General features: G+C 27.7%; 5 protein-coding genes and 1 non-coding gene across 8 annotated transcripts; 2 read left to right on the top strand and 4 right to left on the bottom strand.

Annotated features, from left to right (window-relative positions):
* Window positions 1-25,140: 25,140 nt before the first annotated feature.
* On the bottom strand, window positions 25,141-25,213 carry trnak-cuu (transfer RNA lysine (anticodon CUU)). The gene has a single exon. It is a non-coding gene; the product is annotated as a tRNA-Lys (tRNA).
* A 4,777-nt stretch (window positions 25,214-29,990) lies between these two features.
* On the bottom strand, window positions 29,991-97,561 carry LOC100205122 (WD repeat-containing protein WRAP73). Its single transcript, XM_065799366.1, has 14 exons — window positions 97,417-97,561; window positions 95,651-95,746; window positions 95,497-95,553; window positions 65,304-65,420; window positions 58,143-58,215; window positions 50,254-50,357; window positions 50,070-50,156; window positions 49,808-49,942; window positions 49,603-49,680; window positions 43,432-43,513; window positions 39,616-39,741; window positions 39,459-39,542; window positions 31,892-31,999; window positions 29,991-30,318 (listed from the first exon to the last, which is right to left on the bottom strand). The coding sequence occupies exons 1-14, from the start codon at window positions 97,483-97,485 to the stop codon at window positions 30,206-30,208; spliced, it is 1,329 nt and encodes a 442-aa protein (XP_065655438.1). The 5' UTR covers window positions 97,486-97,561; the 3' UTR covers window positions 29,991-30,205.
* LOC136081677 (uncharacterized) lies at window positions 33,121-35,761 on the top strand. Its single transcript, XM_065799371.1, has 2 exons — window positions 33,121-35,306; window positions 35,512-35,761. Exon 1 carries the CDS (start codon window positions 33,331-33,333, stop codon window positions 33,847-33,849), a length of 519 nt encoding a protein of 172 aa, XP_065655443.1. The 5' UTR covers window positions 33,121-33,330; the 3' UTR covers window positions 33,850-35,306; window positions 35,512-35,761.
* LOC136081676 (uncharacterized) lies at window positions 44,719-46,885 on the top strand. Of its 3 annotated transcripts, none has more exons than XM_065799370.1 (6): window positions 44,719-44,788; window positions 44,901-45,083; window positions 45,449-45,613; window positions 45,777-46,025; window positions 46,321-46,362; window positions 46,592-46,885. In XM_065799370.1, exons 2-6 carry the CDS (start codon window positions 45,008-45,010, stop codon window positions 46,750-46,752), a joined length of 693 nt encoding a protein of 230 aa, XP_065655442.1. In that variant the 5' UTR covers window positions 44,719-44,788; window positions 44,901-45,007; the 3' UTR covers window positions 46,753-46,885. The 3 variants fall into 3 exon arrangements, with proteins under 3 accessions (XP_065655442.1, XP_065655440.1, XP_065655441.1); XM_065799368.1 differs by having other exon boundaries at window positions 46,285-46,362; XM_065799369.1 differs by lacking the exon at window positions 44,719-44,788 and having other exon boundaries at window positions 44,840-45,083; window positions 46,285-46,362.
* Window positions 47,054-49,555, bottom strand: LOC136081675 (putative nuclease HARBI1). The gene is made up of 3 exons (XM_065799367.1): window positions 48,556-49,555; window positions 48,166-48,423; window positions 47,054-47,955 (listed from the first exon to the last, which is right to left on the bottom strand). Exons 1-3 carry the CDS (start codon window positions 48,673-48,675, stop codon window positions 47,521-47,523), a joined length of 813 nt encoding a protein of 270 aa, XP_065655439.1. The 5' UTR covers window positions 48,676-49,555; the 3' UTR covers window positions 47,054-47,520.
* Window positions 97,562-103,532: 5,971 nt separating the features above from the next.
* On the bottom strand, window positions 103,533-104,915 carry LOC100201756 (AH receptor-interacting protein). Its single transcript, XM_065799365.1, has one exon. It carries the CDS (start codon window positions 104,696-104,698, stop codon window positions 103,697-103,699), a length of 1,002 nt encoding a protein of 333 aa, XP_065655437.1. The 5' UTR covers window positions 104,699-104,915; the 3' UTR covers window positions 103,533-103,696.
* Between the last annotated feature and the right edge of the window lie 39,264 nt (window positions 104,916-144,179).

Raw genomic sequence — 144,179 nt, 5'->3', positions numbered from 1 at the left:
ATTTGTTTGTAATGTAAGCTTACAGTCCAAAGTCATCAAGTTTCAACATGTTATGTTCAAACACTAAAAATTATAACCGTGTAAAGTTTACACTCCCTTATTTTAGGGGGTTTTGAATGTAGACTTTTGAAAAATAAAGGAAACTTTTAATTACCTGATCTAGCGATTGTTTTAATATTTTTACAATTTTTGGCTCTAAATTTAGAAATTTAATTAATTATATGATGTGTAAGAACAACCAGCCCATATATTTAAAAGTGCTCTCGCTTTACATTTACCGACGTCCAGAAGAATTGATGGATTAATAGTTTGATTTAGATGAATAATCTACAACAGAATGCATAGATAAAGCATGCTTTTCTTAAAAATGGTAGTAGCAACAGCGTTTACTTTGACAGTTAAATACAATCGTTTGTTGACATTCAGGTAAAGAATAATTTTTTTTTTTTTAAAACTTTTATTTAATTAGTTATTAAAGTGTTCCAAGAAGTCTTGGTTGTATCGTAGAGTACCGTAGAATAGCATTTATTCAGAAAGTTCATCCCTTCTTCCTTACCAATGATGCATATATGGCCAGAGTTAACTTTGAACCACGGACTACGAACCGTAATTGTTGTTAAAACCCTTTAATTCTAATAAAGCTTTTACAAACCAACAAGTTATGCAAGGCTAACAAGTTAAGGAAGGCAATACCAGAGACATGGTAAGAATCAAACATGGTAAGAGTCTCTCGTTTAAAAAGCAAGCAATCTACCACTACATCACCGCATGTTGCTGTGGTGAACAAAGTTTTGTAAATTAGTTGTTGTTATATTTGCAAACTTTTTTTTTGACTTTGCTTTTTGTTGGACGTTTTTTTCTTTTCATTTTTGTGCTTCCTACTATCGCAAGTTTTTGTATTGTTGTTTTCTTTTCTGAAAATATTACTTAGTTGTCTAATAGTTGATTTTAGGCTTTGTAGCTTAAATTAGCTAACGTTTGTGAAAAGTTAACCGCTTCATTTGCTTTTAAATTTTCGATGAGTTTTTGCTTGCATTGAAATTTACATAATAATAGTGTATTTGATTTACGTTGGTATTTTTTATTTTCATTTTCTTTATTCGTGTTGCCGTAGAATTTCGTGAATAAAATTTATCTCTTTTTGGTGTTGTTGTTGTTGTCAAAATTAATATCACTTAATTATTAGTGAGAAAATTATACTCTGTAAATATGTTACTATCTAAATGCAGTTTTCCTTAAAACCATTTATACCTGCTTTAAAATGAGTAACAATTACCAGAAAACAATGCAGTTTAAAACTTAAAGAAAATGCTAACAACAATAGAATACGTGTTACGCATTCTACTGTTGTTAGCAATTTCTTTAAGTAAATTTTGATTATAACTTTACCAGTATGATAAAGGTTTATTGGTTTCATAAACCAATAAACCTTTATCATACTCATGAAGCTTGTTTTTGTGTGAAAATAAGTGACAAATAAGTTCAGTATCGGTAGTATATACATCAAAAAAATAGTAAAAACCTAATTAATTTTATAAGTTGCAGAAAAGATTTCAAACTGTCTTAAAAGCAAATCGATTTTCGTCTATCCGTTTGGATAATGTACAGCCTGAAGTCCAGATGACCTACAATTGTGTTAGAAACAGAGTTAAAAGTCCTGGTTCAATAAAAAAGATCCATTATCGGCATAAACATTTTATCATAACTTATACAATGCTGACTTCTTTCAATCTTGATTTTGAAGAACGTGATTTAAAAATATTTTGAATTTCGGACATTTCGGAACAAATGAGCTTTTTTTCTTCTAAATTTAAGTTGGAGCAGCATTTTAAAAGTTACTTATCCGGGAATATAAGAAAAAAATACATTTATCATAATTAAATGCTTTTAAAGCATGCCACCCTAGGTTTACTCCTTGATAGATGGGCTATGCCTTCCTATATTGCCTAATAAAGAACTTCATTAAAAAACCATCCCCTAAACACTTTTTTCCGAAAATCTGAATAGTTAAATGAGTTATAACGAAGTTATAGTTTACGACAAGTTTTTTGCTATTTTTTTATTAAAGCAACATTGAAATTTGAAAAATAAAAAAAATGTTAATAATGGCTATAAACTTGTGAAAATCATAAATATATTATAAAAATCATAATAACGATATCGCCAATTTATGATAAAATTCCACGAAAAATTTTTTTTTTCGTGGAATGTTATCGCTATTCGTTCAATTATAGAAACTTTCTATGGATCCGGGATAGATTATACCGTAACGGCTGATTGGTTTCTAATAAAGTAAACGTAACTTTGTAATCTGTCAAGTAGTGACGGACATATATTTGTATGAGGTTGAATTGATATGAACCATTACTTCGTTGAACTAAAAACAATAGCATTCCACGAAAAATGTTAGCTTTTTCAGTGATGCCACATCACACATCATAGTATTGCAACGTTGGTTTAATATACTTACGAATTTTTTATTATTGTTATTATATATTTATGAATTTTTTCCTTTTCTTTTAAAATAATGATTTCTTTTTTTTTTAGTGGTAATCGAACTCGGAACTTCTCGCTAATGAAGTGAGCGTTCTACCACTACACCACAACCGCATTGTAATCTCAACTACTAGCAATTTTTCTGTTTTACAAATTCCATCATTTTTTTTAAACAAATTTAATAGGAAAATCTGCTCAATTAGGTTTTCATATGTAATTACCTGATGCAATGGAAGGTGTTTCTACAGTTATAGCATTAACTCACGCAGCTACAATGGTTACAGATGGCGTGTTCTTAATTATCAGAATGTCACCCATATTATTATACATTTATTAATATACAATTAGGCTATACGATTATATGTGGATTTTCTTTTTATAGTTTAAGCATATTTCCTTGAATTAATCATGAATTCTTTTTATAATTATAGGAACAATAGCATTATTATTTTATCAGGATTTCATTTTAAAGATTATATAATAGAAATAACTTTATTTTCTAATTTTGACATGAACTATTTAAAATTTCAAAATGGTTCAAGACAAATACATTATCAATTAACATAGAAAAAACTAAATATACTCTATTTCATCAAAAATCCAAAAATTTTTGTCGATATGACGAAATAAAACAAAAAAAAGTTATACTTTTTCTTGGTGAATTTCTATTAATGAAAATCTCACATGAAAAAATCATATTGAAACTTTGCGCAACAAAGTTTGAAAAAGTATTGGAATATTATACAAAGCGACAAATTTTGTAAATAGACATGCATTAATTCAACTTTATTAATCACTCATTTATATGATAAAATCTAAAAAAATGCTAATAAATCTTCTTTATCAACAACAGAAGCATTTGGCACGTCTAATAAACTTTAAAGATTGTTATACTCATGCCAAACCTCTTTTACTCGAAAAGAATACCCTTAATATATACCAACTAAATGTTTTGAACGTTCTTTGCTTTATTTTTAAATGTAAGATAAACTTATCCCCTTTGTCCCTTCAATATTTAAATGTAAGATAAACTTATCCCCTTTGTCTTTTCAAAATTTAAATGTAAGATAAACTTATCCACCTTTGTCTTTTTAATATTTAAATGTGGCAAACTCGCAAAAAAATGTTCTTTTCGTAATACAAATTTTTGAAGAGTTCTTATATCATATAACTATTAAATTCAGCATTAAATACAATAAAGTTCTTTGTTAAAATCTAATAAAAGGCCATGTTTAGACGGTATCAGCAGTAATGTCATTGTTAAATGAATAAAATGTAAAACAATACAAATTTTAACATATTTTTAATTTATCTTTGAAACATGGAGTTTTTCCTGAAAACCTGTGCTAAGATTACAACAATTTTTAAATAAGGTGATCCTTCTGATGTGTCCAACTGTAGTTAGACACATCAGAAGGATCACCTTATTTAAGACCGATCTCAGTTCTTAATTGTTTTCCAAGATTTTGGAGCGTGTTATGTATAATAGACTTTTTTTTTCAATGTTAATAATATTCTTTACAGTAATACAATCACGCAATCATTAAACTGGTACATGAAATTTTTAACGCTTTTGATGGGGAAAAAATTTACTTTAAATATCTTTATTAATCTAAGAAAAACGTTTTATATCGTAGATCATAATATCTGTCTATAGAAACTTAAAAATTTCGGTATTGTAAATTCTAACTTAGCTTGGTTTAAGAGTTATTTAATAAGTAGGAAGCAATGCATTTTATATGATGGTGAAAAAACGAATTTATTGACGATTATCAGTGGCGTGCTCCAAAGATCAATTCTGAAACCGCTTTTATTTCTGATTTATACAAATGATTTAAGTAAATTCTCAGATTTCTTAAATTCATTTTTTCTTTATTTTTTTTGCCGACGGTACTAACGTATTCTAATAGAGATATTAATGCTTTATTTGGAATTGTAAACAAAGAACTTGCAAAACTAAGTAAATGATTCATATCGAATAAACTGCCCACAAATATTAAAAAAACAAAATATACTTTTTTCCATCGTCATCATGAAAAAGAAGAAATTCCCTTAAACTTCCTAACCTTTTTGTAAATAACTCTTTTATCAAGAGAGAGCATTCTTTGTCGTTTCTAGGTATAGTTTTGGATGAAAATGTAACGTGGAAGAAGTTTATTTGTATATTCCAAAATAAAATATCAAAAAATATAGGCCTCCTATACAAAGTCGAACAGTTGTTAAACAAAACCTGTTTGAAATTCATTTACTTTTCTTTTATTTATTACTATACTTAAGTTTATGTTCAAAGTTGATAATTAAATGGCACCCATCTTATTTAACTCATTTTAAAAAGAAATAAATCATTTATACCCTGCACGATTTTCGAATAACAATTACAGGGTGATTTAATCAAAAGTATAAACTTTAAAATAACATAATTAATTTTTTGATCGGGGCTACTCCGCATACGGCTAATATGGTTCAAGAGTGGTTACAAAGTAAATTTGGGGAGAAATTCATTACCAAGCAACAATGGCCTCCACGATCACCAGACCTCAATCCATGTGATTATTTCCTATGGGGTTATCTTAAGTCTAAAGTTTATGAGCCATTACCGAAGACTTTGGATGATTTAAAAGAGAACATCACGAGAGAAATCCAAAAAATAAACACTTCGGCTTTGGAATCAACGTTTTTGAATTTTACAAAAAGATGTCATTTATTAATTGAAAAAAATGGAAGTCATATTGATAAAAAATAAAAAATAAATTTTTATCACTCAATTTCCTTTTAATTTATCTTTAAAATGGTGTATCGGACTTAATAATCCGATTTGATCTACAATTTTTATTCAATTTTAAAGTTTATACTTTTGATTAAATCACCCTGTATATTCAACCAAAAACAAATTATTCTGCTTCTAAGTTCTCGATCAGATCACAATCAGAGGACCTAAGTTATGGAAAACGCTTATGAACAATGATTTCTTCCCTTGATCAATTTAAAAATAAAACTTAAACAAAAACTTTTGATAGTTGAAAACGTTACTGAAACTTTTAAATAGGAGTAATCACTTGTTTTTTACTTGTTTCGTTTTACTAGATTTTTGATCGTACTTATTCGTGATCTTGATCTGAATCTTAATAAATCTGAAATATAAGCAATTGTAACAATGATATGTTTTATAAAACATATTTCTTGTGTATTATATTCAATTTTTATACTACAATTTTGTGTTTTGTATAATAGAGTTTCTAAAAAACTTATTTCTTATATTTTAAAAAGTTTGTTCTAATATTTCTTTATTTCTTATAGATATATTTCTTATTTGTTATATTCAATTTTTATACTATAATTTTGCGTTTTGTATAATAGAATTTCTAAAAAAATATTTATATGAAGTTTTATAATACATAAATATAGTCGTGATACTAGTTCTAAACAGTCGTTTTTTTGTTGTTCATGATTCATCTCATTTTTATTTATTTGAAATTTAAAATATTAATGAATAAAAGTTAAAAAAATTATAATAATAGTATAAAAGTCCTTTTATATTTGTATTTATATATGTATTTTTTGCATATTTAACATTGTGATGTAACGAAAAGGTGTAATGTTACGACGTAACGTCAATTTTTTATTTATATTTATATTTTGAAGGGGCTTGGCGATAGGACTGAATTTTTCTTCCTCTTGCCCCAGTGTTTCCTCTTTCCCTAGTGTGTTTAGGTTTAATAATAAATACTTTTGGAAAATTTTCTTTATGGTGAAAAATAATAATAATAGCTTTTCTTTGGAACCAAACAGTTTTTAAAAATTTAGATTTTTCCCAAAAATGGATTTTTCCTACTTTCAAATATAAAATGAAAAAAGTTTTATCAATAGATAATATATTCAATCAATCAATCAAACTTATTGACAGGCTCAAGGCCCAAGATAATAAGTATACAATATGTAAAAACAAAGTGGATAAAAAAAATAACGCACTCGAATACAAAAAAAACGAAAGAGAGAAAAATTTAAATTGTCATAACTATGACTCAGCTCTCCATTTAAACATCAATGGAGAATTCAAGAACATGTATATTGTTGCTAATATTTATTATTTTATATATAATATTGTTGCTTACGATTAACAACATTAAGTGAATGGGAACCATGCTTAGCAAACAATTAACTAGCACTGTTCCATGGTAGCTTATTTAATACCAAGTGAAGTGCATTAGTATATGCGACACATAGACAATGGAATGAGTCTTTTCGCAAGAGGTACCATAGCTGACATCCTTGAACTACAATTGAACTACAAAAGGCATTAAATAACATAATTTTTGTTTGTATTTCTGTTTTGCTGAACTTTCTGTGGATGAGGATGAACTTTCTGTGGATGAGGCTGAACTTTCTGTGGATCACGTGCTAATGAAATTTTCATTAGCACGTGAGACAAAAATGTGTTCCAGAATCTTGGAGGATATTTTTTTCAATGCAATTAGATGATAATTAGAAGAATCGGAGATGTCACAATTTTTATCTTTAACTACAGGAGAAATAATAGAATGTGAAGCACCAAAAGGCATGTGTCCATTGCAAAGTATGGAGGAAAAACACAATGATAATATATTAAAGTAATTCGAGCTAGTAATTCGAGTTTTTTTTTTGTTTTTTTTGTTTTTTGTTTTATTATTTATGTGCCCCAAGAAGTGTCTTGTCCCTGAGCAGCGCGGAAGTGCATTTAACCAGGAAGTTCACGCCTCCTTCCTTACCGTAACGCAAAAATATCCAAAGCTCGTTTTGAACCTTGATCTCCAGCTTATAAAGCAAGCGCTCAAACCACTGCGCCACGGCCGCATGATCCTTAGGTCTCGATCCGCTTTTATTAACCACGAGCGAGACTAGGTTTTTTTAAACCGAGACGAGACCGAGATGAGAAGTTAGTACTTCTCGTGAGACCGAGACGAGACGAGAAATTTAACATTTTTTGAAAACAAATTTATTAAGATTCAAGTAAAAAAAAAATGTAAATATGGTTTTGACAAATAGACACAAATGACTGTCAAATGTAAACAACTTTTTCAAATATTAATTCAGATTTTTTTTGCCAAACTTTTCCAACAAGACAATGTTTCCTCTGATTAAGATGAATTGTTCTACTTTTTCTGGGTGTAAGTTGTGTCTGGATGATCGGACGACATTTCCACCTGAGCTAAAAACTCTCTCTGATTTTGTTGAACTTGCTGGAAAAGCTAAAATTTGTCTAGTTAATGAAGAGAGTTTTGGCAATGTTTTTTGAATGCAATTTCCACCAATCAAGAATCGGAAAGCCTTTTTTGGCATCGTTTCGCTCAAAATAGGATTCAGTTCAGATGTTGGCTCTTGTGTTTCAAGTCTGACGTTTAACTTGCGCTTCAGTTTTGAATTAGGGGACAAATCTGCTGAAAGGACTCTAGCAACAGGTTGGCACTCAACACTATCCTTAACCTGTGAAGCTAACCATTCTTTTGTTGTTTGAAATTTTTTGAAGAGCTTCAAGTGAAGTCCCTTTAAAGCAGGATTTAAGTAGTTTGCTGCAGCACTCAATAAGTTTCCAGTGTGACAAAGAGGAAATCTTTTCTCAATGCAGCTTTTCAAGTTTTTTGCATACAAGACACTGTAGCCATTTTTTCCATCCGTCTCAATAAATTGATCAATTTTGTCATGGATTAAATAAAGAGAATCGGCAACAGTGTTAATTGTTGGAATAGACTCAGCCGACCACGTTTCTGTAGCTTCTTTAAGTGGTGCCAAAATTTCTACTGCTCCCTCGATTGATTTCCACTGTGATGCACTGATGGTCTTTGAAGAAAAAATATCTTCATTTGCACATAAGCTGATAATTGCACTCTTTAGATGTAGGACAGAAGCCATGCAATCCAGTTCACTATTCCATCTTGTGTCAACAGATTGGCGTAACTGTCTAAAATTGATTCCTTGAGCGTCTGATTCTGATTCAAGCAACTCAGCTGCAACTTGTGTTGCAAGCATGCAAAGATTTGGCTTCTTTAACTCACCAGTCAAGGTGATTTAAAGAAGCCAAATCTTTGCATGTTTGCAACACATCATCCATTCCAGCAGTCATTCCAAATGAGTCTCGAACTGCACATTGCAAAATATGATTGTTGGACAAGTATTGGTCAAGGCTCTTTGACAATTTGGCTGCAAGTTTCATGTTTCTTGCCTGGTCGTTCACGCAGTACATTGGCAAATCAGCAGGCAAATTTAGTTCTTCTAAGAAAGAATCCAGCTTTCCTTCAATTAAGATACCTTGTGTCTGCCTGGGAACTGTTGGACATGGGGTGTCCAGTGATGTAGTCTCCAACTTTCGTCAACAGCATGAAAAGTCCAAGAGATGTAGCTGTCCTGAGCTCTAGAAGTCCAAAGGTCAGAAATAATCTCCGTTATTATGCTCTTCATTCCAGCTTGAACTTCTCTTGACCGAATTGAAAGCTTTCTTGAATATGTTGTTCTGTGATGAAGGCTCAGTTTAGGGTTTGCAATGTCAAACAATTACTTGAAACCTCTTCCTTCGACTGCTGAAAAGGATGCCAGATCAGTGCAAAAGTAATCCAGTATTGCAGAGTCAAACTGTTTTTGAATTGAATTGTCTTTATCATATTTGGACTTTGTTTCAAGCATTTCGACCATGGTTCGTTGTTTTTTCTTAGGAGGAGGAAGAAGAGAGTCGTCAGTTTTTTCAGAATACTCAACGTAATCTTGGCTGTGTTTTTTTTCGAGGTGACGATGAAGTCCGCTTGTGAAGTTTCCATCTTTTGTTTTTAAAGACTTTTTGCACGCCTTGCATTCAGCACCGTCACTTGTTTTTTGAAAATATCTCCAGATTTTGTTTTTTCTTGGTGACATTTTTGACCGTTGAAATGAGGCAAGAATATTTCTTTTCAATATTAACAATATGTGTCAAGTTGAATTCCACTGGTAAACTAATGAAATTAAGTCGAAAGTGCACCATTTTAGACAAAAAGTTTTTGTATTTAAAATCTAATTAAAAATATTTAAAATCTAATTAAAATATTTTAATTAGATTTTTAAAAAAAATCTAATTAAAAAATCTAATTAAAAACTTAATTTGTTTTTGTCAAAAAAAAATTAAACTTTTAATTAGATTTATTAAAATTACGGAGTCAAAATATTAATTAAAAAAACAAATTATAAAGCATTTTGTAAATTATAATAATTTTTAATTTGAAAAATAACATAATATTGAAGTCTCGTTCTACTTCTCGCGAGAATTTTCTATTTATCGTTTCTCACGAGAAGTCCCATTTCTCACGAGAAACGAGTACGAGACGAGATCTCGCTCATGGGTAGCTTTTATAAATGTTTTCTAAATGTAATTTAAATCATTTGACTTTATTGTTAAACGGTGTTTTATATTTAAGATGATATTAAACTTGCATTGTTTTCTTAAACAATATTTATTTATAAAAATAACAATTATTTTTCTTTTGAAATAATTGATTTATTAATATTGTATTGTTAAACTACTTTCTCTCTGCAAAGTTTTGGCTTTATACCATTTTTGTCCGGGTTCAACCCTATTTTATGCTACTTCTCTCCTACTAAATGTGTTGTTTTATTTCAACATCCAAAATTTAATGGTATGATTAGCAATGGTAAGTAAAAATTTTCTTTTAATAACATTTTGAAAATAGCATTATCTTAATCTGTTATTTATCTAAAAATCTGTCGATAGTTATATTTTTTAAAAAACTTTTTTAAAAACATTTGCATGTTTCCTTTTAGAATTACATTGCCAGTGCAATATAGCCCTGGGCCCGACGGTTTGGGAGGCATCGGTTCATAGAAAATGTATTTATTATATTTACTTTTATTATATTTTTAAAGGAAACTTGGAAAATAAATTTAATGAATAATCATAGAAAGAGGCCTCCTGCTTTAAAAAAGCCCTGGGCCCCAAAAAGTCTTGTACTATTTGTATTTTAAAATTAATTTTCAATATTAAAATTGTTTTGTTTACTTTTAGTAGTGGACACTGTGGATTTCAAAAATGAGATATAGGTATAACTTCAATTCAATTTAAATTTATGGATACTTTTTATAGAAAAGATAATGATCCAATTTTAGTAAGAATTCCTAACATACATAATGAAAAAAATTTGACTCAAAAAACTCTTGTGCACAGGGATGGAAGTCATAATAAATAGGGTGAAGTGAGAATTTTGTAATAATAATAAATAAGGTGAAGTGAGAAAATATAATTGCGAAAATAGGGAAAAATTCACATTTGGTAAGGGGTGTTTCTTTGGCACCTGACAGTAGTTATGCATGAAAAGGAAATAGGGTTGTGAAACTGTTTGGGGGGGGGGGGGAATTTTTATACAAAAAAATTTTGCCTGAAGGAGAAATATATTATAGATCCGCCTCTGTATATATATATATATATATATATATATATATATATATATATATATATATATATATATATATATATATATATATATATATATATATATATATATATATATGTATATATATATATATATATATATATATATATATATATATATATATATATATATGTATATATATATATATATATATATATCCAAAATTTCTTTTAAGCATCAAAAATGTACATATTTTCATAAACAAGACATATTTTCTAATTTTTAAAACCATTTTTTTAATACAAACAATACATGTTTCGACTAAAACTACTCATCTTCAGTTAAAATTAAATATTTAAGATTTGTTAAATTACCTATAAGGGTGTTAAAAAAAAACAATACAAAATATAATTATTCTTGTACAAACTAGTAACAATATAATTACAAAAATACAAAAAAATCAGTTATCAAAAGTTTATCATGTCATACAAAAGAAATAGGAAATAACAAAAGAATAGGTTAAAAAGATACACAATATGTATAAAAAATAGCAACTAAACAGAAAGTGTCATTTGTACATGGTTAACCTGTTTATTCATACCAGGTTTTAACCATTCTATAAACATACTTTCTTTAAGTTTTAGCTCAAATTTGTTAGATGCCGAACCTAGCACAGAAAAACACTTATCATTTATGAATATATATATATATATATATATATATATATATATATATATATATATATATATATATATTATATATATATATATATATATATATATATATATTCCTAGATCAACCTAAAGGTGACTATTTGCGGTAAAAATACCACACTTAAAGCAACTTTTTTGTCAATGCGATAGTGGTGTAGTGGTAGAGCGCTTGCTTCATAAGCGAGAGGTTCCGAGTTCGATCCCCACCACGTCCCTGGTAGTACCGCGCTCAACTTGTTTCTCCGCGCAGCGGCCTTGTTCGTCAAGGTTCGTGTTTCGGAGTTATAGAGTTGAGAGAGGGTTATAACCACAATTAAGTAGCCTCCTCATCTGTAGTGGCCTTCTGGGCCTTGGGGAGGTGAGATAACAAAAAAAAAAAAAAAAAAAAAAAACGGTTCTCATCTTAAAATCCTCTTCTAGTTTTTGTGTTCTCGTATAACGAAACATGCATCCTTAAAAATCAAATTTCACGAGTTTTCATATCTTAACATCTTTTCTTTTAATATAAAAAAGTCAATAACGTTTCATAATCTGAAGAAAATATATATTATCTACTATTACTTTTGAAGTAATATGTATTTAAGGTATAATTGTAATAAACAAAATAAATTTTTTAACTAAAAAATAAGCAATCAAGAGTAATTTTTTTTCTAATATATTTTTACTCTTTTAAACAAAAATTAAATTTTTTTTTTCTAATCCCAACTAAAACTTGGAATTTTCAAAATTTTGATAAATTCGAATTTTATTAATATATGTTGAATATGTTTGAAAGAACGGAGACGGGTTCAGCAGAATTCGAAAAATGAACATTAAACCAATAAAAAGTAGCTCAAAAACATATCAAAAATCCGCTTTTAATGACCGTGTAAATCAGGGGTGACTTTTTAGGACATGGGCAAAAAAAAAGGTTAAAACACAATTTTACGGGAAAAAAATATTTATTTCTACAAAAATATAGGTGACTAATAACTATTATAAACATTTGTAGCAAAGCAATATAATTATTAAGAGTGGTCAACTTGACCGTCTGAAACTAGTTTTTTGATGTCTGGATTAATTTTTGAGGTATCTAGAAGTATCATAGTACCAAGATGGTAGTCAATCAGAGTTGACCTATGCTTGCTTTTTACAACAATTAATTTATGTGATTTCATTCATAACCAGTCTTTGTTTATAAGAAAGTTATATTCCAATGGTAATTGGTTTTTTGCTTCCAAAAATTGAAACACTTCATTATTTAATTTAAAAAACCTGGTCAACATTTTGCCGTTTGATAACCAACAAACAGAACAATGTAATATAAGTTTTCAGTGTTCATCCGTCTCATTTTGAAAAAATTAAAAAAAATTCTCGTCAATAAAGTACACTTGCTCTTATTTTGTTTATGCATGTTTTCTTTGTAAATATTTTTTTAAGAAGAGAAAACATCGACTGTGCTTCCCAATCAGTGCAGGTACGCCATCAGTGCAAATACTATCCAGTTTATCTCAGTTCAGATTGTAATCATTAGTGTTTTGATTTTCAATAGATGTTTTAATGTTTCAAAAATATCAGATCCAGTCTTTTAGGTTTAAAGCTACCAGAGGCCAAGAAATTCTTGAACGATATCAAAGTTATCGTTGACACATCTTATGTAAACTAATAATTGATCATTGTCAGTTAAATTATAACTTTTATCAATAGCTATTGAAAAATACTTTGAAAGTAAAGAGGCAGCAATGATTTGTTTTGATACAACAGAGGCCATTTGATACAACAGAGACCACTAAGGTCAGGTCAGATTATCCTGCTACTGGTAACATGTAACCTAGTACAATCCGCTTCATGTCCTACTGCCTCGAAGGATACGCCTTTGTAGGCAAAAGCTAGGAGATGGCAACTCCGACTTAAAACACCCCCTGCCTTGGAGCTCATGGTTGAGTAAAGGCTAGAGATTGTATCTCCATAAAAATATTCATCTTGGGCAGATGTTAAATGCATCCGGCTACTGTCTTGTAGAAGGCCTCCTAAGCAAAGACAGTTTAGGATGTTGAATGCTGGATCTTCTTGACTCATGCATGGGTTTTGCTTGTGTCTCTGTTTTTATGACTAGGAAACCCATTCTATTATCTCCTAATGAGGTTACAGCTCTAAAACTCAGTTTTATGGTTCTGAGGCCGGCTGGTAGTCTGGTTTCCCGAACTCTGTGGTAGCTCTCAGAGAGGCTGATTCCATCAACAGCTGAAAAATATCAAAGTATTAACAGTGCTATGTTGCGCATGGATGGTGTCCCTTTTTGTACTTTTGGTGAACATTGCTGAGGCCACATTTGGAGCCCCTTGTTACGGCTTAGGGTTTATTAATAGAGTAATGAGGCAATTGCTTGGGCTATTAGACAGTGCTCTGAGTACTATCTTTACTTTGAGTCAAGTGCTTCAATCAAATTTAAAAATGAATAAAGGACAAAAAACTATGAAACAAAAAAAACCATCATCATCACCAAGTTCTCTAAACCTATCATTCACTAATATTCGTGGTCTTTGAAGTAACTTTTATTCTGTTGAATCTTATCTTTTGCAAAGTTCACCAGACCTATTTGCTCTTTGTGAGACTAATTTGAGTTCAGCTGTCTCATCTTGCGATCTTCGTGTTGATGGTTATTTTCCTTTAATTTGTAAAGACTCCAATAGTCACATGCTTAGCCTGGGCATTTACATTCTTAAGAATTCACTCATTTGTCGTGAAACTAGGTTTGAATCCGCAGACTATTCTTTTATGTGCTTTTGTTTAGCATCACTTTACTCTATCGTCTTTCTCTTTGTTCTATATCGCTCTCCTTCATCTCAAGACTGCACTCTTTTTGATGTTATTTTTGATCATATTGACCAAGCCCTCTCTCTTTATCCATCAGCTAATATAGTTGTTGTCGGTGACTTTAATGCTCACCACTCTGAATGACTTGACTCTAGTGTCAGTGGTTATGCAGGCATTAAAGCCCACAACTTTTACCTTTCTTAATCCCTAACTCAAATAGTCAACTTTCCAACTCGCTTTCCTGACAACCCGAATCATTTACCTTCTCTACTCAAATTATGTCTTGTTTCTGATCCTAGTCAGTGATCAGTTTCTCCACATTCACCCTTAGGTGCTTCTGATCACAGTTTGATCTCTCTAAAACTAATGTCTCATTCTTCTTTATCACCTGAATCCCCTTATTATCGTACCTCTTACAACTACAGTAAAGCTGACTGGGATTCTTTCCGTGATTTTCTTTGTGATGGCCCTTGGGTAGAAATCTTTTATCTTCCAGTCGACAAATGTGCTTCTTACATAACTTCGTGGATTCAGACTGGCATGGAATCTTTTGTTCCCTCTCGACGATTCCAGGTCAAGCCTCACTCTCCTCCATGTTTTTCCTCACACTGTGCTGCTGCGATTGCCAATCGAAACCGTTACTTCCATATTTATCAGCAAAACAATTCTCCAGAAAACAGACGTCCGTTTATTACTGCTAGAAACCATTGTAAAAAGGTTTTGTCTAACGCCAAAGCCCGCAATTCTCAGGTCATGAAATCTCGCATCTCATCTCAAACATTAGGCTCTTGTGACTTCTGGAGAATCTTTAATAGTATTAATAAAAAGGCAAATCTTTAATTGCACCTCTCTTGTATGGTTTAGACTTTGTCACCTTACCTAAAGACAAAGCTGAGCTGTTTGCTAAAAACTTTTCATCAATATCATCTCCTGTTTCCACTAGTTGCGTTCTACCTGATATTGCCAACAAGTAGGTTAATATATTGCTTGATATTCGTATCACTCCAGCTTCTGTATCTAAAGTAATTTCCTGCCTAGACTCTTCTACAGCTTGTGGCTTGGACAACATACCTGTTATTTTCTTGCAGAAGTGTTCTCTGGAGCTGTCGTCTATACTCTCAAAACTATTCAACAAGTGCTTATCAGAGTCTTGTTTTCCAGCCTGCTGGAAAGCGGCATCTGTTATCCTTATCTTCAAATATTCTGGAGAGCGATCTGATTTGTCTAACTACCATCCCATTAGTCTTCTTCCTGCCATAAGCAAGGTTTTTGAATCTTTAATTAACAAACACTTAATTTCTCATCTTGAATCTAATAACTTATTTTCTGACCATCAATATGGATTTTGATCTTCTCGTTCTACAGCTGATTTGCTAACAGTAATAACCGATAGGTTTTATCGTGCATTAGATAAAGGCGGAGAGGTTAAGGCTATCGCTCTTGACATTTTAAAAGCTTTTGATAATGTTTGATATGCTGGTCTTCTCCATAAGCTTTCTTCTTATGGTGTATCTGGCAACAGCTTTAAGATTATTAAATCCTTTCCAATTGTAATATAAAAGTTGTCCTCGATGGACAGCACTCATCTTGTTATTCCGTAACTTCAGAAGTTCCTCAAGGTTCTATATTTGGCCCTATACTCTTTTTAATTTATATTAACGATCTTCCAGATATTCTCACATCTAAGGTGACATTGTTTGCTGATGATACTACCATTTATTATTTTGATAAGAAACCAACACTCTCTGATTGCTTAGAGGGGGCATTTGAGCTTGAAAAGATTCTCACTTATGCTACAGCATAAGGTTATAAGAAACCAACACTCTCTTATTGCTTAGAGGGGGCATTTGAGCTTGAAAAGATTCTCACTTCTGCTACAGCATAAGGTTCACAGTGGCTGGTGAACTTCAATACAGATAAAACTCAATTTTTTTTAGCCAATCGTTATCGCAATAAGTTAGATCTTTCTATATTTATGAACGGTGATGTACTTGATGAGTCATCTACTCTTCATCTTCTAGGATTAACTCTTATTTCCGATCTTTCTTGGAAACCATATATCAAATCAGTTGCAAAATTAGCATCTACTAACGTTGCATCTCTTTATCGAGCTCGACACTTTTTTACTTCGGATTCTATTCTCTATCTCTATAAATCTCAAATCCGGCCTTGTATAGAATACTGTTGCCATATCTGGGGCGGATCTTCTAATGATACCCTTTCACTTTTAGACAAGGTGAAAAAACGCATTGTAAGCATAGTTGGACCTGCTCTTGCAGCCAACCTCCAACCATTATCTCATCGTTGTAATGTTGCTTCTCTTTTTCTTTTCTACAAATACTATAATGGGCACTGCTCTAAAGAGCTAGCGTCTCTTGTGCCATCTACTAAAATTCATTCTCGAGTTACTCGTCATTCAATTAAGTCTCATCCTTTTTCTGTGACTGTTCCTAAGTGCTCCAAAAACGCTTATTCGTCTAGTTTTTTTCCTCGAACATCAGCTCTTTGGAATTCCCTTCCTTCAACTTGCTTTCCTGATTCATATAATTTGCAATCCTTTAAGTCGCCCGTCAATCTTTATCTTTCTCTACAATCTTCATCTTTTCTCTTCCAGTAGCTTCCAACTTTAATTAGTGGTTGCTTGCAGTCTTGTTGGAAGCGAAGATGTTTTAAAAAAAGTTTTCTGCAACTCTTCTTATGACTGTATTTCTGGAAAGAGCAATATCATGTGACAATTTCTTTATTCTTCTTATTTTCTTTATTTTGCTTCAAAAAAAAATCTGAGATGGAGTTTAATTAAAGTAAAAAGTAACTTCACCATTCCATTAAAAAATTCTATTAAGTTCCATTTATGATTGTCTGATATTCACGATAATTCCATTTATGATTGTCTGATGTTTAATATGATTCCATTTATGATTGTCTGATATTTATGATGATTCCATTTATGATTGTCTGATATTTAAAACGATTCCACTAATGATCATTAAACTGTAATGATTTAATGTTTTTTTTTTCATTTCTCTTAACAAAAATGAACTATTTTTTAAAAGTTTGTATTTTAAAAGTTTTTAAAGCAAATATTTGTAAATTGTAAATTTCAACGGCAGTTGGGTACATCAGAAGATTTATTTATATCTTATCCAGGAGCGTTTAAAGGAAATTTTTTGGGTATTTCCAAAAACAATTATGCCCCCTTCCCTTTATTATTTTTTTTAGTTTTGAGCGGATTGAGTGTATTTATAAAAATGTTTTAATAATTCTTTAAATCAAGGTTGGCATTAAAAAACCCACCCAAAAAAACCCGGGTTTTTTTAAAATAATATTTTATTTAAAGGATTCTCTTTGCTTAGTTTTTTTCTGTGATTTATTTATTTTAGAAAATATTTAAATATAATTATGACTAGTTAAAAGATAATTATTATTGAAAAAAGGATATGGATTTGATCAGAATATAGAATTTAATAAGAATCAAAATTTTTAAAAGACATAATTATTTTTGAAATATTTCTGAAAAAATAGTTTTAGTACTTTTTACAATATACTTTCAGTTTTCTCAGTAGCTTTCATCAACCATATCAAAGTCAGGCCTGTGTTCTATCTTACAAATTACTCAAGAAACTTTTATTCAAACAGTATTATTATTTGTGTAGCATTAAGTATATTTAACTTGCATATTTCGATGCAATGTGTATTTTTCAGAAAAAAATCTTTATAAGAATGGCATTCGGAAGTGGAAGGAAGAAAGGATGGGAGTGGAAGGAAGTCAGTGAGATAGAAGGGGACAAAAGTGGAAAAATTGAAAGAATTCGTGTTCATTTGGAGAAGTGTAAAGAGAGAAAGAAGGACACTGATGAACAAGAACCAAGACCTGGAAGCTCAATGAGCAATATTAGCCTCTTGTCAAATGAGTCAGATACTTCAATTTCCGAAGGATCTATTATGTCCAGCTCCACACCAGCAAAAAGGTTTAAAAGTAGTAACTTAAATAACTTTGTAGTTAGAACATCAAATGATCAGAAAGATGCCATTGACAAGCAAGTTGCCCGTTTTTTTTCAGCTCTAACATGTCTTTTAATTCAGTGGAAAATTGTGAGATTCAGAAACTTTGCTCTCTTCTTCGTCCTGGGAATGTCCCACCAAGCCGAAAAAAACTGGGTGGAGATCTATTAAATGAAGTCTATGATGATCTGTCAGCTGGTATAAAGAACGAACTGGAAACCAAAGACACGTTGGTAATTTGTCAAGATGGATGGTTTAGTATTCAGAATGACCCAATAATTGCTCACTCATTTTATGATCGAAAAAAGAGTTATCTGTACAACATAGTTGACTCAGGATCAGAAAAAAATCATCAATGAAGCTATAGTTAGCATAAAAAATGATTATAATAAGTTTGTATTTGCTGTCTGCACTGACAATGAAGCAAAGATGAAGAAAATGAAAGAGCTGATCAAACAAGAGTATTCTGATATGTTAACATATGGCTGTAATGCACACTATATGAATTTGCTACAGAAAGACATTTGCAATTCTTTTTATACAATTCTAAAACAGGTTGTGGAAGTTCAGAAATATTTAAGAAATGTGCATATGGCTGCCAAATGAAACACGCTGGAACTCTCAAGTTGCCTGCATTGAGACATACCAGAAAAATTATAACTTCTACGTGGAGATCTATGGAGAGAAGATGGAAGATTTTCCAGCCATTATTGGAAGAACAATTGAGGATTTAGCCATCAAACATGAGGCAAGTCGTCTTCTTTGTCAAATGAAAAAATTGGGGAGTGCCTTAGACAAGATGCATAGTGATTCTTGTCATCTCTCTGACGCAGTTCATATCTGGTATTCATTGATAAAGGATGAAGAGCTATCCATATACTATGATTCAATAAAGAAGAGATTTCAAGATGCTGTACAATCCTTTCATATTTTGGCCTATATAACTGACCATCGCTATGCAGATGATTACAAAAGCTTCATTGATAATGATAATGAAAACAGTGCAGAACAATGGTTAGAGGACAGGAACCCTGATTTCTTGGGTTTACTATACAAGTTGCTTTGGGGAACATTTGCTTGGGGAACACCTCCCTGTCCTTCAAGTTAAACAACTTGAAGGACAGGGAGGTGTTCCCCAAGCAAATGTTCTCAGAATCACTTAAGGTTATCTCTCCATCAGAATGGTGGAACATCATGAAAGGAAAGGTTACTAGATCTCAAATCAGGGATAAAAAGGTTTCTTCCAATTTCTGCAGCTTTCTAGCTTCTCTACACTCCTGTCCTGCTAGCTCAGCCTCAATTGAGAGATGGTTTTCAACCTTTGAATTTGTCTGGTCGAAGATCAGGAATCTAAAGCTGAAAATATGATTTTTGCAAATTAAAAAAACTTTTTGAAAAAATGAATAATATGTAAAGGTTATAATTTTTTAAGTACAAGATTTTGCTGCGTAAGTTTTTCGATATAATTTTACTCGTATAAATAGCTTTTAATTATAAATAAACTTTAAAAATACTTACCAAGAGTCAAAAACTTATTGCAATAACTGTACAATGCTAAATAATGTTTTTACAAAGATGCCTGGCTATGAAAATAGCTGCTTAATAAAAGGTAGCGAAGACATTTTTTGAAACTATGCTTTTATTATACTTGAATTTGATTTAAAACACAACTCATAAGTATTTACAACAATCTTGTTAAAAACTGTGAAAAGCTAAACTAAACATTTTAGAATTTATCTACCATTTTACTTTGCGACTTCTTCTTACCATTTTTTATAACCTTTTAGGCGCCTCAGTAAAGAAAAGGTTTGTTGCTTGTAATGTTTTAGTATTACTTGATTGGAGTTAAGTAAAATTCAAATAATTGTCTCACAGGTCAAACTCACGTAATAAAGCCTTTGGTTTGGCAATAATAAATAAGCCTAATAGAGTCTTTGGTTAAATAAAAGGCACTTAAAGATATGATGTGCTCTTTACAAATCGTATAACAAGGACACTGAATTTCTGCAATTGTTTTTTGAAGAAACTAAAATAAGAACTTTATAACACTTCAAAGTTATATCATCAAGCATTGTGTTAAACTCAGTACTCAGATGGTCCAGCAAAGGAACAGTAATAACCAATTTAAAATAATTTAAAATGCAATCTTTAAGCAAGTTAATATCGTCCTTGATGGTCTTAATCAACAACATTTCTAAGTATAAAGTTAAAATCTTTTAATGCTTGTATAAGATTCAAACTATAAAAATATCATTATTACTTGCTTGCACAACCGTGTAATTAAAAAAGTTACATTAAAAACATGTTATACACAGTGCAACACAAAAATCAAAATTTTTAATAACTTCAGTAGAAGAAGCAGTAGCAGAGGTTGCACGATTAAATGTTTCATTGATATTTAAAGACGTTCTTTGAGACAGAAAACCACAGGAATAAAAAACTTTTAATAGTATATATGTTTTGTGATCATGGCGTAGATAAAGTATCTATGCCTTCATTTCACAATTCATAACATCCACAGAAAAATCAGTAATAGCTTTTATTAAAACACTAAATAAATAAGTTTTTCATTCATATCTATATTGGAATATTTAGTGCTAAAAAACGTAATTATTGTGTAGGGCATAAAATTCATTTACAATTCTTTCATAACTTAAGAAATAAGTCACTTTGCAAACAATTGAGATAATAATTTTTGTTATTCTCATAAAGAATAAACTCTTTGGCTAAATAATAATTTAAACCTAATAAGTCTAAAATCTGGATATAGACATTCTAATTTTTTCCACAAATGCTTGATTATCCAAGAAAACAAAGGAACAAAAACTTTTACTTTTACCGATGCAATTATAAACAGCTTCTTCTTGAAACAGCTCTTTGTCTTCCTTTCCTGTATCAAAAAGATATTGTGATTTCAAAAAGTCTACGCAATTAATAAAATATTTATTTGCCTAAATTTAAAGGAAATGATGTTTTTCTTCAACGGGCTAACTTTTTTTTTGAAATGCTATATAAACTCGCAAGTTAAGCAACATTTTGAACTAATGAACAGCCATATTTTATGTTCATAATTTAATAAACTTAATAAAACACAAACTGAGCAGGGTGTATGTTGAAAGAAAAGTCCGTATTTTATTTTCTATATATGAAACTTTTTCTCTCCTTATTTATCATTTAAAATTTAAAAGTTATTAAAATGATAGGTAGTCTAGTGTAATAAAACTGGGGATGTCCATTGATATATTTTAATGTATACTTGTTGTTACTTTCTAATTTTGCCTCCTGATAATAATTAAGCAATAGAACTTGATAAAAATTTTACTCAAGGTGTATATATGGTATACCAGGGTGTATATATGTAAAATAAGGTATGCCAATTCAAGTTTTTAATTAAGTTATACAACTCAAAAGTTAGTTTAACCACCGTCAAAAAATTGTAATCAAATAATCGCAAAATTATGAAACCGAAATAGCATAAATGTTTTCCGATTTTAATTTTTCTCCACCCGTTTCAGATAGTTAACCGTGCATAATTTGTTTAGTTTTTGCTGAAGTTTTGTTTTAATAGTTATATTTAGTAAAGTTTTTTTTTTTAAACAGTATAATCAAGTTGAGATAACTTAATTTAAATTTTATTGGGTACGTCCATCAACTTAGCAGACACCCCCTAGACACGCCCCTGTTATCTTTAAAAGTTTAATAAGCATCAACGTTTTAAAAATTTCCTTTAATTTCATAATATATTTCTTGCCTTAACGTCAGTACTCTGTTTAAACTGTAACATAATCATAAAAAAACATATATGATAAAAAAAAAATACGAAAAGATAATAAATAAATTAAAAAAATAAAATTAAAAAAATAAAACTAAAAAATAATAATAAAGTCATATAAAAAAGTTATAATAAAAAAATCAAACAAAAAAAATTTAACTAACAACTTTAAAGTTGTTATAATTGTTCATTCATTTAGCTGACGTTTTTATTCTTCGCGGAGAAGAGCGCAAAAAGCTAAATTTATGCCGCTAAATTTGCAACTTTACATCAAAAAAAGTCCTCTTTATCTAAAATTTTTTTTTAAAAAAAAAAAGTGGCGACACGTGCGCCCCGGCCCCCCGGTGTCGTCGGCCGTATATATATATATATATATATATATATATATATATATATATATATATATATATATATATATATATATATATATATATATGTTAAAATTTTTAAATTAGGCTTCAAAGTGCTAGAGAATTGTATAAAATATTTTTTTAAATATATTATGACAGTTTCTTAATTTTTGATATTTCTTTTCTCTCACTTGCATCATCGAAGTGTATAAAATAATAAGTTTATAAATTATAGACTCGCTGTTAACGATGGTTTCATTGACAATTTATTTAAATTCTATATCATGCATATTCATTTATTCTTTGATTACTTAATTTACCCCACACAGTTGCTCAACTTACCCCGTTGAAACAGGTTGAGCAGCTCACAAACAGTAAACTTTTGGAAATATCTTCTCAAACAAATCGAAAAATATACTTTTTTCTTACCAATTTTTAGCAGGTTAAATTATCTTTACAATATTGAAAAAATTATGTATATCCGACGTACCGTTGATGATATCTGTTAGATTTAGTAAAAATTGCTCAACTTGCCCCGCTCTACCCTACAATTTTACTTATGTCATCTTTGTGGATCTTAAAACAACTCTATCTTCTGAATAAGGAAAAGGTGTAAATAAGGAAATTTGCTTTACATTTAACCAATATCATTCGACACTTCAACAACTGAGCGCGTAATATCGATAACGCAGGTCAACAAAAAAAATTTTTTTTCTGGTGCCGAGCAAACAATTTGTTTTTTGTATAGCATTTCTCATTTTGATTTCAAATATGCAACTCTTTTTTTACCATCACGTCAAGTTGTAAAGATATTTAGGTTCAAATCTTAAGTATTTAGGGTAAAGTCCGTAATATTGTCGAAAAAAAAGTTATTTAAAAGTATGTCAACCTGGGTCTCAAAAGAAGCGTATTTTCATAGAGATTTTAAAAATGTTATTCATTTGTAATAAAAATAAGTATTTTGTGTATTTTTGCTGAATAACATTCTGTTGAAATTTTTTTAAGAGTCTTTAGCAATTTTTCACACAATTTTTTTGTCAATAAATTTTAAGGAAAAATATTTATGTTTTCTAAAATCTCTATGAAAATACCAGAAAAAATTTTTTGTTGTTGTTGACCTGTGTAATCAATAAAACGGGGCTAGAGATAAAAGATCTGAGGTTTTATGTCGACAAAATAGTTTGATGTGTATGTTCTTCTATCGTTCAACCGATGACTTAAAATGCAATAACTTTTTATTTGTTTATTGCAAAAAGTAGAACCACAGCTTAACAACAGTAAACAAAAACATTTTTTTGAGATTTTTATTTTTAGAGATAATTTGGTTCAAAAATTAATGTCATTACGTAACCCAAATATTTTTGAAAGTATTTAGTATTTTTCCATGCTTTATATAAGGTTACTTTCTATATATATATGTTTGCGTGCCACAAAATTTGAAATCAATTTTTGAAAGCTTTTTTCTCAACCAATTTTGCTCAAATTTTGCACACTTAATCGTTTTCGATGACAATACAAGGAAATGGAAAAATTTGACCAAAAAAAGTTAATTAAGTTAACAAAAATTTAATTTGTATTTCCCCATACATTTTATTTATTTGATATGAATTGTGTATTACGTCACAAAAATCATTGATTTGCAAATTATTTGCAGTTTCGAAGACATTAAAGCGCAGCGATTCAAAACCTATTGTTTTTTCCATGCTTTAAAAGAATTTCTAGGCCCAATAGAATTCTGCTTGCTTAAAGCATGGATTTGAAAAAAGAATTTTTTTTTGATTTACTAGTTTTGATTTAATCACATTTATAGCATTATATTACCCCAATAGTGTGCATAATTTTGAATAGTAAGTGTCGATCACACAAAAAATATGTCTCTCATCAAAAAATTAACTTTTGAAAAAAATTTTTTTTTTTTTTTTCGTTTAGCACTTTTCATCAATTTTCTCAATTTTCATGACTTAACTCGTATATTTTCAAGACGAAAATTTAGTTTTTAAAATTAGTTTATTTTTTTTGGAAAATCCTTTTTGCATTACCATTAAATAAATACTTAAAAAAAAGTACTGTTACAGATTTAATGTCAAAAGTGGGTCATTTCTTAGTCATTAAGTTTCCAGTTACTATAGTTTTTTTTGTATTATATTCTTAATAATCTTGTTTATTGCTACTTTTGTAAAAAAACGAACGTGATGGAAATAGATGCGATTCTCAAAAACGCTAATTCGCTAAAAACTTTTTTAAGTCATACAAAATTTTTTTTTTATTTTGTGGTTTAAAAGTTGAATAAGTTTTTGACTAATAATAATAAAGCGATAAGTTTGTTATTTTTTAACTGTTAATGTTTAGTTCTAACTTATGGTATTTGTTTTGTTTTCATTTTACATTTTTTAAAAAAATGTTGAAGTGCATAATATCATATAACTCTAAAATATAGAGATGCTATGAAGATTCAGATGACTCCGACTTGTTGAAAACAAGTTAACGTAATTCAAAGACGCACGTAAAAGTTGTGAGCCGCAACAAATCAGAATAAGTTTTTTTATTTATTGCTAAAGTATCGATTAAAATTTGAGAAAAAAAATAATAAAGTTCTTTTAAAAAAATAAGTTTGTAAAAGATACAAACGCCCAACGTGGGGCTCGAACCCACGACCCTGAGATTAAGAGTCTCATGCTCTACCGACTGAGCTAGCCGGGCTGATCATAGGATGAATTAAGCTTATATATATATTATAAACATATTAATTTCAAATGACTTTATACAAGTCAACCATAATAAATAATAAAAACGACTCAAATAATTGTAATGATCAACTTTTACACTATTATATCAAGAAAGTAGATAATTACATTAAAATTTAATCTGTTTTGAGGCCGACTCAAGTTCTACGCAAGCTAGCCAACTATTAAAAAAGAAAGTGATGAATTAACATGTATTTAATATGAGGTATAGGCCATTAGTTTTATATGAAAATTCAAAAAATGAACTGAAGTAAAATAATAGCATACCATGGACCAAAAGTAAGAAACACTTTTTGAAAAGCTAAGAGTTTAAAAGCGGTAAAATCATTAAACTCGTTTAATTTTCCAAAAAAAAATTGAAATTTTCAAACCAGATAATTAATTACCTTTTTTTTTAACGAACGTCGTTTCAACGAACAACTATTATTCTTAGTTTTTTATTTTTTGATTATCTCTTTTTTTTTTGTATTTAAAAGAACCTGTAAGTATAATTGACTGATTATAGCTAAAAATATATTGATAATATTTACTTTCTTAATTTAATGGAAATATTTATGAAAACTCTTATTTTCTTATAATATTGGAATTGTACATAGTATTTTAACAATCTTATTTTTATTTAACTCGCAAAGCCCTCATAGAGGCTCTATGAATAGATTGTGATTTTTAGTCATCCGTATCTTCTTTGAGCTACTGCCTGTTATCTTGTGATTGATTTTAAAAACACATTTTATTGCTTTCCTTGTTGACTTTTTAAAGATAAACTAGCACTTTTTGAACCATGGAAGGATTATTTAAATGGAAAAAGTTGAACCCTAAGATGAAACGTCATTAACGCACTTATCCTTTGGAAAGATTCAGAAACGTGACTATCAAATTTTCGTGACTTCATGAATAATTAATTGATTTGGCTAAAAAAAAATCCTAAAATTTGGAACAAAACAAATTCTGCAAAAAAATTGAAGACCATTCTAAAACTAATTTATAATACTTTGTTTACTGTTATTAGCAAAACAAAGTTCACTTTTGAGAGGCTATAGATAATATATTATTGGTAGCTTAGGAAATACTGGCAAACTTAGTTTTTGGTAGCAAAGTATAACTTTGTAATAGGTCAATATATTGCTAAGGTCAAAGAACAATTTATTATCTGGAAACCCATGGTGTCATAATTTTTTTTATACAATACAGAATAAGTTTATAATTCTGCTTAATAATTGTGTTTAGGTGTCTGTTCTAAATGATATTAGGAAGGCAAAATATTACACTATTATGTTTAGTAGCACACCTCAGATATCCCACATTTACCAGTTATCTAAAGTTCTCAGATATGTAGGTATCAAAACTAATGAAGCGATGATATTAAAGTCTTTCCTTGATTTTAATGAATTAAGTGGAAAAGTATTAGATTAGATTATGAATAAATTTTCTACATGCCAGGAGCAGATAAACTAGAAATAAGAAACTGATATGGTCAAGGCTATGACAACGCAGCTAAAATAGCTAGACATATTAGTTGGGTTCAAAAACAAATCTTGGCAATCAATTCCAAGGTTTATTATATACCATGCAATAACCAATTATTAAATCTTGTTGGTAACTTTCTACAGATCATTGGAAAAGATTTTTATCTACTTTTTAGTCTTAACTCACAGATAAGAAGTTTTGAAGAATGATGTGCTAATTAATGCAAAATGCTCTTGTGAGACCTAGAGGTGTTTTAGACATAACGCTGTTCATGCTCTCGAGTCGCATTTAGATAATATAACGGATGCCTTTGTAAAGCTAAAAGATGATGATAATGAAACTATTGAAGCAAAAGGTGATGCGAGAAATCTCATATTATGTATGACATATGCCTTTTTAGCTTTCCTCTATTTCTGGAGCACTACCCTTGAGTTTACGAAATACAGTTGTATCTTGTTCATCAGCAAAGAAAATTACACTCAACGATGCACAAAGTCACTTAGCGGAAATAGGATTTTACATATCTTAAAGGTTTTTCCAATTTTAACATCTTTTTTTTTACGAAATCAAGTTTCTAATTAAAAAGAGGTTTTTTGCAATTTTTCTTTTTTAAGAGGGAGAGCTTTAGGGTTAAAACACACACATTTTCGATTAGCTTTTGATTTTCTTCTTCGTTTTAAAATAAAATGAAACTTTTACAACTTCAATATATAAAATTAAAAAGAATAATTAAAACAGACAGGGACTCAAAAAAGATGAGGATGGCCATCTGATGATAGAGGCAAAGGCAGTTTTTCGTTCCAACGAGTTTCGTTAAAAAAGCGCGCGATTTAAAAAAAACAACGTTATAATAAATTTGAAATGTTTTTTTAAACATAAATTACAAATAAAAAAATAACCTTATAAAAAAAAGCTGATTCAGGATTGGTAATTATGCGTAACCAAAGATATAAAATCAATACAGATGTATCGATTTTATATCTTTTGGTAACGCATTGTTGTAAATAAACAATGATTCGTAACCAAAGGTATAAAGATTCGTAACCAAAGGTATAAAGCGTAAATAAACAAATAATACTAGATGTATTATTTCTCGTTCTGATGTATGATTCTTTTTATAACTTTGGTTACGCATCAGATGCAAAACCAAAGATATAAAAAGAATATATGGATTATACAAACTATGTTAAAAAACACTGATAAAATGATAAAAACTCTTGAATCAGCTTTTTTTATAAGATTATTTTTTTATTTGTAATTTATTTTAAAAAAAAACATTTCAAATTTGTTATAACGTTTTTCTTTTTTTTTAAATCGCGCGCTTTTTTATTAGAGGACGACGAAACTCGCTGGAACGAAAAACTGCCTTTGCCTCTATCATCAGTCATTGCAATCTTTTCATAGAGTTCCTATAACAAGTTTCAAAAGAATATCGTAATATGATATAATATATGGTTTTTTTGTTCTTTAATCTTTTACATATGTACTATAATAAGCTGTATATATACCAATCAATTGCAATAATTAGAAATTCATTATGTATAATAAACCGTGAACAAAATATAGGATAGCATAATATGCCATATAATAGACTGCTTTGATACTTAATAGCTTATATATACAGTAAATCGTCTACAGGGCCCACGACACCGGGAAGGGGGGGATGGGGACTGCATCCTCCCCTGAAATATTTGCATGGGTAATAAAACTATAAATTAGCCCAAAGTAGAATAATTTAAGACTGTGTATTGATGTAAAGGCGAACTCGATACATCAAACCTATGGTCTCAATATATCAATTCTATGGTTTTGGCTATTTTGGACTGGATATATTATATATAAGAAAGATAGGATAACTTTTCATCAACAATAATTCCTAAGAATCTTATATTGGATTGCTTTTTAATAAGTTTATCAGGAATAAAGCAGGCAACTTGAGAGGAAGATTTTTTCCTTATGTTTTTTATGAAATCGTATATAGTTTGTTTTCTTTACATTAGGCGAGAGTTTGTTATCCCTAAACCAACTTTTACTTTAATTAGTTCAATGTTTATATCTGCATATAAATTTTTGATAAAATTGTTAGTAATAGATAAGTGACATCCGCTAACACGACTAAATTCAGTTTTAAAGATGTATCACAGCAGTCATTAGTGTAAATTATAAACAGAAGTGGGCCGAAAATCTACGATCAAACTTCCGCATAATGCTTATATAATTTTCAACTTAATGATATATTAAATTAATAAAAAACGCAGACAAGTCAAAAATTTTTTGCAAAATAGTTTTTTCTTGTTTAGCTAAGTCCGCAATTGAATCAAGTTACTAGAGAAGTAGTTTTTTATTTGATGCAAATTTAAGCAACAAGTTGATTTTTTTATGAGTAAAAAAATATTCTGGTTACCTTTGTATACTTCGGAGGTAGCCAACATACTCTAAAGTAAGATGCTTCAATTAACTTTTACCGGTGTGAACTCTATGGAGAACCGATTCAGATTATCCTCCTAAAACCTTTGTTATTTAGTTATAAAAAACAAAACGAAATAATAACGCTTAGTTCTCTTAGCTAAAAAAAGCTCATCTAGTTAGGGAACTTTATCTATTGAGTATCAAAAGTCGTTTAAAATCAACTTTAATGAAGTTATTAACAACTTTACCTCGCTAAAAATAAGAAAATGAATGGTGTTAACTTTTATTTATTTAGCCTTAAAATAATATTTGATAAAAAAATCTTCTAAACGCAAATGTATTTTCAAAAAAGTTAAAAGAAATGGAGTTATTTTCCCTGAGACAAATTTCCTATAGACGAATACCGAATATTCTTCTACTTTGCTCTACACGCTAGAAGATAAATACTGAACCATTTTGTTCCATATCTGTAAACATAAAGCTCAACAAGTCGGGAAAAAGATAAATATGAGACATCAATAGGTTTCTTAAATAAATAAAGTTGCAGCACAAATGGACTAATTCTCTTTTCTTGTATTTTATAAACTGTGGTTAGCTTTACATAGTATAGTAGATAATTTATTACTAAGTCTGAAGTAGTAAACACATTTGGCTTGTAAAGATCAAAAATTTGCTGAAAGAACTTTGACAACGTTGAAATTAAACCGGTCTAAAAAATCATTTGAGTTTTTTATCACCGAAAATAACAATAATAATGGCAAAAATTATTTTTATGTAACTATCTACTAAGATTAAGAAACTATTTAAAGAAAGCACAGAAATCTTTTTTGGGCTTTATCAAAATCTAAATTAAACCCTACAGGTAATTGAATACAAATTCAAGTTTTTATAAAAATATGTTTACAATCCATATTGACTATACCCAATTGGTCCAATAAATGAAAAAATATTTTTATATTATCATAATTTATTTTTAACTAAAAATTATTTAAAAATATTCGTATTTATTTAAATATAATAAATAAAAACCAGCACGTCATTAAAAAGTCAATTTGAATTGTTTGAACTGTCGTTAGATGACACTCGCAGTTGTCGCTAGGTAGCAGAAGCACATTTGATCTTTACTCATTAGCAACAAGGAATCTCCAGTGTTATACCAACTCAAATTTGTTACGAGAAAAATTTCTAAATAAAATTGTTTAACTAAATATCTAAAACATAGTAACTAAATAACAATATTATAATAATTTTATCATTACCTAATTATAATTATAAAATTTATAACTATAAAATGTAATTACAAAGATATAATAACGAAAACAACAATAATAAAACAATAACAAAAAAAAACAAAATTTTTGTTTTTTAGTTTTATTTAAATTATCTTAAAATAAATTACGTTATTTCTCAGATAAAAGTTTAGTAACAATATTTTAGAAAAACTAAAAAAATTTAATCAAATATTTTTTTAGTAAAAATTAATTAAAAACTTATGCCGTTTACATGAATGTAAGAAAATAATTATATGGTCACGAAATCTTGTATTTCATCTCAAAAAATAGGCTACCAACACTTTTGGAGAATCTTTAATAGAGCCTATAATAAAAGCAAATTTGTTATTCAACCTCTCTTGCATGGTTCGGATTTTGTTACCTCACAAGACAAAACTGAATTGTTTGCTAAGAACTTTTTTTATTCTCATCTCTGATTCCACTGATCACATCCTACCTGATATAGCCGACAAACAGTTTGATCCATTGTCTAAAATTCGTATCACTCTGGCTTCTGTATCAAAAGTAATTTTCTGCTTAGACTCTTCTACAGCTTGTGGTCCAGGCAACATCCCTGCTATAGCCTTGCAGAAGTGTTGCCTGGTGCTGTCGCCTGTGTTATTAACGGTAATAAACAATAGGTTTGAAGACGCATTAGATAGATGCCGAGAGGTTAGGAGTACCGATCTCAACATTTCTTAAGCTTTTGATCGAGTTTAAACCATAATTCGTGGATTTTTGCCACAGCAATCGCTTAGGAGTGAAACATTGTCTTGAAAGTTGTGAAACATTGTCTTAAAAGGAGTGAAACGTTGTCTTGGTGAAACAGGATTTTTTCTGAAAATGTAGCAATTTTTTGCAAGTTCTGCCTTCAGCTTGTCAAGTAATAATGTGTAGTATGCTCCTGCAATGGTTTTACCTTTTTAAAAATAATTAATTAAAATGACTCAATGACTACCCCAAAAAACAGCGGCCATTACTTTTTTGTAAATGTCAAGATATAACAATGTTGCCCAACAAGTTTGACCTTTTTCTTTTAATAATAATCATTACTAGGCTTGAAAGGATCAGGTAGTTTAACACCGTTTACAAAAAAGTTACTACTACTTTATTGAAAGTAATTAAATAAAATAACTCCACGATTATCCCAAAAAACAGTGTTATCTACAGTAATTAAAACATGGATTTATTCATTTTTAACTTACTTTGTTTTTATGACCCATTTAACTGACTGTGTTTTTTTGACCCATTTAACTAACTGTGTTTTTATTACTTGATTAACTGACTCACTTAATCAGGTGTATTTACATACACCTAAAAAATTAAAGAAGAAAAAAAAAAAAGAATCTCATAAATAAAAACACATTAAAAAGGATTTTTATAAAGCTAACATAAATTTTTAAGTTTGCATTACAAAAAGAGTACCCTTGTGAGATTAAATTTACAACAACAAACACTGTAACATTTAAATTGTAAACATGAGTTACCTTGACCAGGTACTTCTACTGACAAACAACCTGCAGGTGACCACATGTAAACTTTGTTATTACCACTACAAAATGCCAAACGAACTTCGCAAGGATCCCAAGACAATGCTACAAAAATTAAAATACATTGTAATAGTGAGCAATATGTTTTTGATAACTTAAGGATGCCATTGTGCAAATAGCCATCAGTGGACTGATGACCATCTGTGCAGATCGAACAGTAGGAAGAAACATCAAAAAAATTATGATACATATATGTTAATAATTAAAGTCATTTTTCAGTTACTTTTCTTTGGTCGGTTTTCAGAAAGCGATACGAGATAATTAAAATAAAGAAAAATCAAAGATATATCAATATCAGATTTTTTATGTTTAGAACTATTATAAAGAATATAGCCATACACACAGCCACACGGATATATATATACATATATATATATATATATATACATATATATATATATATATATATATATATATATATATATATATATATATATATATATATATATATATATATATATACATATATATATATATATATATATATATATATATATATATATATATATATATATATATATATATATATATATATATATATATAAATATATATACACATATATACACCTTTAGTATCACTTATGGGGACAGATTTTACAAAAAAAAGAATACTTATGGGGATATTAGCATTATCGGGGAAATTATTTTGCACATGTTAATTTTTTATCCCCATAAGCATTGTTTTTTTGTAAAAAAAAATGCAACTTGTAAGCAACTTTTATAGAGAGCGAAAAGTACATGCATGGACTATCAAATAGCCTGACTTGCAAGGGAGTGCTGCTACATCAACTGAGAGTTTGGTTAGGGTCAACATCAAGGTCAGGCTTAGGGTTAGGGTTACGGCAAGGTTTAAATATGGTTACATTACTGTAACTACTCATTTTTGTGAATAGAAAAAAATAAAAATATGATAAATAGAAATAACAAAAATAAATATAAAAAATAAATTTTTATAATAAAATAATAAATTTAAATATGTATAAATAAAAATAGAAATAAAATAAAAATTAAAAAAAGTATTTAAATGAGATAAAATAGTATAAAAAAAGTAAAAAAAAACAAAAAACATAACGGGAGCAAAAAATGTCCCCGTTAGTGTTGCGAAGGTAAAATTTACCGGTAAATATACCGGAAAATTTTGAAAATTTACCCCCCTGGTAAATTTTGAAATTTTCTAGTAAAATCTGCGCATAAGATGGCAGTGTCAGTTAAATGAGTTTTGATCATAACAACATACTCATAATCATAACAACATACAATTGTACTACAGCTCTTTATATATTTATTGTATATATTTATTTGAAATTAAAAAAATGGTGAATAATAAGAAAACACTTGTGTGAAATTATTTCAAATGTAAAATCACAGATAAAAAAATGCTGGGTGAGCGTATCTTCTGTGGGAAGCAGTTTGTAAATAATGCAACTCGGATGAAGCGGCACCTAGTTAAGAACTGTAAAAATGTAACAAATGATGTCAAACAGAAATTTAATATAAAAGGAAGTTTATTGTCAACTGAACTAGTTGCAGAAATTGCTGTTAGTTCAACTGAAGATGAAGACGACGAAGATCTTGATAACGAGAATAAAAATATAGTAAGCAATAACAGTTATACAGTTTTTCGTGATCGAGTAGATTTTTCTCTAGTAATGCCTTCTGCTAGTAGTCAATCTGTTTTGAATTCTTTATCGGTAGATGCAACTGCTACAGAACTTTTTCAAAGATTTTCTTCATTATCAGGTCATAATTTACCTGGTATAAAATGTTGGATGGATATTTGTGACCGGAAACACCAAGAGGACTTAGAAATAACTTTTGCAAAAGCAATCTATGGAACTGTAACTGCATTTTCGATGACTGATAATCCATTATGGATAGAGTTTTTTAAAAACTAAGACCTGCTTGGAACCCGCCATCTCGTTATAAACTTGCAGGGCCTTTGCTAAAATTGTGGCATTTACAGATTGAAAGTGAAAATGCAATTCTGATAAAAAAGTCTCTTGGGTGTGTTTTGATGTCTGATGGATGGTCAGATGTTTGTAATGATAATCATATACAATTTCTTCTTTCTACTCCAAAACCAATATTTCTCAAGTCATTTCATCCCAAATGCAACTGTCATTCAGCAGAATATATATACAATATTACCAACTCTGTAATTAAGGAAGTTCATGTTAAAACTATTGCCCTTATATCTGACCATGCATCAAATATGACAAAGGCATGGAAGCTGTTACAACATGACCACCCAGAAATTTTTTGTTATGGCTGTGGGGCACATGCACTCGAACTCCTGGCTACAGATATACTTAAGATTCCCTCTATTCAGTTTAACCACCTTCAACACAAGAAAGTGTCTGGTTTCTTTCGAAAGAAGCAAGTTTTAAAGCATGCAATGTTAGAACATCAAATTACATTGAAAAAATCTAAACTTGTTTGCCTACAAAGTATGACGACAAGATGGTCAACTGCATTTCCTATGATCAAAAGAAATAATGATCTTCAAGATGTTTTGCGTATTTCAATTTCAGATGCTCGAGTTTATGCTACAAGTGCACCTGATAAAGCATAACTAAATTCTGTGAAGAATACTTTACATGATACTGTTTCATTTTGGTCAATGAGTGTGTTTTGCGAGCAATTACTGGCATCACTTTGAAATGCAGTTAAATCTGCAGAAGGAGATCTTGTAATGCATCTGTAATGCCTCGTTTATGGAATTACGTTGCCAACAACATTAAAGAAGTGTTATTAAATAGTGACTGTGAAATTTCTCAAGATGAAATAAAGTTAATAACTGAAGCTGTTGAAAGACGTAGAAAATTCAGTGTGCGTGATATTCAAAAAGCAGCAAATCTTTTGGATCCAAGATTCATGGGAAATGATTTGATAGAATCAGAAAAAAGCCAGGGTCTCTCAACCATTGTCAAAATAGGATTAGAATTTCAATTATTAAGTGGGGAGATAATGAAAGATTTTATGTCTTTTAAATCCCAATCTGGAGAGGTTTATGGCAACAAATTGATTTGGGAAGCTGTTGATATTACCATTGACCCATGGCATTGGTGGTCTGCATTCTGTAGAGGGCAACCTTAACAGAATATTGCATTTAAGCTACTATCATTACCTGCCTCATCAGCAGCAGTTGAGCGAAGCAATAAAGAGTACGCACTGCAAAAAACAAAGAAGCGTAACAGACTGGCAAATGATCTAAGTGCAACAGTAACAAAAGTTGCATATAACATCAAAGTACAACAACCTGTGAGAAGAAAAAAGAAGCAGACTCATACAGCGCTCCAGTTCATCGATGGTCCTATAGATATGAACTTTTCTACCATAATAACATTAAAAGGTAACTGTGAAAGTACATAATCACCATACATATGCAAAGTCTTTGTTTTGAATAATTGTTTTTCTATATTTTGGTTCTGATGTAAAAGAGTATTATTCATTATGTAACCATTTTAATATACAATGTAAAATGTTCTTCCTTCACCTTTAATGAAAATATTATAACTTATTAAATTTAAATTATACATAAGTACAAGTTTCTTTAGATTCACAACCACCTCGTAAGATCCAGCGAATTGAACCGGTCTCAGTGGTATCTTCATTGGATAGCTCTGATTCTGAATTAGATGGTGAATTAGTCACAGAGGGTTTCGAAGAAAGTAATTCTGACGAAGATAATAATGATGAAGTTGGTTTTTGAATTGGCAGTTTAATAATATCTTTATTTCACCATATGTATTATATTTTATCATACAGATGTAAGTATATACTTTGTGAAATGTAAATTTATTTAATCTGCTGCCTATTTGTTTATACAATTCCAGATGAAGTCTTTTTTATACAAATGTAATCAAAAAAGTGTTAGTAACTCCAGATTGTAGTATATAATCCAGTGCCCGATCTAGAACAACACGGACTATAGGCACAACACAATTTGGGGGCCCTCTTGTGTCCTCATTTATCGAACCCTGAGGGAGGAAAGTTTGAGTTGACATATGACCAGCTACTCAAGAATTATTGCGGCCATCAAAAGATTTAACTATTTAAAAATTGAAATAAATATTTTTAAATTCTACTGTTACGTCACAAAATTCTGATAGGCTAAAAAATTATTAAAAGCTGAAAATTAGGGAGCCCTAGGCCCGGGCCTTACGTGCCTTATGGAAGATCAGGCCCTGGTATAGCCGGCAGAATAAACATTTAAAACCATAAAATAAAGGCATTTGGTATAGTGTCTATTGTGAAGTATGTTTTAACGAGGCAGGGCTCTAGCTAGGTTGATGCGGTGCAATGGCATCATTAAGGTTTTGGTCTGGTCTAAATTGACCTAAAATTTAGGTCAAAATTAAAAAATATATTTTTTTTGTAGAAGGTCAAATTCTGTCATAGGGCTTTGTTTTCTTATCTTGCATAGAAACCTCTTTAAAATTTTACTTATTGTACAATGTGGAAAATACAAGAAGAACTTAAATGAACTGCACATCAAAAACGTTGTGTTTCACTTATATATTTTTTGAAAATAAATTATTTTTGGTAAAAAAGAATTCTGTTGAAATAGCGAGTAGAGTTGTGTCTTAATATGATGATTAATGTAAAAGCATTACCAATAATAGTCAAGGAGAATACTAATTTTTGTTTATTAATTTTTGATATAGTCTTATCTTAAAAATACAACCCTAATATAGTTTTCAAACAACCCTCTCTTAACTTTTCAACTCCTTAACATAAGCCTTAAAGAATAGAGCTGTTATGCGAAGAAACAAGTTAAGGGCGGTTGTGGCAGTCATTGTACTCAGAACTAATCCCTTACGAAGCGAGCGGTCTACCACTACACCGCTATTGGTTTTTACAAATAACAAATGTTACTTAAAAAAAAAAAATTTAAAGGAAAATTTACCCATTTTATTTAAAATTTACCGGTAAACTTACCGGTAAGTTTTACCGGTAAATTTTGAATCAAAGTTTACCGGAAAATTTACATCACTAGTTTAGCCACATTTAACAGAAAGTTGGTCATGTGAAAGCGCAAAAACTATTTTAAAAAAGTTCTAAATATCTTAAACTTTATTCGACCTAATAACGCGAGAGAAGAATTTATCAAGACTATTGCTGTTAATTTCAAAATCTTGAAATCATTTTCTAAAAACTTTTGATATTGATTTTTTGCTAGAGTGACAGATAACTAATTTTTTTTTTTGTTGTTGACAACCTATTTCTATTTAACTACTTTTTGCAATAGAATTGAAAAAGTTTTTTTTTTAAAATTGGATTTACTATAAGAATTGAGTTAATGGATTCTTCATTGCATATTATGACAAACTTTAAAGCGGACTTCTCAAGTAGGTGAGTCATCAGATGACCTAAAACTTTCCTATCGAGTGGTCAACTATTAATTGAAAAGCAAAACTGATATCAATTTTATTTTTAAAAATGAAAACTTTGCTAAAACATTTTAGCAAAGTTTTCATTTTTAAACCCCCTGTAACCTAAGATGTTACACAAATATTTATATATAACGTTACTGAATCATATTCAAATGTTGCGCAGTGTATAAAACTTCGTGGTAACTTGTATTGGAATATAAAACTTTAAACTGAACTCTCGCTATATTATTATAAAATATAATTGTTACAAAATAATTAGTACAATATAACTAAATGAATATAATTGTTAGCCGCCAACAACCAAGATTATTCAACCCTTGGTGACTTGTAACTTTCTCTAGACTGATCATCGACAACTCCCCTTTTAACATTTTAACCCATGTTTTTATATGTTTTGCAGACACTAGACGTGTTTTAGTTCATAAACAAATTGTTTAGTTGACCTTGTTTTCAAGCGTTTATACCAAACGTTTATATGCTTCGATTAATTCAAGCATTCCGTTTGAATGGTTCGTTTGCAACCTTTGTAACACACCTATACAAACAAAATTATATCTGATAACCAAGTGATCCATAAGTTTTCATAGGTTGGTTGGCTAATATGAGAGTAAAGTAGAAATGGCTACATCACTTTTAATAAACTATTTAGTTACCACCCAATTACTCACAGGTTCCGATATCTATAAGATCATGCTCTTCCTCTTTCCTCTGTTCCCTTAAATTATCTAGGAAAAGCTAATTTAAATTTGGTCCATCTGATGACACTTAAAAAAGTCTATTTGACCCTTCTGAAAAACCTAATTCTTGGATTTATCAAATAAAACAGATTGGTGTATTAGATAATGTAGACAGTAATTCATATTGAATATAACTAGCTTTGGTGGGTGCACATTGAAATTTAGTAAATAAAACTGCCATGAACTCCACATGGTTTGACATCAACTGAACTCCACACCATTTCTAAATCTGGAATAATTTTACTAAATAATGAAATCTTGAAACAATTGAAGAATTCATTGAATATTTAAAATACAGAATATTATTCATCCAATGAATTTCAATTTTAAGTGTGAACTTGTTTATAAGCACTTTATCTATTATTTTTTGGTGTTCTGCATTCTGATACAAGCTCAAAAACTGGAACAGTTTTTAGAGCAGGTGGCATCAATAATTTAATACTGTTGCTAGGAGACCTCTATGAATACTTTTTAACTTTCATGTGTGATGTTTAAGCAGGTTCTCCTATATCAGCAATATTAAAATTTTTGGAAAAATAACTGAAAATCACAACACCTGTTTTTTTTCTTAAACAGGGTTTACACTGATCTTCATCAGGCCATTTGACTTAAAAAAACACACCTACTTTGAGGCATTTTGAAACTATTTTATCTAGAAAAAAAAACCTAAACAGTTTTTAGGTTTTTTTTTAGTTAAAATAAACATGCAAGCAACATTAAAGAAAGAAAAACCACAACAACAGTAATAGCCACTTAAACAAAAATAGTATTACAAAAAAACCCAAAGTTACAAGAAATAGCAAACATAACTAAATATTATTATAACATAAATATTATATAAATATATTATAAATATTATATATAAATATTATTATAACAAGAAATAGCAAACATAACTAAATATTATTTTTAAAATAAAAAACAAACTGTCTATATATATTTATGATTCATAGAAACCTATTCAGTTTTATAATGAAATCTTTTAAATACTTTAAATATAAATATAAATATACTTTAAATATAAATACTAAATATTTTAAAAACTAATTACTAAACTGCCTTATATAGTATGTACATGATTATTGAGAATCACTTAAGTAAGATGATCTAATAAAAACAAAATGTTGTGGAAGATGCTTGAAACAAACAATAATAAATTTACAAATATGCAGATTTCCAGGGGTTTCTCAGGATTTTTCAGAATTACTAATAAAATCCAGAATTTTCCAGGACAACTTTAAAATTCATGGACTTCCCAGGACTGGTGGGAATCCTGCATATTACCAATATTGCAAAAAACAAATATAAACTAAAACATCAAATAATTTTTCCGAACGAAAACTTTGAAAATTGAAATATTTAATAAAATACCTTTAATAGGATGACATTGGACAACAAGTGCACATAGTTTTAACTTCTGTAAGTCCCATATCCAAAGTACATTTGGCTGGTTGTCTAAAGTTCATACACCTCTAATATTATACATACAATAAACTGGTTATTAGGTGTATTGATAGAAAAAACTAACCATTCTTTGTAGCAATAAATTTGTTGTCAAAACTGAATAAAATTGTACCAATTCCAAGTTTAGGATTTGGTTTTTCTGGATCAGCGCGAACTGAAGGTACAACGAATGGGATTTCTTGTACAACATCTAATGTAAACAACAGATCATATTTTTTTTAAAATAAAATATGAAAACTGGATAATAAAAATATTTTAGATGTGTTATTTAAATGAATTAAGTAAATTAAGTAAAAAAAGCAAAAATGAAATAACGAAAAAAGAAAAAAGGAAAAATGAAGAATATAAATATTTCAAGAGACTAATTAAAAACTTAGTTAAAACCTTTATAAAGTATATACTTTATATACCTATATAAGGTATATTACATTATAAGGTTTATACACATATATAAGGTACTTAACTTAAATTTCATAAATTTAAGAGAAGAGCAAGCAATCAATATTGCAACAAGGATCAATATGTGTTAAAAACTTACCTCATATAATGAAACAGTAATTCTAAATTCTGAAAAATTTATTAAATTTTTGCGAAAAATTTCATTTTAAAGCAGTTAGGCCAGAACAAATTTGTGATTAGTTCACAGCAAGCAAAACAGTGAGCATATTAAGTTAGTAATATCAAACTCATATAAATTTAAAAGCAATAAATTAAAAAAATTATAAATAAAAATTATTTAATTGAACCAATTTAATTTATCCATTTGTTTTAGTTTTGACATGGTAATTAGGGATTAATCCACATCTGTGCAATGGTTCTTTGGAAAAAAATTTAAAGGAAAAAAAAGAGAAAATTTAAGTTTAAAACAATTCTTGAAATATAATCTAAAACAAACTAAATTGAAACTAAACTAAATTCGGCAAATTTGAAAGTATTTTTCTAAAGTTTAATTCTTAACCAGACACAATCTCACATTTTATTATTGAATGCTAATTGGTTGAACTAAGTTTCATTAGAACATTTGCAATTTGCTTTATCTACTTATTCTCTTCAAAAACTTTTATTCAATAATAGAGAAAACAAAACTTAATAAATAAGTATAACACAGAGCAAACCTATTCCAGGGTACTCAAGTTAAGTTATAAAAAATAATTAAAGACTCAATTTAACCACCATATTGAAGAGAGGTCAAAAATGTTGCAGATAATGTCAAAGATGAGAAGGTAAAGATGATACATAATCTGATTAAATTTCTTTCTAATTATGTACTTTAAATATTCTTTGTCCTAGTAACTATTTTGTCAACACTTTCTTATTTTTTAAACCCAAAATCTAGAACTTTTAAAAACAACTATTGTGTAAAATTAGGTAAATTTTTTTAAGTTAAGAATGATTGTGACAGTCCCCTTCAACCACTATTAAGATTTGTGATTTAACTTGAAATTTTGACATCATTAGATTTGTTACGAAGTATAGACTTAGATATGCTACACCAGCAAAACCACAAAATTCCTTTAACCAAATAATTGCAGTTTTGCGAATTACATAAATATTTAAATTAAAATATAATTATATTGCAGATGTTAATATTCTTCTAATTCATTCATAGTTTGTCTGCTTAAGTGATTCTGTTCTCTTCTTTAACCTCAATTGAGCATATTTGAAAATATATCAATATCTGCATAAACTATGAGGAGATTTTTCTTTAATTATAAATCTACATTCTTAGAACTAAATACTTTCCTATCAATTATAAATATATTATCAAGAATGCAATCAACAAAAGTTTTTAGTTTTTCTTCTATGAGCTTCTTAGGTTAAAATTTTTATTTTAATTGAAAAGAAACGGAAACTATACACAAATATATTTAAAACATTACATATGTAACTTTTTTTTTAAATATAATTACACCTTGTTGGGTGTTGAGGTTGCTAGAGACCACTATTAGGTTGGAAGTTAACTGAATGCAAACAACACAGTTAAAAACAAAAAAGCAGTTAAAAGAAGACTTAAAAAACATTAATTTGTATGAGTCAGGAAAATGCGAAGATGGGAGAGAATTCCGAAGCATTAATAATTGAGGAAAAAAGTAGACAAAAAAAAAAGTTTTTTGAGCATTAAGCAATATTTTTAGTAAAAGAATGCAACTTTGCAGTATGCTGAGTTTTAAAAGATTGAGTCTTTGGTTGATGGAACAAATTATGATAACTTGATTGAGCAGCAAACATATTTATAGAAATGAGAAAGAGATATTATGATGGAGATAAGAGATACAATCTTATGATGGGATAAAAGCTAAAATTAGAGTAAGTTAACAAATTTTACAACACAATTTTAGACGCTGTCTAATAGAGATATGGTCTCATATGAAGAATCAGTTCAAATATAAAAACAGTATTCCATACAAGGATAAAGAAAAGATTCATGGAGAGAATAAAATATAAGAAAGATTGATAATCAAAATAAAAAAACTTTTAGCAGATGTTAACTTTGCAATTAATTTTTGGTTTTTGTGATAGGTCAGTGGTGAAGGATAATCTGATACAAGATATATAAAAGCATAAAGTAGAAACCTCATCAATATATTTATCAATATAGAAATATCAATAATATTGAAATAAGCAGTAAATAACTGAGTTTTGATTTGTGATTAGAATTCACCAGCCACAGCAGGTCCCAAGTTGTCATGGAAGAGGGATCAATTTTAAAACTACCTGTCTGTTCTTAGCAATCAAAAGGTGATCATCATCACTTTAGAGGTAAGATTATCAGTAAGATTATTAATATAGACAAGATACAAAACAGGACCAAGGATAGTAGTAAAAAAATTGGCCAATAGTTTAAGAGGTCTGAGCAATCTTCAGAGTTTAAAAAAATTAGAATCACAGATGCTATTTTCCATCAATGGAATCACAGATGCCATTTGCCATCAGACAGAAAACCAAATTTCAGCATTTCTTTAATAGTTAAAATAGCAATAAAGAGAGGTCTGGAGAACACTTTTGTGTGACAAACTAAAAATACTTTTCTGCAACAACAAGTTTGTTTTCTAAATCACAAGTTGTTGCAAAGTTTTAGAGAGAATTGAACTTAGCAATGGAAGCTGTAGTGATTTGAATGTCTAACAGTAAATTAACCCTTTTCATTTGAACTTGCTTTAGCTGTGGTTTTTGAGCCTCTGTTCTATTTTCGTAATGTTGCATTCTCTACAAATACTACTATGTAATGTTGCACTCTCTTTTCTACAGTTACTACTATGGTCTTTGTGATGTTGCACTCTCTTTTTCTGTGTTCCCACAACCAAAACACAGTTGTGTTAGACTAGCCATTTAGCAAAATCCCATTAACCTACTGCAGCTGTTCTTTTAGGCTCAAAAAACTTTATCTATTTTTTCTTCAAAAACATCAATGCTCTGGAATTCTCTGTTCAAGATAAGTAAATATGTGTTTTCTTGATTTTAACAATTTATAATTTTTAAGTCTTACATGTATCATCTTCTTGTTCCTAAATTTGCATACAAGTAGTAACATCTATTTAAACACCCACTTTTACAGTGATTGGTAACACCCATACAAACAGTGGTTGGTAACACCCACTTAGACAGTAGTTACTTGCAGTCTTATTGAAAGTAAATTTGTTATTAAAAACACACATACACAAAAAACTCATCATTTAATGACCATCTGAATTAGAACTTAAAAATAATTTACAAAATGGCAAAATTTTGACAGAATTTTATGATTTTCCTTCTAAACCTAAATAATCAATCTATCATTTTGTTGAGAGATCAATGACATTTGCCAAAGTCCCAGGTCAAATTAGAAATGCCAACTTACTTTAAAAAGTATTAATATGAGTAATCAATTTTTAAAAATTACATTGACTAGAGCCAAAATGATGATCAGATCCGGACTCCCATGGCAATTTTAGGGTTTTTCGCTCCTGCTCTTGGTAAACAATCTATAAAAATACAAGTAGTAATATAATAAAAAGGTTATAATATATATAATATAATATATTAAAAATTAAAAAAAATGTCTAAATACAGACAAAATAAATCAGAACGACTTTGTGTTTTCAGAAATTTTTCTAACATAAAAGTAAACAATGCATAGTTTATTTGTGTACAAACTATTCTTTAGATCTAAAAATACAAAAATACAAAAAATTGCCTGGTTAAAGCTTCTTTAAATCTGGGCATTTAATCACTAAAAAAAAGGTGCATACACTATGCATCTTCATTATGCCACATCACAAGAAGACATTAAAACTTGCATGCTGGGGCAAAATAAATGGGATTTGCCATCATTATGATGAAGGAAGCATCCCTTAGGGAAACAGTCTTAATCATTTTACTTGTCAAAACTTGCTTCAAAACAAACAAATCCACAATCAAAAAAAAAAAATGATCAAGCTATTTTTAAACAAAAACTTCTGCCAGAAAAACCATTAAAAGATTTCAACTATCAGTTATCTACTTTTTAATTAAAATTCTTTTAATGTTTTAGCTCCCCAAGGCCAAGAAGGCTGTTACAGTTGAGGAGTCAACTTTAAATGTGGTTACAACCCTCTCTCAACTCTATAACTCTGAAACACAAACATTTGACAAATAAGGTTGAAACAAGAAACAAGAAACAGAGAAACAAGTTGAGCGTGGTATTACCAGGGCATGGGTGGGGATCAAACTTGAAACTTCTCGCTTATGAAGCAAGCGCTCTACCACTACACCACCACCATTTTAACTGGAGAAAAAAAAAGCTATGGGACTTTCACTTTGGCAATATATTTGGATTTAAAAGATTACAAAACTATTTACTTTGAATTTTGAAAGTCTAAAAAAACTTTAAAAAGCCAAAATTAGTAATATCTAAAATCTGGGGCCAATGCTATAAACATAAAAAACGAAGTTTTTTCCGTAAAACACGAAGTTTTTACCGTAAAAAGCGAAGAAAAAAAAAGTCCATTGCTATAAACATTCAAAAAATACCGTTTTTGAGATAAAAACTTCGCTATTAAATCCAATGCTATAAACGAACAAGGAAATCCCTTTTTCAGATAAAAAATACGTTTTTTCGAAAAAAAATTTCAGATAGATTTTTTATCTCTATTTTAGATATTTTCTTCGTGATTTTTAGCGGCCATTCTTGGAACAACGTTAGCACTTTAAAATCATTGAACATTCTCTGTTTGTGTTTTTATGTAGATATTTTACAGATAAAACTGAAAAGGATTTTGGTAATTAAACTAATTTAATTTAATTAAACTAATTTAATTTAAGTAATTAAACTAATTACTTAAAATCTGCATTTAATCGATTATTCAGTTCCTTGTTGGTTTTCCTTGTTAGGTTTTTGATAGTAATTTTGGTTAAACAAATTTTTCATGTTTGACTAAAGAAAAGTATATATAGTCGACAATTATGCCATATAATACACAAATACACAACAAAATAAAATGCTGTCTAAAGAACTTAAAATGTTACTAGCAATAAAGATCAGAGAAAACAAAGAGGTTCTTCTTGGGAAGCTTAGTATGTTTTAATTAGCAAACTATTTAAATAAAAATATGTATAATTACATTATATTTTATATATATATATATATATATATATATATATATATATATATATATATATATATATATATATATATATATATATATATACATATATATATATACATATATATATATACATATATATATATATATATATATATATATATATATATATATATATATATATATATATATATATATATTATATATATAATATAGGTAAGCTTTTTTAGGTATGATTCTAATTATAAAATAATATATTATTATAGAATATTTAGTATTTTACTATATAAAACTATATTATACTATATATTGATTATTTATTTTCTCTACTTTTAGGTCCATCTATTACTATGAGGCATAGAAATAGAATTTGGGAAGACATAATGTCACATTTAAATAGTTTAGGGGCAAAAATTGAAGATATCAACCAGCTGCGTAATAGAGAATGGGATTATTTGCGAAGAGCTACAATGCAAAAATTTGCTAAAAGTCTAAAAACAGGTATAGTTTTGTTATATATATATTTATGTGTGTGTGTGTGTGTGTGTGTGTGTGTGTGTGTGTGTGTGTGTGTGTGTGTGTGTGTGTATATACACACGCATATATAATTAAATATTTTTGTATATATATAATATATACAAATATATATATACATTTTTTAAAGGTGCTGCAGGGAGACAACTAACAGAATTAGATAATGTTGTCTTAGACATTCTTGACAGGAAGTCAATAAATGTATCTGGAATCAATGTTCCTGATTTTAATATCTCTTTTTGTATGACAGATGATGCATTGTCATCCACTCCCAACCAACTTTCTACTCCCACTGCCACCCTTTCTTCATCAAGTAAAGAAGTAAACTTTACTTTGAAACAATCTTCTGATACAGCTTCTTTTATTTCATCTATGTCTGGTATATTTTTCTTTATTGGTTAAGACTAGTTGTATTATAAGATATATATATATATATATATATATATATATATATATATATATATATATATATATATATATATATATATATATATACATAGATATATATATATATATACATATATATATAGATATATAAATGCATATATATATAGATATATATATACATATATTGTATAGTTTATAGAGTTCTATTTTATTCTTATATAAATTCTATACAAATTAATTGTTTATATTAGATGCAAGAATTGATTGTATGTTCTCCCCTAATTTAGACAATACCACTCTTGTTGGTGATAGTCGTCAGATACTTCAAGGTAATGCAATTTCTAAATTGTTTTTTTTTTAAATCTCAGTTGTTTAATTTAGTTAATTGTAGGTTTTAGACTTATAATTATATAACAGACAACATCAATTTGTGCTTAATTTTTTAAAACTAGTATTTCCAAAACCATCAAAAACTTCTTATTTTTAAAGGAATCTAAACCACCTTTCTTATTATTTTAGTTAACTGATCTTGTTTTGACACCTAGAATTAAATTTTAGATTCAATTCAAAATAAACCATCAATGGGGGCATTAAAAAATTTAAAAAGAAAACAAGCTAGAGAAAGTCTCTTGGTAGATGGAAGTTTTAAAAAATTGAAAGTAAGTGTTTTAGGGTTAGAAAAAGAAAGATTAAAAAAAAGAACAAGAGTTAAGAGTTAAACTTTTGAAATTGGACGTTGCCCTCAGGCAACAGCAAATTCGAAAAGAAAAGGCTTTAACAATATATTACACAACAGCAACAAAGCTAATGCATGAGAAAATGCAACCTTCAAACCAGCAACATTTTGTGAATACAGACACGGTATTTTATTTTTTATTTTTTAAATTAATTTGTAGTAATATTTAGTATAACTTTATCATTAAAAATTTTTTTTTGTTTTAGGAGGAAATTCTCTTGCATTAAGAGAAAAGCTACATCATAATTTTATGTTAAATTTTAAAAATTATTGTATAAAAATATATACTATATTTAAACATTCGTCTTGTATAACCATGACCAATTACATTTTTTTAGTAACAATAAAAAAATAACTCCAATCTGAAATTGTTATTGTTATTTCATTTTTTTATCACCATTGCCTTACAGTAATAAATTCTGTAAAACTTCACACAAACATTAAGACCAATGCTGTTGCGATGTGAAATAGATACAAGCATTACAACTATAAAGTTAACAAATCTCCTATTATTTTTTAAGCGTGCTCTATAAAAAAACAAAATATACATACTTAAAAACAAATATAAACATATATTTTTATAGTCTAATTTTTTATAAAAATTTCTTGCATTTATTAAAAAATCATTGTGTAAATTTTTTTCCAATTTTAATTCAACTAATTTAGACACAAATCTATGATCCATGTCTAAACAATTTTGATAGATCCTATGCTCTAGAACAAATTGTTTATGAATTTTCAAACAATATTTTTAAGTAAAGTAGTTAAGTAGCTGTAATCGTCTATTCAAAGCTCTATCATTCTGATTTTCTTGAGCTAGATTTTCATCAGCTTGTTCTTCTTCGCGTTCTTCAAAGTCATTACCGTTGTCTCCATGTCGAATACACAAGTTATGGATAACAAATCCACACATGATAAGCTTAGAGGCATCTTCGACCTTATGCAAACGAATTCCAGTTTTCAAAGCATAAAACCTGTTTTTGACAATTCCAAAACATCGCTCAATTATGTTTCTAGTTTTTCTTTGTGCTATGTTGAAACGTTTTTGAGCTCCGTCTGGATCACCGGGAAAAGGTGGAATTAACCATTCTCGACATGGGTACGCAGAGTCAGCCAAAATTACAGCTCCATTAAATGGAAGCTCTCCAATTTCAAACTTGTTCCATAGGTTGCAATTTCTTAGAACCTAATAGCAGTAAAGTCACAATATTTAAATTTACTGTAAGTTACATTATAATACATTATATTAGTTAGTCTAAGCTACATTAAAATTAGCAATCATAATAGTTCAAATAGTATGTTCAAATATGAACATTCCGAAGAGTGTCACGTACTAGTTGAATAGCCGGCATTAGTGCACTAACAGTTGTAAAATATAACTTAGTGACAGACTTACATGTGCATCATGCCACCTTCCTGGACTGTTGGTCGATGCATAAAATATGAAATTGTCGGGTCCACATACTGCCATTGCATTTATGCTATGGACATGATGGCGATTGATTAGAGAATCTTCATCTGCTTGAGGAGGGTTAGAAAGGAGTATATGAGATCCATCCAGGACACCACATACGCATGGAAAACCTCCGATTTCCATGAACTTCTGTGGAAGAGTGGAGCAATCATTGGGCCACTTTATGATCTCTTGTCGAATCTAATCTTATAGGATAACAATTTTTATCTTTACTAAACTTAGTTTTTAATTTACTTACTAAAATAAAAATAATGAGCAACTTTATATGACAACGTAAAACTTTCAATAGTTTTATTAACTTAATACACTAACATTGAAAATAGCTTCTCTTACACTGTGTATAATACGATAAATTGTGTTGGTAGAGATTCCATGACAGTCTCTGAGAACATGAAAAAAAACATTTGTGCCAATAAAATGAAGAAATGCCATTATCTGGAAACGTACTGAAATGCTTTTATTTCGCTTAGTATAATGTTGCAAATCATCTTTAAGCCTAGTTTCTAAAAAATCTAATACAGCTCTTGGGACTCGATACTGCTCTCGAAAAACGTTGTCAGAAACATCTTTGTTAAAAGAGCGACCATTAAACTAAAATGAAATTGAAAAACAAAACAAAAATATAATTTCTGTGCGTATTTAGTATGATTTCTGATTTTGTTCGATAACAAATCATTAAAAAAACATCAAAATTTAGTAATTTTAAGTAATGCTTTAAACTCCAACCTCTCGAGGCAATCGGTGGCGAAGCTCATTTTCTGCAACTTCGAAATCTAAATCTTCATCCGAAAAAATTAAATCCATGTTCCTATTTTAATTTTACACAGTTTTTTTAAACACCAAATACTAGAATGTAAAAATATTTATAAAAATAGAATAGACAGCACAGCCTACTTAATAACTAATAAAATTTATTTAGTAGGCCTACTTAATAAAATTTTTAAAAAAAATTGTTGTTATCAATGACGTATTACGGATATAAAAAGTGTGTGAATTTAAGTGACGTATACGTTTTATGCTTTATAGCAATGGCCGAAAAAAATACAAATAGCGATAAATTCTTCGAGTTTACGCATTTTTTTACGTGTAAATAATTTACTTTAAAAATTGCGTTTTTACGAAAGATTTTTTTTCTCGAAAAAAACTTCGAATTGTTTATAGCATTGGCCCCTGGTCAAAATTTAACAAATCTAAAAACTGGTCAAAATTGGTCCAAAAGTCCAAAAGCTGCACTTACCAATATAATTTATGTACTCTATATATAGTTTTCTATAAATTCATGTTAAGCATAAAAGAAAAAGAAAATTACAAGAAAAACGTATGTGTACAATTAAAAAAAATGTAAATAAAAACACTCACAACATTTCCGTTGTTGATTTTAGAAACATGTTTTAACTCCGTTATTGGCTTCCAGGTTATGTTATTCAATAAACGCACCTAAAGCAAAATAATATGCTTGTAGAAATTGCAGTTGTATTTTAAGGCATTTAAGTAATAGATTTAAAATTTTTTTTTGAAGTTTTAAACAATTAAAATTGTATGTAACTTGATAATTGTGACTCACAGATTGATCATAACTTCCAATAGCTAAAAATTGATTTGAAGGTGTCCATGCTACAGATTTAATTCCTAACATGCAATCATAAGCGGAATAAGATGTAATCAAGCGACCATCCAAAGAGTAGATTACAACCTTGTACTAAATCAGAGAACTAACTTAAAAGGAAACCAAATTAATACAATAAGTATGAATCAATGCAATACCAAAAACCATGATTATAATATAATGGGCTGAATAACTGAGACAAAAAAATTTATCTTTCTACCTCTATCTTTGTATCCCAAACTGCTATCATACAATTGTTAGGTGACCATGATAAATCAAATAAGTCTTTTGTATCAGTTTCAAAATGCTAAAAAATTATTTATTAAATTATCTATTTGATTATCAAATTATTTTGAAGTTATTAAAATTATAAACTTCTTGTTGAAAATAAAAAAAAAACGAACCTGAATCATTTCCCATGTATCACAAACAAATATGCTAATAAAATCTTTAAAATTACGACGTTCGGCAACAGCCAAATACTTTCCATTTTTTGAAAATTCTAGTCCTTAAATAAAAATATAGCATTCAGTAATGCAATTGATAAAAACATTAAATAAAGAATTAAGAATTTTTTTTAATCCAGAGATAAATTGACTAAATAAAACTTTTGCATATTAAAGATGTAACATGTAACACTTTAACAGACAATAAACTAAAAAAAATAAAAACACAACATAAAACCTCAAATTGCAAATCATCCTAAATTATGAATACAAAAGTATGGTAATAATTAACTGTCAATTGTACAATTTACTTTTGGCACCAGTGTAAATGTTCCAGACTACAGAGATTCTAATCTTATATATCTAATTTTTCCAGATTACAGATTATGATCTGGTATTATTGAGTCAGTGTAATAATCAAGAAAAAGTGTCTTTAGAATGTCCATTTAGTATCAAGAATAAATGCAACTATGTATAGAATTAAGGGTTAAGTACTTTGAAATCAACAAAATAAAGACTCATAATTTTTTTAATCTCTTAATTCTCATATCTTGCTCTATTAGTTCTCCAATAGTTTTTCATATCTTGTTCTCTATTAGTTCTCCAATAGTTTTTCATACCTTGTTCTCTATTAGTTCTCCAATTGTTTTTCATATTTTGTTCTCTATTAGTTCTCCAATAGTTTTTCATATCTTGTTCTCTATTAGTTCTCCAATTGTTTTTCATATCTTGTTCTCTATTAGTTCTCCAATAGTTTTTTATATCTTGTTTTGTTAATTTATTTTATGATTTTTTTTAATGATACCCTTAAGTATTTTAAAACAAGACAAAAAAATTGAACCGATAAAATGTTAAACTAATGTTGAATTGATATGTTTTGAAAATTATTAATAAGTTTAGCAAAAAGAAACAATTGATTGTTAGTATTTTTCCCTTTTTTTTAATAAAAATATTCAAATTTTTAAATTCCAGACATAAATAATTTAAATCTTATACTTTTTGAAATGAATTTTTGAAATGAATTTTTGAAATAAATTCCAAATAATTTAAATTTCTTTCAAGCAAAAACTATTGTAATGAAATAAAAATTAGAAAAAAAAAATTATTCAAGATTCAATGACCAGCTATAAATAATCAGAAAGTTCCAAAAAATAAAGATCATATAAAATAAAAATTACTACAAATTTTATAACAATTAAATATTTGCTGAAATAATATTCATCGATCCAAGCTAGAGAATCTTTATAATAATGAAAATTAACAATATCTTGCCAAAATTAATAGTTTATTTTGCTAGGATAATTGTAAATAAATGGAAGAAGTAATTATTTTAAACATTTATTAATATTTCTTTTTTTTTTTTTTTTGTAATTCACCTCCCCAAGGCTGAGAAGGCCACTACAGATGAGGAGGCTACTTGTGGTTATAACCCTCTCTCAACTCTATAACTCCAAAACACGAATCTTGACAAACAAGGCCGCTGCCCGGAGAAACAAGTTGAGCACGGTACTACCAGGGACGTGGTGGGAATTGAACTCGGAACTTCTTGCTTATGAAGCGAGCACTCTACCACTACATCACTACTGCACTAAATATAGATTGATGTATTGATTCCCAAAGCTTTGAAAGTACAAACAACAACTTGAACATATCATGGTCAGATACAGCTATCCACAAAATTTTTTCAAAAATTTCAGAGACACTTTCTAGATGAGGGACACTTTCTGGGCATGTTTCTTTGTTGCTTGTGTAGTATTCAGAATTCACAGGCATGTTATCACCTGCAAAACAAAAGTTCTTTTCACCATTAATGATTGTGATTTTGTAATACAAAACTGGTTAGAAACTGGTTAAAAGTTTTTTTGCTTCTTTTTTTTTTTGATTTGGGAACCTTTTATAATTTTTCTGAATTAAAAATTCATATTTTTGAATTGATAACTAACTGTTTACTTGATTTACACCAAAACTTATAATTTTATTTGATGTCAGTCAACCAGAGTGTTTTTTCCCCAGAAAAAGACTTGCTGGCTATAAGTCTTTTTAAGTGATCATTGTACTTTAAGCCATTCTATAATTTTTTTTTTTAATAATTTACAATTTCAATATTTTTTATATTGAGGTTTTTTACAATAAAAATTTTGACACCTTTTTAAAAAGACCTCATTATGCTGCATTTAAACTTATTTTAAATAAACCTACTTTAAATAACAAAATAAATACTTCATAGATTTTTTTATGCTAACGCAAAAACCCTATGATTGTTTATTTTACTAGAATAATTAAAAGTTCCTGGAAACAATCATATTTAACATATTTGATCTCTTTAATTTGATGTCATCTTTTTGTCTTCATTACATTTTGAAGAAGTTCTTATCTTACCATTATTTTACGCATGATTTGCGCTATTTAGTCAAATAAATAAAACAAAAAATTAACATTTGTAATTTCAAAATAAAATTTGGTCTTTTTCTAAAACAATTGATAAGCGAAGTGATGGCAGTATATCAAATGACTTTCTTATGTCTTTCAAATGTGCAAAACTGGCTTCACCAGCAATTTATAAAAGCAAGAAGATTAATGAACTGCTTATAGATGCAGGCAGATGAACGACCAGTAGCTCATTTTAGAAATAATGGTTAACGAAGTTTAGTCAATACCAGAATTACCAAACATTATGATCTCACATTTCTAGAACCTTCCTCCTTTTGTCACAATGTGACAAAAGGAGGGAGATTTATAAAAATGTGTGACAAAAGTATGTGTATTTTATGGATAACTCCTTTGCACTTATGGATGCATTCCTTTGCACCTTATTCTAAAAATGTATTTGCTTCAACTTCACTTATTTCCTCTAAACCTCCAAAAATTGTCTTTTTTCTTGTTTGAATTATGTACTTTTTATTAAAAATCAGTTCTTTTTTGCAAAAGGAATCAACTGTTACTAAACATGTCATATCACTATTTATTGAAATTTCATTATTGTTTATTATTAAAACTTCTCTTTCCCTTCTCTAAAACTTATTTTGCTACTAGACTTTCAGTGTGGTCAATTAAAAGATCACCCTATGATCTTAAATTATTTTTTGAGAATTAGAATCATGTTTAAAAACTTGAGAATTATCTGGTAGATAGTAAAAGCATTACCTCTTCATTACTTCTTCTCTTATTTATATAAACTCTGGTCTTAAATGAATCGGTATTAAGAAAGATATCAAGAAATATTGGCTAACAGTTTAGATCAAAATTTGAAAAAAAATTGCATTAAGTGGTTCAACGGAATGGATCGGTGTAGAGGGTAATGGAAATTTTATTGGTCTTCTAGAATTGATAGCCCAATTTGAACTAGTTCTAAAAGATTATATTAATATGATATGAACATATTTTGGTTCTAGCAAAACCTTATACCAATCCATTCTCGTTTAATCCACCCCTAATGCATTACAACTTTCTGTAGTTCTAAGATATATTAATTCAACAGAGCCTTTAAAAAGATTTTTATTTTTTATCAATATTGAGGATCACACTGGCACAAATTTAGTTGACGTCAATTTTTTATTAAATGAAGTTACATTAAATATTTTAGACTGCAAATCTCAATCATACAATAATGCTACAAACATGAGTGTAAAGTACAAAGGAATGCAGAAAACTATTATAGAAAAAAAAAGCCAGGCAAAGTTTTTACCATGTACAGAGTATATGCAAAATTTGGTTGGATTGTTTGCACAGAATTTATCAATTATTTTGGAATATTACAGCAGATTTAGGTTTTTTTTTCCATCTACAAAAAGATTGGGGTGTTATACAAAAAATATCTGATTGGTGAAACCTTTATTAAAGACAAGATGGAATGCTTGAGCTGATTCTGTCAAGGTAATAAAAAATGATTATGAAAATATGATGGATGCATTAACGAGTACTACTAACAGCAATATTTTTAATACAGCAGCAAGAGCAGAAGCGCAAAATATTTATTCAAAAATGAAAAAGTTTGAGATTGCATTGCAAACAGTTTTTGGAACAAAAATCCAGTATCCAAAAATGTTGCTGATTATGTTCAATCATTGAAAGATTGTTACCATATTATTAAAGCTAAGTTATTGCTACCTGATGTTGACTATACCTAAAGAAAACATCGAATTAAGAAAAGATTTTATGGTGATCCTGAATCAACTGCATTGACTGTATTGAGCCCTAAAGAAAATTTTAAAAAGCATATATTTCTTAAAATTTTGGACACTAATTATTCAAATTTAAAACAAAGAGCTGTGGCATATGAAGAAGCTCACATAGCTTTTAGATTTTTATTGATACTAATATTACCAATGAGAATTTGAAAAGGTGTATAGAAGTTGTCAAGCAATACCATGGAGGTATCCATGATTCAATATTTCATAAAATTTTGAATCATCAATATCTCTATTGCATTGTTTGCAAAAAAACTACTTCGACACATTCATTTTGTTGACTAAAAAAACAAACAAATAGGTATAGCATATCCTAACCTAGAGACGATTTGAGAATTTTTCTATGTTTGATGATTACTAATTGCTCTAGTAAAAGAAAATTTTCCAAAATAAAAAAAATAAGGAGCTATTTAAGATCAACAATAACACAAGACAATTTAAATAATTTTGCTATATTATCCAGTAATGTCAATCTGATTGTGCTACTGTAAACATTGTGCTGCTGCAATTTCAAATTGTAACAATTACTTCCATATCTATTAAATTTTATTTAAAATATTCATGGGTGGACATCCTCAAGATCTTTATTCAGGCCATTTCGGACCCAACAACAAAACATGCATTTCTGTCAAACAGTGTTTACATCAAAAGGGTGACTATAATGGCATCTAAATATATAATGGTCTGGATTATTTATTCAAATAGATATTAAAAGTCTTGCATAGAATGAGCATACTTTGTTTTTTTAGTGTTTATAGATTTTTGTATGGTTTACATGTTTGTTTTAGATTGGAAAGCATTTTATGCTTCCAAGCTTTTATGCTTGCTTCTGTGGCAAGAGGTGAAACTGAAATGTACTGCTCCAGAAGTAACTATTAAAATCTTATGGATATGCAGTGTAAGATATAATTTTTTAGCTAATAAATAAAGCATAAAACTTTAAACATAGTGCAAATAAATTTTAAATTAAAAACAGCGAAATTCTTAATTTATAAATAATATTTTGTAAAAAAAATACCTTAAATTGAGATGAATAGGAAATTCTTTTTGAGTTTACATTAACTTTTTGAGCCCAAAAAATTAAGGTAAACTCAGTTAGGTTACTCAGTGTGTAAAATTCCTACTTCACCTGACTATATGTATTCACCTGGTTTTATGGTACAAAAACATTTTGATTACATTGATAAGAATATTTTATCCTGATAAAATTGCAATGAAATATTTATATCTGAAAGATATAGAGGGGTTGAGGGAGAGAAAAGTTTCTCTATAAAGATTGCAACCATAAAAACTCAACTTGAAGCAAGCGCATTGATTTTAGAAGACATCGTTTATTCAAGCTTTTTTGGTGCTTCAACATTGAATACCAATTATCAACAGTCTGGCAGTTTATGCAAGATATTTATAGGTTAAAATACAGTACTTTGTCAAAGGGAGTGGTTGAGCTGCAATAGAAACATATTTAGCAAGAACACTTGCTAAATATTTTAAAACTATTTTATCTATCAAACTATCTGTTAAACTTACATGTTAATTTGTTATATTTAAGTAACAGATTGAACCCGTCAAATTATCCGTTCAATTAATGAGAGAAACTCCATTAGTGAAGGAGTAGACTGTAAGAGTTTCCGTTAATTTTAATTGTGTAGAAATTTTGAAACACCTTATTCTTTTTCATTAACTTCCATAACATTCTCCCATTGATACTAGTAGATTAATCAATATTTCAAATTAATCAATTAACATAAATTTTCAAAAAATTAGTCAAATAATTGTTAAAATTAAACTTTTTGCAATTTAAAAAAAAGTTTATTGTTACTTATGAATTTATTTCTCTTTTTTTATCAGTGATGATCTTACAAAGTATAAGTTATCAACAATGTCACTTAAAAAACTAATAACAAACATAATTTAAAACTAATAACAAACATTCTTAATAAACTTAATATTAAATAAATCAGCTGCACTAAAACTTCTTTTTTTTTTCTATTGAAAATAGGAGACTTAACATGATATTGTAAATCTTTTTTTTAAAGTTTGAATTTTTCCATTGTTTTAAAGTATTATCAATTCATGTTTAAACACAGTTAAAAATTTCCTGAGGTGATGACTTACAAGTTAATCCTTTGACTTGCTGCTGATCTTGTATGCAATTTTTGTTAATTCTTTAGCTTTCGTTTTGTTTTTTCTTATTAGTTCCACATTACAAGTGGATTCAAACTCAGACTCAGATGCTACTTCTACTTCTAGTTAAGTTTTCATTAGGTTATCCTTATGTAGAAATTAAGGCACATGTACTTCCTTGCTGTTTTAGCAATTTTTTATTTGGTTATTTTGAAGATTGGCAATTTTGATTAATAGTCATCTGAATTATGTAAATAGAACTAAGCAAACTACCAATATCGTAATTTAATTTTTCACTAAACCTCCTCAGAGGCAATAATAAATAATTTTCAATCAAACTATGTTTTATTTTGTTGTTAATATTTTGTACAATATAAATATATTTTTAACAATAAAATTTTAACAGATTTCTTCAGATCAGTCTTCCCAGTTTCCCAGTGCCATAACACTTAACACTGCAACATCGAGAGCCTGAACAATATCAGAGATATATTTTATTTTCTTAGTGTTGAGGAGGATGTCATTACGCTGGTAAAAATCAAAATCAAATACTAATACTGTATGACCATGCTTTTTTCGGGGCTTGGGATATCATTAGATTTCATCAAAAGTTTTTTTCACAACATCAGCTTCTGCAGTAGGTTGAGTAAATTAAAAGACTGCTTGAATAACAACTACAGATTTTAACTGTTTTTTTTTTTATCTACTCCTTTATTCTTTTTCTTGTTTTACCTCCAACATAGCTTAAAAAGTCTTTTTTTTCTTTCTTCTTCTTTTTGATTCTTTTTGGTTACCTGCTTTTTCACAAATGCATTTCACAATTTTTTTTTTGGCATTGAATAAAAGGCGTATTAAATATTAAAAGATAAACAAAAACAACACATTAATTATAAAGACACACATATTAATGGAGTTACAACTTAGCCCTGTTAAATTAGTCCTGAGCTTAAAAAAAGGTTCTATGTACACCAAAGGAGTGCCTCAAGGATAGCTAAGCATTTATCTTCCACATTTGCCTATATATAACAAACGCTGTATTTGTCAGGCTCTAATGTTACAGCGTGACATAAAAACATGTTAAAAAATAACTTTTACATTATTTTATAAAATAGTTTTTATTTTGTAATTTAGTTGTAATGTAGTTATTGTAATCATCTTTATGCTTGCACTAATCTTTGGTATTTATAATAAAAAAAAATAACTGTCACATGTTTAAAAAATTGGTTCTCATATATTTTGAAAATGGTTATTGCCACAAGTTTTAAAAAATGGTTATTGTGGCATGTTTTAAAAAATGGTTATTGCCACATGTTTTAAAGAATGGTTATTATTACAACTTTTTAAACAATATTATGCTTAAAAATAATTTTTTTTTTTTTAAACTTGTGACAGTTTGTGCAACTTTCTATTATAAGTACCGAAAATGCCAAACAGCTGATTACAATGCTGAACACAATTTCTAGATTTCTTAAAGATCAATTCAAAATTTGAGAGTTTTTCTTTTCTTTTATTTCAAAAACTGAAATATAAGCATACCTTTGTTTGCATGTTTTGGATACTTTATATATGAAACTGATTTGCTAATTAATGACCATACTGATATACGAAGCTATATTAAAAAAAAAAAAATGTCTAAAATGGTTTCGGTAAATATTTTTACTAAAAAATTCACTTTAATGTAATTATTTAGGATTATTAATAAATTAAAGCTTTTTAAAAAATTTTTTTAATAAATTGATCAAGGAAAAATAATTTTCCATAAAACTCAGGAAATTTACTACAAGCAACAGGAAAACCGACTGTAAATATTTAAAAAACTTTTTACCATCATAGGCATCTATCATTTTTTCAAAAATATTTAAGTTGCATGTGGTTGAACTTTTAGATTTAAAGTTACAACTTTTAATTAAAAAAATAAATCAAAAAATTTGCCAAAAATACAATTAAAAAAAAGTGTCTAATGATTCTGTAAAAAAAATAACTCTACATTAAACCCTGTCCATTGAATGATGTCTTCTTTTTTTTTATTTATTTATTATAAATTTAAAAATATACCACTTATTTAAAAAATTGCTAAAATATAAAAATATATAATTTTATACAATACATATGTTATACAATAAATATACAATAAAAGCAATAAGTGGTTACTAAAAAATATAAAGTATGTTGATTGATAAATAAAAACCAGATTTTTCTCATGTTATTAAAGATATTTATGATTATTAATACATTTATTTTGACTTTAATTGTTCACAATATTGCTGTCATTTTGTTTGTATATCTTCCATTTTAACTTTTTCATTTTTTTTAACATATAGTTTTTTTTGGAACTAGATCAAGTTTGTAGAACAGATAAACTTTTCAATATGTATGTATTGCCAATAAAAAATAGACATTAAAGTTGGTTAAAATATGCTGAAGGGACTTTTAGGTGGGAGGAACTTAACTTTAACAACATTTTCTTCCAGGTTGATTTTAGTTACAATGCCACTCCACTACTTACTATCCTAAACTATATTATCTCCTAAACTTTTTCTAATATTTTTTGATTATCTCCTAAAGTGACAGCAACAGGTTGAATTAAATCTTTCTGCTAAGTATTATTGTATAACTAGTATTTGTACTACATCTCTTTGTTTCAAAGCAAATAGGTGCAGTTCAGACACCTGTCTACATTTGTATGTACTATGCTTGAGGTGTAGTATAGAGAGATAAAGACACTGAAAATTTAATGAAAGAACGATACTTACACCTAGCACCACTTGCATTACATGCACCACTTTATTCTTAATAATGGAGATTTTGAGTAGCTTATTTGAATTTCTGAATTTTTTTTGAATAACACATATAGTTCCTTTAAATTATTACAAGGTTAAAGTTCATGCTGCAATGTAAAGTTCATGCTGCAATGACTGCAATGCAATGAAAGACAAAGCAAAAGTTTAACTTTTCAGCTTCCTCTATTACATTAATATTCAAATGACTACAATGTCCATCGAAAATCAGTAGTTATAAACATCATCAAGTTAAAAACATTTAAATAATGAGAATGTGAACAGTTAACAACAATAAATATAGACTTCAAAGAAAATCAGATTCCCTAAACAGTCATTTTTGCTCTAATTGAGGCAAGTAGCCTGGTTGTTACACAAATTTTTTTTTTAACAAATTAAATATTTGCATTTTTTTCAAAAAAAAACAACGTATTCCACCATGTCTGATACATATCAACCCTCGGAATTAGGGTCAGCATTCAGCAATGCCGACCTGAAAGTGCTTGAGGTCTGCAAAAAATTGCCGACCTCATTTCTATGTTTTATGGTAAGACCTTTATATCAAATAATTTTTGCTGACCTGATGCTGACCTCTAAAAGATTGAGGTTGACAAATTATTGCCGACCTCATTTTTCCTAATTCCGAGGGTTGCATATACAGGCATACTATCAACAAATATTCAAGTAAGCTTAATAATATGTCTACTGTAGTTATGTAGGATTTTTTATAACATAGCAAAATTATTTTTCTTTCTGAACCAAATAGAATCTTTAATCAGAGCTCTATTTGCAAGTTTTACTAAGTAATTTTTTGAAAAAGTGATTTTAAAATTATAGATCTAAATTTTTTTATCGTTTTTCCAGTTTGACTTATTGTGACATATAAGTAATGAAAAACACAGAAATCAAAAAAAAGAGAGCATTTTTTGAATTCTGTATTGAAAAGCATTCTAATTTATTCTTTTTAAATCTAATTCACACCTAACAAGGCTGCAAGTAACTACTAATAAGTTGGGAGTTACAAAAAAACAAAGAGTAGAGCTAAAGCAAGGTTCATAGCAGTTTTTGAAATCCATTTTCCCTGAGTTTTCTCTGAGTATTTCCAGATTTTCACCTGTTTTCAAGTACTTATTCCTTGGCATTTGAATGGTGAAAAGTATATAATTTTTCCTGTTAATGTTAAAGAATATGATGGTAATGTTAAAGAATACTTTCGCAACTGAATCCATGGTCCCATAATAATTTTTATTAGAATTTTTTAAGAAATTAGATACTTCTCCTTAATTAATTAATAGCAATCCATTAAAAATCTGTTAAAGGAAGATTTTTAAGTAATAAAAAGTAGTTTAATAAGGAAACAAAGCTTAAAAAGGAAAAAATTAATGTAAAAAATATATTTAAAATCCAATCAATTAACAAAAAATCCAACTAATGTAAAAAATATATTTAAAAATGTTTGCATCTATCATATAATCTTTCTATGCAGTTTATTGATAGTTAAACCTTACTTCGTTTTTTTTACCAAGTGTTAGCTCTAATTTCTTAATTTCTTTGTTTTTCTTATTTTCTTTTTGTTTCATAGCATTAGCTTTAGAAATTAACCTTAGATCTTACTTCTCCTTGGCTTCCTCAACAAATTTTACAAAATCAAACTGCAACATTTCACTGGTTTTTCTTTAGTTGATCTCGTCTTGTTTCGACATCTTTTATTTCACAACCTTGCCATTTATTTTGCTTCTTTTTATTAGCGTCTGTGATTGAACTTATGTTTCTATATCTTTCATAGGCTGTGGTTGAACTTATGCAACTTCTATATCTTTCATAGGCTGATTTTACATTGATGATCATTTTGTTTGTAATTTTGTTATTATGTGGCTAAAGATTATGTGACAGCATATAATCTTTTACTAAACATCTTGCAATTATTGATTTTTTTTTAATTCCAACTTTGTTTGAGTACTGTGGCATTTATACTAAAGCATCTCTCAACTGAAGCTTATCCATGACTTAGTGTCAAAAATATTTTGACAGTTGATGCCAACTCTTTATATTTATTTAGGTTGCACTTTTTAAAATAGAAGTCATCTAAACTATCTCTATCTCTATTGAACTCATAAAAGTTCAATAGAGATAGAGACAGTTTGATAAACCCTTAATTCTCTAAAGAAATATGTAAATTAATTTATAGCTTTATCAGAAAAGACTAGTGAAAGATACTTCAAGTTAACAAAGTGAGTCAATAAAGATTTGTACTTCTTCTCAGCGTCTTCTAGGGCCACTGCTAATTGCTACCAATGCATTAGGGTTAAGAACCTGAGAACTGTGTACAAACTCTAATGGAGTTCTCTCCATGAACTTTTCAATTAGTCGTAAATAAATGTTAGTGCAATCTTTATAGAAACTTTGAATATCAGGATTTGTTGTTATATCTTTCTTTTGTAAAGAAACTAGTCTTGTTTCAGCTGCAAACCCTAGTTTGATTTTGCTTAAGTAGACTTTTATGAAAGTCAACTTCTGGTATAGACCAAATGTCAATAACTTCAAGTTTCACAAACAAGCTCAGTATGATCTGGAACAATCTTTCTGCCACTATACATGAAAGGAATCGTTGGCTTGTCAGTTTGGTATGCCAATAAATATGGCTCTAATATACTGGCATCAAATCTAAAAATTTCAAATTTTAAAAGAACAAGTGTGTCTTTAACAGCTTTTTTGACAATTAAAAATTTGGGTTTTGGGATTTGGGTTGCTTTGAAGATGGTAACTTTTACCAAAACTCGACCAACTTGTATATATTAGGCCAGATTTAATCCCACAATCTGCAACAGATTTTCTTTCAACTCACTTTGTTGCACAAAAGAAAAGAGGGTATTTTTTTGCATTCATGACCGTTTTATAACCTTGATGCCTAGCCAGACTATCATGAAGAATTTGCCAACACCCTTTAAAAGTTTTTTTAATATTCCATGTGGTTGATTTGATAGCTGTTTTAAAGACACCATGAACTACATAGAAGAAATTACAAAGTCTGATTGTTACATTGTATCTCTCAAAAGATACAATGTATCAAACAGACTTCGTAATTTCTTCTTTTAAGAGTGTATTGAAGTATGGTGCAAGTCCATGGTTAACAATATATGATATTTTTGAGGTGCTCATGGTGAAATCTTCTGCTGTCTTGCTGTCGGGAAACATCTTTTTAAAAGTGTTGATTAAATTTGTAGATGTATTATTAGAGTAACAACTCATTGTAGATTTCAGTACCCATATGATCTCATTAAATGAAATGAATATTATATTAATTAAATATTTATATAAACATATGGTTACTATATACTATAAAAGTTATAAAACTACTGTAGTGAGCAACTTTCAATAATAATAAAGACTCAAACTTTGCAAAATAACTTCAAGTTAAATATAAAACTGAAAAATTATTCCCTGAATTTACCCTAATTTTAAAGAATTTCAAAAAAAGTTCCCAGACTTTTCCAGGTATTCCCTGATTTTTTAAACTTTAAAAACTTTTCCCTAGTTATCTAGGTTTTCCCTGGAGTGCCATGAACCCTGTAAAGAGCAAGGAAACCGTTGACTTAAAAAATTGAAGGATTTATGAGTCAGGAAAACATAAAGATGGGAAAGAGTTTTTAGAGCATGAAGGGACAGATACAGTAGAAGTTTTTCCATATCCACACAGAATGTTTTCCATATCCACACTGATTTCGACACAGGTATACTTGTTTGGGCACCCAAATTTGCGCCTCAATACCAGTACTTAAATATTGATATGATTTTAGCATTAAAAAAGAAAAGACCCAAGAATGTTCAAGGAATTCATGTACCAGTGCAGCGATACCTTTCCAGATGTATGAGGAAATTTTTTTTCAAAACAGTGAGTAACATCTGGATAAAACAATGTCTTCTTATATATATCATTCTCATAATTATAAAATGTCAAACATTATTGCAACTTTTGCTTTTTAAGAGAAATAACTCAAATATCTGAAATTAGAGAACCAGGGTCTGTTATTCCTAATATTTTTAAACCTATCAAGAAATAAGTGAATATCAAATAAATATTAACTAATATTAAAACTTTTATTCAAAATTTATGTTGACTTGAAAAACAACCTTTGTAATCCTTTTGCAGTTTTTAGAGAAAGGTAAATAAACATTTTAAAGACATTTTTAATAATGTCTCCCTAGAAAAATGACTTAATTATAGCTTACATTAATTCTGTCATTATTCCAGGGAGACATAAATAAATACTATTTATCATATGCATTTCTATATAAACATATCTTTAAAAATAATATACATTATCTATTTACAGCGTTATTAATAATTATATAGCTATTTAATAATAATTATATATCAGTTTATTAATAATTATATATCAGTTTATTAATAATTATATATCAGTTTATTAGTAATTATATAGCAGTTAATTAAAAATCATATATCAGTTTATTAATAATTATATAGCGGGTTGTTTACAATTATATAAAATTTGTAATATACCTTTCTTAGTTAAAATAAAAAATACATTCAGCAAAATAAATATAAAAAGTGTTGTTAAATGTTAAGTTTTTATTTAAATTCTTGTCCTATAAAAGCAAGATCAAGATGATGCTTCATATGTTGATAAAAACGCCATAAAATCAACATTCTCATTCATATCTGAAATTACGGTATTAATGTGTTGAATATATTCTTTAGTTTCTGGATATGAACATAGTTTGTAATACCTGTTCTTTAAACATAAAAATACTTCTTTTATAGGATTTAAATGGGGAGAATGTGGGGGCAGATATCCGTATTTAATATTCTTATCCCTAAAAAATTGAATTATCAGTCCTGACTGATGAAATCTTACGTTGTCGATGATAAGAATTTTATTTTCAAACAATCTTGCTTCATAGCATTGCTTGAGAAATTCTAAGAAAATTTCAGTGTTGAAATTTCCTTCAATAATTAAATGTTTTAAATGGGTCTGACTGATATTAATGCAAGTAGACTGATATTGCGACTTTTGTTTGCAGGAACAGTTGTAAATGCAGGAGTGTTTTTTGGTGAATATCTGAAATTTGGTCTTGAATGTAAATTGAACCTGGCTTCATCCAAGAATAACATTTGAGAATAGTAAATATTTCTATATCAAATAGAATAACTTTTTTTCTCACTAATTATTCATGGCGAACAGGTGACATCAGAGACCTTTCTTAATCTTTTTCTTGTAATTTCAAGCTTCTTAAGGTAATAAGATATAGATGGTTGGGATATGGTTATTCCATTTTCTTGAAGCTTTCTGGCCATTCCACCCTGTGAAAGTGAATTGTCGTCTTGAATACATTCAGATAACAACATCATAGCCCGAGAATAGGAGCTTTGCTTGGGGCCGCTTTTCTGTAGTAGGTTAAAACAATCACTAAGATTATTTTTAGATGATATTATTGCCTGCTATTTTCTAACGGTGGATACTCTCAAATCAGTAGAATTGGCAATTTGAACTATACTTTCCCCTATATCCATTCTTATTTTTATTTGTTTAATTAATGTAGATGAAATTAATACTCTTTTTTTCCTTTTTATATTTCTGACAGGTTTACTTTCACTAAAATTATTTTCCATGGAGTTAAAATAGCCAAAAATATATTTAAAATAATAATGATTTTCTGATGGAATAACGTGGTATTAATGGATGAATATATCATTTATTTTTAAAAAATTTAACTATATACAAACGCTATATAATTATTAATAAATTGCTATATAACTATTAATAAACTGATATATAACTGTTAATAAACTGATATATAATTATTAATAAACTGATATTTAATTATTAATAAACCGCTTTATAATAATAATAATAACCCTGTATATTAAATACATATATTTTAGGTTAAGTTAAAGTACCTTGAAGTCTGAAGTTGCAAGTATATGTCGAGCATCAGGTGCCCATTGAGCTGCTACAAGTCCAATTGAGCCATGGTCAATCTTACAAATCCATTTAGGGTCTTCTAATGACCAAACCTTTTTAAAACATAATTGTTTTGAAATAAACCAAAAACAATGTAATTCACATCCTTAAATCCTGTTATTTTACACAAAATAAACTTAATGAATAAATTATATATATATATATATATACATATATATATATATATAAATAATATATATATATAATATATATATATATATATATATATATATATATATATATATATATATATATATGTATATACATATATATAAATATATATATATATATATGTATGTATGTATATATATATATACATATATATATATATATATATATATATATATATATATATATATATATATATATATATATATATATATATATATATAAGTATTTATATATCATAATAACTAGATGATTTGTACAAGTTGTACAAATTTGTACTTATATTAAAGTCTAAGACATAGTTCACACTTCAGACATAGTTCTTTGATAATAGGTTATCTTGATGTGCCATATACTTCTAGAATACTTTAGAAATAATTCTTTGAAGATCAAATGCGTCAAATACTTCTAGGACGCTTAAGACAAAATTCTCAGATATTTTTTGATGTCTTTGATAGTTATTACTTTATGCATTGACTGCATAAAGCATACCCAATGCATACCAAATTTTACTATAAGGCAAATCTAACTACCTAGGGGGTGACAAACAAAAAAGGTACTTGATTTTTTACTTTCTTTGAAATTAAAGTATATTAATAATATTGATTGAATTTGGAAGTTTTTTAAATATCTAAATTATATATATATATATTTATATATATATTTATATATATATATATATATATATATATATATATATATATATATATATATATATATATATATATATAAACCAAAAAATAAATGTTTTAAAAAAAAAAAGTATAAAAAATTGTAGATAAAGTATAAGATTTTAAAATAAAGAATTTTTTTTTTTTTAAAACAACATTTAAAAAATATGTAAAATTTATTTTGTAACAATATTGTTCAATTTAAAGATATTTCATAAAGATAAAGACTTACAACAATTTTTAACGTGCTTTTAAATTTAATTACAATGAGGTACTTTAAAATACGCAACTGACGTAGTTAAACTTTTACCGATGTAAATATCTTTGAATAGTTAACATAGAATAGTAAATATATTGAGTTAAGTTACATTTATTCGCGTTACGCTTTTCCTTACGCAATAAAATTTAATAAAAGGCCTGTAATATATATATATATATATATATATATATATATTTGTATCATGGTGATACTTACTACAGGCCTTTCCATTGCGAATCCTTATTCTGGACTGGGGGCGGACAATCTTAAGGAAATATATATTTTAGTTTTCTAAAAGTTCAATTTGTGAGTAGTTGATTGTTACAATAAATGGTTAAAAAGTGCTGTGTTTCTGGATGTAGAGGAAACTATGACGCTAAAAATAAAGTACGAGTTTTTAGGCTTCCCTCCAATGAAGAAGAAAGAAATCGTTGGATAAATTCAATTCCAAGAAGTAATTTTCCAAATAAACCAGATACTGTTGTCTGTGAAAGACATTTTTCAGAAAATTTTTTAAAAGCTATTGTCAATGGGAAATTTAGACCAGTTTAGCCTCCATCAACTTTTCTAAACATTCCATCTAGTGTGGTACCAACTAAACCTTTAAAATCTAAGTTCACTAATAAAGCGTTGTCTTCCATCAGAATTGAAAAGTGTGATGAGCTATCGCAAAATAACTTTGCTGTTCATATAAGCAATTTTAAATTTGAAAGTTATCATGGTGGTGTTGGTTGATTATTTCTTCACTATCAAAAAACCATATTACATATCTTGATTGCTGGTCAAGAGTTGAAGAAATAATTCGCTTCCTGAACAACACTGAAATTGATCATCAAAAGTTGGTATTACAAGATCTTATTACATCTATGAATGCATCAGAAGTAGGTAAAAAAATTTATAATGTAGAAACTATAACCAGATTGTATTGTTAATTTTCAACGTCTCGAAGCTTATACAATAAGGTACGAACAGATTTTAAACTGCCAAGTGTAAAAACATTAACAAAAATTACATTAATGACAAAGAAAATTTCAGATATTGACTTTATTAGTACCATTTTTTCAAATTTAGAGGAAATTTATAGAAATTGTATACCTTTGGTGGATGAAGTTTATGTAATGTCTCTTCTTCTTTATCATGGTGGTTATCTTTTTGGAAAAGGGGAAAATAATCCATAGTTGTTAGCAAATAGTGTTTTGGGTATTAAATGTTTAGTGTTTTGGGTTAAATGTTTAAAAGGTGGACCATCTTTTAAACATTTAACCCAAAAGTAATTTCAGTTATTTGTAATGACAATCGAACAAATTAAGTTTTTTTAAACTATTTGAGAGAGTTGAAGGAAAACCGTGGTTAACAAAATGTGGAATTTTTCTCCTTTTCGATTATGTTCATCAACTAAAAAATATTAAGAATAACTGGATTACAGAACAAATGCAGAAATTACAAATAAAAGTTGATGTTACAGATTTCGCTATTGATATCGAGCATTCTTGTCAAAAATGTGGCTATTTTATAAGTGAAGAATCTCATGACATCATTAATCAATTACCTGAGCTAGAATCATCTTTGTCACAGAGTACAAAAATGGCTTTGTTTTATATTGCAGGTTATGCTACAAGAAAAGATGATGTTAGTGAAAATTATTTGTTTAAAGATACTGTATTTTATTTTCAGTTATATGGAGACTATACAAAAAACTATGGACCGCGGTGGATTTAATATACCTCTCGATTGCTGTGTGCAGTGGGTATTTTTTAAATTTATTATATTTGAAATTGATGATGATATCTGATATTTATAACTCATCAGTTATCAGATCATCTATTTCATTAATATATAAAGAAATATGGTACAATATTATCTTTCTTTTAACATATTTCTTAAAAATTATTGTTTGCTTTTTTCACCCAAGTCCAATAAGGAATCTGCATTGAAGATTTTAAAGTTACCTGTATAACATTTAAAAATTATTATGTACATTTTTTATAACATTATTGATGTATATTTTGATATTTTTTCTTTTTACTTAATGTATATTTTGATGTTTTTCCTCTTTTTCCTTTGCATTATTTTAAAGTTAGTTTAAATTTTTTTTTTATTTAGATTATTAAATAATTACAAGTCATTATTCTGAAAAATATTGTATTTTATTCTTTTTCTCAAAATGTTTTATTTAAATTTGATGATATTTAATAAACATTGCAATAAACATTTTTTGCATTAATACAGTACTTTTAAAATTTAGTAAACTAACTAAAAATAATGGATTAGTTTGCAAACTTTTTTAGCCATTTTTTATGTTTTCCGAAACTTTGTCCTCCCCTGAAGGCCTGAAGTAAGTATCGTCATGATATGTACACACACAGGGCCCAAATTAAGCTTATCGCGATTGCTTTTCACACCTTCGCAATTAGTTTTTTCTTAAAAAAATAATTTTGCAATTTTTTTTTTGTTTATTTACTTTTTTTCTAGTTTAGCATTTTTTTGTGGCAATTCTTAAAAGTGATATTTTTGTCATTAAACTAAATTTATCTTTTGAAGCATGATCATTTACTCTTTTGCGCAGAGATTTCCATTCAACTTTTGAATTTAAATTATTTTAAATCTTTGCACAGAAGTCAATTATGTTTTAAAAAAGGTTTTAAAGCGAAAAGTTGAAAAGGGAAAAGATGTTAAAGAAAATTTTTTCTTCCATTCTATTTCTTTTTTAACAAAACAGCCTGGTTTTTATCTTTTAAAACATTGCACCAAATTAACTTATTAATAATAATTTAAATTATTAAATTATCAACAATTTTATGTTATTAATTTTTCTACTTTAAGTAAATTAAAATATATATTTATTCATTTTTATTAAATTTTTTTTCTATTACTTAATCAATGCTAATAGAAACCAGCAACTTTTTTGCTTCAACATTTTTTGCTTTAACAACCTTGAACCTTTTAAAGTTATATTTAATTTGATTACTAAATGGATAAAGTAAATCACAGTAAATTTACTTATAAACTAAACCAAAACAACCAGTTAAGTTACTCAAATATTTACTTATCAATTATATTAATTTACTTAATATACTCAAAGATTTGCAAAAGTCAGCCATACAAATGTTTCTATTAGCTTATATTATATGTTGTTAACACATAATATAAGCTTCTAACTGAAAATTATTTAAACAAAAATTGTCCAAAAGAATATGAAAAATGCGACATCATTATTTTATATTTTTATTTTATTTAACGCAATATCAAGATTAAACATTTTCTATAAATAATTTTATTTAAAAAGAAATCTATTTGAACAGAAGAAATTTTGTCTTTTAAAATTCTCTTTTCAAATAATTTTGCAATTGAAATTTAAAATTGAAAAAAAATTGAAAAATTTTAAAAGAATTTGAAGAAACAAGGGAGAATGAGGAAGAAAGTTTTTTTTTTCGTAAATTATAAATTTCTTTAAAGTTTTAAATAGTTAAATATATTTTGCTTCTTGAAAATAGTTTTAAAAGTAGAAACATTCTATTGCAAACATTAAACCAGCGATTGCAAAGGTTAAAATAAAAGTTAAATTATAAAAAATTTAAATTAAAATAAATAAATTGTTTAACTTCTTTTCAAAAATAAACTTAGTTACTTCGTTACAAGTCATGCATACTTACTTGGTGTAGTTAAGGCAATTTTAAAATATCATAGTGCCTGTATGATAGTTTGTTGACTACCACACATTTCCGTTAAATGATCATGTTTGTGAATTATAAAAAGACGAAAAAATTAAAATTATAAATTTTGCAGTATCACAAAATATAAATGTTTGTAGCTAAAAAACCCAGACCAGTTTCTTTTTTTAAAAAAATCAAATATTAAAAAAACCTGAAGCAAAAAAAATTATACCATCTAAAGCTCTTGCTTGGACATAATCTGCTGATAAAATTATGCTAATTTCAAATAAAAGAATTAGAATAAATTGTAAATTGCCTTAACTACACTGAGTACTTAGTTACTAGTCACGCATACTGGCCGAGGAAAAAAAGTCAATCCAAGCATAGTCACCGTATCAACAAGCATAGACATAGAAGCGCTAGAAAAAGTTCAAAACCATGCTACAAAAACCATTTCTGAGAATTCCGCCGAGCAGCAAAGTGTGATGTTTGGTTTTACAACACTCAAAGAATAAAGAATAAAAAGTGATTTAATTCTTTAATTCTTAATTCAAGTTTATACCTGAATGCGACTCCTTCAACATGTTCAAATATCGACTCGATGAACATTTAAATCGGTTAAAAGAAAATTTTTAAACAATAACTGGAAATAAACTCTCTCCACATATGTTTCCAGCATTATATTATGTTCTTAAAGTATGGTACTTGTGTCGCAGATATGCACAAGTATCATAAGACTTTTAGTATAGAGATGCCTGATGCAGCACATCTTCGTTGGTAATTTAAACATAGCAAACATTTATGATTTTTCAAAAGTCTATAAATTTATTACTAATTTTGTAAATATTTTAAATTATTGACCACTAAAATTAATTAAACTAGACTTAAAAAAAGGAAAATTAGGCAGCGTTTGAAGTCTTGTTTTAACTTTAGCTCTGACACATACAATGCTAAATGAGTACACGCAAGATGTTTACTCGTTACACTATTATTTTTTCAAAGTTTGAGTTTGTTGGCCTGCTTTAAAAACAAATAAAGATTTATGTAAGTACATAATCTACATTATATTATTTAAATGTTTAACCAAGGGTCTGACCCTTGGTATAAACATTTCAAGTTAATATTTCAATATCATAATGCGGCTCTCTAGCTGCATGCACAAATAATATTATAATATTGAAAACAAGTAGCTCTTTAAAAACTGGAAAATTTTTATGAATTATAAACTTTGGCTCTTCTGCCTTAAAAGATTGCCAATTAATGTTAAATATTATGATGAATATTTAACATTATCTAGGACTAGGACTAGGTCTATTGACGGGTACGTTGGTTACTAACATTATTCCAAATTACCTAAAATGCTTATGTTTTTAATTATAAATGGTTATATATATTTAAAAAATGTTCATATGTTGAATTAGATTTTTTTTTCTAAACATTTTACTTTTAATCACTTTTTCTTGAGTTGTAAACTACTACTATTATTACTATTTAAAAATGTTGTTTTCTTTCATATTTTTTAAATTTTACTTAAGGATGGGAAGTAAAATAATTGTTGACATAATTTTATGGGGGAGGGGGGGGGCGCTGAAAGTTTGACAAGTTGTTGACAAGGGGGAGAGGGGAGGTAAAAATTGCCAAAAAATTGTTGACATAATTAATGGACCTTAATATAATTCAATTTATTAAACCAAATTTTTTTGTTTCACTTTTAATTGGAAAACAATTTGAATAAAAAATTGAATGAAAACATCAGTTTAAAAACCATTTGAATGAAAAACTTAATTAAACTTACATTTTTAATTGTACGCTAGATCAAGAAACAATAAATTATAAATCTAATGTTTTTTTGCTTTGATCTTACTCATTCTGTCTATCAATTATAGACTTGTCTGGTCTATAGGCATGTTTTTGCGCAAATATGAAGTATTATGGCGATAATGTTTTAATTAGAGCAATCTTATTTATTTGCTTCATTTTATTTTAAACAGGTTTTATGTTATTAAGGTTATAAACTGTATAAACAGCACGAAACAGCGTCACAAAGTTGTTTTACATTAACACAAGCTCTTTATATTGCTTTTTCATGCATTAGGCAAAATAAATTTTGCCTAATCTGATCTTGGTACGAGGTGTGGATTTAAATCACTTTAACAGACGAAAGTTAAATTATGTCTAAAGTAGTATGGAACTAAGTGGTCAATCTGCCTAATCTGATCTGGATCTATGTATAAAAGGTCTGGAAATTAACTGTACAACAAGAAAAAAATTTATAAACAAGCCGATAAACTGCATAAAGATTTTGCATTGTAAAGTTCTTAAGTACCTTATTTATAATGTCTGACAATTGTTATAATGTACGAATGGCTTTAGAGAAAAACCATGTAGTTTTATTAAATGAAATTTGAAGGAAGTTGTCTTATGAAGTAAATTCTTTATGTTTTCTGTATAAAGAAAACCTGGATTCATGTAAAGAAAATTTCTGTTCAGAATTATAACTCAAAATCTCGAAATTGGATAAACTTGTACTCATTCAGAATGCTATTAACCGTTTCTAATACATTATTTACTTTATGCTATTATGCAATAAAGCAAAAATTATCTTCAGTAAAAATAATTTGTTGCTTTATCTACAGTTTTAAGAATTTGCTAAAAGTAATTTTTTTCTTCCTATTTTTGTTACATTATAAAAACATATGCTTGGCTCAGTGAATTTCAAATTGCTAGCATAGTTTTGTAATATTGCTGCTATTATGTTTATACATGTAAACATATATATTTTTTTTGTTTAGATATATATTTTTTACATATTAATAAAATTGAAAAAATATATATATATCTGTATAAAAAGATATATATACATCACAACAGCAATACCAAAAAGCTATGATAGCAGTTTGAAAATTATTATAACAAGAATATGTTTTTATAGTATTATTATAAAAACATATGCTTGTCTTAGTTAAGTACAAACTGCTAGCATAGCTTTGTAATATTGCTGTTGTGATGTTTGTATTTGTAAACATACACTTTTTTAAATAGATTTTGCATGATGTTGATTATAATATAAGCAACACTTTTCCCACAAAAAATACAACTGGTTGATGTTGTCTAAAGTTTGATGCTTAACAGTAACTGTCATTTATATATATTTTTTGTTAATCAGTCTTATTTTATACAAACTATGCAGTTGATGTTTGGTGCCAAAATTTAGAAGTTTTAAGCACCGTCTAAGAGCTATATTTTTTAATGGTTCAGTTATTTATAATGTGTCACCTGCGAGAAAAATTTTTTTGCATCATATTGAAATGTAAAAGTTAAGCGATATTTGCGATACGTAGTAAAATTACATTTTTAAAAGAAAAAAATGAGTGCTGTTTGTGTATTGTGCAAGGTTTTGACAAAGAAGTTATGTCAAAGTATATGGAAAATACAATAAACAACTTATGAAACACCATCATCAAACTTTTACCTATTATTGACTTAAATTCCTCAGATGAAACATGCATATATTCTACACTGTTGTTCATTATTGATGAAGCTAATAAATATAAAACAGTTACTGCCTGCGTTACGTTTGATCAGCCTTTGTGGCAGAAAGCACTTGGTGTTATAAAAGATCAGAACCTCAATATAGTATGTTGACTCAGAGGATTTCACACAATGATGAGCTTTCTCAAAAGCATTGGAAAACTAATGGCAGGAACTGGCCTGAGAGATTTTAGAGCAAATTTACTCTGAAGATACGGTAAAACATATTCTTAAAGGAAAAGCTGTTGAAAGAGCCCTAAGAGGTCACATGTTGGTCCAGAGTGCATTGATGAGTCATATTATAGATATTTTAGTTGACGAATCAAAACTAGATATATCCGGACTTGAATGCACTTATAAAATAGCAATGCAAAATGGTATGAACAAGGCAGAGTTAATCAGACTTGGTAATACAGATACTTTCAAAAATATTAAATGTACCATGTTAACCTATATGGAAAAGAAGTCATATGAATCACACACTGCAAAACTTTGGATCTTGTATATATACTATATTGGTATCATAAAGGAATTTTTAGTTGCAGAGAGAACTTGTAGCTGGTATTTGCATCTTCAAGCAATCTCAAAAATGCTTAACTTATTTGCCACATCAGGACATTCAAACTATGCCAAGTGCTCTAGGTTATAATTGTAAGAAGTGCAATATCTTTCAGAAACAAGTCCATGGTTACACCAACAATATTTAGATGGTCATCACACAGTGCATCGTCCTGCAAGGTATTGGGCTGGCTTGAAAAGCAACCTATGGACAATGAGCATCTGTTATTCTGCAAGTGTTGATGAAGCAATGCATAAATTATCTGTATTAGACATCAGAGTTATGGATTAAGAAATGGGTATTTAAAGACTAGTATATGATTACGAACATTGTGTTTTATGACTGGTTTGTTGTAAGAAATTCATTCAACATTGATAATAAAAATCTATATTCATTATCTATGGGTGTTGTGTCAGTAAATGCTGAAGATCTTGTCAACTGTGACGAGGCTGAGAGCATAAGTGTTCGTCTACAAACTTGTCTGAACAGTCTTAAGTTCAATGAAGCAAAGTTTAAAAAAAAGAATACGTTTTTTTGTGTGTGGATGTTTTGACCAATATTGTAAAACTAGACAAATTAACTGTTGTGTCGATTCAACACTCCTTTTTAATCACTCATCTCCCACAATCATTATTTAAAAATAACCTAATGCCGAAAACAAACAAATACTCTTTGCGCAAAATGATTCTTCCTGACAACAAAATTAAATCAAGTACAAACGTTAGCTTATGCAAATATGTCCTTAATGGAGGTTCCTCACTCCACAGAGTTCTTTGAAATAAAGGTATAAGATTTATAGAAATTGTTGAAACCTACGTCAGCTATATAAGAAAAAATTATGCTACCACTTATATTAAATTTGATGGTTATGATAAAGGGTCTTCAATTAAATCTAATGAATAAGTCAGAAGAACAAAATACAAAGGTTCTTGCCAAAAATCTTATCATAAGAGAAAATAATCAGGTTCCGAACTCACAAGAATGTTTATTATTGAATTCACATAACAAAGCACAACTGATTTTACTTTTGTCAGATTATCTTAAACAAGATGGCCAAGAAGTATATATTTACAAAGGGGATGCTGACACGAAAATGTCTCTAAATGGTTGGAAGTTGCAAAAGAAATTTCACCATGCATTGTTGTTGCCAATGATACGGATATAGCAGAGATGGTAATGTATCATTGGAAAGATGAATTAAACAAGGTTTTTTTATGATGAGAACAAGAAAAACTCTGGAGTATAAAAGATGCTCAATCTCGAGTAATGGATTTTAGAGAACATCTGTTATTTGTTCATGCATGGTCAGGATGTGACTTGACATCTTCAATACTGGGAAAAGGAAAACCTAGTTTTTTAAAATTACTGCAAAAATCGAAAAGCATACAATCAGTATCTGAAATTATTTCGGATTATTGGGCAACCAAAAAAGAAGTTGGAGAAACTGCTGTAAAGGCTTTCATTAAACTTTTTGTTGGAAATACAGAACCTTTGTTAAGGAAAATGCAGTTGGTATCTGAACATTTAATTTTAATTGTTTGTCATTCATTTAGATTGAGAAAATTTAGATTTAGATTGAGAAAATAATTTATAATTAGTATTATTTCTTAAATATTTGAAATATAAACAAATGATTTGTGAAGGAATTATTAAGACAGAAAAGTTACACAGATCGTGCTGCTTATTTTCATGGTCTTAGGGTTCATCTCCAGGTTATTGATTGAAAAATTCTAGATGAATCTTTCAACTTGGATCCAAAAGAATGGGAATGGAAATTAGATAATGGTTGTCTTCTTCCAATACCAACAGACAAAGATGTGGTACCACCCAATATGTTAAAAGTGATTCGCTGTGATTGTAAAACTTTTTCAAGAAATATGTGCAAAACTAATATGTGTTCTTGCAGGAAAAACGGATTAAAATGTCTGCATGCGGTGGCTGTTGCAGGCAGTAATAAAACAGTAAATTTTCTTTTTTCATTATTTTATATGCACATAATCATCTTAAAATATATTAGTTGTTTTTGTGATACGATTGTTTTACATTTTAAGGATTTTAAAATTGAAAAAAATACAACTGATGAAATTGAAAACGAAAGAAATTTATTTGATGATTTGTTTAGAAAAAAGTAAAATATTTGATATTGACATTTTAAAGAAATTTACATTGAAGTCTCAAATTTATTTTAAAAGAATATACTTCTTTTCACATTTTTTTCCCATTTAAAGTTTGCTTTGAAAACAAAAAAATATAATATTTAAAAGGCTTTTACACTTTTCAAACTTAAATAACTTAAAAAATAATTGTTTTCAAGCCATAGCTCTTATATAAATAATGATCAGCATAAAATTTTCTATCCAATGATATATAGTTTATGATATTTTGGTGCTGTTAAAATTGATCCTTTTTTTTACCCAAATTGGAATCTTCATGAAGCGCAATCAACTGGGCTTTTTTTTTACGCTCATCCAAAGACTGTCTACTTTCTCTCTGCAAAGTTTTGGCTTTATACCATTTTTGTCCGGGTTCGACCCTATTTTATGCTAATTCTCTCCTACTAAATGTGTTGTTTTATTTCAACATCCAAAATTTAATGGTATGATTAGCAATGGTAAGTAAAAATTTTCTTTTAATAACATTTTGAAAATAGCATTATCTTAATCTGTTATTTATCTAAAAATCTGTCGATTGTGCTCAGTAGTTATATTTTTTTAAAAACTTTTTAAAGTTTCAAAAATATTTGCATGTTTTCTTTTAGAATTACATTGCCAGTGCAATATAGCCCTGGGCCCGACGGTTTTGGAGGCATCGGTTCATAGAAAATGTATTTATTATATTTACTTTTATTATATTTTTAAAGGAAACTTGGAAAATAAATTTAATGATTAATCATAGAAAGAGGCTTCCTGCTATAAAAAAGCCCTGGGCCCCAAAAAGTCTTGATTCACTAATGCTGTACTATTTGACTGTACTATTTATCAGAGAGTAGTAATATTCAGGTTATATGAATCATTTTAAAATTAATATTAAATAATATATTATTTATATTGAATATTAAAATTGTTTTGTTTACTTTTAGTAGCGGACACTGTGGATTTCAAAAATTTTTAAAACCATTTTTTTAATACATGTATTTTTAATACATGTATTGTTTATACATGTTTCGACTAAAACTAGTCATCTTCAGTTAAAATTAAATATTAAAGATTTGTTAAAATACCTATAAGGGTGTTAAAAAAACAACAATACAAAATATAATTATTCTTGTACAAACTAATAATAATATAATTACAAAAATACAAAAAAATCAGTTAAAAAGTTTATCATGTCATACAAAAGAAATAGGAAATAACAAAAGAATAGGTTAAAAAGATACACAATATGTATAAAAAATAGCAATTAAACAGAAAGTGTCATTTGTACATGGTTAACCTGTTTATTCATACCAGGTTTTAACCATTCTATAAACATACTTTCTTTAAGTTTTAGATCAAATTTGTTAGATGCCGAACCTAACACAGAAAAACACTTATCATTTATGAATATATATATATATATATATATATATATATATATATATATATATATATATATATATATATTTATATATATATATATTTATATATAATCTCACACATATATATATATAAATAAATATATATATATTCCTAGATCAACCTAAAGGTGATTATTTGCGGTAAAAATACCACACTTACGGCAACTTTTTTGTTAAGGTGACATTTTTTGGTCACCTTAACCTTTCTTAACCAGATTCTACATTCATTATATAGATTTATAAAGATTACAATTTATCATGTTAAATGTTAATGTTAAAAGAGTTGCCATTTGAATTTTCTCTTAAAAATAATGTTTTTTTCTCAAGTTATGAGCAATGTAAATTCGGGGTTGTATATCATGAAAAGTTTTATATGCAAACAAATGCTGCTTTCGGCTACACTCTCCTTTCAGGTAGTTTTTTAATGTCTAAACGGGTATGTATTTTAGTTATTTTTGTTTCTATTTATAACTTAAAACTTAAGCTTCTATAATACCCTAAAACAGTTATTTTTAGTTAAGAAACTGAGTCAGAGGTTTGTTTTTAAAAAATATACATGTTCAAAAAGCAGTAAAATTTGCACTTTGACGATAATCAAATCACAGCGAGAATTGTATCTAAATGCGCTATTGCATGGCAAACCAAAGGAAATATAAGATCTTTTGTTAGTATACATGCCTAATATGAATTTTTAGTTTTAATATTCATAATTACCATTTATACTGAAATTGATTTAAAGTATACGAAAATTATACAGTAATATTTTGTGTCTGATATTTCATGTAAAGCACATCAACATCTTGTTAAGGTTCAAAAATGTCCACTTGTAAATATAAATTTTTTATAATTTGAATATAACTTTTTTATTATTAAGCTATTTAGATTATTTCATAAAATATTAGTTGACTGCGTGACAGATAATTAATTAAATAAAAAAATAAAAAAAACATTATATGTGCATATAATTACTATAATGTGTTATAGGCAGGGGTGTAAAGACGTAAAAAAAAAGTACTGACTCTTCAGAGTAAGATTCTGACTCCTATTTCATAATAAAATTTTTGAAAAATTCTTGTTTTAATAGTTATATAGTGGATTTTTTAAAATTAACTCAAATAAGAATGTCAAAAGAAAATCAAGACGAAGCCTTATGATTTATTTATCCATTTATTGTTATTTATTATTTTTTCGACTTCAGTCTTTAATTTCAGCTGTCTTAAAACTTTTCTATTTGGATGAAATATGTTATAAAAGTAACTTTAAAAAATTCAAAAAACTCAATGTTTAGTTTCTTGTTCCTTGTTAAATATTGTTTTAAATTTCACATTAAGATTGTTTAGATATAAAATAAAACATCTGTATATAAATCTAGATGACGACTTAAGGTTTGATTTATTCTTTCTTGATATTGTTTTTAAAGTCACCTCAAGGTCCTCTTGTTTTTACTGAATTTTACAATAAAAGTAGCTATATAAAAATCTAGTTAACATTTACCTTAAGCTGAATTTCTCCAAAAATTAATGCTAAACCATTAAATCCTTTAAATGGAATGGAAATTTTTATCAGGAATGTAAAATAACTTTATAGTGAGTAACTTGCATAAACTATTATAAACTGCTTTGTGTAGTAATACCATGTAAACCTAATCAATAAAAACCTTAAGGTTTTTTTGCATGGCTGAATTATATTTTAAAAATATTCCCAAAAAGTCTATATGTTGCCTAAAGGTTTGTTAGATTGCTTCTTGTTATTTATTTTAAATAATTATTTTTTAGTTAGTTATAAAAGTCACCTTAAGGTTTTTATATTTGGCTGAATTATATTTTTAAATATCATAAAAAAGTCTTTTGTCGCCTTAAAGTTTGCTTAATTGTTTCTTGTTGTATATTGCAAAAAAATTTTTTTGCGCGATTTAAAAGTCACCTATAGGTTTTTATGTAGGTAATTTCTTAAATAAGTCTATATGTCACCTTAAGGTTTGCTTAATTGTTCCTTGTTATATATTGTGAATAGTTTTTTTTTACTTAGTTTTAAAAGTTACCTTAAGGTTTTTTTGTATGGCTGAATTATATTTTTAAAATATTCTCAAAAAGTCTATAGGTAGCCTTAAGGTTTGTTAGACTGCTCCTTGTTATTTATTTTACATAATTATTTTTTAATTAGTTTTAAAAGTCACCTTAGGTTTTTATGTTTGGCTGAATTATATTTTAAAATATCTTCAAAAAGTCTATATGTCGCCTTGAAGTTTGCCTAATTGTTTCTTGTGAATGAATATATTGGGAAAAAATGTTTTTTGCAAGTTTTAAAAGTCAACCTAAGCTTTTTGTTTTGTTTGGCTGAATTATATTTAAAAATATCTTCAAATATTTTATGTCGCCGTGTGTTTTATTGTTCCTTGTTATATTTTGTTTTAACTTTTACCTCAATTTTCTTTACTTATAAAATAAAGTATTTTAAAAAAAATTTGGATGACGCTTTAAAGTTTATTCTTCCTTTTTCTATATTGTTTTAAAAGTCACCTCAAGTTTCTTCTTTTTTTTAATTGAGTTTCACTATTAAAACATTTATAATATATAAAAAAAATAGATGTTGCTATAAAGTTTGTTTTATTGTTCCCTTTAATATTTTGTTTTAAAAATCTTCTTAAGATTTTATGTTTGGCTTAATTGTTTTTTAAAAATATCTGTAAAAGTAATTTAGATTTAACTAAAGTTTGCTTTTATTGTTCACTTTAAAATTTTGTTTAAAAGTCACCTTAAGGTGGATGTTAACCAAAATTTAAAAAAAGCCAAATTTCTGCAAAAATTAATGCTACACTATTAAATCTTTTAAATGGGATTAAAATCATGTATCAGGAATGATAAAGTAACTATGGTGAGTAACTTGCATAAAAGTTATAAAATTTTAAAAACTGCTTTTACTACTGTTACGATGGAAACCAAATCAATAAAAAGACTTTAATGTGAATCAATTGTGAAATCAATAAAATCAATGTGAATCAATAAAATCAATGTGAAATCAAATCAAATCAATAAAAAGACTGGAAAAGGTGATTTCAACAAAATTCCTAAATTTCAACTTTTTTTTGAACTAAAATGATAACCACTGAAAAAGGATTAATTTGAACGAGTGATTTTTGTTTCATGATAACAATTGCTACGGTAACTTAAAAAAAAAACTGCTTTTAATGGTTAGTAGTTAGACACCTGGAAGTCAAAAAAATTTAAAAGGCTTTGACCTTTTAAATATCCTGTTATTTTTCAACATGTTCTGAAAAAATAACTCAAGATATCATTTATTAAAGTTAAAAATCAAAAATGGCTAAATTTAGCTAACAAATTCTACATATTGGTTTTACATTTTAAAAGTAAGTTCTTATTTATTTTATGTTAAACTACACCATTTTTTTTTTTTTTTAAACAATAGGTTTTTAGTTTGATGCAAAACTTTTTTAGACTTTAAATTTTGAACCATAATGTTCTATGGACCATAATGTTGAAACTATGGTTGCTAAGGGTGTTGCTAAGATAAATAATTTGACTTGGATAAATTTATTGGAAAAAAATATATATATAAAAGTATATATTTTTTAAAATACAGAAATTTCTTTTCAAAAATACATATAAAAAAGATTTAATACATTACAAAAGTTTTTGTTAACATCCAAAACATTACAAAAGTTTTTGTTAACATCCACCTTAAGATTTTTTTGTTTGGCTTAATTATGTTTTAAAAATTTCTTCTTATTATATTTTAAAAATATCTTTTACAAGTTTTTTATGTTTCCTTAAGTTTTCCTTTATTGTCACTTGTTATATATTGTTTTAAATTTTATATAAATTTTTTTATTTATAAAATAAGGTTTTTTAAAAAAAAATCTAGGTGACTTCTTAAGGTTTGGTTTTTTCAACAATTTTATTGATTTGAATTTTACCTTTTTCTTTTTTTTAGCTAAAAAAGTTTCTTTATTTTTAAAATAAACTTTTTTTTAAATAATTTAGATGACGCTTTAAGGTTTACTTTACCCTTCTTTTCATATATATATATATATATATATATATATATATATATATATATATATATATATATATATATATATATATATATATATATATATATATATATATATATATATATATATACATAAATATATTGTTTTAAAAATTTCCTCTCAGTTCTTTTGTTTTATTGAGTTTTACTATAAAAATATACAATTAAAAAAATCTATAATTTGCTTTAAGGTTTGTTTTATTGTTGATTTTCATTTTTTATTTTTAAGTCACTTTAAATTTTTGTTTGGGTGAATTATATTTTTTAAATATCTTTAAAAAGTCTATATGTTGGCTTATAGTTTTCTATATTGTTTCTTGTTATATTTTGTTATAAATTTTACCTTAAGTTTCTTTAGTTATAAAATAAAGTGTTTTAAAAGAACTAGATGACACCTTAAGATTTAGTTTATTCTTCCTTTGTGCATATTGTTTTAAAAGTCACCTCAAGGTTCTTTTGTTTTTACTGAATTTTACTTTAAAAGTATCTGTATAAAAATCTAGTTATCACCTTAAATGTTGTTTAAATGTTCCTTTTTATATATTGTTTTAAAAGTCACCATAGATTTTTTTTGGTTTACTGAGTTTTACTATAAAAATATCTGTTAATAAATATGCAGGTTGCCTTAAGGTTTGTTTTATTGTTTTTTAATTTTTATTATAATAGTCGCCTTAAGGTTTTTTTGTTTAGCTGATTTTATAATATCTTTAGAAAGTCTTTATGTCGCCCTTATGTTTGCTTTATTGCTCCTTGTTATATATTGTTTTAAATATTACCTTTGAAGTCTTTAGTCATAAATTAAAGTATTAAAAAAGAATCTAGATGACACCTAGTTTTAAATTTTATAACTCAGTTAAAATTTTTAAAAGAAGTATATAAGTAGCCTTAAGGTTTAGTTAATTGTTTCTTGTTTTATATTATTTTTAATTTTGTTTTAAGATACTTTAGTTATAAAAAAAAAAAAATAGATGACACCCTAAAATTTATTTTTACGTTTCTTTTTGTATATTAATTTAAAGTTCATTTTAAGGTTCTTTTGTTTAACTGAGTGTTATTATAATAAGAGCTATAAACAAATGCAGAGTTTGCCTTAAGGTATTGTCCATAAGTTAAGCAACAAAAAAATTTCATATTATAAAAAGTAAAAATAGCTAATTAAGTTTAATGGAAATCACAGTTTAAAATAAGTTTATTGTTACCTATTTAATGGACGATCCCTTATGGTTTGATATGTGTTTTTTTATATTTTGTTTTAAAAGTCATTTTAAGGTTCATTTTATTGGCTGAGTCATACTATAAAAGTATTTGAAAAAGTTTAAATGACGCCTAAAGGTTTGGTTTAATTGTTTATTTTAGTTATAAAATAAAACATGTAAAAAAAATCTAAGTAATGCCTTAGAGCTTGATTCTTTACTCTTCATTTTATATTGTTTTAAAATAAGTCACCTTATTTAAAAAACTATATAAAGGTTGCGCCTTAGGGTGTCTATTGTTGTTTGATGCTATTAGGGTCGCCTAAGTGTTTAACTTTTTTCATCAAGTCACATGAAATACTTAATTCTATTATTGTTTTAAAAGTCACATTAGTTTCTTATGTTTAATTTTAAGTATAAAAAAAAACCTGCATAATGCCTTGAGGTTTGGTTTATTGTTATGGTTCATATATTCTTTTAAAAAGTCTCATACTTTTTTTTTTCTTTTTTATTTGTCAAGTTATATTTAAAATATTTTTAAAGAAACTAAATGATGCCATATGGTTTGGTTTATTGTTATTTGATATATATATTTTTTAAACTTTTTTTAAGGTTCTTCTATATTGCTGATTCATATTATTGTAGTATGTATAAAATAACTTAAATGTTGCATTAAGGTTTGGTTAGTTGTTTCTTTTTATATATTTATTTAAAAGTCATTCTGAGGTTCATTTGGCTGTTGTTTGGCTGATTTATATTTTAAATACATCTATACAAATATCTAGATGATGGCTTTTGATTCATTGTCCCTTGTTATATATTGTTTTAAATTCTTCAGATTTTTTTAGTCATAAAATAACATTGCTATAAAAACTTTGATTAAAGTTTAATTTGTTGATTATATTGTATATTGTTTAAAATATTGTATATTGTTTAAAAGTCACCTTAAGATTCTTTAATTGGTTGAGTTATGTTATAAAATAATCTAAAAATTTAGATAATCCCTTATGTTGCTAATTATTTAAATGTTTAGACAAAACACCGTTTGGTTTACTATTCTCTACTTTATATAAATAATTCATCTTAGGATTTCTTTGTTTTGATGAGTTATAAAGATTTGTAAAAAATTTAGACGAGGCTCTATAGGTTCATTAACTACTATTTTTCATTATTAAATCAAAAGTCTAATTATTTTTATATAATCTCTTAAAATTACCTAAAGAAATTTTGATGATGTCTTAAGGTTTTTTTGTTGTAATATCTTTAGTTATGCAGCCCTCTGAATTAGGGTCAGCATTCTGCAATGCTGACCTAACTGCTGACCTTAAAATGTTTAAGGTCAGCAAAAATCGCTGACCTCAATTTTTGCTGACCTAAATTGATTTTAAGTTGCATTTAAATTGTAATTTTTAGCATTATTTTTAGCATAATTATTTTGCCATAAATAAAATTTTAAGTGTCATTTAAATTTATATTCTTTTATCACAGGATAAGTTAAGTTTGAGCAATATATTTTTTAACTTTTGGTTGCTGAAATTTTGGAGGTTGTATGTATATTTTTATAGCATTCATAATCAAAACATTAAAATTTTTTAAAACTAAAAGTTTAGTAAATAATATATCACACTCACTTATTGTTTAACCAATTCAGGTTATGGTGTGTTTGCAACAGATAAGTTTCAGAAAGAGGACTTTCTTTTACAGTACAGAGGTATTTTTTTTAAACGTTTTTTTAGATTTTAATAAATCTAAAAATTTTTAATTAAATTTTTAATTTTTTAAACTTTTTCAACATTTAGTTATGTGAATATAAAGATTTTTACTTTGTTAATTTGTTGGTGGTGGTGGTCTTTGTGTAGTTTGCGGTGCAATTGCGTTGTTTGTGATGCAATTGTGTTATTGTGATGCAATATTCTTGAGTTTTTCTGCCATGTTTATTAACATATTTTTAATCTCAATGTCAAGCATGGTGGGGATCAAATACGTTTGATTAAGTATAACTACATCAATTCTGGATTTCGAAATACAAATACAAAATATATGCAATCAGTATTCTCCAAATATAAATACATATATAATGTGAAAAACCCAAAACTTTCCTTTAAAAGTCCTGGAAATATCCTGAAATTTTGAATTAGCTATTGGCTGGTAACCCTGTCTCATGTGTATAAATATTTTTGTACCTGTATTAAATAGGTGATGTTATTAGTTTAAATGAGGCGAAATTGAGGTCTGAAACAATATGAGAATGAAGGATTGGGTTGTTTTATCTATAATGGGATCAAAGATATTTATGGTAAATCTGTTTGGTAAGTAAAATATTTTTCATTTGTTATTATTATATTGTTCTTCTTAAAATTGCATGGTAAATGACTCACCTTCAATATATGCCAATGCAAAAATAAAGAGAATAGTTGAGTCTAATTATGTTAGTCTTTGTCTTTTCGCGACAAAAACAATAGATGTTGGTAGTGAACTAAGGTATATTTTATATTCTAAAATATTATTCCATTCACGTTTCAGCTTACAATATATGGTTTGCGTAAATTTTTTTTTAGGTTAAAAATTAGTTTTTAGTTTGTAAATTCTTATACTGTTTGTCATAAAATTATACTGTAAAATTACTTTAAAATAATTCTTTAGGAAGTTTATGAATATATAAAAGGGATGTAGTGCCCCAAAAAGAATATCAACTTTGAATTACAATTTTTTTCTATTATCTGGTGTCCAGGAGCTCTAGATACTTATGATCTGCAATGAGAAAATAATTCATAGCAGTCCTAGAGCCATTATATAAAAGGACTCTAGTTACAAAATTGATTGCTACTCTAAAGTCATTTTTTTTCCTTAAAAGTAGTTTTAAAATCTCTTTTTATTTCTTGTCTATGTTAAAATGTTAGTTGCAGGTTTATAATTTTTGCAATTCTGGAACATATCTTTAAAAGTTTATTTTTTTGGGATATCCAAATAACTTTATGGAAATACAAGTTAAATTTTTTTTTTGTTACTCGTTGATAATGAAAACAGTAAAGGTAATGACTCAATTATTCTACTCTATATTTAGTTATGTTGTTTGTAGACATTATAATTTAGTTATTTCACCTAAAAATCTAGTGTAATTTAATATAATAATTTTTTCATATAAATTAAATTAATCTATAAACTTTAGTTAAATAATTATTGAAATAACAGTTGATTTATGTATGCGTTGGTGCACTTTTTTATTAAACATTCATGATTTTTTGTAACTTTTATGAAACTTTTAAACAACAATAATAGTTAAAAAACAAAACTACTTCAAAATAAAACTTCTAAAAAAAATTCAAGTTAATAAAAAAAGTTCTCTGCGACGCTTCAAACTTCTAACCTTGTCATTCGCACCTCAAAATTTTACTATTGTAAGATTTGTAGCACTACACCAATGATTTTCTTACTCAAAAAATTAAAATACTTGAATATTTGTCAAATTCAAATAATGTTTATATTAAGTGTATATTTAGATATTTCTTAAAAATATTTTCCAGTTTTTTTCCAGGTATTTCCAGGAAAAAAATCTGGATTTTTAAAATATGACCTGGATAATCTCTTTAGTTTAGTAATTATAAAAAACATTTTGTAAAACTATAGAAAATACTAACTAGACAGTTTACATTTTTTTATGGCTTTTTTTTTACAATTCTATTCCGTTTGTTTTTTTTATAAATCTAATATGCAGATGGGAAATCATTTTTATCTGTTGTTAATTTCACACATCTCTCTTAGTTTCAAACCAGTTTTTTGAGGTCTTATTTAAAGATTATCATTTTATACTGCATCAACATAATATATTTAGCAACCTGTTGGGCTGCAATAACTCATATGTCTTGGGCAAGTGTATGAATAAATTTTAAGAAAATGAAAAATATTTTATGCATACAACTAATGATTTTTTTGAATGTCTTTTATTTATCACCATCATTATCATAACTCATAATTTAATTTTAAAAAATAATTTTAAAAAGTTTATTATGTGAGTATTTGTTTTGCTCAGATATTTTCTGAGCAGAACAAATACTCAGAGCTTCTGATTTAATTTTTCAAGGCTTCTGATATATTTTTGATGTACCATAATGTGCACAATACTGTACAGTTATTTTTTTTTTTTTTAATTGAGCATATATTTAGACATTTAAAGTATATTATTTAGACATACTTGTCAAGAATTAAAATTACTTGTATCCTTATTAATTGTTAAGGCATCATGCTTACAGCTATTGTGTTATAATCAAGCTAATTATGTTGAAATTGGAGCAATAAATAGGGAGGTATAATTTGAGTTATATTTTATTGTTATTTTACATAAAATAAAACAGTCGTGTTATGATTTTATTTAAAAGCTCTTAACTACATAACATAAACAGGTTTCGTAATTAAGGTTTTTTCTTGGACATTATTTTTTGTATAGAAGACCTCAGTCAATCAAAGTATAGTGGTTGTTTATATCTCTCGCAATAAATATTTTGTTTTCTTCGTTTATGTCTCTTGCAATAAACATTTTGTTGCGGTATAAAACACCATGCTGAAAAAAAAACATCCATAAGTTTATTAAGCAGATATACTATACTAAATGTATAGAAAACTATAAGCAGGTGTACTATATTCAGTGAGTGTACTAGACAGGTGTTAATAAGTTACTGGTTGATCATATGCGTAAAACATAGATATATTTTATCTGTGAAAGACTATGAACCTATAAAATATTATTTACTCAAAAACTACTTATCAAGCGTTTCCAATTTTTTGAAAAAACTTTAAAAAAAATGTATTTTCAAAATTTAATCAGGTTAAAATGAGTAAAGAAAAAACAAAATACTCATACTTTTTTGTCACATGTTGAACTGGATTGTGTTACTCAAGCTTTGGTTAGATTTAGACAAATCCATTTAAGTTCTTTGCATTTTACTAAGTTGTAAGTAAAATGCAACAAAGTACTAAAATTAAATAGTTTACAAATTATTAAAATTAAACAGTTTTATATAACCTAACAACTCATACCAAAGTTAAAACTCTTTATAAAGGACAGCATTTAATGATTAATACTCTATATTAGATATGTGTAATTCTGTGTAAATATGTGCGGAAGTTGAAAAGAAATAATTATTACATTATAGTTTTGTAATGATTGCTCCTTTTAGTCCTTTTAACTATATTTAAGAAAAGATATACAAATATTGTGTAAGCTGAGCTTGTGCAAGCCAACAAAAAGTATTTAAAAACTTGTTACAGCATAGGAGATTATGACTAGTGGAAAATTGCGCTTTCTAAATATGTTTTTAAACTTTACGCAGACTGTTATCTAGTTTAAGTTGATCTAATGGAATATAAAATAATGTAAAAGTTGTTTAAAAATTTTCTTTTTTTAATTAAGTTTTTCTAGTTTATTAAATTAAAATTTCATATTTCATTACAACTTTGTTTCTTTTTTTAAGTTTTTTTTATCTCAGCAGTGTATAATAAGTGTGTATGTTTTAAAAAAAATTAAATATTGCTAAATGTCAGTAATAGCTAATATATTACTAAATTTTACTTAATATTTGATTAAGTTTTAAAGTTAACTTAACGTTAAGTTAAGTTTAATTAATGCTAAATTAAGTTTGATTAACTTTAAATAAAGTTTGATTAACATTAAATTAAGTTTGATTAACGTTTGATTAAGTTAACTGTTCAGCCATTTGTTGTTGAGAAATTAAATGTTTTGAAAGTTTTATGGGAAAAGCCATTGTTTGATGATTCTGAATCAGAAATTGAAAATCAATATCATTCCACTGTTGATAATATTACTAAATCAAGTTTTAAAAAATGTGACCTTATTTTTGAAAAAGAAAATGAGTTAGTGTGTTTGTCACCAAACAAAGAAACAGAGTTTATTGCTGTACTTCCTAGTTTAATTACAACTTCTACAATTGAAAGATGTTTGGATCTAATTAAAATGGCAAAATTGAGGTTAATACCTCAAAACCAGAAACCAACAAGTACACAAAACCAGCACGACTTTGTTTATTTTGCAAAGTTCCTCAGACTCAGTTAAAACACCATATTCTTTTAAAGCATGGTACTGAAACTTCAGTATTGCCTCTTTTAACTATGAACTCTGAAGATCAGAATCGTTATATAGAAATATTTCGAAAGGTAGCAATTAGAAATCACAATGTTTCACTTGTGGAATCAGGTCAAACATGTTTTATTAGAGAAAGAAAGTCTAAAATACAAAATGATGAACTCTCTATCATGCGTTATGGGTGTAAAGGTTTCTATTCAAGAAAATATAAAGCTCGTCACCAACTTGTTTACCAAGGTACAAATACCTATCTAATGATACCTATGGTTTTTATAGCAAGCAAGATTATAAAATTATTCAAATGATTTTGTCAACCTTCTAAACAAATTACAACAGGATGATATTGGAAATTATATTAAAACTGACAATGTCATTTTAATGATTGGTTCTAGATCTTATAGCGCTCTTAAAAGAAAGAAAGACAAAGTTTCAGAGACTAAAAGATTGGTTCATTCGCGAATGCGGTTAACTGCAAGATTATACTTATCTTTTAAAAATATCTATAACAATCAGAAAGCTGTTAAATTAGATAATACCATGAATACTGCAGCTGAAATGTACTGTCCAGAAGTAATCACCATAGTTGGAGAAGCTATTAATTTTTTATCAAAAAAATAAAATAAAGATTCTGACCATCTTTTATTAAGTGCACAAAAAAGTGGCCTAAAAATCATTATACATAATTTATTGAAGTTAACAGCAAAATTTTTGATTGGTTGCTTTTTGGTAAAAAATGATGATTTGAAATCTCAGTGAGTAGTTGACTTTTTAAAGGTTTTAAAGCTTTATGAGGATGATTTATTTGGTGATGTTTATTATAATCTAAATTATCGTAAGAATATTGATTTGAGGAAACCAATTAATATCCCAATGAAGAAGATGTTCAACTGCTTATTGAGGAATGTAACAAAATTATGAATTCTATTGATGATTTGCAACATCCATGTGAATTATTTGTCACTATCTGGTCTGCAACTGCCACATGTTTGACTATATTTAATGCCAGACGAGGTGAAGAACCAGTGTGGTTGCACTTATGTCAGTGGAATGAGGCTTTAAATGGAGAATGGATGGATTAACAAGATCTGCCTGAAGAATTTAGTATTGAACAAACGTTTATCACTTATCACACAGGGAAAAGTTCAGATCACACAGTTCCTGTTCTCTTTCCACCAGAATGCATAAAAGCAATGCGATATCTGACAAACAAAGAAGTTAGGAAAAATGCTGGAATTCTCAATGAAAACCAATATATTTTTGCTAGTACCCAAAAAAGCATGAGCCATGCTAATGATTGGGATTGCACAAACGAAATATTAATTCGTTTAGATAAAAAAGGTGCAATTAATGCCACCCAAAATCGGCATCGTATTGTTACAATCTTGGCAAAGCTGGAGTTATCAGAAAAAGAAAAAACTTTAATTTATAATCACTTTGGACATTCAGAAAGAATTAATCAAAATATTTACCAAGCTGCTCCTGGATCCTTACAAATAAAAACAACAGGCAAAAGACTAAGAGATATTCAAGAAGTGAGCAAGGTCGATCTAACTCCGTTCAAGTCAGGTATTTCTAATTTAGCTGAACAAGAGATACACTCTAAAGGAACATGTAATACCAGCTGATGATGAGTAATGTTGATGGTTTTTTTAAAGTTTAATTTAATATAATAAGATTACTGTTAAATTAATTTTTACTTTTAATTTATTTTTTTTTACTTAATAGTTGAGCTGAAATCTAGAAATGATAGTAAGCTGAATAATGGTTTAAAAATTAGGCCAGTCCTTGAGTTAAAAAAAGGTTTAACTGAATTATTTGTTTACTTTTTTTGTATTCCTTAAGGTAAGGTTTTTAATCATTATTTTTTTTATATTATTATCATTTTGTCTAAAGTTATAGAAAGTGAAACTGGGAGAAAAAAATCCTAAATGATCTTTCTATGAAGGTTAAGAATGTTGAGAGTTATATAATTTCTTAATTTCCTAATAATAAAAAAAATTAATATGGTGCTTAAGCTACCACAAACTTAGTTTAAGCTTCAAAGTTTAATACTATAGTATAGTAGTAGAAAACATATTTAGTACTAAATATGTTTTCTAAACTTAAGTAAAGTGATAGTAACCTATATTTTTAATTTATATTTAAATTTTAATGAAAATTTAAAGCAAAACAGGTTAACAAATTAGAGTTTAAAATACAAAATAAATTTAGCCTTAATAAATATTGTATGAAGTAAAATAGATACAAAATAACATTGTTTTAACATGTTTAAAAAGTTAAAAAATTATTTTTGATGTTTTTACTTTATAAAAAGTTTTTTATTTTGTTTTGTCTATGTTAAAGCCATTTTGAGTACATATGATATGGTATAATTTTATTGTTATTATTATTATCTCAAGTTAAATACCGACTGTCGATACTATCCTCTTTTATGCTTTTAATTGTCATTTTTTTAGATTGTATAATTTGTCTCTGAGAGGTGTTAATAACTTCTCATTATTAGTTGATTTTACAAAGATATCTGGAAATGATAGTAAAGTGGATGGTGTAATAAAGATAAAACAAGTGCTAAAACTTGAAAAAGGTTAAATTGCTTATTTTATTTTTTATCTTTTTAAAATGAATTCATTAAGTTGGTATTCCCTATTTTTAAGTAAGATAAATGGAATCATTAAAACTAAAATAATGTACTTTTTTATTTAACCCTTGAACTATTATTACTATTTAAAGAAAATAAAAATATCCCAATTTTAAATTGAGGATGCCTTGTTGAAGCCAATACTGACAGGGTTAGGTAAATCATTACATACTGGGGTCGTCCATAAATTACGCCACGCTCTAGGAGAGGGGCTAATGGTTTTAAACTCTATTTAAAGATTATAATTCTTTTAAACAATAAAGGCATTTTAATTTTTTGAAAGTAAATAATCAGAACAACTGTCATAAATAAATTGATAGTTTTGAAACTGCCATCATAATTGTCAATAATTTTTGATGTACTTAAGTATTATGTCAAAGAAATGGAGGGTTGAAAATGCCTTTCATAATTTTATTTTATACAGAAAGAGCGATCAATAAAAAGAAAAATTTAACAGTTGAAAAAAAGTTATGGAATAAGAATAGTAAACTTGTGTTGTATAAAGAATTTGCCATTCACCTTGAAAATAATCATGGATACCCAAGTATTTCATCAGTTTTACTAAAATGTAGTCTTTTTATTTGCTTTTAAGGCAGCTTTCAGTTCATGCCCAGTACAAGTGTACACATCAAAACCATAACAAACTAGATATGCTGCTCTTTTCAACGTTAGCATCATTTACAAAAACACATTTATGGAAAAGTTAATGCATAACCAGTAAAATCTTTTAAATTTTAACTTTTCGCTTGTTAAAAAGACCTGTAATTCAGCCATGAAAAAGTTAGGTTTACTTGTAGAGATTTTGATTATTACTATTTTTTTTCTAAAATTAATAATTTAATCATTTTCTTTTTTTAGGCCGTAAAGAAATGGATGTGCTTGCAGAAAAATTTAGTTTAGACCTCAAACAAATCAGAACTAGAATTGTTAATACACGACGAATTAAACAGAATTTTCAAAAGAAGACAGTTGCACTTATGGGAATTGACGAATGCTGAGGGGGCAATTTGTCGCTAAAAATCTTACCATTTTATAAGTCATTTTGTAAAATAATTTACAGACAAGACTACTAGGTTGCTTTTATTACCTTTGCAGGATGATTTGGCAAAAGGAAGCCTGCTACCAAACAATTCAAAGTCATTTAATATCAGTAAATCTGTAGATTAACACTCGTTATTTTAGCTTATAATATATTGTATAAATAGTATAAACATTTTCATAAAAAGTGGTAACTTGCTCTTTCTAATAAAATTTACATGTTAAAACTGTTACATGGTGCCTACTTACAACAGTTTAAACCCTGAGAACTTTTATTGGTTTTAATCATTGTGGTTGTTCGAGTTTTATTATAATAATGTATTAAAATTTTATAAAATAATAAAAGAAAATTGTTTTTATTTTGCAATATGCTCAGAATAAATGCATATTTTCAGCATATTTTGCAATATGCTCAGTGATAAACGAAGAAAATAAATATTTGTTAACTTAATCTCTATAAAAATAAATGTTTACATCTAAACTAAAATCTGTCTGTTTTTACATCTAAACCAAAATCTGTCACCTTACAGTTGATTTAGGATTTTTTTTTCCTTCAGGCAACTTTAAAATATATAAAAAACCTTAAGGTGACAGCAAATTTTTATAACTCGTATAACTTATTTAGTAAATATTGAATTTGCGAATTAGTAATAGATTAATCATCATTAATGTCAAGCGAACCTGTTGCACTTTATTTTAAAAAAAAAATGTTGAAAATTTGCTTTTTACATCTTCCCAATTTGTTTTTTTTTTTCTTTTTTTTTTTTTTCTTTTCTAATTTAACATTTTTTTTTGGCTATTCTTAAAGTAATGTTTTTGTCTAAGCTTTTTATTAAGGTTTATAAAGTATATCACGCTAAATTTACCTTTTTAATAGAATAATCTTTTGAATGAAAAAGCTAAATTTATCTTTTGAATAGTGTGAGCTTTGCTCACTTGCGCAGAGATTTTATTCAACATAAAATGCTATTGAATTTAAATTACTTTAAATCTCTGTGTGGAAACCAATATTATTTTAAAATTATATTTAGTTTGATTAACTGAATAGATGAAGTACACAAGTTAAATACAACAGTAACTTACTGTTACTAAGCTATTAAATTTACTTAATATACTCAAAGACTCGCAAAAATTAGCCATATAAATGTTCCTATTTATATCTTATATGTTGTTAACACATAATACAAGCTTCTAATTAAAAATTATTTTAACAAGAAATATCAAATAGAATATAAAAAACGTGATACCATTTTTTAGATTTTATTTAAAGCAATATCAATATCAAACATTTTCTATTAATACGCAGGTTGTTTTTAGGAATTTTATTTTAAAAGAAATCTATTTAAACAAAAGAATTTTAGTCCTCTAAAATTCTCTTATTCATATAATTTAGCAATGGAAATTTGAAATTGAAAAAAAAATTGGAAAAATATAAAAGGGTTTTAACGTTCAATAATTATAAATTTAATCAGCGTCCTTCAGAATACCTAGTTTGTAGCACCCAGCATAGCAAGAATTGTTGCTGAAAGTTAATCATATATCTAGCTACAGTAACAATATCAGATTTAGAACATAGTCCAAGTGTTGAAAAAAGTTTTATTTAAATTGTAAACGTTTTGAATAGGTAATTTTATTTTGTTTCTCGAAAATAGTTTTAAAAGTAGAAACATTCTATTGCAAACGTTAACCAGTGATTAAAAAAGTTAAAATAAAAATTAAATTATAAAAAATTAAAATTAAAATTAATAAATTACTTTATTTCTGTTTGAAGAAATTTTTTTCTAAAAAAATACTTTAAGCATATTCTTAAACTTAAGGAAATACAATTTGATTTTATTAAACCAAATTCTTTTGTTTCATTTTTTATTGCAAAACAATTTGAATGAAAAAATTTAATGATAACATCCACTTAAAAACCATTTAAAAAAAAACTTAATTATACTTAAATTTTTAATAGTACGCTAGATCAATAAACAATAAATTATAAAAAACGTGGTATGTAATGTTTTTTTGCTTTGATCCTATTCACTTGGTTTATAGATTATAAACTCCTATGGTCTATAGCATATTTTTGCAAATTATCTTTTCGCGATTAGATTTTTTTGCGTTAATTTGAGACCTTATATATATATATATATATATATATATATATATATATATATATATATATATATATATATATATATATATATATATATATATATATATATATATATATATATATATATATATATATATATACATATATATACATATATATATATATATATATACATATATATATATATATATATATATATATATATATATATATATATAATATATATATATATATACATATATTATATATATATATATATATATATATATATATATATATATATATATATATATATATATATATATATATATATATATATATATATATATAAACAAATGCATTCTTTAATGAGCGGACTGACATCTTATTGAAATAGTTTATGCCAGGATCTTTAGTGCATACATTGACTGACTAAATATGGAGAACATGTAAAGAGTGCCGCTATATTAAATAAGAGTTTTGGGATGGAACAGCAACTTTTTATTTTATTATTATTATTGTTATTATTATTGGTATTATTATTATTATAATTATATATATACATATACATATAATTTAACTTTTGTAAAGCAAAACTGAACATCATTTGGAAATTAAAAAAAATAAATAACAAACCTGAATAAAACCTCGCTTGAAAAGAGCACACAACACATACATGGAATCTGAAGCCCACTATTAAATTAAAAGCAACAAATAAAAAAAAAAAGATCTTACAGTAAAATACATGCACACTTGTCAACTTATTAACAAAGAATATAGAAATAAAAACCTCAACATGATTGATATTATCTAGACAAGAAAAATGTGCTTTCACTTGAAGTGATTTCACATCTCGAATAATAAGACGATATGATGTTGCATTAGCCTGTTGTAAAAAAAACCAATTTATAAAAAAGTAATAACAATTTAACAGCAAAATAATGTAAAAGTTGAACTTCCATGGTTCCACATTTATGGAGAGTTGAAGTAACTTTTTACTACTGTAAAAATCCATAGTAAAAAGTTTTTATAGTTTGAGGCTCAAACTTTTGAGATATTTGTATTCTTTGAAATAAACTAGTTGTGTAAAAATCTGAAAATATTTTAAACATTGCATATTTCAAAAATGGATGTTTTAACACAGAGCTACATGTCAAATTAGCCAAAATTAATTTATCTAATCAAAATTAGTAATTATTATAAAGAAAGTCTAATATATTTTATTAAATATATAATTAAAAATTTATACAATTTATTTGATTGTGATTTATTCAACTAAATGTAAAACTAAAATATGTTGAATTAAAAACAGATATGAACTTATTTACTTGATTTTTAAAGTAAAATAAAAAGTTTCTAACAAACTATGAGTTTAAAATTTTGTATTTTGAAAAAAATTAAAAAAAATTTTTTTGTGTATAAACAACCATCACTCTTGAAAACAAACATAATTAAATGTTTTATATTTATATTATTTAACTTTTTTTTTTAAATAGTCTAAGTGTTTAACATTAAAAACTTTAAATTATAATAATTAGTACAAGTATTAGTTATTACTGTAACTGGTTTGAGCCAGTGAGTGTAGTATACACATTATGACAGCTGATTCGCTTGATTGCTGCTCATTAAGAAATCAAGACCTGCTTTAAAAATGTCAACTAATTCTGTGCTAACCAACTTGATTGCCAATCTACACCATAAATTGGCTGATCTGTTAAAGAAAAGGTGTTAATAACGTTCTTGCTAAGTGATTTTTTAAACATATTTAATGCAGTGAGGTGAGTTAAAGTTTTTTGAAAATTAACTTTTTTATTTCCAAGTTGTTGAGACTGTAAAGAATTTTAAAAATTAAACCATTAATTTAAAAATTAAATCACGAATTTAAAAAGTTGTTGAGAACCTGAAGAATTTAAAAAGTTAAGTCTTTAGTGCAACCACTGCTAGAGTTTGCAGTGCTAGTTTGAGCACCAATTCAAAAGGGTGAAATTGATTTATTGGAAAGAGTTTAACTTTTTCCAATAAATCAATTTTTTTTTTAATTTCAGAAAATAAGAAAATTACTTTAGAAAATTACTCTAAGATGTCTTTTAAATTCTGTTATGTTTAATTTCTATTCATTGATACAGGGGTGATATTTTTTAATTCTGTTTATGTTGCAAGAATATACATTTAGTAATGTTTAATTTCACCAGCCAGTCTTTAGTCGACTTAAAAGCTAAGAGATCTGATTGCAAAAATAGTGCCGATGCATAGGAAAGCATTTCATTTCATATTTTGGTGTCATCTACATACATCCAAGTTACACTTTTTGGGGTTCTAGGCAAATTGTTTATAAATAGCACAAATAAGAATGGTCCAATATACTGACACCTGTGGCACAATACTGGTTGTTTTGCCTAAGAACATACATGCTCTTAAAATAAACATTTAATATAATTTAAAAAAAAGTTCAAGTAAAATATATTATATGCTTTATTATAAAGAGATAATATACTTTAATATAAGGGTATAAATGAGTAACACCTAGTATAGAAACAAACCAAAAATATTTCTTACAATGTAGTTGTTATCTGGAGAAAACTTGCATAAGTAGCTTGACTGTTTAAAAGTTTCTGAAAAGTTCATGATTTCATTTTATCTGTAATGGTTATATATTATGTGCAGAAAACTAAAAATTTAGATAATATATATTAATATAACTACAGAAAAAATAAATCATAATAATATAACATTAATTTAACATATATTTCCTACAAAGTTAGAAATTTAAATACAATTACTACAAAAACAATATAAAAACAAGACACATTTAATTGTTCTAATTTTTACATATCTTCACCTGCATTATGTAGATTAAATGTGTTATGTAAGTTAAATTTGAAAGTTCAAACTTTTAAGTACAGTGGTTTAGAAACTACAGCCTTATAATTAAAAATGCAAACATTTTTAACTTATATTTACACTAAAAATGGATCATTTTTAAATAACCTTATTTTTTAATTATCAATTGGTGAATGCATTATTGAAAAAAGTGTTTCTCCAACCTGCCTAGTGGCCTGTGAGAGGTGCAACCAATTACTAGTCGTTTCTTAAAAAAATGCGGATAGTTGCTCCTCCTTGATCTGGTCTTTATAGTGGATAGGAGCACAAATGAAAGGGCAATATCTATTTAGAGTATGTATTATTGTTCAAATGTGATACTTTAAACATAATTTAAAAAATTAAGGAATGTAATATTTCAAAATCAAAAATGTTTGATATTTTGCAAAATTAACAGTGAACAGTTTTTTAAGACTTCCATAATATATCAGGGGTATTAAAGAATTCTATAACAAAAAAAAATCAGGATTCTTACAGAAAAAAGAGAAAAGTTGTTACAAATGACTTTTATTATTAGGTTTGGTTTTTACTTTATAATTTATAATTAGTTGATAATCGAAAACAACTAATATATAATAGTTCATTTGTTCTTTTTTTCAATAAGATAAAAAAAAAACTCCTGTTTTTGAGCTCAAGCTAATGTAACGAAGTAATAATGTCACTAATTGGATATCATTAGATAAATTTTGTTGTTGGATACTTGAAATAATTACCAGATTTTTGTAACAGGTGACACAAACAGAATTACATATAAGATCTGTTATTTTTCTAGAAAAAAATTCAACAAAATAATGCACTAATACCCATTCAGCAAAAATGATGTGAAATAATGATAGGAGCAACTTTCTTTAGTGGCAGGAACATTAGCAGCTGTTTCAGTTACATATATATAAAAAGAAATCTCAAGATAAATTTAAACGTAATTCAGATAAATCTAAAACCATAATTTTGAAACATATTTAGTAAGGTCTTGTTTTAACAAATCATTTTCTATACAATTTTCTCAACAAAAAAAAAATATTTATAGCAAAAATTTCAAAATTTGTTTTATTAAGGTTGACTTTTTACAACAATTAATAATATTAGTCCTTTTAATTATTTATAATTAAAAGTCCATTATGATGTAGAAAAAAAAAGAAAAAAAAAAGCACTTACACTAAGACAATAAAATGCAAGATACCTTATGTTTTAACAATTTTTGTTAGCAACTAAAAACATGTTTTTTAGTGTCAAAACTTGATTTCCAACTGACCTTTGTAGTGATAAAGTACTACCTACTTCATTACATGCACATTTTCCATGTGTCGTGAAAATGTGCAGAGACAAAAAAAATGCCAGTCTGCTTTCAATCCAAAGTCTTTTTCATGAAAAAAAGTTTTTTAAATTGAACCTATAAAACAATTAGAAAAAGGAAACTTATTCAGATTATTAATTTGAAAAACATCATTTCAAGAGACAAATATGGTTTGGTTAAAAATGTTTAGTCATTTTTTGTATATATTATGGGTATTGTGGTTTATCCTCCTCCGGCTAATTCGCATATAGAAGCCACATAGCTGGGCCTGCGAGGACAAGTTCAGCTCACTAATAGCAACATCACCTGCTTCACTGACCAAGAGTTAGTGAGTTTAAGAAAAATGAAGTAAGTTAAAATGAAAGTCAGAAGAAGTTGAGTTAGAAAGATAGCATAGAGACAGCATACAGATAGGGTAAAATATAACAAATGTGAATATAACAAATTAAAAATGTTCGCATTTTCAAATAGTTGGGTTTAATTATCTTATATGCCGTTAACCCTAGATTAATGCAAAGTTTTAGAAAAAATAATAAGCATTTCAAAATGACTGAAAATTGGACTTTATTGGTGAATAAATACTTTTCTTTTAGATGTATTTGAGTTCTAAACTGCACCAAGGTGCTTATAATCTGCCTATTTATTACAGACATTAGTAGCAAATCAGAAAATTTACCTGTAAAGCCTTGTTGATAAATAGAAAAATATTACCTTTAATTTGGCATTTTTTAACAATTTTCAGATTTTTTCCAAGTTATAAAAACCACTATTTTTAAAAGAACAATCCAGAAAATAGTTCTAAAAAAAATGACACACTAACAAGTGTCTCAAATTAGAAAAAAGTTATAAGGTTTTAAAGCATTTTGTTTTTACCATTCTTAAATTGATGGGGGGGGGGGAGCACTGTATCATATTTTATAAGAATATAATTTCTAAACTGTTACAATTAAAAGTCAAACTTTTTTTGCAAGTAAATAAAAATAAACAATAATACATAAAAACATATTATCTTATTGCCATCCATTAAAACTTTATGTGTATATATTTTTATATAAAACAATTTTCACCAAAATTAATAAAGAAAAGTGAAAACTATTTCCAAATAAAACAGTTTTTTGATAAGTATAAAATTATTAAGTATTACTAACAAAGATGTATGGTATTAATAATTATAAGATGTAACAAAGACTTTTACATTTGACTAATTAAAGTACTTTGATTACTTATTATAATTAAAGTACTACGCCTTAAAAAAAATAGATCTTGAAAAGGTGTATTATTAGTAATTTCATCACAAATAAAGTACTGAAATTTCTTAGCAAAAAAAATCCTGTAATTAATATGAATTAAATCAAATTTTATGTAATTTATTTATTTATTTATCATTAATGGTCAAACTAAAAAGAGTTAAAGTATAATTTTTAAAATTTCTGAAAACAAATTGTAACAATTAAACACAAGGTAAATTATTAAGTTCTGAGAACTCATAAAAATATAAATAAACATTTTAAAATTTAAATGAAAAAACAAATATGCAAGACAATAATAAAATAATTTAAATAAGATTGTTTAAAAAAAATCTATTAAGACTGTATTCTAAATAATAAATACAAAATTACAATTTTTCTGGAAGAGCAGTAAAATTCCAGAAACAAGGCACATCAAAATCTTTGCACAAGGTATCAACTTCAGCCTTTAATTTTTCAGTAATAGGAGTGTATGCTTTTTCTAAAATCTCTTTGTCCACATGTCGACTGGTCCAGGGAGTGCCAACTTGAGAATCTTGCTTTAAAACAGAAGCTGAATCAGGCAAAACCTCATTTGGAATACCGGCATACTTTAACAATTTTGAAACTACATTATCTGCATCAGTAAGTAAATCCTCATATGTAATAGATTTTATTTCAATTTTACATAACAATTTTTTGAAGGTTGCAGCACCAGTTATCCAGATAAGACTTAATCTTGAAAATGAAGTCAATTTTTCAACAAAAAAATTTGGGTAAACAGGAAAATCTAATAAAATTGGATTATGACCAATACCGCTAGATCTTTTTATAGAAAATGCTGATACAGGTTTCAGATTATTGACAGCAAAAATCTTTTCATAGGACCTTACAAATGCTAGTGGCTGTCGATACATGTATACATGCTTAATACTTGGGACACAAACTGCCATTAAATCAGTAATATACACAGCGACATTTTGACATTTAAGAAAAATCAATTCGGATTTTCGAAAGTTTGCATGTTTAAATGTACACATAATTGTACTGAAGCACAGCTTTTTCATGGATTGAAAATCAACTCGACCTTGGCGTGAAATTTCTGCTAAATCTGTAAAAGGATTAGTTTCAGATATGACCAATGTATCAGGAATGGTTTCAAATATCTGTGCCAATATAGTGGATCCACAACGACCATGATTAGCTACATGAAGAATAGGAATTTTAGGCAGAGGAATTTCCAACGCAATTTTGTTTAATGATTCAATAGAAAGAACGATAAATTTTTTAGCATGCAAGTACTGAGTGTTGTAAACAAATGCTCCATACTTTGAACAAAAAACATCCAAGTCCCCACAGTCAACAAAAACTGCTACATTTTCAGTAATGGAGTACAATGAAATACTATCAGATAGAACTATACTTGGATGAAAATAACCTTCTAACAAACCAAAAAAATCATTGACAGATGATTGCTCCCATGATGATTGCTCTTTGTATCGAAACCAAATCTTATAAACAGCAGCACTTGAATCATAATTAAGTTTACTTTTGTGGCAAAGAATGTAATTAATCAGCCAAAACCATACCCGCAAAAATGAGTAAAATAAGCTTTTGATTTCAGCCTGAATGGTCATAATTTAAAAATACATAACCCTAAATAAGGAAAAAATTATTATTTTGAGTTTTTTACTAAAATATTTTATCCAAAAAACCAAGCTTAGATTAACTTGAAATTTAAATTAAAGATCAAGTTTGTTTTTTATTTGTTAATGCTTTTACATTTACATATATATATATATATATATATATATATATATATATATATATATATATATATATATATATATATATATATATATATATGTATATATATATATATATATATATATATATATATATATATATATATATATACATATATATATATATATATATATATATATATATATATATATATATATATATATATATATATGTATATATATATATATATATATATATATATATATATATATATATATATATATATATATATATATATATATATATGTATATAACTTTGAATTCCGAAAATTCAATGACCTTATATAAATAACAATTCCCAATATTTTGTAGAACAATAACAATAAATCTTTTGTGATCTTTGTTTTTGAAAAGCTAGGCTATGATTTTATGAGAACTTGGAAAACTGGTGTATACATATTTATAGATACTATCTTAAAATTTTATTTTACAACTTAACTTAAAAGTTTACTGTTTTATTAATTTAATTCTCTACTGAATCTTATAAGATTTTTTTAAAATAAAAGGCATGTTATACATTTAATTCTCTGCTGAATCTTATAAGGGTTTTTTTTAAATAAAAGGCATGTTATACATTTTTGAGCAGGCAACACCTGAAACAACATACACAAGGTATCTATTGCAGCAAAGTAAAAATAAAAAACCTAGTTTTATTTTCATTTTTTATTTTTCCAAAAATTTAATCATTTAGTTCATGAAAAAATACTTTTATGAACCAAGTCTTTTTGTCAATAATTGTCATTTTAACAAGCAAACTATGTCTAAATACCAACTGCCTTTTAGTTCAAAAAAAATTACCTCAAACTAATTAAAATTAGTTTAGCGCTGCGCTCTCCTACTTAAAAACCAGGACAATGGTCACCCTAATTATAGGACTACTTTTGGATTCTATTTTTAAAATTATATACCATATTTTATACTGTTTTAAACGGGTGTTTCTTACTTAAATTTTACTGAGGATGACTATATATATTCAAAAAGTGTCTTGTAAATGATAAAAAATGGTTTAAAAATATTTAAATAAAATTAGAATAGTTTTTTAATTTTGAAAAAAACATTTTGTGCTTCGAAAGAAACCTTCTTTTGTTAATTTTTTTTAGTCTTTGGTTAGTACAGTAATTTGGATTACTGTACTAACCAAAGACTTTATTTACAATTGTGTTTTCAGTAGCCCGAAGAATCTATAAAAACAATTTAAAAAGTGGTTTTTAATTTTTATTTTTATATTTATACAGTTGATCTTGTATTTTTATCTGGTAAGGAAAAATAAAGCCTTATAAAAAAAACATCATGTACAATGCAAACATGAAATTAATATAATTTCAAAAAAAAAGAAAAAAAGTATTTTAACACCATTAAAAAAACCAAATCTGCAACAAATTTATATTAAAAATGTATAAAGTAATTAAGTAACCACTGTAATCCTATATATCAATGGGGAAAATTAAAATTATTACTAGTGGACATTGAATACTAACTATTTATCAAAATAATTTAAGGCTTACATAAAAACTAAATATTTATAAACATAACTTTTATTATAAATATTTGCTGATACTGTTTAAAATGTAAATTTTATTATAACTTTAAATATTGGCTGATACTGTTTTTTTTTTTTTAAATAAAATTCTTAACTTGAAAATGCTTTTTTAAAGATTTCTCTGTCTTCTTTTTCTTTATTTTTTTCATCTAAAGAAATTTTTTTTAACTCAATTTCAACAGTATTTAATAATGAGCTATCAAGTTTTTTCACTGCCTCATAATCTTGACGTGATTCGAGTAAACTGAAGACAGCATGATAAGCTTGTGCTCTTCTGAAGAGAGCCTTGACATTATTTTTATCTTTCTCAATAACAGTAGTTAAGTGTTCAATTGCTTTATAATATTCTTTTTTGGCAATCATACACTGAGAGAAATTTAAAAGTAAAGGAATTTTCATATTGTCCAACGCAATCCATTCTTCTGAACCTGGTTTTTCTCTTAAAATTAGCTTTTCCAAACAACCAAGAGCTTGAGAATATTTATAGCTAGCACTGTCAAGCTCACCTTTCCGAAAATATGTGTTTCCTTCTTCCTTCCAAACAGGTATTTGTTGAAGTTGCTGTTCAGGAGTCAAAGACCAAACATCTTGTTCATATTCGCCTGGTAGATCTACTTTAAGCAATTCAATTTGGAACTTTAAAGGTTTTGGATCTTTGTAGTATTCATCTAAATCAGAATACCCTAAACCTTGTGAAAGTGCTGCAAACCCACATTGGTGTCCTGGTTCATGATTGTGATCATGGTCGTGTTTGTTGGCTTTTTTCTTCATGTCTCTTAAACTTTTAGAAACAACAGGGTATGTAGAAACATGCTTTATATCACAATGAAATTCGGCAATTTCATTTATTCTCATTGTTTTAATTAATGCTTCCCAAATTTCCAACTTAAACTTCTTACCGAGTAGTAACTCAAATGGTGCATTATCAGCTCTTGAATCATCTAAAATCTTTTGTTCCCCATCATCGTTGACACTGAATGCTCGATAATGAAATAAAACTTTCGCTCCATCTGGAAAGCTAGGAATATCGCCATGACCAGCAGCAAGTATAATCTTATTTACTCCATCTGGTAATGATAACCACTCTTCCATTCTAACCAACTTTTATAAATATGTAATTAGCAATGTGTTATTCGAAGTATCTTTTTACCTTTTTGCAAAAATTTTTAAGTTTTTTAACATATATAAATAAATATATATATACATATATATATATATATATATTTTTGATGAACAATAAATAAAGAATAAAATTTGCTGGAAGTTTGTTATATCTTGAAAACGCTGTCTCGGCGAATTGTTTTAAAATTGCGCTGAGGAAAAGGTTAATATCCGTTTAAACTCGTTTACCGGATATTTCTCAAATACGAGAGTTATACGAGGTAGATAAGATCAAAAACCTATTCTGATGTTTGAAATTTTGTGTAAATTGATGACCCGATAAAAACTAGTTGTTTTTAAATAATAGCGTAATGTAAAAAACAAGTATATATTATAATTTAGGGGAAAGGCGCCTATGATGGCATAGCGCCTATGATGGCATACCGGCCATATTTCCATTAAAATTGGTTTTGTTAAAAAAATGATTAGAGCTACATGACTATACTGACTTTACATTAGTTTTAGTGAAAATACGTTCCTTGTGCACAAATATTTTTTTTATAACCAACAAAAATCGATTTTGGGATGTGCTGTTGTAGTTTTATTCCCTTCATATATTTAAGATTGTGATTTTTTTATTAACTGTGCAGAAATGAAATTTTCATGCATTTTATATTCAAGTTTTGTGCATTTAGTGGAATACTTACTTTAATTTTATCTTTTGAACAAAGCAGACACAGCTTGTTTTAATGAAAATGATGACTTTTTCCCATGATGGCATGCTGACGAGTTGGGGGTGTTGAAATATTGACGAGTTGGGAAAACCTTTTTTTTTTATAAGAAAAACTTATTTTTAAGTAAATTTAAAAGAAAGCGATGCTCCAAATTTTTTATTTTGGTCCAAAAAATACATAAAACGCAATATATCCTTTATCAAAAATTTGGTACTTAAAACGCTATAGCTTTTGTTGAATTGTTCGATTTTGATAACTTTTTCACATTAAAAATACTGTTTTCAAGATCTTTTCTATGATATATTACAATCTAGTATTTGATTAATTAAAAAATTTTATGTCACATACCTACCATAAAGCAGGTTCTTCATGTAGAATAGTATCTAGGAAAAAAAAATCATGGTTAACATAAGCTTAATAAAAAAATAATAAGTGTATGAAATGATTGTCATAAAAAGTGACAATTCATAGAAAAATAATATTAAAATAAATGCCTAAAAAGTAAATTGTTTGTTTAGCAGATGTTAGAAGTGTCATTAAAGATAGTGAAAATTAGAGTACCTGAGTCAAGTTCATTATTACGCATTATTGAATCAACACTTTTAACTGCTCGAGTTTTATTTGAAAGATTGAGGCAGACCTTTTCATCACCGTTTTACGTTATAGTACCGCAATGGTGTTTTCACGGCATTATACCGTAACTTTAACAGCATTACACCATTATTGCACTTTCACGGTATCACCATGAATTCCATGGATCGTATAGAGCTAAGGAGGTTTAATAAACCTCCTTGTATAGAGCAGTGTTGGCCAAACCACTGCCTGTGGACAAAAAAATGCCCGCAGAGACCTTTAAATGCCCGTTAAACAATTCAAGGTGATGTTAGTTTTTCAGAGTTTTCACGAGGAAAACAATGTTTAACAAATTCAGTTATATTTCCCTGTTATAAATTGAATAAAATATAAACAAATTATGGTATACAAAGTATTGATCTGAATAATATTTTGAACCTGAATGTTCGAGATAATTGTATAGATTATTTATTGCCAAGTGATTTTCCAGATCATGTATTTTGTTTTGGGGGAAAAAATTTGCTCAAGATTTCTGACATAGGAATTGGTAATTTATTGTAGTTAGAAAATGATATCAATTTATTCAGTACCATATCAATTGAACATGCTTTAGTTGATGCATTTAGGCTCTCCAACATGTCTTTAACTTATTAAGGATAGTTTTGTTGCAATATACAAACTTGATAATTTTTTTCTACTTTTTGATTCACGTAGTAGAGACCAATTAAGGAACTGCGGTAGTCGTAAATATCTTTTTTGTTTTAGATTTGCGTATTTTTTCAAAACAGTAAAGTAGATCTTTGACAAATTCTAAGGAGGTTTGCTTTGAATTAACATCTATGAACATTGAAGTGATTGATATTGATAGTACCAATGTGTTTAGTACAAAAAATTGTTTATCTGTTTGTTCAATTTAATTTATTTAACAACAACAAAAAAGTCAATTATTGATAATTAACTCCGCGTGAAAGTTGTATAAAAATTTAGAGTTAAAATGTCATGTTTGGAGTTTAAGATTAAAATTGTTATTAGCTTATGTTACTTATTATCAAAGCCAATAAATGCAAACATATATTTTTCTTGTATCAGCAATTGCAAAAGAAGTTTCAAAAGCTACTCTTCTTTCATAAGGCATGCAAGAACTGCTCATAATAATCAAACATTTAGTACACTTGCTCTGTCAAAATTTAAACAGTGCTATATTTTTTACATGCGCCATTATATTATGCAAACAAGTATGTAGGGGATTAATTCAATTTCTAAAAATATATATGTTATAGTGACTCACATGAAAAAGCTGTGTGTCTATTCATAAAATGTATTACTGCTCTTAAAAAATGAAGTTCGTTAGCATCCCACTGGACAAGAAAAAACAAAAAATTTTATTAAGTTATGGATCTATAAATGAAGGCATAAAAAAAGATATAAAATTAATGAATGATTAAAGTTGCAACTTCTTCTGATATGTCTGTGGCTCCTTGCTTGTTGACTGCACTGGTCTCCCTTTTTGATAAAAAGTTGGATTGTCTTTTTGTGTTGATGGATGTAAGTATAAACAGTGGATTTGTTTCTAATTTTTCATAACATTGTTGACAAAGTTAGTGCATTCCAAGAGTTATGGATTTGTGTTGTTATGACACCATCATGACACTCACATGGAGCGAGCATGTCATGCAACTAATTTATGACACTGTCATAAATTAGTTTATGACGCTGTCATAAGATAGTTGCATAAAATTTATATAATAATTTTCAAATATTATACATAAGTATAATATTTTCAAATATTATACTTATGTATAATATTTGAAAATATTATACATAAGTACAATATTTTTTTTTTTTTTTTTTTGTTATTCACCTCCTCAAGGCCGAGAAGGCCACTACAGATGAGGAGGCTACTTAATAGTGGTTATAACCCTCTCTCATCTCTATAATATCTCATAAATAAACACACACAGTTCAAAGTGTGAGTGTCATACACTCACACTTTGAACTGTGTGTGTTTATTTATGTAAAAAAGTATCCTTTTGATTTTGCTATGTATGCAACTTAGTAAAAGCAAATTTTAATGCATTATCAGTTTTTCATACATTGCTATTTTTATACAAGATAATTGTTTAACTTTATAAAGTTTCTATAGGAAACAACTGACTTGTCTGAAGTTCCAATGTGGTCAACTTCTTACTCCTTATTTGTGTGTTTTTGATATGTATTATTTGGTTATACCATACATAGAACAGTGAATATTGCCATTTGTACATGTTCCAATGTGGTCAACTTCTTACTCCTTATTTGTGTGTTTTTGATATGTATTATTTGGTTATACCATACATAGAACAGTGAATATTGCCATTTGTACATGTACTCAGTAGCGGATTATCATTGAAGTAAATGAGGCTATGGCTTTAGGTCCCAAATAAGGGGCCCTAAATTTAAATTTAGAAATATATATATTTTTGAACATATGTAATTAGTTTTATTTTAGAATTGATTTCTTCTCTGCATGGTTTATCAAAAGTAAGAGCGTATTGTCTAATTATACTAAGTTATCATCTTACATTATTCACTTGTTAAGAAACTATGCTAAAGATTGATATAGTTTATAAGGGCACTCATGAAATTATTGCCTTCAGGCCCTCTTTGTACTTAATCATGCGCTGCATACACTTTTTAAATAAAATTATTTTTTAAACAATTTATTTCTCTGATTAGACTATATGAACTATATATATATAGTTTTTTATTCCTTTAGTTTGTATTAATTTTATTATACTTTATACAGTTGCAAATATAGTTTAAAAGTTTACTGTAAGGTACTGAAAAATTTATTTTTAAAATTAAGTTCTTACATTTTGTGCATCTATTCTATCAAGGAGATGCATTGCTGACAGGAAAAAGGTTTGCACTTCTTGTAGATGGTATTGCAATAGTAGAAAACATTACAAATTTTACCAAAGCATTTTCTCGTTTGTTCGCTTGTTACTACGTGTTCAACATTCCTTATCCTAATCAAGTATCGACACTTTAGAGTTTTGCCTGATGTAAATTTTTAAAAATTATCATGTTTTTAATTATGCAATTTTCTTTTAGAAATTTCATTTTAAATAGAAAATTAAAAATTCGTTTACTTGAAATTGAAATCGTTTCTATTAGATTATTTTTAGTGTGTTTTTTGGAATCAACCCTAAAAAAGGATTGAAATCACGATGTACGAAGGAAGCGATGACTGTAAATAAAAATGTATTAAAACCAATGCAGAAATTAGTTCGCTTCATTTAAAGTGAGGTTTTGTTGGTGTTATGGTTAAAAACATTAGGCCTAAAGATACAAACACAACCGTAAAATCTATAAATATAAACAATAATATAAAGTAAAAAATAATATAAAATAAAAATTTCTTATATGATCTTTATATTTTATATTTTATTATATATTATATTTATATATTTTATGGTTGTATTGCAATTTTATATATCAATAGAGTTCTATTGTTATATAGATAGAAGTATATAAATATATATTTTATATTTGATAGATTGTGTAAATACACATATGTGTATTTCGTAGTTTTATTTTATTTTAGATTTTAAGGTTTTTTTTTTTGTTTTTTTTTTTGTTGTTGTTCACCTCCTCAAGGCCGAGAAGGCCACTACAGATGAACCCTCTCTCAACTCTATAAATCCGAAACACGAACCTTGAGAAACAAGGCCGCTGCGCGGAGAAACAATTTGAACGCGGTACTACCAGGGACGTGGTGGAGATCGAATTCGGAACCCCTCGCTTAGGAAGCGAGCGCTTTACCACTACACCACTACCGCATGATCTTGCTCATTCAGTACGATATTACTATTGCTGCTTTACATAATAAACAGCAATAAGCCTAAGATTTAAAAAAAAAAATTCTGATTGCGCCATCCAAACGGTGTAAAAGGCCGTCATGGCCTTTAACGCCCTTTTCACGTTATTATCCCGTTATCCATGAATGCCAGTACTACACCGTGATCAATAAAACTTTGTGGAATCGCTGCCCAAGCTTTTTAGATTTGTTCAAACAGTTGATCCTTATTACGAACACCTTCACGATTAATTCTGCGGTTGACGATCTCCCACAGGTTCTCGATAGGATTGAGATCCGGAGATTGAGGAGGCCAATCATCACCGATAGGTGGTTGTCTTGAAACCACTGCTTGACTACTTTTGAAGTGTGTTTCGGATCGTTGTCTTGCTGAAAAATCCATTTTATTGGCATATTCCATTCAGCATGAGGTGACATAACATCTTTCAGGATATTTTTATACATGAAACGGTCCATTATTCCATCGTTTCGATGTATTGGACCTAGACCGTTAGCAGAAAAACACCCCCAGACCATTACATTGCCTCCACCATGCATCACGGTCTTATGGCAGTAACGTAAGTCGAGGCGTTTTCCAGCCGGTCGACGTGCACGGCAAATGCCATCGCTCCCAATGATGTTGAACTTCGATTCATCACTGAACAGAACAGTTCGCCCTTTCTGCGCATTCCAATCAATATGAGATGTAGCAAACAGGAGTCTTTTCTTCTAGTTTTTTAGTAAAATGAGCAGTTTCTTTGCAGGGCGTCGAGAAAACAATCCGGCTTCAACAGCACGTCGTCTGATTGTTCGGTCCGATACAGGCAGCTCTAATTGCTTTTGTATCTCGACTGATGAAATCCAGGGATCCTTCTTGACGAATCTGACGATCATAGAATCCTCTCTAGAAGTGGTGGAACGCGGTCTTCCACCTTTGTTATGTGCTGCCAACTTCCCCGTAGAACGATATTTGGAACATAGTCTTGATACGGTCCATTTTTTCACGCGATATTTATCACAAATACTTTTTTGTGACACTCCATTTACGTAATCGCCAATAATTTTCTTTCTTAGTTCCAATCCAAGACTGTCGGGAGCCATTTTTGCACTTGAAGTCATAAAAATAATAAAAATAAATAATCACGCTTCTCAAGGCTTACCGTGTTACATTTACCTTGTGATGATACAATAATGCTCTGTGGAACACAACGTCTTGGTTGGATGTGGACTGTATTGATGTAATGAAACACTTGTTGTATTTCGCTTCTTGTATTGATGTTCTTCGATAAAACACTTTGATAAAACTCACTTCGATAAACTGTCTTGATAATACTGACTGATTGACTTCCATATACTGACTGAATTACATGTCGATTTACATGTCTCTTATATAGTAAAATGAACCTGTGTGAACCTGTTCTGGAAGATTCTAGATGCTTCTTTTCGATGCTTCTGGAAGCTTCTGGATGAGTCTGGATGCTTCTGAATGTTTCTGGATATTTCTGAATGCTACTGGATGCTTCCAGATGCTTCTTCTGAAAACTTCTGGAAGCTTCTGCATGCTTCTAGAAACTTCTGAAAACTTCTGAATACTTCCTTTAATTATTAAAAAACTTCATTGACGTTGACACGGACCAGACTTAAGAAAATGAAACAAACCAAAAAAGTTGCACTTGTTTTGTCCGCTGCAAAATGGCACTTGTCAACGAAATTCTGCCAGAGTGCTGTCACATGTCAGCTGATTGCTCATGTTATAGCATGCTATGACTCCAGACTCCTGAACTGTTTGCTGTGGTAGTATAGTTCGTTTCGTTTTTAAAGCATGTAAAATTAGGAACACTTTTTAGCATTGTTCGATGTTGGTTGCAAATGTTTTGTCCAGTACTGTGTATATATATATATATATATATATATATATATATATATATATATATATATATATATATATATATATATATATATATATATATATATATATATATATATATATATATATATATATATATACAAATATTCTTTCGGAAACGCAAACACTTTTTGGGCATTTAAAAGACTTCTTTTGCTTATGCCAGTGTTTGCGTTTCCGAAATAATGTTTGTTTCCCCTCCCTCCCCCCACCCACCCTCCTTCAACTAAAGTAATAGTTGTTCGCGGCAAAGAAGATGACGCATTTCCGACTGCGAGGATATTTTTCTCGTTAAAAAGATTATACACAATTACCTTACAAGTGCATGTATTTAATCTTCAGGTTTGTGGCTGCTTAATAGAAATTTATTATCGTGACGACATTAGGAAATCAACTCTGTTTTTTTATTCAGTAGCTCTTCGGGATTTTTATAAAGTAAAATTATTAGTTTTTCATATGAACTAAATAAACATCTTTCTGTTGTGTTGTTATAAACAGCTTTTTAGGATAGACCAAGTTAATTCAGGTGTTTCTTTGAGTTTTTCCCAAGTTTCCCATACAGGTTTTGAGAGAGTAGTTGCATTTAAAAGTTTTTTTATTTGTAAATGATTGCTTAAGGTTCGCATATTTCTTTTTCCACACGCCCTTTGATATACGAATCTTTGCTTTGCTGGGTTTGTTTCGGGAATATATTATGCATTTGTAATTTATATTTGTCGCTCTACAAGAGTTATATATATTCATATATAAACTTATAAATATTTTGTCAATATGTACGCATGTTGAAAATACTATTTATTAAATGTAGGTAAAAGTATACTTCAGTCTGGAAACTATTGGCGTCGTAAAAACTTTTCTATCTAAAAACCGTCGGCGTCGAAAACATATCTAGTTAAGTAAAAAAACAAAATTAATCATTTAAAAATTAAAACAAAATTACTCTTGGGAAACTAAAAATAAATGCAAGAAACACTTTTTATGCTTGTCAGATTTATGAGAAAGAAAATGTCAATGGAGTAACGAAAATACTTAAAATAATGGAACATTTTTACTTTAGTTTTAAATAAAAATAAATAAAATTACTAATAATTAATGAAAATAAAAAAATGTTTTGATTGTACGTCTTTGGTTAACATATTCATAATTTTCAAAAGTAGACTTCAAACTGAACTGTTTATGTCTATTTTACAAAAATCTTTTAAGATATTGAATATTTATAGATATTACATGTAGTATATATACTATATGTATTACGAAACTATATATATATTTGAGATTTTATACATATATGTATTTCAAATACATATATGTATTTGAAAATATAACAAATTACATGTAATTGACAAAAATGTAACAAAAAAAATTTGTAATTGCTTATCGATTTTTTTTGTTATATTTTCAGATATTGATTAACTCATAGTTGTAAATATGATATGATTGATAAAATATTGATACAACACAGATATTAAATTTCATTCAATTTGAATTTTTTTTTCTAAAAGTTCTGTTTAAGCAATTAAAACTAATTTTTTTTTAATGACAGAGCTGTATTAAAAACTTTTTTTAATAAAAAAAAAAAAAATTTAATATAATTAAATAAAATCTATTGCTACATTTAAAAGAACTATAAAAAAACACTTACTAAATTTAAACATTAGGTACATTCTCTCATTTTTTTAAAAAAAATTGAAATAATTTTGTATTTTTAATTTTTTATGTACTTTATTTAATTTTAATATTGTATCGAATATGTTTATGTATATGAAGCGAATTAATTTTTGTTTTGTTTTGTTTATTGTCTTTAATATGTATACGAATATGTACAGATTTGTAATTTTTTATTTGTTATTTTATATTTTAACTTTATCTTAAATTTCTTCTTTTTTTAACTTTAAGTTCTTTTTTTAACTTTAAGTTCTTTTTTAACCTTCTAAAATTTCTAACCAAATTTTTTTTTTTTTAAACTTATTAATTTCACTTTTTTATATAATACTGGAAGATGTAAAATTTAATTGTATTTTTTTGTATTTCACAAAGGGGCTTGATGATAAGTCATTTTGACTTCTACTTGCCCCAGTTAGCTTGTAATTATATGTATTTGTTTAAATTTTATAGATAACATTGTAAAATGTGTAAAATGACAAAAATAAAATTAAAGAAAAAAAAAAAAAAAAATTTGTCATAATTTTATTTGTAGGTTCCTTTGTTACATGCTAATTCGTATTGGTAACGAGATCAAATTCGGTAATAAAAAAACTAAGTTCATAGGTGAAAGTTCTTACATGAAAAGGTACAACGCTCAAGTTATAAAGACCTATACAAAACATTTTGAGTTTTAACTCCTGAAAAACAATTGGTGCATTTAACTACTTCATTAAATGCCTTAAATTTATAGTGCTTTTAAATGGTTTATCTATTTTATATATATATATAAACATATATATATATATATATATATATATATATATATATATATATATATATATATATATATATATATATATATATATATATATATATACATATTTATATTAGGGTGTTCCATAAATGCACCTTTTTCACAGAACCAAAAGGTTCGAAACACATCCTGGTTGTATAAAAATGTAAAATTTTAGGTCTTTAAACTTTGAGGAAGTGTTAGGTGTAGATTTTCATTTTTCTTCAAAATGTTTAATATTTAAATAATAAAAACCGAAGAAAAAACGGTTTTTTTTGGTTGAAAATATTTTTTATTTGATTAAAGTTGAAAAAATAATTATGTTTAATCTTTTTTGCTAAGGAGTTATATTGTTCAAATCATTCTGTCTAATTCTTTTATCCGCACTTTTTCTATTCTCTTTAGCAACCATCATGATGTTGAGTTTCTGATTTTCATTATGACTGTCTGCACTAGACAAATATTTCTTTCAGAGCATTCATTTGTGCACTGAATATTTGAAACAAAATCTTTAAAAAACTTGAAGCTGGGATGAAGATCTACAAATTTTCCATCAGAAATTAATTCATCAAATATTAAAATCGAGTATGAAAAAAATATATCAGCTTTTTTTCCCAACTAAGTCGTGCAAATGAGTGTTCTTGCTAATGAATATCCCTAATCTCTGGTTTCTTTATTTCAAAATAAGAAATATCCGTGGGAAAGGGATAGTTAATAAGTTTCTGCATCGTTAAGAATTTCTCTTCATTAGTTACACCTGGATTCGCTAGTGATACAATAACAACATCTTCTGCCAAGTACCGTGTATACCTAAGCAAAAAATTTATTAAACTTTTGTCTAGTATTTCGTCTTCTTCCTCTATGCTTTTGGCTACTTTATTGGCTTTGAGTATGATAGACGACTTCAGGAACCAAGGAATGTAAAATATTGCTACAAAAGCCTTATAAGTACGAATCCTCCATTATATGCGCTAGTGTTTAAAGCAGTTGTGTCAGTGCAAACAGCAAAAACGTTCAATGGTTGCGAACAACTTTGATTTTTATTACAATATTTTTACAGCCTGAGTAAAAAAGTTCATTTGAAGTTTTTTATAGTCGATTTCGAGAATCGAAAAATTTTCTTTTGAAGAGAAGTTCAACCTAATATGAAAAAATATTATTCAATTTAATATGAATATATATATATATATATATATATATATATATATATATATATATATATATATATATATATATATATATATATATATATATATATATATATATATATATATAGATATATATTTATATATATGAATATTTAAAAAGAAGTTCCATCTAATATGAAAATATATATGTATATATATTTAAAAAGACACAATTTACACATTTACAACTTTAAAAGAGGTTGACAGCTAATAAAATATATATAATCTCTGTAATATTATTAAAAAAATAATACTTGCTTATTTAAAAACTCAAAATAAATAAACGAGAAAGACGTGGAAATGTATCATTTACGTGGAAAACCATATAAAAAATCTAAAAATGTCTGTTTTTCAGTTTTTACACCTAACACTTCTAAGGACCTTAAGAAGAACATCTATACACCTAACACTTCTAAGGTCCTTAAGAAGTATTTGGTGTTTATCCAGTTTTTACACCTAACACTTCTTAGAGTAGTTAAACCCTCATATTTGGTAAAAATATTTATTTTTATGTATGTAACCAGGATATATTTAGAACCCCCCAATTTTTTTTTTTGGGACACCCTAATATATATATATATATATATAAATATATATATATATATATATATATATATATATATATATATATATATATATATATATATATATATATATATATATATATATATATATATATATATATATATTCAAGAGGCTTATTTGTTCTTATATATTCAAGAATTACGTTCATTTTCCTATTTAACAGACTATTTAAAATGCTAAAAACACCTCTTTGGAAGATCTTTTGGTCATATCCTCGTGTCCGTTAGGTATTTTTCTTTACCACTTTTTCATTTGGATGATGCCAATCAAATTTGTCAATGCCTTTTTAAAATTTAAAAAGCTGAACTATGTTGCTAATGACTAATGAGGCTGCTTCTTACGATGTTAAAACATGACGTATTTCATTGTATTTTAGTCCCCTCAAATTTTAAAAACTCCAGCTTTCAGTAAAAAATCTTAACCTTCAATGAAATATTTTTTTTATTAATTCTTAAAAATATAACAGGTCAGTTTGTTTTTTAAGCAATAAACTAAATTCGAATATTATTTTGTTCCCAACTGAAAAACATATCATTGCAGCACTGTTTGTAAGCAAGACTCTAGAACAATATTGAGTAATAAAAATACTAATTCAAAAAAATCAAATTCTAGACTGGGATAAAAAATTTCTAAAAATATTTAAAAACGCGAAGAAAATATTCCAAAGCTGGGAAAATCTTTCTTTTCAAAAATATTTTGTTATCATACTTTAGTAAATGTGATTAGATTTAGTTACCTCGTGTATGTATATATTGTTTGTTAAAAGTAAGATGAAAAAAAAAGTTGTTTTTTTTCATCTTACTTTTTTATTTATATATATATATATATATATATATATATATATATATATATATATATATATATATATATATATATATATATATATATATATATATATATATATATATATATATATATATATATATATATATATATATATATATATAAATAAAAAAGTAAGATGAAAAAAAACAACTTTTTTACGGTACTTAAAGTTCCATGCCGTTTGCGGCACTCATCAGCCATATATTTAAATCAAGAAAAAACCGTTCAAAAATACAATTAAAAAACCGCTGCGAAACTAAAAAAAACAATGGAATGAGTTCTGACGTCAAATAATAATAATAGTAATTATAATGACAATTTTTTTTTTTTTTTTTTTTTTAGTATTGTATTTGCCGATTGAAAATAATTTACACTCGTAATTTATAAAAACAAATATTTACATGACTGGGGCTTGAAGAAGACAAAATTCATCTTATCATTAAGCCCCCCCTAAAAAAATGCATATTCATCAAATAAAATGTTTTAACAAAATGCAAAAAATAAAATATATAACGTTTAAAATATTTAGTAATTCAAAGAGTATTTATATTTAAGAACTGATTAGTAAAATAAGATGATATATAAGTATTAATATTACAAAAAGAATTTACAATAACTTTTTTTAATAAAAATTGAAATTATAAAATTTTACAATATTTTTAGTAATTAGTATTTCAAATAATAAAACTTAAAAAAATCGTTTGTAAATTCAAAACTTATAAGATAAGAAATACATTTACAATAGCAGACTATTGTTTAGAATATTAAATATAATATTAAAGAGTAATTAGTAGGTTAATTTTTGTTTTTGTTTGCTAGTTTAAAAAGCTTTTTAGAAGAACTTTAATTCATTTTCATGTATCATCAGTAATTGCTTAAGTTTTGTTTTAAACTGGTTTAAAGAATAATTAGATTTCAGCTCATTATTTAATATTGTATTCCACAGCTTAGGACCTCGGTTAGCAATTGAGAATTTGGTTGCTGAATAATGTATTTTGGATTGAATGTAATTGTTTTTTGAAAATCTGGTAGGGTATATGTGGTTTATTTTTTCAAAAAGTGAATTAAATAACATTGGTGATATTTTTTTATCAAGTTTAAACATGAAGATAAGAATATGGTAAAGGTTTAGTTTATATACATTTAGAATATTAAGTTTATTAAATAATGTTTGAGTGTGAGAGAAACGGTCTACGTTTGTAATTATCCTCATAGCCTGTTTTTGTTTACTATACAGTTTTTTTACTTTTGTTGCGTTTGTGCTGCACCAAGCAACGTTTGCATAATTTAAGTAGCAATGAATTAAAGAAAAATATAAGTTTTTTAAACAAGATAGATTTAAAAACTGCTTGGCTTTATACAAAACACCTATATTTTTTGATATTTTATTTTCAATTAGACCTATGTGTCCCTCCAGGTTAAATTTTCATCCAGAACCACACCTAAAAATTTTATTGATTGCTCTCTTTTTAATAATGCGTTATCAATAAAAAGATCAGGAAGTTTTAATGGAATATCTTGTTTTTTATGAAGACGATGGAACAAAGTGTATTTGGATTTATTGATGTTCAAAGATAGTTTGTTTGATTTGAACCATTGGGTTAATTTTTCAAGTTCTTTGTTTACTGTTTGAAATAATTTACTGATATCTTTACTAGAATAAAACAAGTTTGTATCATCTGCAAACAAAATTAAGTTTAAAATGTTCGAAAATTTATATAAGTCGTTAATATAAACGAGAAATAAAAGTGGTCCTAAAATTGATCCTTGAGGAACACCACAGGTGATTGACTTATATTCCGTTTTTCCGCTGTCATATGAAATAAACTGCTTTCTATTAGACAAGTAACTATCAAACCAGGACAAATTAGTATTTATTATACCATAACTTTTCAGTTTGGATAGAAGGATTTGATGATTGACAGTGTCAAAAGCTTTACTTAAATCGATAAATACACCTAGGGTATACTTGTCTTCATCAAACCCTTTAAATATATCATGAACAAGGTGAGTGATTGCATGATCAGTTGTATAAGATCAATAATAATATAAATAATAATAATATGGAAAAACATCTTTTTTAATCGCCAGTGTCATATTGGGAAAGAAGGAATCTGTTTCTATGTCTACACTTGGAAACAATTTCACTCCTTTTATTCTATAAATTAGTATTTTTATAATATAGAATTTCATATTTTTCGGTAAGACATAATTTGCAAGATTTGGATGTTGGATTATATGCTTTACATCGCCTGAGTTGTTTTTTTTCATCTTACTTTTTAAACAAGAGTTCAAATGGTAAGAACAATTTTTATTATAACTACGGATTAAAAACATCTAATCATCCAAAACAAATTACAGAAATGATAGCTTTTGAGAATGAACTCATTGATCTTGTAAAACACATTAAGTTTGGAAAGGTGCATAGCAGTTTCCAAAATAAATTAAAAAAAGATATAAACAATATTCGAAAATCTAATCTAACTTATACGTATGATGATAAAACGACCAATCTTTAAAATTTATCTAAGAATGATTACAACCACTTGATAAGAAATGTCATCACTTCAAACTACAAATTATCTAACTCAAACATAATAAATAAAGTAAACTTAGAAGGTAAACGTCTTTTGAAAAATCATGAAGTTTTCAAAAAAATTGACATTAACACATCTTCCGATTGTTTTATCACTTTAAAAGACCATAAAGATAATTTTGAAAACAATTCGACTGTCCGTTTATTGAATCCTGCTAAAAACGAAGTTGGTAGAATTAGTAAAGATATTCTTTCTAAAATTAATACAGACCTAAGAAATATATTACAATTAAATCAATGGAAAAGCACTCGAAATGTTATCCACTGGTTTAAGGCCATAAAAGATAAACACCTTCATAAATTTTTAGTTGATATTATTGATTTCTACCCTTCTATCAGTGAAACACTTTTTCAAAACTCTATCAATTTTGCGAAGCAACACCTAACATTAAATAAAGAGAACATATCACTAATTTTTCATGCAAGAAAGTCTTTGCTTTTTAATAATGATCAAGTTTGGATAAAGCAATCAAGTGGTTTATTTGATGTTTCCATGGGAGCGTTCGACGGTGCAGAGGTTTGTGAGCTGGTAGGAATATTTCTTATCATAAAAGCGGCCCTCAAATGGAAAAAATAAAAAAGCATATTGTCGAAATATTTAAATGAAATGGCTTACGGATTTCTATACAATGCAACATGAAAATTGTTAACTACCTCGACGTGACTCTAAATCTTAGTGACTGCACTTTTAAACCTTATTTCAAACCTGATAATACATTAAATTACATCCATGCTGATTCAAATCACCCGCCAAGTATATTAAAACAAATACCACGTTTGATTGAACTTAGATTGTCTACAAATTCATCTAACAAAGAAATATTTCAAAATACTATCCCTATATATAATGAAGCTTTATTAAAGTCTGGTTATAAATCTAGTCTAACATATAATTCTATAACAATATCAACTCCAAAACGGAACAGAGCCCGCAACATCATTTGGTTTAACCTTCCATTTAGTAAAAACGTTAGCACCAACGTGGGAAAATGTTTTTTGAAACTTATTGACAAACATTTTCCTAATAATAATAAACTGCATAAAATCTTTAACAGGAACACAGTCAAAGTTAGCTACAGTTGTATGCCAAGTGTAAAATCTATTATAAATTCACACAACAAATACATTTTATGCAACAATACAAACCTTAATCAACAGGACTGGAACTGCTATAATAAAAATCTCAGTCCGTTATTTAATAAATGTTTAACAAGCAACATTGTATATCAAGCAACTGTTACAACTGATAATCTTGATTCATCTTCTAATGAAAGATCCTACATTGGGATAAGTGAGACTCATTTTAAATTAAGATACGCTAATCACGTTAAATCATTTAACATCTCTAAATACAAAAATGATACTGAACTCTCAAAACATGTATGGAAGTTAAAAGAAGCTAAAATTCTCAGGCGATGTAAAGCATATAATCCAACATCCAAATCTTGCAAATTATGTCTTACCGAAAAATATGAAATTCTATATTATAAAAATACTTATTTATTGAATAAAAGGAGTGAGATTGTTTTTAAGTGTAGACATAGAAACAGATTCCTCCTTTCTTAATATGACACTGGCGATTAAAAAAGATGTTTTTCCATATTATTATTATTTTTATTATTATTGTCATTATTATTACTATTATTATTATTTGACGTCAGAACTCATTCCATTGTTTTTTTTAATTTTGCAACGGTTTTTTAATTGTATTTTTGAACGGTTTTTTCTTGATTTAAATATATGGCTGATGAGTGCCGCAAACGGCATGAAACTTTAAGTACCGTAAAAAAGTTGTTTTTTTACATCTTACTTTTTTATTTATTTATTGATCTATTTTGTGATTATTTCACTTTATATTGATCACTCTTAAATCAAAAAAATTGATTATTATTACATAATCAAAACAACAATATATATTATATACGATATATATATAAATTAGTAAAAACACTTATCTAATTTTTGATTACTTCAACACTGTGTTTCACCATCAGTAGGTTCATCAGGAAGAATCAAAAAGGTTACTGATAATCATAGTATATATATATCGTATATATATTGTATATATATATCGTATATATATATATATATATATATATATATATATATATATATATATATATATATATATATATATATATATATATATATATATATATATATATATATATACATATATATATATATATATATATATATATATATATATATATATATATATATATATATATATATATATATATACGATATATATATATATACTATGATTATCAGTAACCTTATTGAAAAGGTATAAACACTTGAAGAAAAGAATAAAAAACTAAAAGCCATCTGCATCAATACTTTACCATCACAACCAAGTTATAGTAAAATTGCCAGTCTTGTAATTAAACCTGGCTCATCTGCAAATGTTGCATTAATCAAAATAGTTAAAATAGATAGCAAATTACAAGAAAACAAAGCAAAAAGTCTTGTATTAGTTGGGGTCCCAGAATCAAAGAAAATAAATACTAATGAAATTGTAGATGATGATACTGCTCAAGTAGAACTAATCATGAAGTCATTAAACAAAAATGTTGAAATTGTGCACACTCACAGACAAAAATCGAGATATTCTATTTTTCATAGAACTGACTCTTCGTCAAACATACCCAAATTATATCCAGCTAATCTAGTTGGTCAATTAGAAAATGAAATCACACGTAATAATATCATATCATCAGCTAAAAATCTTGCAAATACATACCACAAAAACATTTTCATAAGACCAGATTGCACACCAGCTAAACAAACATACTTCAAAGAACGAAAAGAAGCAAATAATGAACTTGAAAAAATTGGCAAACTTAACTCCCCCTTTCGTTATGTTATCCGCGGTGAAAGGGTCCGCGGCGTTGATGTCACCAAGACCATTCTTATTAATGACCACAGTAAACACCCCTTTGCCGATAAAAAAGCAAAGCAAACACTCAAAATTGCATCAGCAAAAACGTTAACCTCAAACGATAACATTTAATTCTCCAAACCAATTTCAATTACGGTCTCAACTTAATGATAACAGTTTATTTTATAAACAAATTAAATGCATGTATACCAACCCTGCCTCCTTAAACAGAGTCAAGCTCTCTGAACTACAACTACGAGTAGAAATTGAAAAGCCGCATATCATATTTATAACTGAAACATGGTTTCGTAATGGTTCCATTTGCAATCTCAAAGGATATCATCTATATAATTCAAATAAAAATTCTCAACATGTTGGAGGCGGAGTAGCAATCTACGTCACTATAAATCTTATTTCATCTCAAATTGAAAGCATATCTCTTAATACTAACCTAAAAATTATTGCTTCTGAACAGATCTGGTGCCCTGTTAACTCCAACAGTGAATCAATCATTCTCGGTTGCATTTACAGACCTCCAAAAACTACAACAGCAACCTTATGTTTCCAAATTCTGGAATTGGTAATGAAATACTAAAATCAATAACAGCCGCAAACACTGCAGTTAAAAATAAAAAAGTATCGAGGCATTTTCATTGTTGGAGACTTCAATTTTCCTTATGTCAAATGGTTCAATGACAATTGTGTATGGATAAATGGTAGCGAAGTTAGCCCAGGTAAAAAATTTATCGACATGCCTAATGATGAAGCACTTTCACAAGCAATTACTTTTCCAACTTTTCTAAACGCTAATACCTCATTTAATAACACTTTAGATTATATAATATCCAAATCTTCTTAGAGAATCTGCTCCACTTGGCTCATCAAAGCAAGAACACACAGTTATTTCTTCGAACTACAACCTAGCAAATGAAAGATTATAGAAAATATCCAGTCATAATTATAACTATGATCGAAGTAAATATACCCATATTTCTGAATCCATCAAAACTGCTGATTGAAAAGATTTATTTTCAAATAAGTCTATTAATCAATGGTACTCAACATTCTTAGACCAATATAAAAAATTTGTGATTTCTTTTCAAGTAAAAAATCCTATCTAATCAATAAAAAAAGACCTCCGTGGATGAACAACAGTCTTCTCTGCCAAATTAAATATAAAAGCAAACTGTGGCACCGTTATATATCATCAGGTAGAAAATGCCAATCGCTTTACAGAGAATATATCACTACAAAAAGAGCCCTTGAAATACAAACAAAGGTATGTGTTCGAACACTTGAACATTCACTTGCTACCAACAATAAGAATCTAAAACGCCTGTATACATAGTTCAATAGAAAAAAAGCTGTCAAAAATGACACCTCAACGGCCTTAGATAATGCTACAAAACAAAGTATTACTAATAAAACTAAAATTGCGAACATACTTAGCAAGCAATTTAGTTCAGAATTTGAAAAAGAAAATCAAAATGATCCACTTCCAAGTTTTAACTTTTACACCAATGCTGTTTTTTCAGATCTTATAATTAAACCAGCTATCGTTGAAAATATTTTACTTAATTTAGATATATCTAAATGCTGGTATACCAGCAAATCAATTGGAATAGAAGGAGTTCATCCAAGTGTATTAAAAGAATAAGCTTCCGCTTGGTCCTTAGCACTTGCATTTCTGTTTCAACAATTACTTGGTTCTCAAACTATTCCTTATGAATGGTCTTGTGTCAACATTACACCACTTTTTAAAAAAGGAAATAGAACAGATCCAGTCAATTACAGACCGATCTCTCTAACACCAGTGACATGCAAGATAATGGAACGCATCCTAAAAAGTGCTATAATGAATCATCTATTTACAAATAAACTAGTACATCCAAGTCAACATTATTTTGTTAAAAACAAAGCTTGTGTAACAATCCTTGTAGAAACACTTGATTTTGCAACTGAATCAGTTGCAAACAAACATCCTGTCGATAAAATCTTTCTTGACTTAGAAAAAGCTTTTGACAAAGCCCCTTACAAAAGACTTTTAGATAAAGTATTCAAAAATGGAATTCAAGGCAAAATTCACAAACGGTTAAACTTCTTTCTATCTAACCGAATAAAACGTGTTGTTCTTGGTGAATCAATTTCAGAATGGGCTGTTGTTGTAAGTGGAGTTCCACAAGGCTCTGTTCTTGGTCCAGTAATATTCGTTAATTATATCAATGACTTTCCTGACAATCTCTTATTTCTGCCTAAAATGTATGGTGATGACACTAAATTAATTGCAAAAATAAATTTAAAAGATATCAAGAACAGCATGATTAGCTTGTAAAATAATTGGTCAATTGAAACGTGCTTTTGTCAGTCGTGATGTAAATCTCTGGAAGAAATTATATACTTGCTACGTACTTCCACACCTTGAATTTGCAGTGGAAGCATTGAATCCTCACCTCCAAAAAAATTTTTTTTTCTTGAATCAGTTCAACATAGGGTGACACGAATACTGCATGCAACAAATGACTTTAATTATGAACTCAGATGGAAAAAATTTAATATCACCCCATTAGATCGTAGACGTGAGCGTGGCGATATGATTCAGCAATATAAAATATTACAAAGTGTCAATAATATACAATGGATTAAACCACAAATAATCTTTCCAGCTCGTGCTAATTTAACTCGATCATAAGACGGGAAGAAAATAAGAAATTATCAGCCTAGGCATCACTTTTTTACTAATCGAATTGTCTCTAAATGGAATGACCTCCTCAAGCAGATAACAAATGCCAAAGATGTAAAGTCGTTCAAGATATTGCTTGACAATATGGACAATTAATCAGCAAAACTGCCACAGGGCGTCATCTACTGTTGACGTGCTCCGCACTATTTAACCTTTGTTTAAATGTGCTGCAGATTTTCATACTACTACTACTACTACTACTACTACTACTACTACTACTACTACTACTACTACTACTACTACTACTACTACTACTACTACTACTACTACTACTACTACTACTACTACTACTACTACTACTACTACTACTACTACTACTACTACTACTACTACTACTACTACTACTACTACTACTACTACTATTACTACTACTACTACTACTACTACTACTACTACTACTACTACTACTACTACTACTACTACTACTACTACTACTACTACTACTACTACTACTACTACTACTACTATATATGTAAATATATACATACATTTGTTTACTTCGTAGTTACGAAGTAAATATAATGTAATTATATATACGAAATAAACTCTAATCAGATTTACTAGAGTATGATAAAAATGAATTTTATTTGAAAAGAAATATTTTTCTTAATTTGGAACATTTCCTTCAAATTTGTTGATATTTTAGCTAAAATATAGTATAAAAACTTTTATATTATACTATACTAATAATATTTAATAAAACATAATTTATATAAATATTATAATATTATGTTTTATTATTTAGTTTATATTATTAGTTATTGCAAAATATATTATTATATCAGCCAGGGCCTTCGAGAGGGGAGGGCAAAGGGGGCAAATTAACCCGGGCACCAAGCTTGAAAAGGCGCCGGACAATTCGTATTATTATTTTTTTAACAATAAGTAGAAAACATTTTAATGATTGACATTGTAAAATTTGCTTAGTTTTTGTATTTAAAATTGAAACTTTAGTATTTGGAATAAAAATGAACAAAATTTTAATTCTAAATTCTGTTATTATAATTAACCTAATAAACTATTTTTGACGAAAAAAATAGGGTTTAGTTGTAGTTGAATCAGAACCAGGGGTTTTTTTTTAAACCCATGAACAGTTAGCCATGCTAGCTTGTGCTTGATAAGCTAAGAGAAATTAAAGTTAAGAGAAGTTAAAACAAACGAGACACTTGTTGACAATTTCACGATAAATAGCGCTACTTTTTTCAGTAGTATTTAACTGTGGAAGCAAAAGAAAAAACCTAGCGTCGTATTTTTTAGGAATATAAGCCGCCTTGTCTCTACCATGACCCCAAGAAGTTTACGATTAGGATAATTGTTGATGTTCCTTAAATAAGTACTTGGTCATTAAATAAGTATTTGGTTATTAAATTCAGTTATTAAATAAGTATTTGGTTAAACAAGTTGATTGATAAATAATGAGTTTTATTTTGATTTTTAGTTGATAATTAAATATTAATTGAGTTTTAAATAAATGATATATATATATATATATATATATATATATATATATATATATATATATATATATATATATATATATATATATGTATATATATATGTAAGTATATATATATATACATATATATATATATATACATATATATAGATATATATATGTGTGTATATATATATATATATATATATATATATATATATATATATATATATATATATATAAGTTTTTTAAAACTCAATTAATATTTATAATTAATAATAATTATAAAGATAATTAGAAAGTAATTAGCCTTAAAAGCATGAGATTGGCGAGATCGGTAAGGAATGAGGTGTTCTGTGATAAGACCGTAAGAACTTTTTGAACACTTAAAAAAAAAAAAGGGCATAGTTTTTACTTTAAATTGCTATTTTTGCGGTTACCAAGTTAGGAAAGAAATAAAAAAAAAAAACTAATATTTTGTTTACAACCATGTGTCTCTTGGAAATTGATGTAACGGTCCATTGCGGACTTATTTTAGTTATTAAATAAAACAAATTCACTGGAATTGAAAAAATTTTAAATAAAATACGATCATATAACAGATATTTTTTATTAATATAAATATTTTAAATATTAAAAAAGGCAATAAAATGGTTTTTAAACAAAAGAAAACAAATATACAAATATCAGTGGCTGTTGCAAACACTCCAACGCCAAAATTGTAAAATAAGTAAAGTAAAACTAATTTTGTTTTTTTTTGTTTTTTTTTTTGTTTTGTTCTTTTTATTACAATTTAACTATCGTCATACTTGGACCCGATTTCGATACATGTTTGATGCTTGTGGTTCTCTCTCATATTTATGTCAATAGGCTGGGTGAATAAAAATAAGCAATCGCATTTACTCAGTAATTGGTCAGCTTTACGTGAATAAATAACCCAAATTTATTTAACGTAATTTTGAACTTCAAACACAAATACAATTTTTTTTAATCAAAATATTAAAAACTAAAGGCAATTATAATTGCTACATTTTGTAGCAACTGATACTTCTTTTAAGAAATGTTGATAAAAAAACTTTTATCTTTTTTGGTTATGTCTGGACAGACAAAAGTTTTACACTAAATTTTTACCATTATTGTAGTTTACTTTAAAAAAATATTTTTTTGATCACTTTTTGCAAAAAAATTTAACCTTTTTTTTTTGTTACCTGATTTGAGAAAGTGTATGATTAACTTATTTACTTTCATACCAAATAACTCTGTAAAAAATAAACAAATAAATAAGCATTTTATTTTTTTGGGTTCAAGTAACCCCAGTTTAAAATACAAATATATAATAATAAAAAAAATATATATAATGATCATTATAAAATAATAAAAACACGCGGGAATTCGTACAAGACCATACGGTCTTGTCGTCGAGTACTGCTAAGAAATGATCGTATTAAAATTTATAAGAAATGTTATTTAAGATCGTATTAAAATTTATAAGATAAAAAAAAAGTTAACGAAATAAGAAACTTAAATATTCCGTTACAAATATAAGATACATTATTACATATTACAGTTGTTAATGATACATATATAATTTTTATAAACTAATGGTTAAGTAGAGGGTGGTTGAATATATGGTTAAATAGAGGGAAATAAAAGAAAGATCACTATAAAAGTATCAAAAGTATATTGTTACATCTTCGATTGTAAAAATGAGTTCTTTAAGCTTTCGTTTAAAAAAAAAGTAGTTACTTTGATGAATAAAATCTGCAGTAAAATATTTTAAAACTATTTTATTCCATAAGAATGGTCCGCAATAATCAATACAAAATTTAAAAAGAATTGTTTGAAAAATGGGCTACTTAATACAAATTATCATTGCGTAAAATGTATTTATTTTATCATTTGATGAATACAAATTCAAGAAAAGAAATAGGGGATGAACTGGTTTTACATTTGATCATAAAACAAAGAATATTAAAAATGTTAAGCTCATATATATTAAAAACTTTCATTTCAAATTATAGAGGCTTGGCTTGAGTATAACGGTCTTTAAAATATATAAGGCGTGCTACATGCTTCTGCTGACAATAAAGGGGTTTAAGTTTATTTTTATTTGTACTACTCCAAGCAATGCTTGTATAGCTGATGTGACAATGAATAAATCAGTGATATAATTGTACTAAAGTATGTTTATTTAAAACATTTCTTGCTTTGTACAATATTCCTATACTTTTTGAAATTTAACTAGAAAGTTGGTTACTGTTACTTGTTTAATTTGTATATTGTCAATAACAGGATGATCCATGTTAATTGGCAGTTTATGTTTTTTATTAGAGGATGGAAAAGAATCCATTTAGTTTAATCAATGTTAAGAAATAGTTTGTTAGTTACCAGTCAGATATTTTGATTAACTCGATGTTCACGCAATGAAATAGAGTAGGAATGCTTTTGCGCGACATAAACAATTGTCATCAACAAATATAATTGTTATTAAATCCGAGGCTTTGTATAGATCATTAATGTAAATAAGGAAAAGAAGAGGTCCTAATATGGATCCTTGAGGAACACATGTAATATTTAACAAATTTGATGAAAATGTTTCATTGACGTAAACTGGGCCATTCTTGATGGGGAGGGGGGGGGTAAGCGTATGGGGTGTTTAACCCCCTATAAAACTATATAACTATAAAAAACCTGTCGGCAAATATCGGCTATATCTACCTTGTCGGCAAATGTAGACTTTTAGTCAGCAAGTCGGCAAATAATTAAAAAAGAGGACATTATTTTTTTTTAGTCTTTTTCTAATAAAATGTAAATCTAGTCAGCAAGAAGTCATAATTCTTCCCCCCCCCCCCATGCCATTTTCTTCGGGAAGCCACCGACGATTAGTTAAATGACTTTTCAACAATTTTAAAACATTGTCTGTTATACCATAATATTTCAATTTTTTAGCAAGAATTTTATGATCAATGGTATCAAACCGTTCGCTAAATCAATAAATATTCCCAATTTGAATTTAGAATCATTAAACGAGTTTGATATACTTCTTGTAAGCTGAATAATAGCATGCTCTGTTGAATGATTTTTTTTAAATCCATATTGCATGTTATATAATAAATTGTTCGATAAAAGTTGATTGTAAATTCTGTTGTACAAAATTCTTTCTAAAATTTTAGAAAAAACAGAGAGGATAGAAATTGGACAATAGTGTTTTACATTTACCTTTTTTATATATAGAAATAATTTTTGCTATTTTTAAATCATCAGGAAGTTAACTAAAAAAAGTTGATATTTAAAAGATTCAAGGTTTTTATCATGAAAAATTCGTTTTTTAAGGTGGTACATAGGTATATAAAACTGAAAAAATCAATTTTTGGAAACTATACTTATTCTATTCAAAATTTACTCTAGATTCTATTTATTGTAATATCTTTTAATAAAACCCTCTATAAAGGCTTAAAAATTTGAATTTTATATTAGTACTTTATTTTAAAATCATTGCAACGCTCTTAGCAACAACATTTTACCCTTACATTAACCCTATAAAAAGTAGTTTATTTTATTGATTCTGTATTTATTATCCTTTATAAAAACGTAGTGTGTATGTAGCTTTATATAAAGTTATTACATAATGACTAAACGATATAATTTCAAACCACTAATCACGTTTGTTAGTTTTAGAGAAATAGTATTTCTTAAGAACTATTTTTTCTTGGAATAATATTTTTATATGGGTTCTTCTAAAAGAAGAGAAAAAAAAAGATCGTCTGTTCGAAAGTATTGGGACGTAAAAAATCAATAGATATATCTTCTTCAGAAACAGGATCGCAGATCAGGATTTTTCTGATTCAAACTCGCGGTTTGAATCAGAAAAATAAAACCTGCATACAGAAATGAACATTAAAGCTAGTGACAAAGGTAAAAAACAAAGAAAGAGATTTAGAGCAACTAGAAAAGGTTTTGATGACAAAATTAAGGACAAAGAAGGCAAAGTTTATGGACAAGGAGAATTTTAAATTTAATATAATTTGTTTTTTGACTTTACAATTGATTTTCTCCACTCAAGGTTTTTGGATCTTCTGGCAAGGATTCTGAAATAAGTATTTGAGTTTTTTCTATCAAATTTGGACCAAGTGTTCCCTGATATATGCAGAATGTGCTGAAATTCAGAAAATGTTTAATATTTTATTTTAAAGACTTAAATTTTATATTATTCAATGAAAAATTTTGTCGTATTTATTGTGTACATCTGCAATGGAGTAGTGTGAAGTAAATATTTTGAGAACCTTTTTATTTTTAATTTCAGCACATAAAGTACCATATAGACTTAACTTTGTGAAAGTTTCAGATGCAAACTCTTTTTCGTTTTTTAGTAATCTTTGCCAGAATATAGTTCCATTTTAGCTATAATTGGCTTTAATTAGTCCTAATTAGGTATTTTTTTTTTTTTTTTTTATATCATTTCAAATGTCCAATAACAATTTAGAAACATAAAATATCAAAAAAAATACTATAACAAACAAGTTCGTCTATTTACCTATGTACCACCTTAAATGATTTTTTTTCATTATATAGAATTTTCGTATAAATATCTATTGAAAATAAAATAGGGAAATGATTAGATATGTCACTCTTAATAATGGCTTTTTTAAGCGATTTATTAAAAATATCGTTGGTTATAATGTTATCAATTAAGGAAGTTGTTGAATAATTTATGTTCTTTTATCCAACTGTTCTGTAAAAAAGTTGGTGTTTTATAATAAAAACAATTAAAAAATTAATTTATATATGGTATGCGAAAACCAAATTAAAATTTTTAAGGTCCGTATTTAAAAAAAGATTTGTCTAGGGAGAGTTTGAAGTTCAAAAATGGAAGAAATTCACATTTTTTCCCCTGATATTCTTACATGCTCACTACTGTCAATGACGTAAGTAAATCAATGACGTAAATCTTTTTTTTCCTGATATTCTTATAAAATATGGAAAATCAATATAAAATAATTTAAAATATACAATTTTATGAAAAAGGGACAATAAACCGTATGTTTAACACTTTTTTATTATAAACTGTTTGAAAATTAAAAACATCATGAGTATCACTTTTTTTTTCTTTAAAGATTAATATAAAGTTATTAAATTAGTATTCAAAGGCAATAAGGTAATTTTCGAATCCTTAGCAAGGGCCTTAGCAACTGTGTCTGTTTATGTTTTAGCCCTAATTTTTGTTTAGTTCCATATACATAAGTTCAAAAATGACTTATTCTGTTATGTTTTTTTTTTCTACGAAGAGATAAGTCATAAACTTGATGTGATTTACGATTTTAGTTAATTCAACAAGCGTGTTAATAATTGTTCTTTTTAATAAACTTCCAAGTTTTTCATAATTGTCAAGACAATTATTTTTAAATAATTTAAATAATTAAACAAAGAATTTTCTTCACATCACTGGTGACACCAGTGATGTGAAGAAAATTCAAGTCATGAACAAAAATAAACAAAAATATTATGATTTAAAAGACTTTTACTTTATAATGCATTTTAAACAGCTGAAATTAGTTTTTGAAAAGTAATCTTGTTGTCAAATTTGTACAAGCAAGCTGGAAATATCACACGATATGTTGCTGTGTAAAGGATTTTCTTTGTCTTTAAAAGTTAAATGTATTCATTGTGATAACAATGAATACATTTAACTTGTTTACTGTAGTAAACAATGAAAAGTGTGGAAATAAATCTCATGAAGTCAACACTTGCAGTCTGATGGCATTTCGTGAAAAAGGATATGGCAGAGAATTAATGATACGCTTTGCAAATATTATGAACATGCCACCCCCTATGACTTATCGAAATATTAACAGAATTAATGACGAGTTACATATCGCATATCAGAAAGCTGCAATTTATAGTATGGCAAATTTTGCAATGGAAGTAAGACAAAGTCTTTCAAAACTAAATAATAATTCATCAAGTCTTGTTGATTGCTCTGTTTCTGTTGATGGTACTTGGCAGAAAAGGGGATATTCTTCCCTTAATGGTGTTGTTGCTGTGGTAGCACACACACACACACAAAAGTTATCGAAATTAATGTGATGTCCAAGTTTTGCAAAAGTCGTGAAATATGGAATAAAAAAAAGAATTCTTTAAAATTTGATGAGTGGAAGTTGAAACATATTTGTCAAATAAACCATTCTGGATCAGCAGGGTCAATGGAAGCAGCTGGAGCCATTGAAATATTTTTTTCTTCTGTACAAAAATACAAGCTTCGCTATGCTAAGTATCTAGGTGACGGAGATACTAGTTCTTTTACAAAAGTAGTAGAGTCAAAACCATATTGAGATTCATTGATTCCAGAAAAACTAGAATGCGTAGGTCATTATCAAAAAAGAGCAGGTAATAAATGTCGGCAATTTAGAAAAGAATTGAAAAGCGAGATATTATCTGATGGTAAAAAAATATGTGGAAAGGGAAGATTAACGAATAAAGCCATTAATATACTTTAAAATTATGTAGGCATGGAAATTAGGGAAAATAGATCAAATTTACTAGAGATGCGTAACTCTGTCATTGCAACATTGTATTACTGCAATGCTTTTGCTTCAGACAAAACACGTCACTTATTTTGTACTAAAAGCAAAAGTTGTTGGTGCTAATGGCAGTCTGATAAAGTAACTAAACTTAATACATATGAAAATAAAGTATTTTTGCCAGAAGTTATAATGAGCAAATTAAAACCAAATAAATCTTAAAATTTCTTAAAAAGTGTTTGCATGACTTAACTCAAAATTGTATCGAATCATTCAATCAATTAATTTGGAAACGTTGCCCAAAAAATATCTTTGTATCAAAAAAATTGTTGAAATTTCAGTAAACTCTGCTGTTATTGCACACAATGAAGGAATATTAGGACTTGGTGAAGTTTTAAATTGCTAGACATTTCACCAGGATACTATTTCAATCTTAGTGCACTGCGATTTGACAAATAACGTCTAAAAAATATTGAGTTAAAGTCAAGTAAACGGGCTAAAAAAAGAAGAAAGACATTAAGATCACTCAAAAAAGGTTAAAAGGGTGGTCAATCGTATTGTGCTGGCCAGTTTTTATGTTTTTAATGATTGATTTTTTTAGTTGATAACTTTTTTTATTTTAAAAAGTTACTTTTCTCAATTTTCTACTTTTTGAATATTTCTAAAACTAGAACACGATTATCTTTAACTCTTTTTGTTTGAAATTTTCGCAGTTTATTCATTGATATTGTAGAAAGGGCTGGTAGTAGAATAAATAAAAAATATTATTTATTTTGGTCAGAATCCCCTATTTTACTTTTACAGAATCCCCTATTTTACATACCATTTTTTATGTCCTTTGCAGCTCTACAACTGCCGTTTTAGTTTGGCTTAATACTTTTTTAAAATTTTACTAGAGGCCCTTGACCAACCATTTAGCTATGCATAAAAAATTTGAGGCTTAAATCTCGAATATTAGGTTATTTACGTGCTTGTAACTGGACGTTTTTTGCTTTTTTATTCTGACTCAGCATCTTTTGACAACAATTTTTTATTTTAATCATGCTTTTTATATTTAGTTGTTTAACTACTATCTAAAAAAGCTTCTAATTTTAAGAAAAATATCATATTTAAAAAAATAAAAAATGTAGGGTAGTACCACCTTAACTAGGAAAATTTTTGCCCAGGTTTGTCCACCTTGAAATTTTTTTGCGTTTAAAAATATGTCTTTTGTAGAAAATTTTTGGAAAAGTTTTGGCTGCTTTTGTTTGCTTTTGTATCTATAGGGTCAGTCCAAACAAGATATACTTAAACTAAAATGCGGCTCTCCCTCTCACTTCCGATTTTTTTTAATGAGTTTCAACCGTGATAATGAATAGCGGAATATTCTAGTATAAAAGCGGACCAAACAAAACATGAATAAAGCAATCAAACAAAATAATCAAAGCAAACAATATTCAATATTTATATAGTGGTGAAACCAATTTTGAATGTGAGGATTAAAAGCATTTTCGATTACTTAAATAAAGGAAAGTATGAGAATAAATATGAAATTTAATTAGGAAGAAAAAACTGGAATTTGTATATTGATTTCTCAATGTTATCCGAACTACAATCAGATGAGGTTAACCGAAAAAATTTACGAAAAACTTTAAAAAGAAATGGAAATGGAGTATTGAATGGAGACAAAAAGCAAGGTTTATAACTCGTTACAAGAAATGGTTAAATATGGAATTTATTGTAAACGAACCTTAACAGCAAGTTAGGATAAAAAATGCACAACGAGGTGAACCTTCAAAATCTTTTGAAGATCTCTCAACAAGGTCTAAAAAAAGAAGATCTTCAGAGATTACTGAAAAATTAGATGTTACCACTGAAAGTCTGTTTCATGCCCATATTTTTAATCTCAATAAAGAAGGACGATTTAAAGATGCCAAAGTTATTAAACATTTGATGGAAAGTAAAACTGATGGATCCTGTAATATATCTTGCTCTAAAAGCTACTCAGCTCAGCAGAAGAAGCTTTAGCTTTAATGTTAGACTGTAGAATAAGTAGGACTGACTATCAAACTATCCATCGAGGGACCTTAGATAAATGTTGCATGTTATACCGTGCCAACAATTTTATTGTGAAAGCTTATAGTGATTGCATTCCAGATTCAGAAATTGTCACGAAACTACATTGCTTCTGTGAGTCTTCAAAGAATAATGGTACACACTAAAAACAGAATTTAGAAAGTTATGGGTAAAAGAAAATCAGTAAATTGTTAAAGCATAATATGATAGTTTTATGTCAACTGAACTCAGAGCAATGACCATAGACTTATTTCAAGTCAAGCACAAGTTAGAATGTACTATAATTGATGGGAAAGATTTCCACTCTACTTTCTCCATTAAGCGATTCTTTTCAAGTTTGCAATATCTGCGGATTAAATCCTAAAAAAATTAATGACTTTGTAATTGCTTACAGTAGAAAACCAAATCAGATGGCTTTGGACCTTGGACTTCACTCTCTCCTTCTCTAGATTTGTTGTTTTGAATGTCTGTTACATATTGGACAGAGAAGAAGACCAGGATACAATGATTGCGGATTTTTTCATGCAAACACTCCTGAATAGAAAAAAATAGTTGCAAGTTGAATAAAGAGTTTCAGGAAAAAATTAAAGATACACTCGGACTTATTGTTGATGTTCAAAAAGTGGTGGCTCTAATACATCCAATGAGGAAACATAGAGAGAAGGGCATTTAGAAGCCATGAAACTTTTGCTGAAAAAATTGGAATGATAAGGATCTTGTTAAAAGATTTTTCATTATTCTTTGTCTATTGTCCTGTAAGCACCAAATTGATCCAGATAAACTAGAAATATATTGCGAAGATACATTTAAGACATATGTAGCATATTTTAAATGTTATCCTATGCCTGCTGGAGTGCACAAGATGATTGTCCATTCACATCAGGTTGTAAGAGACAAGCCAGTTCCAATTGGCCTCGTATCTGAAGAAGCCCAGGAAAGTACAAGGTGGCCCATAAGTCACTTTACATTTTAGAAATTAAATAACTTTTTCTTAAATGACTGTATTTAATTAATTATTTTTTTATTACAAAGTTTAGAGTCTGTAAGTTAGTTCTGACTTAGTTACGAAAGATAATGTCTCTTAAATAGCCTCCATTCTCGGCTTCACAAAGTTTAGCTCTTTCTAAGCTCTTCTCCATGACACTTCTTAACATTTGAGGTTGTAGGGAAAGAATTTTCTGTCGTATATTTGCCTTAAGTTCTTGAATAGTTCGGGGCTTGTTTGCATACACTTTGTCTTTAAGATATCTCTAAAGCCAAAAGTCTGGTGCTGTCAAATCAGGATAACGTGTTTACGAGAGATTATCCGGAACGGAATTACGAGAGATTATCCAATCCTGAAACATTGCAGTTATCAACTGCATTGTGGCTCTAGCGGTATGCGCAGTTGCTCTATCTTGTTGCCACCAATACCCTACCATGTTTGCTAATTGAGGTTGAACAAAATTCTTTAGCATATCTCGATATCTCTCAGCAGTTGGAGCAGTGGTTCTTAACCTTTTAGAAGTCGGGGAGCACTTTTGATCATGACAAAAATTTGGGGAGCACTGAAATCAAAGAGTAAAAAAACAAAACAAATACACATGCGTACGACTTTTGTTGAAAATAAAAGATTATAACATAACAGTTTAAAATGATAACAGGACAAACAAATTGTTAATAAACATAAATTTAATAAGTAAAAAAATAACATTGAGCAAAATTTAATTCAGAAAAATAAAAAGATTTAATTTGAAACCTGTGGTTGACGGTTTTTACAAATTTCAGTGATATTAGGCCTAGTTTTAGAAATAGCTACCCTCAATTCTTTATCCAAATTAGTAAGTGTTGCTCGATTTTTAGTTTTTATGTTGGTGACTATCGAGAAACCGAGTTCACACAATTATGATGTTGAAAATTGCAACAAGATTTTAAGTGCCTTCATGGATATTGCTGAGTATTCTTCTTGCACAAAGATCCAAAATTCTATAAGAGCCATTTCGGAAAATTTCATTTTAAGTGTGCGATCCAATGATAGGTTGATTAATTCTTCTTCTTCTTGGTATGACAATTTACTATTTGATGTATCAACCTTGGCAAAGGGATTACGCATCCAGTCATATGTTTCTACGTTTATTGATGGATAATAAAGTTCAATCTTTTCTTCTAATAAATTTAAATGCTCCGTTACTGCTGAAATAATTTCGTCGGTAGTGTTGTCATTAAGAGAAGGAAAGATATCTACTTTCTTCTTCTCCAACACACGATTTTTCCAAAAAATAACTTTTTTCCGAAAGGCTGTCAATTTTTCGGTCGATGTTAAAAAATTTTCTTTTCTTCCTTAAAGGCTGGAATTAATACAATTTAAATAATCAAAAATATCAGCTAAATATGCAAATTTAGCACACCAAATGTCATTTTGAAGATATTCTACAAAATCATCCATATTTTCATCCTTCAATTCTAAGAAACGACGTAACAATTTTCCTCTGGATAACCATCTCACTTCAGTATGCAAAAGCAAAGATTCGTACTTGGCTTCCATAGAGATGCAAAGGTTTTTAAAGACTCGTATTTTCAACGGTTTCGATTTTATGAAGTTAACCATATTTACAACTTTGTCTAGCACAGGTTTTAATGCTACTGGTAATGTTTTGGACACCAGAGATTCCCTCTGCAAAAAACAGTGAGTAGATATAATACTGGCGTTTCTTTTCTTAGCGCGAGTCACAAACCCTTTTAATGAGCCTACCAATGATGGAGCGCCGTCCGTACGAATTCCCACACACAACTCCCATGATATTTTGAATAGTTCAAAATAGGAAGAAATAGAATCAAAGACATCTTGTCCTGTCGAACGTTCGGTAAGCTCAAGACAGCATAGAAGTTGATTCACTATTTCGTTTTCATGAAGAAAACGAACGAACCCTAGTATATGAGCTTTTCCACTTATGTCAGTGGACTCGTCAATTTGCAGAGCAAAATGCCGTTTGGAAATTTATCGGCAACTGTTTTCTCGATATCATCCGACATATTTTTAATTCTATTTTTTATTGTATCATTTGAACGAGGAATTTTCATTATTTCCGTTGTTGCTTCATCGCCAAACATAATTTTAACCATTTCACAACATGCAGGTATAATTAAAGACTATATTATATTTATTATTTTCTGCTATATTATCTGGTTTTATATTATTATCTGCTATATTATCTGGTTTTAACTGAACAGCAATCATTTCAGCAACCTTATATGACGCCAACTGTGCCTTATCGGAAATTTTCACAGTTTTTCAAAAATATTTTACTTGTTTAGCTTGCGTATCTAACAATCCTTTGAAATAATCTTTAGTTTTTGTTGCAAGTTTAGCGTGATTTGTAGAAAAGTGACGTTTCAATTTGTTAGGAACCATCGCGCTGTTGGATAATTTTTCTCCACATACAATACAAGTGGAATGTGATATTCTTCCTCACAAATGTACGTAAATCCAAAACTTAAATGTTCTTCAGAATACTGTCGATTGGTTTTTTTTCTTTTAATCTTATCGTTTGTATTAGACACAAAATGTGCAGCAAGAGCATTACTACCGCTTCCACTTGTACTCGGTCCATTTTTAATATTTTGTTCTTCCGAATCATTCGCTTTTCGTTTAATAAAAAATTTGTCCATTATGAGGTATTACCGTAAAAACTAAAAATGATTTGGGAATTAATACAGGGCTTATTTTAATTTTTTATTAAGTCCCGGACAAAATGTCCGGGACTTAATTAAATTTAATAAATTAAATTTAAATTTGGTCGGACAATGTCCGATCAACTTTTTAAGATGTTTGTAGCAAATTTTATTTCTAATTACATAGCTTGGTTTATATTACAGCTGTTAAAACGTTACAATAAACTAATTTTTTATTATTAATTTAAATAAATATTTTATTATTTATTAAGTATTATTATTTTTTCATAATTTTTAAAAATATTTTAATTTTTAAAACACCTTTTAGATTCCGTTTAATAACGATTTTATCATACATATTAAATTTAAAACATTAAACGAATGTTTTTCGCTGTGAAGTCGCCGATTTGCAATCGCCGGTTATTGCAAAGCAAACAACATTTGCTCAAAAAATAAATTTTAAAGTAAAAAAAACACGTCGTTTAAAGTCTTCGTTGTTTGTAAAATTATTCGTTGATTTAGTTTAAAAAAAAATATTTATAGAATTTTAAGTTAATAAAACTGCCTTAATATAATATATGGTAATCTTTTTTTTTATGGCAACTTAAATAAAATGTAATTATTTTCAACTATCTCTAAAAGTTTTATTTAGTTTCTTTCTTAAGTTTAATTATTTTTTTCTTCTACTCAATATGTATTAATTAAATGAATGTAAATGTACTTTTATTTTCTCTTGATTAGAATAAGATACAAACTAACCTTATTATTATTTGGTTTCCTGTAAACTGCACTTTTTATTTTTATTTTCAAAATTTTGCATTCAATGTAGATAGGTAGGTAGGTAGGTAATAAAACCCAATTATTGTAGCTTCTTACCTAAACTGTAATCATTAAAGTGTAATGTAATAAGTGAGTGAACATTAAATTTTGAATTTCATAATTTCGCGGAGCACTTGCAACTACCTCGCGGAGTACCGGTTAAGAACCACTGAGTTATAGTCACAGCATTTTCATTTGCATCTTCAAAGAAGAAGGGCCCAATAACCCTATCTGATGTTACTCTACACCATGCTGTGACTTTAACCGGGTGCAATGGACTCGCATGAACTTGGCTTGGATTTTCTGTGCCCCAGAATCTGGTATTCTGTTTATTCACATGTCCATTCAAAAGGAAATGAGCTTCATCTCCCATGATCAACTTGTGAATAAACTCATTATCATTTCTTGCAGTTCTCTGAAACCTGACAGCATAATTTAGTCGTTTTTGAAAGTCTGGTGGTTGTAAAGATTGCACTAATTGAACCTTGTACAGGTACATGTGCAAGTCTCTTTGAATGCGCTGCAGAGAACTCCGTGAGATGCCAAGCTCTTGAGAACGCCTTTGAGTAGATGTGGTTGGGTTCTTTCAATGCTACGGCTCGCAGCTTCATTATTTTCACGTGTACGAACTGAACAACCTCTTCCACTTCTTACTTCACTTACAGAGCCATGCTCTTGAAAACGCATCAATGGTTCAATATTGCAGGCCTACTAGAGGGATGTCGAACATTGAAATGGCGCAATTGTTGCGTTGCAACAATCCGTCTATTTTCAAAGTAAAATTCAATTATCTTCACTCGTTGTTCTGTTGTAAACTTATCCATACCAAAAATCTCCAAAGATTATATTTTTTAATTCTGAAAAGAGAAATAGAAATATATTAATAGAAAAAAGTTATTAATTTTTAAAATGTAAAGTGACCACCTTGTAGAAACAAAGATATTAAAAATTTTCGAGAACATTTTACAAGAAAATTTTCTTGAAAAATTACAAATGAAGATGTAATGTGAAGATTGCTCTGCTCATCAGACCCCTTTATTACTTCTATGAGGCGAAGTTCTGAATCAAAGAAGGAACTTGCTCTTCTTGCAGAATGTTTAGACCTTCTATTGTAATTTTCTTAATATAATTATATTCTGTATTTTATTCCTAATTGTAGTTTAATAATATGGGTCCTAAATATATATTTACTTTATTTAAAGAAATCTGAAAAAACCTGCATGTTTACAATAGCACATATATTTTTTAAGTAGAGATTTGACACCTGCTTCATTCTTTTTTTCAAAAACTCAAACCCTTTAAAATTTTGTATTTTTAAATAGCTCAGTTTGGTAAAAAAAAAAAAATTTTTAAATATTAAAGTCAATTTATCTTTAATTATAATCTTGGTGTAAAACCAAAATTATGCGTTCTTCTTAGGTAGTCGGATGTTCTTGTTGTGCTTTCATATGCATAGAATATTCATGTTTAGGCAATTATGTGTCCTTTTATTTTGTTTATTAATCGATCTGAAAGTCAAACCATTGAATAAGTATTATGAAAATAAGTTTTATCATATAGATCTAAAAATAAATTTAAATGCAAAAAGCATGTCACATGTTATGTCATGTGTCCTTGGTGTGTTATTTTAGAGTTTGTTTGTTCTACTTATCAATATTCGTAAGTGTAACATAAATCATGGAAATTATTAAATTAATTTAAATATTGTCATCTAACGTGTTGTTTGTTGTGTCTACTTTTTGTCCTTGGTGTTGTCCATGTGCCATATGTTTTGTCTACTTTTTATCCTTGGTGTGCTACTCTACATGTTTATGCAATCTATTAAGATGTAATAAATGTGTAATTTGTCCTCCAGAGAATACTTAGCTAAAAGGTATTCCAAAAATAATTATGTTAAAATTAGTACGCTAAATGTAAGCTATAACGCTATGTGTTTATGGTGTTCTGTACATGTATGATATTTATTCATTCAACAAAAATGCGTTATACATGACTATTTATAGTTAATAGAATGTTGAAAATTAAATATGAAATACATATCATATGTTTATTATTCGTTGTTTCATTTGTCCTTGGTTTCGTGTTATTGGTGTGTCCTTCAGAGGTATAACAACCGATATTACAATGATAGTTATTGTTGGCCAGAGTACAATTAACATTCACCAAAAATGTTAGCTTCAAAAATGGTGAAAAATTTTTCCCTCAAAAGTGATATTTCTGGACCACTGTGCGGCGCTCAAAACCCTGCTAAAGCTACTAAAAAAGCAGCAGAAGAAACAAAAAATAAACAGACTTTAGAGGATATGGGATTTAAAACCATAACACAGACCAAAGAGAACGCTTCTTTCCAAAAACTCAATTAAGCTCTTCAGGAAGTTAACTGTTTCTTGTAGCATATTTTTTTATTCAAACAACCTCTGGTATTATAATCTTTGTTGTTAATACTAACTTTTTTTTTTTTAAGGATGCCTTTTATAATGACCGTGACTCCCAGACAGTCTATGAGTACCGAGAGGAACCAATGAGTTCTCCTCTTCTTTCAAGATCATCTGCTGCACTCAAAATGTGTGATTCGAAGAACTGTAGATATGTGGGGGCCTCAAAAAGATGAGTTAAATGAATTTCAAAGTGACTCATCAGTCAAAATAAGATCCTTTATTCAATAGAGGAGGATGTGATGCTCAACCTGACTTGGTAACAATTACTGCTGACCCCTCTTTTTAGTCAGTTGTTTTGTGTCAAAAAGATCAAGATGTAATTATTTTAAATGGACCTCCTTCACATTCTTTGAAGCAACAAGATTATCCTCTTGATTTTAAGAAGAGAATCTTTCCTTTGAATGTATTTTATCAATCTTTGCCTTATAAGGAAAAAGTAGAAAAAGACTTTTTATTTTGGAGCTCGATCTCCAAGGCACTCTACTGTTTTGCTGGCTCTCTTGGGCACGAAAGCAGCATTCAAAAGCGGAGAATCGTCTCTTCTTTCTAAGAACGGAGGAGCTAAGGATTAATGGAGGAAACTCATAGATCGTGTGAAGCAACATTAATCCAGCCCATTGAACCAAAAGTTCTATTTTAATTGAAAAGAGGCATACATTTGTATAAATTTCACTGGTATAGATTTAGAGCTCCAGAAGCGAATCAATTCTGAGACAGCTAAATGGAGGACAATTCTTCGTGGAATTTCGGTGACTCATTTCTTGGCTTTTAGGAATTTAGCTTTTCTACGTAACTTATTATAAGGCTCTCTCAATATCAGTTTTAATTATATATTTATTATATACTTATTATGTTTATATATTCATTATGTTTGTTATTATATACTTATTATGTTTATATATTTATTATGTTTGCAGGTAAAATAACACACGTGAATGGGAATGGAAATGGAAACTTTCTTGCCGGTATGGAACTTATTGGTCGCCACAACCCCGTCATTGCATCCCACTTGGAAGATGTAAGATGCAGTCAACAAAAGGGCTCTAGAATGAGTACCCATTACTTCTCTCCGTTGTCTCAAAATGAGTTTATCAGAGAATGTGGTGGCATCATCCGAACTACAGCTGTCAAAGAATTCCAGGATGGTATCTACTTCACAATCATAATTGATGTTACCCCCGATACATCTCACACTGAGCAGATTACCTTTATTATTTTTTTTCTCTTCTATGAAAGAGAAACTAGTTGCTGACAAATCAAAGAACAATTTCTGTGTGTTGAAGCAATTTTTGAAGCTTTCGAGAAGAAGAAAGGACTCGATATAGCCAAGCTTATTACTAATGTAATTGCAAGGTTAGGTTTGGATATTAGAAACTGTCGTATTCAGGGGTACGATAATGGATACAATATGTCAGGTGCTTACAAGGGAGCTCAAGCGTTGATAAGGCAAAAATATTCAGAAGCTCTGTACGTTCCCTGTAGCGCTCACAGTCTAAATTTGGCTGGTGTGCGCGCAATTGAATTAGCCATTGAGATCAAACTTTTTTTCGGAAATGTCGAATCCACGTATTTTTTCGTGCAAGTTCTGCCCGATGGAAAATCCTCACTGAAGCAACAGGAATTTCACTGCATAGACTTTCTATGACGAGATGGAATTCTCGTACCGACGCAATCAAACCACCTACCGAAAGACAGAGAGAAATACTGGAAGCTCTTAAAAATGCCATGGAAAACCTGACTAGTGAGCAGCTTAGTCAAGCAAGAGCATTAAAAAATGGTTATCATCTTTTGAATTTGTAGGGGAGAGTGTGTAAGAAAGAGCCAGGTTTTGTAAGAGCCGACATTATATCTAACTTAATGGCACCCTACCATAATTGTATTTTACTCTTTGAGTGGCAACGCTGGATACCTGTCACCCACAAAAAATTTAGAGTTCTACTAAAACAAATAGCGTCGTAATGATGCACTGAAAATTTTGAAAATAAAAAGTAATTTGTTGGGGTTTACTTATTTATTTTTAAGATAAAGGCTATTGTATTATTTGATAAAACATATTAGAGTTGTGACAACCGCTTTTATATAAAGAAACAGTTACTACTAGAGCTATATTTTGAAAAAAAATTATATCATTTGACATCATTAGGCTCTGGATTAATAAACGGTTCAATATAAACCGTTTATTAATCCAGAGAATTAATAGTAACGCAGAAGTACAATGTGCTGTATTAAAAATAGATAATTACTGCGTTCA

Source organism: Hydra vulgaris, chromosome 06 (genome assembly GCF_038396675.1).
Source record: "Hydra vulgaris chromosome 06, alternate assembly HydraT2T_AEP".
Lineage (NCBI taxonomy): Eukaryota > Metazoa > Cnidaria > Hydrozoa > Anthoathecata > Hydridae > Hydra > Hydra vulgaris.
This window is presented reverse-complemented; position numbering and strand designations above follow the sequence as displayed.

Excerpts from the sequence above, each read along its gene's own strand:
- LOC100205122 (XM_065799366.1), bottom strand. The coding sequence starts at position 97,485 with ATGAACTTTTCAGAAACTTTTAAACAGTCAAGCTACTTATGCAAGTTT. Across the intron at positions 50,358-58,142 it reads TCCAAAACATGCAAACAAAG|GACTAGAATTTTCAAAAAAT; the intron begins GTATGCTTATAT and ends TTTTTATTTAAG. Across the intron at positions 49,681-49,807 it reads TTGGAAGTTATGATCAATCT|GTGCGTTTATTGAATAACAT; the intron begins GTGAGTCACAAT and ends ATTTTGCTTTAG.
- LOC136081677 (XM_065799371.1), top strand. The coding sequence starts at position 33,331 with ATGCTGGGTGAGCGTATCTTCTGTGGGAAGCAGTTTGTAAATAATGCA.
- LOC100201756 (XM_065799365.1), bottom strand. The coding sequence starts at position 104,698 with ATGGAAGAGTGGTTATCATTACCAGATGGAGTAAATAAGATTATACTT.
- LOC136081676 (XM_065799368.1), top strand. The coding sequence starts at position 45,008 with ATGCTGTCTAAAGAACTTAAAATGTTACTAGCAATAAAGATCAGAGAA. Across the intron at positions 45,084-45,448 it reads GGTTCTTCTTGGGAAGCTTA|GTCCATCTATTACTATGAGG; the intron begins GTATGTTTTAAT and ends CTCTACTTTTAG. Across the intron at positions 46,363-46,591 it reads TAGTCGTCAGATACTTCAAG|ATTCAATTCAAAATAAACCA; the intron begins GTAATGCAATTT and ends ATTAAATTTTAG.
- LOC136081675 (XM_065799367.1), bottom strand. The coding sequence starts at position 48,675 with ATGGCATTTCTTCATTTTATTGGCACAAATGTTTTTTTTCATGTTCTC. Across the intron at positions 48,424-48,555 it reads TAAGAGAAGCTATTTTCAAT|ATTCGACAAGAGATCATAAA; the intron begins GTTAGTGTATTA and ends CTATAAGATTAG. Across the intron at positions 47,956-48,165 it reads GAAGGTGGCATGATGCACAT|GTTCTAAGAAATTGCAACCT; the intron begins GTAAGTCTGTCA and ends TACTGCTATTAG.